Below are 144,179 nucleotides of genomic sequence, written 5' to 3' on the forward strand. Positions count from 1 at the left end.
GATTTGACTAGAGATGAGCGAACAGTGTTCTATCGAACACATGTTCGATCGGATATCAGGGTGTTCGCCATGTTCGAATCGAATCGAACACCGCGTGGTAAAGTGCGCCAAAATTCGATTCCCCTCCCACCTTCCCTGGCGCCTTTTTTGCACCAATAACAGCGCAGGGGAGGTGGGACAGGAACTACGACACCGGGGGCATTGAAAAAAATTGAAAAAAGTCATTGGCTGCCGAAATCAGGTGACCTCCATTTTAGACGAATAGTGGATTTCAAATCCGGGTCATATGAGAATGTGAACTTTGTGACTATGAGACAGGGATAGCTGTACAGGCAGGGATAGCTAGGGATAACCTTTATTTAGGGGGGAATGTTATTAAAAATAACTTTTTGGGGCTCTATCGGGTGTGTAATTGTGATTTTTGTGAGATAAACTTTTTCCCATAGGGATGCATTGGCCAGCACTGATTGGCCGAATTCCGTACTCTGGCCAATCAGTGCTGGCCAATGCATTCTATTGGCGTGATGAAGCAGTGCTGAATGTGTGTGCTTAGCACACACATTCAGCTCTACTTCATCGGGCTAATAGAATGCATTGGCCAATCAGCGCTGGCCAATGCATTCTATTAGCTTGATGAAGCAGAGTGTGCACAAGGGTTCAAGCGCACCCTCGGCTCTGATGTAGCAGAGCCGAGGCTGCACAAGGGTTCAAGCGCACCCTCGGCTCTGATGTAGCAGAGCCGAGGGTGCACTTGAACCCTTGTGCACCCTCGGCTCTGCTACATCAGAGCCGAGGGTGCGCTTGAACCCTTGTGCACACTCTGCTTCATCAAGCTAATAGAATGCATTGGCCAGCGCTGATTGGCCAATGCATTCTATTAGCCCGATGAAGTAGAGCTGAATGTGTGTGCTAAGCACACACATTCAGCACTGCTTCATCACGCCAATACAATGCATTAGCCAGTGCTGATTGGCCAGAGTACGGAATTCGGCCAATCAGCGCTGGCTCTGCTGGAGGAGGCGGAGTCTAAGATCGCTCCACACCAGTCTCCATTCAGGTCCGACCTTAGACTCCGCCTCCTCCGGCAGAGCCAGCGCTGATTGGCCGAAGGCTGGCCAATGCATTCCTATGCGAATGCAGAGACTTAGCAGTGCTGAGCCAGTTCTGCTCAACTACACATCTGATGCACACTCGGCACTGCTACATCAGATGTAGCAATCTGATGTAGCAGAGCCGAGGGTGCACTAGAACCCCTGTGCAAACTCAGTTGATGCTAATAGAATGCATTGGCCAGCGCTGATTGGCCAATGCATTCTATTAGCCCGATGAAGTAGAGCTGAATGTGTGTGCTAAGCACACACATTCAGCTCTACTTCATCGGGCTAATAGAATGCATTGGCCAGCGCTGATTGGCCAGAGTACGGAACTCGACCAATCAGCGCTGGCTCTGCTGGAGGAGGCGGAGTCTAAGATCGCTCCACACCAGTCTCCATTCAGGTCTGACCTTAGACTCCGCCTCCTCCAGCAGAGCCAGCGCTGATTGGCCGAATTCCGTACTCTGGCCAATCAGCACTGGCTAATGCATTGTATCGGCGTGATGAAGCAGTGCTGAATGTGTGTGCTTAGCACACACATTCAGCTCTACTTCATCAGGCTAATAGAATGCATTGGCCAATCAGCGCTGGCCAATGCATTCTATTAGCTTGATGAAGCAGAGTGTGCACAAGGGTTCAAGCGCACCCTCGGCTCTGATGTAGCAGAGCCGAGGCTGCACAAGGGTTCAAGCGCACCCTCGGCTCTGATGTAGCAGAGCCGAGGGTGCGCTTGAACCCTTGTGCACCCTCGGCTCTGCTACATCAGAGCCGAGGGTGCGCTTGAACCCTTGTGCAGCCTCGGCTCTGCTACATCAGAGCCGAGGGTGCGCTTGAACCCTTGTGCACCCTCGGCTCTGCTACATCAGAGCCGAGGGTGCGCTTGAACCCTTGTGCACACTCTGCTTCATCAAGCTAATAGAATGCATTGGCCAGCGCTGATTGGCCAATGCATTCTATTAGCCCGATGAAGTAGAGCTGAATGTGTGTGCTAAGCACACACATTCAGCACTGCTTCATCACGCCAATACAATGCATTAGCCAGTGCTGATTGGCCAGAGTACGGAATTCGGCCAATCAGCGCTGGCTCTGCTGGAGGAGGCGGAGTCTAAGGTCGGACCTGAATGGAGACTGGTGTGGAGCGATCTTAGACTCCGCCTCCTCCAGCAGAGCCAGCGCTGATTGGTCGAGTTCCGTACTCTGGCCAATCAGCGCTGGCCAATGCATTCTATTAGCCCGATGAAGTAGAGCTGAATGTGTGTGCTTAGCACACACATTCAGCTCTACTTCATCGGGCTAATAGAATGCATTGGCCAATCAGCGCTGGCCAATGCATTCTATTAGCGTGAACTGAGTTTGCACAGGGGTTCTAGTGCACCCTCGGCTCTGCTACATCAGATTGCTACATCTGATGTAGCAGTGCCGAGTGTGCATCAGATGTGTAGTTGAGCAAAACTGACTCAGCACTGCTAAGTCTCTGCATTCGCATAGGAATGCATTGGCCAGCCTTCGGCCAATCAGCGCTGGCTCTGCCGGAGGAGGCAGAGTCTAAGGTCGGACCTGAATGGAGACTGGTGTGGAGCGATCTTAGACTCCGCCTCCTCCAGCAGAGCCAGCGCTGATTGGTCGAGTTCCGTACTCTGGCCAATCAGCACTGGCCAATGCATTTCTATGGGGAAAAGTTAGCTTGCGAAAATCGCAAACTGACAGGGATTTCCATGAAATAAAGTGACTTTTATGCCCCCAGACATGCTTCCCCTGCTGTCCCAGTGTCATTCCAGGGTGTTGGTATCATTTCCTGGGGTGTCATAGTGGACTTGGTGACCCTCCAGACACGGATTTGGGTTTCCCCCTTAACGAGTTTATGTTCCCCATAGACTATAATGGGGTTCGAAACCCATTCGAACACTCGAACAGTGAGCGGCTGTTCGAATCGAATTTCGAACCTCGAACATTTTAGTGTTCGCTCATCTCTAGATTTGACATTTTTGCATTTTATATATTTGGCACATGTTTAAATCATTGTGTAATGTAATATTTTTAATAATGATTAGAGATGAGCGAATAGTGAAATATTCAATATTTGATATTCGATTGAAATAGACCCTCGATATTCAATTATTCGAACGAATATTGAATCCCATTATAGTCTATGGGGAAAAAATGTTTGTTTCAGGGGAAACCACTATTTCACTCAGGAGGGTCACCAAGTCCACTATGACACCTCAGCAAATGATGCCAACACCTCTGGAATGCAACTGGGACAGCAGGGGAAGCATGTTTGGGGGCATCTAACACGCCAAAGTCACAGGATTACCCCACTATCACAGCCTATCAACAAGACACTTTTCACACTCAATAGAACCTCTATGAAAATGGAAAAATACTTTCAAACCTTCTTTCCTCCCCAATTGTATGGACAGAAACCCAAATTTTAAGCTAAAGAAACATTACCAATCACTCCTTTAAATCACATTGTCCATGACAAACACAGATGGTATAGGCAATGGGAAATCCAACAGTACAAACCCTTAACTGTCATTGTAGATGTGGATGTGAGTGTGTGAGGAGTTCTTCACAAGGCTGACAGACCCAACTCCAAATGCCGCCGCACAAGAAACCAGCAGTCAGACTAAGATTGTCTCTTCTTCAAGGAAGACACAAGATTCTTTGGAACCAGAATAGGAAAACCCAGTGATTGCCATTGCAGCAGTGCCTAGGCCATCTTTCAGAGCAGTTCATTCAGAGATTGAATTGGAGAAAAATAATAACATTTACTGTGATCGAGTCTTCATGCACATTAGTGGGCATGGACAACCTAACGTACAAGTTCCTCATGCTGAGATGGCCTCATTACTGAACAAGATCAACCAGGATAATCAGGGCTGGAAACATCCATCAGATCTTAGAGAAAGGAATCACCCTCGGTTTGGAAAGAAGCCATCTAAATGTTGCACCTTTAATTGAGTTGAGCCTTGCACCAGTAGAATGGTAGGCCCTTATGGTGAGTTGAGCCTTGCACCAACAGAATGGTAGACCCTTATGGTGAGTTGAGCCTTGCACCAGCAGAATGGTAGGACTTTGTGGTGAGTTGAGCCTTGCACCAGCAGAATGGTAGGCCCTTATGGTGAGTTGAGCCTTCAAACAGCAGAATATTAGGCCCTTTGGGTGAATAGAGCCTTGCACCAGCAGAATGGTAGGCCCTTATGGTGAGTTGAGCCTTGCACCAGCAGAATAGTAGGCCCTTATAGTGAGTTGAGCCTTCCACCAGCAGAATGTTAGTTCCTTATGGTGAACTGAGCCTTCAAACAGCAGAATGTAAGGCCCTTTGGGTGAGCAGAGCCTGTAACCAGCAGAATGTTATGCCCTTATGGTGAGTTGAGCCTTGCACCAGCAGAATGGTAGGCCCTTATGGTGAGGTGAGCCTTGCACCAGCAGAATGGTAGGCCCTTATGGTGAGTTGAACCTTGCACCAGAAGAATGGTAGGCCTTTATGGTGAGTTGAGCCTTCAAACAGCAGAATGTTTGGCCCTTTGGGTGAGTGGAACCTTGCACCAGTAGAATGTTAGGCCCTTATGGTGAGTTGAGCCTTCAAACAGCAGAATGTTATGCCCTTTAGGTGAGTAGAGGCCTGCATCAGTAGAATGTTAGGCCCTTATGTTGAGTTGAGCCTTCAAACAGCAGAATGTTAGTTCCTTATGGTGAATTGAGCCTTCAAACAGCAGAATCTAAGGCCCTTTGGGTGAGCAGAGCCTTACACCAGCAGAATGTTATGCCTTTATGGTGAGTTGAGCCTTGCACCAGCAGAATGGTAGGCCCTTATGGTGAGTTGAGCCTTGCACCAGCAGAATGGTAGGCCTTTACGATGAGTTGAACCTTCAAACAGCAGAATGTTAGGCCCTTTGGGTGAGTAGAACCTTGCACCAGTAGAATGTTATGCCCTTTAGGTGAGTAGAGCCTTGCATCAGTAGAATTTTAGGCCCTTATGGTGAGTTGAGCCTTCAAACAGCAGAATGTTAGGACTTTATGGTGAGTAGAGCCTGTAACCCGCAGAATGGTAGGCCCTTATGGTGAGTTGAGCCTTGCACCAGCGGAATTGTAAACCCTTATGGTGAGTTGAGCCTTACACCAGCAGAATAGTAGGCCTTTATGGTGAGTTGAGCCTTGCACCAGCGGAATTGTAAACCCTTATGGTGAGTTGAGCCTTACACCAGCAGAATAGTAGGCCTTTATGGTGAGTTGAGCCTTGCACCAGCAGAATGGTAGGCCCTTATAGTGAGTTGAGCCTTGCACCAGCAGAATGTTAGGTCCTTATGGTGAGTTGAGCCTTCAAACAGCAGAATGTTAGGCCCTTTGGGTGAGCAGAGCCTGTAACCAGCAGAATGGTAGGCCCTTATGGTGAGTTGAGTCTTGCACCAGCAGAATGGTAGGCCCTTATGGTGAGTTGAGCCTGGCACCAGCATAATAGTAGGCTCTTATTGTGAATTGAGCCTTCAAACAGCAGAATGGTAGGCCCTTACGGTGAGTAGAACCAGTAACCAGCAGAATGTTAGGCCCTTATGGTGAGTGGAGCCTCTAACCAGCTTAGTTTTTGGCCCTTTTGTTGGAGTGGAACCTCTAACCATCTTAGTTTTTGGCCCTTTTGTTGGAGTGGAGCCTCTAGCCAGCTTAGTTTTTGGTCCTTTTTGTGAGTGGAGCCTCTAACTAGCTTAGCTTTTAGCCCTTTTTGTGAGTGGAGCCTCTAACCAGCTTAGTTTTTGACTCTTTTTGTGAGTGGAGCCTCTAACCAGCTTAGTTTTTGGCCCTTTTATTGGAGTGGAGCCTCTAACCAGTTTAGTTTTTGGCCCTTTTGTTAGAGTGGAGCCTCTAACCAGCTTAATTTTTCGCCCTTTTTCTGTGGGGAGCCTCTAACCAGCTTAGTTTTCAGCCCTTTTTGTGAGTGGAGCCTCTAAACAGCTTAATTTTTGACCCTTTTATTGGAGTGGAGCCTCTAACCAGCTTAGTTTTTGGCCCTTTTATTGGAGTGGAGCTTCTAACCAGTTTAATTTTTGGCCCTTTTTGGGAGTGGAGCCTCTAACCAGCTTAGTTTTTGGCCCCTTTTTTAATGGAGCCTCTAACTAGCTTAGTTTTTGGCCCTTTTTGTGAGTTGAGCCTCTAAACAGCTTAGTTGTTGGCCCTTTTTGTGAGTGGAGCCTCTAACCAGATTAGTTTTTGGCCCTTTTGTTGGAGTGGAGCCTCTAACCAGCTTAGTTTTTGGCCCTTTTGTTGGAGTGGAGCCTCTAACCAGCTTAATTTTTCGCCCTTTTTGTGTGTGAGCCTCTAATAAGTTTAGTTTTTGGCCCTTTTTGTGAGTGGAGCCTCCAACCAGCTTAGTTTTTGACCCCTTTTGTGAGTGGAGCCTCTAACCAGCTTAGTTTTTGGCCCTTTTATTGGAGTGGAGCTTCTAACCAGTTTAATTTTTGGCCCTTTTTTGGGAGTGGAGCCTCTAACCAGCTTAGTTTTTGGCCCCATTTTTAAAGGAGCCTCTAACTAGCTTAGTTTTTGGCCCTTTTTGTGAATTGAGCCTCTAACCAGCTTAGTTTTTGGCCCTTTTGTTGGAGTGGAGCCTCTAACCAGCTTAGTTTTTGGCCCTTTTGTTGGAGTGGAGCCTCTAACCAGTTTAGTTTTTGGCCCTTTTGTTGGAGTGGAGCCTCTAACCAGCTTAATTTTTCGCCCTTTTTGTGTGTGAGCCTCTAATAAGTTTAGTTTTTGGCCCTTTTTGTGAGTGGAGCCTCTAACCAGCTTAGTTTTTGGCCCTTTTGTTGGAGTGGAGCCTCTAACCAGCTTAATTTTTCGCCCTTTTTGTGTGTGAGCCTCTAATAAGTTTAGTTTTTGGCCCTTTTTGTGAGTGGAGCCTCCAACCAGCTTAGTTTTTGACCCTTTTTGTGAGTGGAGCCTCTAACCAGTTTAGTTTTTGGCCCTTTTGTTAGAGTGGAGCCTCTAACCAGCAGAGTTTGGGGGAATTAGGGTGGATTGAGTGTAGTAGGAGCAGAATTGTGCAATGCTGATGGTGAAGGAGTATGAGGAAGATGAGGAGGAATTGTAGAGGTTGAGCACACACATGGAACTTCATGTTGGGGTGCTTGACACTGGTGGACATATAAATGATGGGTCAATCCAGCAACTGGTGCAGAATATGATGGAGATGTTTCCATCAACTGTCGTTGGCGGCACACAGGAGAGTTCCTCCAACGGGCGAGCAACTGTCATCCGGTCCACACCCGGCAGGGGCACACTCTCCAAGGTCTGGGACACGTTAATGGCATCCCGTGGCCAAAGTACCGCCACAGAGGGGCCTAGTGTCACCAGGAGGGACAAGTATAGGCGCATGTTGCGGGAGTACCTGTCCGACACCAGCCCTGTCCTCTCCGATCCCTCTGCGCCCTATACTTATTGAGTCTGATAGGCTGTGATGGTGGGGTAAAACTGTGACTTGGGCTTGTTAGATGCCCCCAGGCATGCTTCCCCTGCTGTCCCAGTTGCATTGCAGAGGTGTTGGCACCATTTCCTGGGATGTCATAGTGGACTTGGTGACCCTCCTGAGTCGAATGGTGGGTTCCCCTGAAATGAAGCATTTTTCCCCATAATGGGGTTCGATATTCGATCGAATAGTCGAATATTGAGCGGCTGTTTGAAACGAATAACGAATATCGAATATTTTACTGTTCGCTCATCTCTAATAATGATGTATTTGATTGTTATTGATTACAATGAGTGACATGTATTTCACTATAAAAGTCTACACATTGCACTATGCTACTGCTTGAGAAAGGTCCTGCACTTCTGGGACCGAAACGTTGCTATGGAACAAATCCTCACTTTTTTCTATTTATTTTTTTGGTGCTGTTCATTTGCTGCATTATGTACATGTGATCATATGCCTGATCATTTGGAACTTGCACCCACTGACCGGGTCAGATCTTCTTCTGGTGCTGCTCTGTACAACCATTTTTGTATCTATCTATCTATCTATCTATCTATCTATCTATCTATCTATCTATCTAACATCTACCTGTAGCAACACTACAACATGGTGAAGAAAAAGTGTGGGTACTTTATTGACCCAAAAGCATAGCGAAATTTCAGCTCATATACATAAGCCTTTCCCTAGTAACTTTAGGGTGAAACTAAATTTATTGAGCAATATCAACCAACTGTGCAATGACAATCAATAAAGCGAAAATATACAATAATTGCAATAATAAATATTCCAAGTGAACCACTATAATACAAAAATGTAGACAAAAATTAGCTGGCACTATCCTTCTCCAATATAATTCATTGAATTCAGGAGAAACAGTAGGATCTTCTATCCCATTAACAGTGCTGCTCTGCCAAATATATATAACTAGCCTATGCCTGCAACTTCTCGCTGGGACGTCATATAATGAGCGTGTTGTTGGCCTTGATGATCCTCCTGCTCCAGCGTTTCAGCAGCTGTCAAGCTGGCCTGCTGCTGAACTTGTTCCTCGTACTGTGCCCGTGATTGTTTCGGCATCTCAGTAGCTTGCTGGGACAAAATATAATTAGCAAGTTGTTGGCGTCGATGATCCCCCTTAGCTCCGCTTGAGGAGAACTCTGTTGACTTTTGGCTACCTTCATAGCTCTCATGGTTTGTGACAAATTAGATTATCTTTTTCCAGGCATGTTTAAATTTGGCAAACTACCAATTTGGATTAAAGGTGTTTGCCCATGTCAGTTTGTCAGCACTGCCTGGAGCAGATCAGATAATATGCAAATACGTGTACACAATCCACTGAGGGTTAGCGTGTATTTACACATAGAGATAACATCCTTGGATTTCTCTGAAGCTGAGATAAGCTGCTACAACTGCAGTATAATATAGTATGTGAACATAAATTCATAACCGTCGTGAAGCCATGTTATTTACTGGGATAAAAAGTAGCCTATGTTTTTACGTGATTGAGGAACCAACATCCAAACATCCAAACACACAAACATCCAAATACACAAACTTTCACATTTATAATATTAGTAGAATATACATCTATAGTGATCTAAAAAAAAAGCAACAGAAGGCAGCACTCACCATAGTATAACCATGTGTTCAGGCCTTTAACCTTTTATGTATGTATCTCTGAAGTCTGTGGCTGTTTCCAATAATATCCAGTAGAAAGTGTATTGTAAATGTAGATCTATCCAAAGTAAGATTATAGAAATAAAGTTTATTATTGCGTAGATCCACATTCATGAGCATAACTATTAAGTTATTTTTTTCTCTCTCTTCTTGATTTCTTTCCTTCCCGTATATACAGTTTTCTAATATACATAAATATTTCATGCTTGAAGGTTGCATCTTAAATTTTTTTCTGCAAGGCTTTAGTATGATGTTTCACTGGAATAACGAATATATTTCTCACATCTTGACAAAAATTTTCAGCACCTGCAACCTGCAATAAAAAGTGACTTACAATCATTTAATGATCTAGTATCTCTTTCTGCCATGGAGAACCGTTGACTGTTTTTATTTATGTAATGATAATTAGAGAGACCACAGATGGCAAAGAAATTCTAATAAAATGATATCCATAAATCTAGTGTGGTAGGCAATGTGTTCTTTTAAGAGCTTTTATATTATTTAACAATACAAAACATAAAAGAGAGCAGAAAAGGATAGCAGTGCTAGGAGGTCAAACACTGCCCTTATGCTTGCTAAAACTGAATATGTTAAAGGGTTTTATAGTAAAACAATCAATGTTAGAAATATAATGTTCAAAGGTATGTGTACAAATTGTATATATCAAAATTAGGAAATCAGGGATAGGAGTACACTTGTATTTCTTTATTTATTAAAAGTTTAAACCATTAATGTGAAAATATTTATAAAAAAAACCCATTCATTATAGGATGCTGTGTGCAGCTTACATGAAAAAAAAAGGCAAATTGGACTTCATTTCAACAAAAATCTAAAAATAAGCAGGACAAAATTGCTCACAACTTTTCAAAATTGTAGGTAAATAACTTTGTTTCAAACATGTGATGCTCGTTCAAATGCACCTGTGGCAAGTAACAGGTGTGGGCAATATAAAAATCACATCTGAAACCAGATAAAAAGGAAAAAAGTTGACTTAATCTTTGCATTGTGTGTCTGTGACTGCCAGTCTAAGCAAGGAAAATAGAGTAAAGTGTACTGTCTGAGGACCTGAGAACCAAGATTTTGGAAAAATATCAACAATTTCAAGGTTACAAGTCCATCTCCACAGATCTTGTATTTTCTTTGCCCAGGGGTGCAACGTACTCAAGAAGTTTACAACCCATAGCATTGTAGCTAATCTTCCTGGAATTGGATAGAAGAGAAAAATTGATGAAAGGTTGAACCCTGGATAGTCCAGATAGTGGATAAGCAGCCCCAATCAAGTTCCAAAGAAGTTCAAGCTGTCCTGCAGGCTCAGGGTGCTTTAGTGTCAGCATAACTTTCCATCAACATTTGAATGAAATGAAACGCTATGGCAGGGGACCCTGGAGGATCCCACTGCTGACTACATTTTGCCAAAATGTACGTGAATAAGCCAAAATCCTACAGGGAAAAGTCTTGTCGACAGATGTGGCCAAGATAGAGCTTTTTGGTAAAGCACATCATTCTACTGTTTATCAAACACGGAATGAGGCCTACAAAAATAGAACACGGTATCAACGGTCAAGGTTCAAGGATTTCTTTGGGTTGTTTTGCTGGCTCTGGTACTGGGTGCCTTGACTGTGTGCAAGGCAAAAAGGATTTTGGGTCACAATGGAAGACCCAGTGTCAGAAAGCTGGGTTTGTATTCTAGGTCATGGTCTTCCAACAGGACAATGGCCCCAAACATACTTCACAAAGCACCTAGAAATCGATGGAAAAAAAACGCTGGAGAGTACTGAAGTGGCAAGAAATAAGTGTGGATCTAAATCTCATTGAACACCTGTGGAGAGATCTTCAAATTGCTGTTGAGAGAAGGCATACTTCAAATAAGAGAGACCTGGAGCAGTTTGCAGAAGAAGAGTGGTCCAAAATTCCAGTTGAGAGGTGTACAAGCTACATTAGCTTGTTCTTAGAGGTGTAAGAAGCTACATTAGCTCACCATCAATATAGAAAGTTACATAAAGTACTGGGGTCACCCAGTCAAAATATGTGGCAGAAAATTGTTGTTAAAAACACATGTTGGCAATATACAAAAGACAATTTTTCTACTACATGGTCATATGTGTAACACGATTGTATGTAAATAGAATATATTTCTTCTTTCATTGATGGCCAATATCTGTTTGCTGTAGTTTTCAATAAAGCTAGGACTACACAGTGATTTTGGCCATGACTCCTGTCTTGTGATCAAAGACTGGAGGTCACCTTGTTACTCTTTCACTCACGTTAGTAAATGGAATTGCGTTGCAGTGTCCATTCTTTTTGCAACTAGAAGTCACAGTCTCCAACACCACTTTCCTTTCTAATTTGCTTATGAATAAAACTGCAATTTACATGAAAATGGGTTTCCAAAGTTGAATGACACAGGCATATTTGGGAGGTGTAGAGTCACGTCTACAAGGTACTATGGTAAGGTTAATAACTAGAGATGAGCGAACAGTGTTCTATCGAACACATGTTCGATCGGATATCAGGGTGTTCGCAATGTTCGAATCGAATCGAACACCACGTGGTAAAGTGCGCCAAAATTCGATTCCCCTCCCACCTTCCCTGGCGCCTTTTTTGCACCAATAACAGCGCAGGGGAGGTGGGACAGGAACTACGACACTGGGGGCATTGAAAAAAATTGGAAAAAGTCATTGGCTGCCGAAATCAGGTGACCTCCATTTTAGACGAATAGTGGATTTCAAATCCGGGTCATATGAGAATGTGAACTTTGTGACTATGAGACAGGGATAGCTGTACAGGCAGGGATAGCTAGGGATAACCTTTATTTAGGGGGGAATGTTATTAAAAATAACTTTTTGGGGCTCTATCGGGTGTGTAATTGTGATTTTTGTGAGATAAACTTTTTCCCATAGGGATGCATTGGCCAGCGCTGATTGGCCGAATTCCGTACTCTGGCCAATCAGTGCTGGCCAATGCATTCTATTAGCTTGATGAAGCAGAGTGTGCACAAGGGTTCAAGCGCACCCTCGGCTCTGATGTAGCAGAGCCGAGGCTGCACAAGGGTTCAAGCGCACCCTCGGCTCTGATGTAGGAGAGCCGAGGGTGCACTTGAACCCTTGTGCACCCTCAGCTCTGCTACATCAGAGCCGAGGGTGCGCTTGAACCCTTGTGCACACTCTGCTTCATCAAGCTAATAGAATGCATTGGCCAGCGCTGATTGGCCAATGTATTCTATTAGCCTGATGAAGTAGAGCTGAATGTGTGTGCTAAGCACACACATTCAGCTCTACTTCATCGGGCTAATAGAATGCATTGGCCAGCGCTGATTGGCCAGAGTACGGAACTCGACCAATCAGCGCTGGCTCTGCTGGAGGAGGCGGAGTCTAAGATCGCTCCACACCAGTCTCCATTCAGGTCCGACCTTAGACTCCGCCTCCTCCGGCAGAGCCAGCGCTGATTGGCCGAAGGCTGGCCAATGCATTCCTATGCGAATGCAGAGACTTAGCAGTGCTGAGTCAGTTTTGCTCAACTACACATCTGATGCACACTCGGCACTGCTACATCAGATGTAGCAATCTGATGTAGCAGAGCCGAGGGTGCACTAGAACCCCTGTGCAAACTCAGTTCACGCTAATAGAATGCATTGGCCAGCGCTGATTGGCCAATGCATTCTATTAGCCCGATGAAGTAGAGCTGAATGTGTGTGCTAAGCACACACATTCAGCACTGCTTCATCAAGCCAATACAATGCATTAGCCAGTGCTGATTGGCCAGAGTACGGAATTCGGCCAATCAGCGCTGGCTCTGCTGGAGGAGGCGGAGTCTAAGGTCGGACCTGAATGGAGACTGGTGTGGAGCGATCTTAGACTCCGCCTCCTCCAGCAGAGCCAGCGCTGATTGGTCGAGTTCCGTACTCTGGCCAATCAGCGCTGGCCAATGCATTCTATTAGCCCGATGAAGTAGAGCTGAATGTGTGTGCTTAGCACACACATTCAGCTCTACTTCATCAGGCTAATAGAATACATTGGCCAATCAACGCTGGCCAATGCATTCTATTAGCTTGATGAAGCAGAGTGTGCACAAGGGTTCAAGCGCACCCTCGGCTCTGATGTAGCAGAGCCGAGGCTGCACAAGGGTTCAAGTGCACCCTCGGCTCTCCTACATCAGAGCCGAGGGTGCGCTTGAACCCTTGTGCAGCCTCGGCTCTGCTACATCAGAGCCGAGGGTGCGCTTGAACCCTTGTGCACACTCTGCTTCATCAAGCTAATAGAATGCATTGGCCAGCACTGATTGGCCAGAGTACGGAATTCGGCCAATCAGCGCTGGCCAATGCATTCTATTAGCCCGATGAAGTAGAGCTGAATGTGTGTGCTAAGCACACACATTCAGCACTGCTTCATCACGCCAATACAATGCATTAGCCAGTGCTGATTGGCCAGAGTACGGAATTCGGCCAATCAGCGCTGGCTCTGCTGGAGGAGGCGGAGTCTAAGATCGCTCCACACCAGTCTCCATTCAGGTCCGACCTTAGACTCCGCCTCCTCCAGCAGAGCCAGCGCTGATTGGCCGAATTCCGTACTCTGGCCAATCAGCACTGGCTAATGCATTGTATTGGCTTGATGAAGCAGTGCTGAATGTGTGTGCTTAGCACACACATTCAGCTCTACTTCATCGGGCTAATAGAATGCATTGGCCAATCAGCGCTGGCCAATGCATTCTATTAGCGTGAACTGAGTTTGCACAGGGGTTCTAGTGCACCCTCGGCTCTGCTACATCAGATTGCTACATCTGATGTAGCAGTGCCGAGTGTGCATCAGATGTGTAGTTGAGCAAAACTGACTCAGCACTGCTAAGTCTGCATTCGCATAGGAATGCATTGGCCAGCCTTCGGCCAATCAGCGCTGGCTCTGCCGGAGGAGGCGGAGTCTAAGGTCGGACCTGAATGGAGACTGGTGTGGAGCTATCTTAGACTCCGCCTCCTCCAGCAGAGCCAGCGCTGATTGGTCGAGTTCCGTACTCTGGCCAATCAGCACTGGCCAATGCATTTCTATGGGGAAAAGTTAGCTTGCGAAAATCGCAAACTGACAGGGATTTCCATGAAATAAAGTGACTTTTATGCCCCTAGACATGCTTCCCCTGCTGTCCCAGTGTCATTCCAGGGTGTTGGTATCATTTCCTGGGGTGTCATAGTGGACTTGGTGACCCTCCAGACACGAATTTGGGTTTCCCCCTTAACGAGTTTATGTTCCCCATAGACTATAATGGGGTTCGAAACCCATTCGAACACTCGAACAGTGAGCGGCTGTTCGAATCGAATTTCGAACCTCGAACATTTTAGTGTTCGCTCATCTCTATTAATAACTAAATTAATGCTATTAACTGCTATTTCTATGTGGCTAAACTAAACCGCATATAAATATACCGTATTTTTCGGACTATAAGACGCACTTTTTTTCCTCCCAATATGGGAGGAAAATGTGTGTGCGTCTTATAGTCCGAATGCAGCGTGTGCAGCGTCTGTGTCCTGTCTATGAGAATCAAAAGGAGAGCAGCACGGTGCCTGCCTGGTCTGCCCCTCCTTCCCTGTCTGTGTCGCGTGTTTGCAGGAGCGAGATATGAGAGGCAGGGAAGTAGGGGCGGGCCAGACAGGTGAAGGAAGCGTGGTTTCAAGCTTGCCGAGAAAACCACGCCTCCTTCTCCCGTCTGGCCCGCCTCTCCTTCACTGCCTCTCAGATCTGGCTCCTGCAATGAAGCCACACAGACAGGGAAGGAGGGGCGGGCCAAATGGGAGGAGGAGGCGTGGTTTTCTCGGCAAGCTTGAAACCACGCCTCCTTCACCCGTCTGGCCCGCCCCTACTTCCCTGCCTGTGTGGCTTCATTGCAGGAGCCAGATCTGAGAGGCAGTGAAGGAGGGACGAGCCAGACGGGTGAAAGAGGCGTGTTTTCAAGTTTGCTTAGAAAACCACACCTCCTTCACCCGTCTGGCCCGCCCCTTTTTCTCTTCTTGCATAGCTTCACTGCAGGGTGTCTCTTTCCATCCATGGATGATATATATATATATATATATATATATATATATATATATATATATATGTTCAAATCACCCCCATATCCCTAGAATACATATAAAACAAAAACATTACTGTTGAAACACACACACATTTGGTATCCCTGTGTCCGAAAGCCCCCGGTTCTATTTACATTGGTGAAATATTATATTATTAGGTTATTAAATATTTCACCAATTTTTTTTTGCTTAAAAATTTTTTTTTCCCTATTTTCCTCCTCTAAAACCTTAGTGCGTCTTATGGTCCGGTGCATCTTATAGTCCGAAAAATACGGTATTATTTACGTTATATATTGAGGTCTTTGCAATGATTTAGCTAAAGTACTACAAAGGTTTTCCAGACTCAATTTAAACAATGTAAACCTTATTACTTTACATGCAATATGGACTGTCTGTGATGGAAATCCCCCTCTAATATATGGCATGCATGGCCATATTCTTTAATGGTTGAACTTGATATCAAGAAACAACCTCTTTATATTTTGTCTATAGAACTGTGGCTATATGTTCATGTATATTTATTAAAGATGAGCGAACAGTGAAATGTTCGAAGTTCAGAGTTTGATTCGAGTAGCCGCTCAATACTCGACTGTTTGATCGAACATCGAACCCCATTATAGTCTATGGGGAAAAAAATACTCGTTTACGGGGAAACCAATATTCGACTCAGGAGGGTCACCAAGTCCACTATGACACCTCAGGAAATGATGACAACACCCTGGAAAGCAACAGGAACAGCAGGGGAAGCATGTCTGGGGGCATCTAACAAGCCCAAGTCACAGTTTTACCCCACTATCACAGCCTATCAACTACACACTTTCCACACTCAAAAAAAAAACACTATGAAAGTGGAAAAATACCTGGAAACCTTCTTTCCTCCCCAATTGTATGGACAGAAACCCAAATTTTACTCTAATGAGACCTTAACAGGCACCGCTTTAAATCACGTTGCCAATGACAACCACAGATGGAATAGGCAATGGGAAATCCAACTGTACCCACCTGAACTGTCATTGTGGATGTGTGTGGTGTGTGTGATGTGGTAAGACCTTCCAAAATTCACTTTCCTGGCCCTTAACGTGAGCCCTTCCAAATTAAAGGGGTTGTCCCATCACAAGGATCCTATCTATACTGCTTGTTAATGTGGATGTAAGACTTTTCCTAAATACATTGATTCAGCAAAACTGCTTTGTTTGTCCACTATATCACTTTATTCATTTTTTGGGGACACATCCCTTGACTTATCTGGTCATAAGTCAAGTGATGTATCTGCTGCTCTCAGGGGGGAGGGAGGAGGGGCTATGTGCACGGGAGCGAGCCTGGAGGGGGGGTAGTTTACACTTTGGGGGGAAGGGGCCGCCAATAAAAACCCGGAATCCGCTGTAATAGAGAGGCGGATGCCGGGGACGGTTAGACGCCAGCAACATCGCTATGCTTCTGCCCTGCATGAAGCCAGCAGCAGCGGAAGCGATGCTGCTATTCTGGAAGGGGGGGGAGGAGCGGAATAACAGCATCGCTTCTGCCGCTGCTGGCTTCATGCAGGGCAGAAGCATAGCAATGTTGCTGGCATCTGTGCATCTCTGCCGGCGTCTACACTCCCCGGCATCCGCTTCTCTATTACAGCGGATGCCGGGTTTGTATTCACATATGCAAAGCCAAGTGGCGAGATGCCGCTGGCCCTGCATGCACGCTCGTAGATGGTGAGACCTAGCCTTCACAATGCGAATACAGACCCGGTATCCGCTGTAATAGAGAGAGGTGGATGCCGGGTCTGTATTCGCATTGTGAAGGCTAGATTGGTCTATGAGCGCGAACGCAGGGCCAGCGGCATCTCGCCGCTTGGCTTTGCATATGTGCCCACCAATGACACAACAAATCCGGAAGACAGAAGATTTTAGAGCAACGAAGACTGGTGAGGATGCGACGTTGGCCAACCCCTTTAAGTTAGAGGCCCATAAACTGAGCTACCAGCAGAGATTGAGGCCCTTTTGGTGACTTCACCCTCTTACCAGCAGAGTTTTAGGCCCTTTAACTTAGTTGAGCCTTGCACCATCAGTGTTTTGGTCCTTGGGGTTAGTTGAGCCTTGCAACAGCAGTTTTTTTGGCCCTTGTAATGAGTTGAGCCTCTAACCAGAGAGTTTGGGGGAATCTGGGTGGATTGAGACTCTAACCAGCAGAGTTTGGGGGAATCAGGGTGGATTGAGACTCTAACCAGCAGAACTTGGGGGAATCCGGGTGGATTGAGACTCTAACCAGCAGAGTTTGGGGGAATCCGGGTGGATTGAGACTCTAACCAGCAGAGTTTGGGGGAATCCGGGTGGATTGAGACTCTAACCAGCAGAGTTTGGGAGAATCTGGGTGGATTGAGACTCTAACCAGCAGAGTTTGGGGGGAATCCCGGTGGATTGAGACTCTAACCAGCGGAGTTTGAGGAAATCAGGGTGGATTGAGCCTAGAAGGATCTGAATTGTGCAATGCAGATGGTGGAGGAATATGAGGAGGAATTGTAGAGGTTGAGCGCATACATGACAATTCATGTTGGGGTGCTTGACACTGGTGGGCACGAAAATGATGGGTCTATCCAGTGGCTGTTCATTTTGATGAAAGTCAGCCGGTTGGCACTCTCAGCTGACAGCCAGCTGCGCTTATCTGTGATGATACCACCGGCTGCGCTGAAGACCCTTTCAGATAGCATGCTGGCGGCAGGACAGGACAGCACCTCCAAGGCATATAGGGCAAGTTCAAGCCACAGGTCCAACTTCGACACTCAATACGTGTAGGGCGCAGAGGGATCGGAGAGGACAGGGCTGTGGTCGGACAGGTATTCCCGCAATATGCGCCTATACTTTTTCCGCCTGGTGACACTAGACCCCTCAGTGGCGGGAGTTTGGTGAGGGGGTGCCATTAATGTGTCCCAGAGTTTAGACAGTGTACCCCTTGTGGGTGTGGACTGGACGGCACTTGTTCGCCTCATGGAGGAACTGTCCTCTCTGCCACCAACGACACTTGATGGAAACATCTGCACTTCTGCACCAATTGCTTGTGGCAATCATTAACGCGATTGGCTCTCCCCTCTACCGAAATAAAAGACGAGATGTTATCTTTGTACCGGGGGTCAAGTATTGCAAATATCCAGTATTGGTTGCTCTCCATTATTTTGACTACGCGCTTGTCACTTGAAAAGCACCCCAACATGAAGTCAGCCATGTGTGCCAGAGTGTTACTTGGCATGACTTTGCTGCCCCCACCGGAAAGGTCACTCTCCATTTCCTCCTCTTCCTCCTCCTCCCTTTCACCCCATCCGTGCTGCAAGAATAGGACGCATTGAACTTCCCTGGTAGCCTCCTGTGTCACAATCATATCATCTGCCACATCTTCATCATCCTTCTCCATCATTAAACGCTGTGAAGCGGACAGATGTGTAGAACTACTCTCCTGCTGTGACAGTTTTGCTGCTATCCCTGACTCCTCTGTGTGATCTGCGTTATCCCTGATGGCAATGAGGGATTCTCGCATCACACACAAGAGCAGGATTGTTACGCTCACTAGTGTGTCGTCACAGCTGACCCTCTTGGTGGACTCCTCAAACACCTGTAGGATTTCACATAGGTCTCCAATCCATGGCCACTCATGGTTGAGAAACTGAGGGAGATGACTTTGTGGCACCCTAGGGTTTTGGAGATGGTTCTCCATCAAAGGTCTCTGCTGCTCAACCAGTCTGCTCAACATATGATATGTTGAGTTCCAGCGTATGGGGACGTCGCATAACAGCTGGTGTTCAGGCAGATGTAGGCATTGCTGGAGTTTTTTGAGGCTAGCAGCGGCTACTGTAGACTTACGAAAGTGGGCACACAAGCGCCGCACTTTCACCAGTAGCTCGTGCACATTTGGGTATGTTTTTAAAAAAACATTGCACCACTAGGTTAACCCCTAGAACGCATACCTGGGGCCTCGCAGGCCTGCCAGGTTACTTGTTTTCTATTTTCTGTAAAAGTACTTTAGTTTGAATTTTGAAACTCTAGGTATTCCTCAGGTATATAGTTGTTAGTAATTTCCAGTTATTCATATATTTTTATGTTACAGACATTTCGGTGTAACAACCTTTTTTTGGGACTACCCTATATTCACGCACCTGGGGCCTTTTAGGCCTGTTTACAATTATCATGGAATAACTCAAAAAAAATACTTTTCAAAGTTTATTGCAAAGTAAGGATGCATTCCCACTAGCGCTGGGGTCCGCCAGGACGGCATTCCGTAATGGATCTGACCTCCTGGTGACCCCAGCTAAGGGTTTTTAGGGGCCTCGCAGGCCTGCCAGGTTACGCTGGGTTCATACCTGCGTTTGGGGTCTCCGTTCTATGGTTTCCGTCTTCTGCATGCCAGAAGACGGAAACCATAGACCGGGTCCGGCCGTGAGCGGCGGTGAGCGTTTTAGGCTCTCCGCCGCGAAACCGGATTTTTTTTTCCGGACACAGAGTACTGCAATGTCTGACTCTGTGTCCGGATTATAAAACCCGGTTTCGCGGCGGAGAGCGCAAAACGCTCACCGCCGCTCACAGCCGGACATCTCTCTCACCCATTCCAATGAATGGGTGAGAGAGACTCCTGCAGGTTTCCGTATCCTGCCTGTGTTTTAGGCAGGAAACGGAAACCTAAGTACGGAGTGCTGGGCCGCAGATGTGAACGAGCCCTTACCTGTTTTCTATTTTCTGTAAAATTACTTTAGTTAGATTTTTGAAACTCTAGGTATTCCTCAGGTATATAGTTGTTAGTAATTTCCAGTTGTTCATATATTTTTATGTTATAGGCATTTCGGTATAACAACCTTTTTTTGGGACTACCCCATATTCACGCACCTGGGGCCTTTTAGGCCTGTGTGCAAATAACACAGAATAACTCAAATAATAATACTTTTCAAAATGTATTTTACAATTGCAAAGTAAGGATGCATTCCCAGTAGCGCTGGGGTCTGCCAGGAGGGGATCCGTAATGGATCTGACCCCCTGGTGACCACAGCTAAGGCTGGCGGATTCCTGCCATTCCGGCAGCCTTAGCTAGAGTTACCAGGAGGTCAGATCCATTATGTATCCCCTTCTGACGAACCCCAGCGCTACTGGGAACACAGCCTAAGGGCTCGTTCACATCTGCGCCGGCACTCCGTACTTCAGGTTTCCGTTTCCTGCACAAAACAGAGCAGGAGACGGAAACCTGCAGGAGGCTTTCTCACCCATTCATTTGAATAGGTGAGAAAGCTGTCCGGCCGTGAGCGGCGGTGAGTGTTTTATGCTCTCCGCTGCGAAACCGTTTTTTAAAATCTGGACAGAGTACTGCATGTCCGACTCTGTGTCCAGATTATAAAACCCGGTTTCGCGGCGGAGAGCCTAAAACGCTCACCGCCGCTCACGGCCGGACAGCTTTCTCACCCATTCAAATGAATGGGTGAGAAAGCCTCCTGCAGGTTTCCGTCTCCTGCTCTGTTTTGTGCAGGAAACGGAAACCTGAAGTACGGAGTGCCGGCGCAGATGTGAACGAGCCCTTAGGCTGTGTTCCCAGTAGCGCTGGGGTTCGTCAGAAGGGGATACATAATGGATCTGACCTCCTGGTAACTCTAGCTAAGGCTGCCGGAATGGCAGGAATCCGCCAGCATTAGCTGTGGTCACCAGGAGGTCTGATCCATTACGGATCCCCTCCTGGCAGACCCCAGCGCTACTGGGAATGCATCCTTACTTTGCAATTGTAAAATACATTTTGAAAAGTATTTTTATTTGAGTTATTCTGTGTTATTTGCACACAGGCCTAAAAGGCCCCAGGTGCGTGAATATGGGGTAGTCCCAAAAAAGGTTGTTATACCGAAATACCTATAACATAAAAATATATGAACAACTGGAAATTACTAACAACTATATACCTGAGGAATACCTAGAGTTTCAAAAATCTAACTAAAGTAATTTTACAGAAAATAGAAAACAGGTAACCTGGCAAGCCTGCAAGGCCCCTAAAAACCCTTAGCTGGGGTCACCAGGAGGTCAGATCCATTACGGAATCCCGTCCTGGCGGACCCCAGCGCTAGTGGGAATGCATCCTTACTTTGCAATAAACTTTGAAAAGTATTTTTTTTGAGTTATTCCATGATAATTGTAAACAGGCCTAAAAGGCCCCAGGTGCGTGAATGTGTAGATTTCTATGGGTGCGCGTTCTAGGGTTAAAGACGTGGGCCAGGCATGGAACATGTTAGAGGCAGGTAAGCTCCAGAGCTGCTACCAGGTTCCTGCCGTTATCAGACATGGCCATGCCTGGGCCCAGGTGCAGCAGCTCAAACCATATTGCTGTCTCATCGAGGAGGGCATCCCTCACCTCGGAGGCAGTGTGCTGTCTGTCCCCCAAGCTGATGAGCTTCAGCACAGCCTGCTGACGTCTACCCATGCCAGTGCTGCAACAGGTAGAATGATAGGCGGGGAATGATATGGTGGGGAGACGAGGTACACCGGCCCAGTTTGTGACCCAGTCCCAGCCTCAACTACATTCACCCAGTGTACTGTCAGTGAAATGTAGCGTCCCTGTCCGCATGCACATGTCCACACGTCGGTGGTTAAGTGGACCTTTGTGCAAATGAGGAACTTAGGGCCTGCCTGATGTTGAGTGACATGTGCTGGTGCAAGGCGGGGACGGCACACCCGGAGAAGTAGTGACGGCTAGGGACGGCATAGCGAGGTGCTGCACTTGCCATCAGGTCCCGGAAGGCCGGAGTTTCCACAAGCCAGAACGCCAACATCTCCTGGGACAGGAGTTTGGAGATGTGTGTGTTCAAGGCTTGCGCATTTGGGTGGTTAGTGCTGTATTTTTGCCTGCGCTCAGATGGTGGGTTGCTGGGAGGAGGTGCATGATGGTGAAGGAGAAGAAGCTGAGACTGGAACAGGGGAGGATGAGGGGGAAGTCCCCAAAGTGGCGGAGCCAGATGTTGCGGTGTCCTGGCTGGTGCTCTGGACTGCAGCACCAGCACTGGCAACAGTGCGAGGGCAGTGGCGGCAACGCCGGACTACGATTGTACTGTGTTTGCTCTCTCCCACTGAGTCCAGTGCTTGGATTGCAAATCAGAGCCCCTACTCAGTTTTGAGTGGCAAATTGTGCAAACCGCACTATATTTGTCCTCCGCGCATTCCATGAAAAATCTCCACACCATCGAGGAACGTGTCTGTCTGTCTGTCTGTTCTCTTTTGCAAACCAAACGACTGTACCGATCTTCACCAAATTTGATACAGATATACTTCAGGTATCCGGGAAGGTTTAAGACGAGACTCCAACTCGCTTGGATGTACCGTTGTTGAGATACAGCATTCCAAACACAATGCCCCCCCCCTTAGCCAATACAAAGGTGCAAGTCTTTCATTCATATTCCAACTGCAATACACACGGTCACTCCACATGCACAATACAACACTGATATCCAAACTGAGATACACGCATCAGAGGATTAGATACACAGAACAGCACACAGTATCACACGCCATAGGATTAGATACACGCATCTGCACACAGTCCCACACACCAGAGGATTAAATACGCGCTTCTGCACACAGTTCCACACACTGAAGGATTAGATATGTGCGTCTGCACACAGTTCCACATGCCAAAGGATTAGATACACGGGTCTGCACACAGTACCACATGCCAAAGGATAGAATACACGCATCTGCACACAGTTCCACACACCAGAGCATAAGATAAGCACGTCTGCACACAGTACCACATGCAGCAGGATTAGATACGCGTGTCTACACACAGTTCCACACGCCGTAGGATTAGATATGCGCATCTTCACACAATACCACACAGGGGAGGATTAGATACATGTGTCTGCACACAGTACCACACTTTGGAGGATTAGATACATGTCTCTGCACACAGTACCACAAGCCAGAGAATTAGATACGCGTCTCAGCACAAAGTACCAAACGGGGGAGGATTAGATATGTGCGTCTGCAGACAGTACCACACGCCAGAGGATTAGATACGTGTGTCTGCACACAGTACCACATGCCATAGGATTAGATACGCGCGTATACACACAGTTCCACACGCCGAAGGATTAGATACGTGCCTCTTCACACAATACCACACTTTGGTGGATTAGATACATGTCTCTGCACACAGTAACACAAGCCAGAGAATTAGATACGCGTCTCAGCAAAAAGTACCAAACGGTACTGCAAACAGTACCACATGACCGAGGGTTAGATATGCACATCTGCACACAGTTCCACATGCTGAAGGATTAGATACGTGTGTCTGCACAAAGTACCACACGGGGTAGGATTAGATACGCACCTCTTCACACAATACCACACAGGGGAGGATTAGCTATGCGCATCTTCAAATAGTACCTCATTTCAGAGGATTGGATATGCACATTGCACACAGTTTCACACGCTGGAGGATTAGATACATGCATATGCACACAGTACTATACGCCGGGGGATTTAATACATGCGTCTGCACACAGTATCGCATGCCAGAGGATTGGATACATGCATCTGCACACAGTTCCACACACCAGAGGATTAGTTAAGCACGTCTGAACACAGTACCACATGCTGTAGGATTAGATACGCGTGTCTGCTTACAGTTCCACATGCCAGAGGATTAGATATGCGCGTCTGCACACAGTTGTACACGCCATAGGATTAGATACATGTGTCTGCACACAGTACCACATGCCGCAGGATTAGATACACGCATCTACACACAGTTCCACATCCCGTAGGATTAGATACGTGCCTCTTCACACAATACCACACGTGGGAGGATTAGATACGTGCATCTGCACACAGTACCACACTTTGGAGGATGAGATACATGCCTCTGCACACAGTATCCCACGCCAGAGAATTAGATATGTGTCTCAGCACACAGTACCACACAGGGAAGGATTAGATACGCGCATCTGCACACAGTTCTACTTGCCAGAGTATTAGATACATGCGTTTTCACACAATGCCACACACCGGAGGATTAGATATACACCACTGCACACAATACCACATGGGGGAGGATTAGATATGTGCCTCTTCAGACAGTACCACATGCCAGAGGATTAGATATGCGCCTCTCCACACAATACCACATGCCGGAGGATTAGATACATGCCACTGCACACAATACCACATAGGTGTGGATTAGATACCTGCGTCTGCACACAGTACCACATGGGGCAGGATTAGATACATGCCTCTGCACACAATACCACATGCCAGAGAATTACATACGCATCTCAACACACAGTACCACAGGCCAGAGGATTAGATATGCGCTTCTGCACACAGTACCACATGCTGTAAGATTAGATACTCACGTCTGCGCACAGTTTCACTTGCTGGAGGATTAGATACGCACCTCTTCACAAAATACCACACGGGGGCGGATTAGATATGCACATCTGCACACAGTTCCACACACCGGAGGATTAGATATGTGTACCACACCAAAAAGGATTAGATACTTGCGTCTAAACACAGTACTACACGGGGAAGGATTAGATAGAGCTTTACTCTAGGTATCCATAACAACTGATCACAGGTTTTTCACTGATATCCAAAATGAGATACACATAATCACATGACGATTATGGACATACACACAAACAACATACAAAATACACCAGTGCAAAATTGGACATTTCTTATGGGGCCACTACACAAACATAAAATGTAATATACCTGTGCGAAGCCGAGTCCTCCTGCTAGTCTCTAATATTTATCAGATATCTATAATTAGGGCCACAAAATAACTATTTCAATATTTTATGGGAGGTTTCCTGCACTTATGTATAAAGGATAGTATAGTGTAATTTGGTTTATTTGTCAGAAAGCCAACAATGATATCAATTGAAGTAAGAGCATTTACAGTAATTCCACTTCTAAGCCGGGATCACTCAGCGTAAACATACAAAGGAATTCTGGAAATTTCACAGCTCAGCAGATGGATGGATGTCCTTAGTGAGCAGAAAGGGAGAAGTGATCTTCTAATGTTACACCAGCTTAAATCTTGACAGGTTGGTCATGGTATCAAAGTAAGTATCATTGCTAATAATACTTATTTTTTTTTTTATTATAATGGATGTAGTGCTTTTCCAAAGTATAAGGCATCACTGTATTGAGTGTATAAATAAAGTGCTACAAATTCAGTGACGTTGCAGTATAGGAACAAGACAAACAGTAATGATATACAGTAGATAATGCACCACAGAGGTAAACTTTGGACTTTAAAGTAAAATATAGAAGGGGGTTGCTTTGACTTTTCCATAAATCCTTCCATAGTCAGCACTAACTGTACCTTTTATCTGAGTGGAAATGCCCCCCTTAGTTGTAGGGCCCCCATAGAGGCTGCAATGTATGCTACTCTTGGAGTTATATCCTTGTTTGATAGGTGTATAAATATGGAAGCACTCAATACTCACTTTTAATCCTACTAATATTATAAATGTGAAAGTTTGGATATTTGTGTGTTTGTTACTCAATCATGCAAAAACGTCTGAACGGATTTGAATGAAATTTGGCAAATAGATAGATTGTAACCTCGATTAAAACATAGGCTACTTTTTATCCCAGTAAATGTCATGACTTCATGACTGTTATGAATTTATGTTCATATACTATAGTACACTTCTCCTTTAGCAGCCTTATCTCAGGTCCCAGGGCTATTATCTCTCTATGTAAACACTCACTGACCCTCAGTGTACATGCATTTGCATATTATCTAATCTGCTCCAGGCAACATGCTGACACACTGGATGGGAAAACACCTTTGATCCAAATGGGCAGTTTGCTACTTTTAAACATGCCTGGAAAAAGAAAATCTAATTTGCTGCAAAATTCTAAAACAACATCTATGAAGGAGCCAGAAGTCACAGAGTTCTCCTCAAGCGGAGATCATTAGCGCCAATAACACACTTATTATATGGCGTCCCTGCGAGCTGCTGAGATGCTGGAACAATCACGTGCACAGCGCGAGGAATGAGTTGAGCGGCAGGCCGGCTTGACAGCTTCCGAAATACTGGAGCAGGTGGATCATCAATGCCAGCAACAAGATCATTATATGGTGTCCCAGCGAGCTGCTGAGATGCCGGAACAATCATAGGCAGAGTCTGAGGTACAAGTTCAGCAGCAGGACAGCTTAAGAGCTGCCAAAATGCCAGAGCAGGCAAACCATCGACGGCAGCAATTTACTGAATATAGGCTGATCATCGACACCAACAACACACAAAGATGCCGGCAGAGACACACACATAAACAACATACAAAAGACAGAAGTGCAAAACTGGGCAGTTCTTATAGGGCCACTACACAAACAAAAAATGAAATATACCTGTGCAAAGCCGAGTCCTTCTGCTAGTTACCTAATAAATAGGTTATAGAAACCTGAGAATGTCAGACTTGTCCAGATCTTTCCCATAGTGATGTGGAGTGTACTAGTGAAATAACATACCTGAATATTATCACACATAGTAAGAAGCAATGACTTTTTAATACATGATCAGAAAATGATCCCTTTTTGGTGACAGTTGTCAGTGTGTGTATACACATGGTGGTTTCAGAAAAGCAATGGCTTTTTAGCAAGCAGTCCATAAATTATCCATTGTTTGGGGCAAATGTTTCCCAATATTCATACACATCATGGTATCCAAGAAGCAATGACTTTTTAAGGCTAAGGCACCCAGTAGCGGTTTTCACAGAAAGTCTGTAGAGTTATCTAACCACTTCGCTATCCACTCCGCTATCTATCCACTTTGCAGGTACTGTCAGTTGCAGTGACATTTACGCTATTAAAACTCATCCGGTTTTGGTGCATACGTCTCCCGGTGTTTATATCCACACAGAGGTGTCGGAAGAAGCATTGACTTTTTAATAAATGGTCCACAAATTATCACTTTTTGTGACAGATGCCTGCCAGTGATTATATTACATAGTTGTAATACAATCATTTTTTAATAAGTGGCCCAGAGGAAGCAATGGCTCAAAAATTATACATTAGCTTTTGGAGACAAATGCTTACTGTTGTTTTATACACAATGGTGGTGCTGGAAGAAGCAATTGCTTTTGCAATAAATCCAAAAATTATTCTTTTTTCAGGAATAGAAATGGGTTTGATATTTTTTTAAGAGGAAAAAAAATTTTGAAGCAAAAACTGGTAAAATATTTAATATATGGGATTTGTAGTTTTGCAACAGCTGCAAGCAGTGGCGTAACTACCACCATAGCAGCGGTAGCAGCTGCCACAGGGCCCGGGACATTAGGGGCCCGGTGACAGCTGCTACCGCTGCTATCATTATTCTCGGAGGTCTTTTCGGACCCCCGAGTATAATGATCGGGGCCCCCTGTTGGTGGAATACTTTCCACCAACAGGGGGCCCCGAAGCTGCAGCAACGGCTGAGACACAGGAGCTGCAGCTCTGGCTCCTGTCAGCGCTTCAGGACGTTCCCCCTCTCTCCCCCCTCCCTTTCTCTGCTGTCCTCTGCCCACCAATGAGAGGAGGAGGCGGGGCTTATCCCTGCCGAGCTCCTGCCGTCCGTCCTGCACTGGAGGAAGAAGGAAAATGAAACTAAAGCTACACAGGTACGTACTGGGGTTACTTATTAATGTCAGGCATATGGGGGGATTACTTGTGTTTTAGTAACTCCATGTGCCTCATATTAATAGCAGTTAACCCCATCATCTCCCTAACATTAACCCCTGTGTGCCTCACCATAAGAGTTACTGATATGTGAGACATATGGGGTTAATAATAATGAAGATACTTTATTATTACCTCCATGTCTCTCACATATCAGTAACCCTTATGGTGAGACACACAGGGGTTAATGTCAGGGAGATGATGGGGTTAACTGCTATTAATATGAGGCACATGGAGTTACTAAATTGTAATGCACATGACCAGATTTTATATCCACAATTTGTCCTGGTATAGCGGTCAGCGGGTGACGTGACAGTATTTAGTCCTGTAGGGGCCACTAAGGGACATAATACTGTGTGCAGTGGCCACTATTGGGTATAATACTGTGTGCAGGGGCCACTATTGGGTATAATACTGTGTGCAGGGGCCACTATTGGGTATAATACTGTGTGCAGGGGCCACTATTGGGTATAATACTGTGTGCAGGGGCCACTATGGAACATAATAGAGCGCGCAGGAATGCGTAAGAGGGACTCGGTTGAGATCTTCGGTGTCGGGGGGGCCCCATGTCAAAAGTTCGCCACGGGGCCCCACCATTCCTAGTTACGCCACTGGCTGCAAGGCCACATTGACAGGTGACCCTGCAGCTGTACGGGGATGCATAGAGCGTTTTTTTTGCGGGGCCAGCTGTAATTTTTAGTTATACCATTTTGGGGGATATCTATTGCTTAGATCACCTTGTATTGAAAAAAAACAGGAGGTGATTTAGAACTTTTATTTATTTCATATTTTTAAAGCTTTTTTTTTTTTTTTACTATTTTATTCCCCCCCGGGAGCTTGAGCCTGCGGTCACTTGATCGCAAGTCCCATAGACGGCAATACAACTATATTGCCGTCTATGGGACATTCTGTCTATTAGTATTACGGCTGGTCATAGACCCAGCCGCAATACTAATATAGCCGTGACAGGCCGGGGAGCCTCATTAGGCTCCCGGCTGTCACCCGAACAGGTCGGCTCCTGCGATATCGCCGCGCAGGAGAAGGGGCCGCCGATACTGACCTGGCATCCGCTGTACTAGAGAGGCGGATGCCGGGGAGGGATAGACGCCGGGGCCGGAGACATCGCTGCCCTGTCCTACATGAAGCCAGCGGCGGGGGGACGGAGGAGCCCCTGCCGCTGCTGGCTTCATGCAGGGCAGAGGAGCGCAGCGATGTCTCAGGCCCCGGCACCTGTAATGGCGTCTATCACTTGCCGGCTTCCGCCTCTCTATTACAGCGGATGCCAGGCGCCACCTTCAGACTATAAGATGCACCCTTCTTTTCCCCAAAAATTTTTTGGGAAAAAAGTGCGTCTTATAGTCCGAAAAATACGGTACATATATTATCCACCACTTTCACAGCTATAATTACATGTGACATCTGCTGCCTGATGTCATGTGATCCTTCCTCTCTGTCTTCCTCCAATCTGTAACATGGCGGCCGCCATTTTGAGTGATTTGTGCAAACATTTCATTTGTGCTGAATCAATTCACTCATCTCTTATATTGCCCTGCACTATTGTCTATGATCAAGACAGGAAGAAGAAACTGAATGCAATAAGCAGAAAGATACCAGAATTCTGGCTTCATTTGCTCTACAGTTTTTATATATAGAAGATGACAGTGGAACTCATCTGGGTGATGGCGTGGTGCACATCCTTGTAACTTTCCCATCACAAATCCCCACCAGTAATGAAGGACAGCACTCGAATAAAGTGAAATTTTGATTGGTATCACCCATAAAAATGCACCTTGACATTGAATTATAACAGAATTACAGCCACATTTTGTATCAGTATATGTTTTTTTTGGGCTGATGTGGAGTAGCGTCTTGGTGTCTGTCACTCAGTACTCAATGAGGTACAGGAGTGTTGATACATTTTCAAATCTATTATTTGTTCAAGACACTTTTTGCACCTTGCTTAAAAAGGAAAGCTGACAGACAAGGCAAATGGGCATTACTGTTGTGAAAAGAGTAAATGTAATGTGCTCCAAAATATTTCCAAAAAATCATCAAATCAATAGGTGATTTAAAGCTAGACCAATGCGTCTGCCAGTTTAAGTTTACACTGTCTACACACAGTATTAGTGTATCTACTTCTGTGATAAACCGAGAAGTCATAAACCATTCTATACTATTAGTTAAGCACATGCAGCACGGTGGTTCAGTGGTTAGCACTGCAGCCTTGCAGCGCTGGAGTCCTGGGTTTGAATCCTGCCAAGGACAACATCTGCAAGGAGTTTGTATGTTCTCCACGTGTTTGTGTGGGTTTCTTCCCACACGCCAAAGACATACTGATAGTGAATGTAGATTGTGAGCCCTATATGGGTCAGTGACTATCAATGTCTGTAAAGCGCTGTGGAATATGATGATGCTATACAAGTAAGCATAATAAATAAATAATAATCAATTGTCACCATGAATAATAGTATTAACTAATCAACAGTCATGGCCGAAAGTTTTGAGAATGACACAAATATTATATTTTCACATGATCTGCTGCCCTCTGGTTTTTATGTGTGTTTGTCAGATGTTTTTATCACATACAGAAATAGAATTGCAATAATATTATGAGTAGAGATGAGCGAACAGTGTTCTATCGAACTCATGTTCGATCGGATATTAGGCTGTTCGGCATGTTCGAATCGAATCGAACACCGCGTGGTAAAGTGCGCCATTACTCGATTCCCCTCCCACCTTCCCTGGCGCCTTTTTTGCTCCAATAACAGCGCAGGGTAGGTGGGACAGGAACTACGACACCGGTGACGTTGAAAAAAGTAGGCAAAACCCATTGGCTGCCGAAAACATGTGACCTCTAATTTAAAAGAACAGCGACGCCCAGCTTCGCGTCATTCTGAGCTTGCAATTCACCGGGGACGGAGGTTTCCGTCCAGTTAGCTAGGGCTTAGATTCTGGGTAGGCAGGGACAGGCTAGGATAGGAAGGAGAAGACAACCACAACAGCTCTTGTAAGAGCTAAATTCCAGGGAGAAGCTTGTCAGTGTAACGTGGCACTGACGGGCTCAATCGCCGCAACCCAGCTTTCCGCGGATCCTGAATGGAACACACTGACAGTGTATTCCCGTATACCCCATATATACACCCCAAATCCCCGTTCCAACGGTGTGCCCCCCCACCTTCACCTCAGAAATACCCTGCAAGTCCACTAGCAATAGAATTGGGGCTATATACACCCACTATTTTTGCTACTGGTATATAGTGCCATTGTCTGACTGGGAATTCAAAGAATATATTGGGGTTACGTGCACCCACAATTTTTGCTACTGGTATATAGTGCCATTGTCTCACTGGGAATTCAAAGAATATATTGGGGTTACGTGCACCCACAATTTTTGCTACTGGTATATAGTGCCATTGTCTGACTGGGAATTCAAAGAATATATTGGGGTTACAAATACCCTCATTTCTTGCTACTGCCATATAGTGCCAGTTTCTGACTGGTAATTCAAAGAATATATTGGGGTTATAAATACCCTCATCTCTTGCTACTGGTATATAGTGCCATTGTCTGACTGGGAATTCAAAGAATATATTGGGGTTATAAATACCCTCATTTCTTGCTACTGGTATATAGTGCCATTGTCTGACTGGGAATTCAAAGAATATATTGGGGTTACAAATACCCTCATTTCTTGCTACTGCCATATAGTGCCAGTTTCTGACTGGTAATTCAAAGAATATATTGGGGTTACGTGCACCCACAATTTTTGCTACTGGTATATAGTGCCATTGTCTGCCTGGGAATTCAAAGAATATATTGGGGTTACAAATACCCTCATTTCTTGCTACTGGTATATAGTGCCATTGTCTGACTGGGAATTCAAAGAATATATTGGGGTTACAAATACCCTCATTTATTGCTACTGGTATATAGTGCCATTGTCTGACTGGGAATTCAAAGAATATATTGGGGTTACAAATACCCTCATTTCTTGCTACTGCCATATAGTGCCAGTTTCTGACTGGTAATTCAAAGAATATATTGGGGTTATAAATACCCTCATCTCTAGCTACTGGTATATAGTGCCATTGTCTGACTGGGAATTCAAAGAATATATTGGGGTTATAAATACCCTCATTTCTTGCTACTGGTATATAGTGCCATTGTCTGACTGGGAATTCAAAGAATATATTGAGGTTACAAATACCCTCATTTCTTGCTACTGCCATATAGTGCCAGTTTCTGACTGGTAATTCAAAGAATATATTGGGGTTACGTGCACCCACAATTTTTGCTACTGGTATATAGTGTCATTGTCTGACTGGGAATTCAAAGAATATATTGGGGTTACAAATACCCTCATTTCTTGCTACTGGTATATAGTGCCATTGTCTGACTGGGAATTCAAAGAATATATTGGGGTTACAAATACCCTCATTTCTTGCTACTGCCATATAGTGCCAGTTTCTGACTGGTAATTCAAAGAATATATTGGGGTTATAAATACCCTCATCTCTTGCTACTGGTATATAGTGCCATTGTCTGACTGGGAATTCAAAGAATATATTGGGGTTATAAATACCCTCATTTCTTGCTACTGGTATATAGTGCCATTGTCTGACTGGGAATTCAAAGAATATATTGGGGTTACAAATACCCTCATTTCTTGCTACTGCCATATAGTGCCAGTTTCTGACTGGTAATTCAAAGAATATATTGGGGTTACGTGCACCCACAATTTTTGCTACTGGTATATAGTGCCATTGTCTGACTGGGAATTCAAAGAATATATTGGGGTTACAAATACCCTCATTTCTTGCTACTGGTATATAGTGCCATTGTCTGACTGGGAATTCAAAGAATATATTGGGGTTACAAATACCCTCATTTCTTGCTACTGGTATATAGTGCCATTGTCTGACTGGGAATTCAAAGAATATATTGGGGTTACAAATACCCTCATTTCTTGCTACTGCCATATAGTGCCAGTTTCTGACTGGTAATTCAAAGAATATATTGGGGTTATAAATACCCTCATCTCTTGCTACTGGTATATAGTGCCATTGTCTGACTGGGAATTCAAAGAATATATTGGGGTTATAAATACCCTCATTTCTTGCTACTGGTATATAGTGCCATTGTCTGACTGGGAATTCAAAGAATATATTGGGGTTACAAATACCCTCATTTCTTGCTACTGCCATATAGTGCCAGTTTCTGACTGGGAATTCAAAGAATATATTGGGGTTACGTGCACCCACAATTTTTGCTACTGGTATATAGTGCCATTGTCTGACTGGGAATTCAAAGAATATATTGGGGTTACAAATACCCTCATTTATTGCTACTGGTATATAGTGCCATTGTCTGACTGGGAATTCAAAGAATATATTGGGGTTACAAATACCCTCATTTCTTGCTACTGCCATATAGTGCCAGTTTCTGACTGGTAATTCAAAGAATATATTGGGGTTATAAATACCCTCATCTCTTGCTACTGGTATATAGTGACATTGTCTGACTGGGAATTCAAAGAATATATTGGGGTTATAAATACCCTCATTTCTTGCTACTGGTATATAGTGCCATTGTCTGACTGGGAATTCAAAGAATATATTGGGGTTACAAATACCCTCATTTCTTGCTACTGCCATATAGTGCCAGTTTCTGACTGGTAATTCAAAGAATATATTGGGGTTAAGTGCACCCACAATTTTTGCTACTGGTATATAGTGCCATTGTCTGACTGGGAATTCAAAGAATATATTGGGGTTACAAATACCCTCATTTCTTGCTACTGGTATATAGTGCCATTGTCTGACTGGGAATTCAAAGAATATATTGGGGTTACAAATACCCTCATTTCTTGCTACTGGTATATAGTGCCATTGTCTGACTGGGAATTCAAAGAATATATTGGGGTTACAAATACCCTCATTTCTTGCTACTGCCATATAGTGCCAGTTTCTGACTGGTAATTCAAAGAATATATTGGGGTTACGTGCACCCACAATTTTTGCTACTGGTATATAGTGCCATTGTCTGACTGGGAATTCAAAGAATATATTGGGGTTACGTGCACCAACAATTTTTGCTACTGGTATATAGTGCCATTGTCTGACTGGGAATTCAAAGAATATATTGGGGTTACAAATACCCTCATTTCTTGCTACTGGTATATAGTGCCATTGTCTGACTGGGAATTCAAAGAATATATTGGGGTTACAAATACCCTCATTTATTGCTACTGGTATATAGTGCCATTGTCTGACTGGGAATTCAAAGAATATATTGGGGTTACAAATACCCTCATTTCTTGCTACTGCCATATAGTGCCAGTTTCTGACTGGTAATTCAAAGAATATATTGGGGTTATAAATACCCTCATCTCTTGCTACTGGTATATAGTGCCATTGTCTGACTGGGAATTCAAAGAATATATTGGGGTTATAAATACCCTCATTTCTTGCTACCGGTATATAGTGCCATTGTCTGACTGGGAATTCAAAGAATATATTGGGGTTACAAATACCCTCATTTCTTGCTACTGCCATATAGTGCCAGTTTCTGACTGGTAATTCAAAGAATATATTGGGGTTACGTGCACCCACAATTTTTGCTACTGGTATATAGTGCCATTGTCTGACTGGGAATTCAAAGAATATATTGGGGTTACAAATACCCTCATTTCTTGCTACTGGTATATAGTGCCATTGTCTGACTGGGAATTCAAAGAATATATTGGGGTTACAAATACCCTCATTTCTTGCTACTGCCATATAGTGCCAGTTTCTGACTGGTAATTCAAAGAATATATTGGGGTTATAAATACCCTCATCTCTTGCTACTGGTATATAGTGCCATTGTCTGACTGGGAATTCAAAGAATATATTGGGGTTATAAATACCCTCATTTCTTGCTACTGGTATATAGTGCCATTGTCTGACTGGGAATTCAAAGAATATATTGGGGTTACAAATACCCTCATTTCTTGCTACTGCCATATAGTGCCAGTTTCTGACTGGTAATTCAAAGAATATATTGGGGTTACGTGCACCCACAATTTTTGCTACTGGTATATAGTGCCATTGTCTGACTGGGAATTCAAAGAATATATTGGGGTTACAAATACCCTCATTTCTTGCTACTGGTATATAGTGCCATTGTCTGACTGGGAATTCAAAGAATATATTGGGGTTACAAATACCCTCATTTCTTGCTACTGGTATATAGTGCCATTGTCTGACTGGGAATTCAAAGAATATATTGGGGTTACAAATACCCTCATTTCTTGCTACTGCCATATAGTGCCAGTTTCTGACTGGTAATTCAAAGAATATATTGGGGTTATAAATACCCTCATCTCTTGCTACTGGTATATAGTGCCATTGTCTGACTGGGAATTCAAAGAATATATTGGGGTTATAAATACCCTCATTTCTTGCTACTGGTATATAGTGCCATTGTCTGACTGGGAATTCAAAGAATATATTGGGGTTACAAATACCCTCATTTCTTGCTACTGCCATATAGTGCCAGTTTCTGACTGGTAATTCAAAGAATATATTGGGGTTACGTGCACCCACAATTTTTGCTACTGGTATATAGTGCCATTGTCTGACTGGGAATTCAAAGAATATATTGGGGTTACAAATACCCTCATTTCTTGCTACTGGTATATAGTGCCATTGTCTGACTGGGAATTCAAAGAATTTATTGGGGTTACAAATACCCTCATTTATTGCTACTGGTATATAGTGCCATTGTCTGACTGGGAATTCAAAGAATATATTGGGGTTACAAATACCCTCATTTCTTGCTACTGCCATATAGTGCCAGTTTCTGACTGGTAATTCAAAGAATATATTGGGGTTATAAATACCCTCATCTCTTGCTACTGGTATATAGTGCCATTGTCTGACTGGGAATTCAAAGAATATATTGGGGTTATAAATACCCTCATTTCTTGCTACTGGTATATAGTGCCATTGTCTGACTGGGAATTCAAAGAATATATTGGGGTTACAAATACCCTCATTTCTTGCTACTGCCATATAGTGCCAGTTTCTGACTGGTAATTCAAAGAATATATTGGGGTTAAGTGCACCCACAATTTTTGCTACTGGTATATAGTGCCATTGTCTGACTGGGAATTCAAAGAATATATTGGGGTTACAAATACCCTCATTTCTTGCTACTGGTATATAGTGCCATTGTCTGACTGGGAATTCAAAGAATATATTGGGGTTACAAATACCCTCATTTCTTGCTACTGGTATATAGTGCCATTGTCTGACTGGGAATTCAAAGAATATATTGGGGTTACAAATACCCTCATTTCTTGCTACTGCCATATAGTGCCAGTTTCTGACTGGTAATTCAAAGAATATATTGGGGTTACGTGCACCCACAATTTTTGATACTGGTATATAGTGCCATTGTCTGACTGGGAATTCAAAGAATATATTGGGGTTACGTGCCCCAACAATTTTTGCTACTGGTATATAGTGCCATTGTCTGACTGGGAATTCAAAGAATATATTGGGGTTACAAATACCCTCATTTCTTGCTACTGGTATATAGTGCCATTGTCTGACTGGGAATTCAAAGAATATATTGGGGTTACAAATACCCTCATTTCTTGCTACTGCCATATAGTGCCAGTTTCTGACTGGTAATTCAAAGAATATATTGGGGTTATAAATACCCTCATTTCTTGCTACTGGTATACAGTGCCATTGTCTGACTGGGAATTCAAAGAATATATTGGGGTTACGTGTACCCACAATTTTTGCTACTGGTATATAGTGCCATTGTCTCACTGGGAATTCAAAGAATATATTGGGGTTACGTGCACCCACAATTTTTGCTACTGGTATATAGTGTCATTGTCTGACTGGGAATTCAAAGAATATATTGGGGTTACAAATACCCTCATTTCTTGCTACTGCCATATAGTGCCAGTTTCTGACTGGTAATTCAAAGAATATATTGGGGTTATAAATACCCTCATCTCTTGCTACTGGTATATAGTGCCATTGTCTGACTGGGAATTCAAAGAATATATTGGGGTTATAAATACCCTCATTTCTTGCTACTGGTATATAGTGCCATTGTCTGACTGGGAATTCAAAGAATATATTGGGGTTACGTGCACCCACAATTTTTGCTACTGGTATATAGTGCCATTGTCTCACTGGGAATTCAAAGAATATATTGGGGTTACAAATACCCTCATTTCTTGCTACTGGTATATAGTGCCATTGTCTGACTGGGAATTCAAAGAATATATTGGGGTTACGTGCACCCACAATTTTTGCTACTGGTATATAGTGCCATTGTCTCACTGGGAATTCAAAGAATATATTGGGGTTACGTGCACCCACAATTTTTGCTACTGGTATATAGTGCCATTGTCTGACTGGGAATTCAAAGAATATATTGGGGTTACAAATACCCTCATTTCTTGCTACTGCCATATAGTGCCAGTTTCTGACTGGTAATTCAAAGAATATATTGGGGTTATAAATACCCTCATCTCTTGCTACTGGTATATAGTGCCATTGTCTGACTGGGAATTCAAAGAATATATTGGGGTTATAAATACCCTCATTTCTTGCTACTGCCATATAGTGCCAGTTTCTGACTGGTAATTCAAAGAATATATTGGGGTTACGTGCACCCACAATTTTTGCTACTGGTATATAGTGCCATTGTCTGACTGGGAATTCAAAGAATATATTGGGGTTACAAATAACCTCATTTCTTGCTACTGGTATATAGTGCCATTGTCTCACTGGGAATTCAAAGAATATATTGGGGTTACGTGCACCCACAATTTTTGCTACTGGTATATAGTGCCATTGTCTGACTGGGAATTCAAAGAATATATTGGGGTTACAAATACCCTCATTTCTTACTACTGCCATATAGTGCCAGTTTCTGACTGGTAATTCAAAGAATATATTGGGGTTATAAATACCCTCATTTCTTGCTACTGGTATATAGTGCCATTGTCTCACTGGGAATTCAAAGAATATATTGGGGTTACGTGCACCCACAATTTTTGCTACTGGTATATAGTGCCATTGTCTGACTGGGAATTCAAAGAATATATTGGGGTTACAAATACCCTCATTTTTTGCTACTGCCATATAGTGCCAGTTTCTGACTGGTAATTCAAAGAATATATTGGGGTTATAAATACCCTCATTTCTTGCTACTGGTATATAGTGCCATTGTCTGACTGGGAATTCAAAGAATATATTGGGGTTATAAATACCCTCATTTCTTGCTACTGCCATATAGTGCCAGTTTCTGACTGGTAATTCAAAGAATATATTGGGGTTACGTGCACCCACAATTTTTGCTACTGGTATATAGTGCCAATTTCTAACTGGGAATTCAAAATGCGCAAGGCTCCCGGAAAGGGACGTGGACGAGGCCGTGGGCGAGGTCGGGGGAATGGTTCTGGGGAGCAAGGTTGCAGTGAAGCCACAGGGCGTCCCGTGCCTACTCCTGTGGGGCAGCAAGCATTGCGCCACTCCACAGTGCCAGGGTTGCTTGCCACATTAACTAAACTGCAGGGTACAAACCTTAGTAGGCCCGAGAACCAGGAACAGGTCTTGAAATGGCTGTCAGAGAACGCTTACTGCACATTGTCCAGCAGCCAGTCAGACTCTGCCTCCTCTCCTCCTATTACCCAACAGTCTTGTCCTCCTTCCTCCCAAAATTCCCAAGCTTCACACAACAATAACCCCAACTGTCCCTGCTCCCCAGAGCTGTTCTCCGCTCCTTTCATTGTCCCTCAACCTGCCTCTCCACGTCACGATTCCACAAACCTAACAGAGGAGCATCTGTGTCCAGATGCTCAAACACTAGAGTCTCCTCCATCTCCGTTCGATTTGGTGGTGGATGACCAGCAACCCACCCTCATCGACGATGATGTGACGCAGTTGCCGTCAGGGCATCTAGTTGACCGGCGCATTGTGCGGGAGGAGGAGATGAGACAGGAGTTGGAAGAGGAAGTGGTGGATGATGAGGACACTGACCCGACCTGGACAGGGGGGATGTCAAGCGGGGAAAGTAGTGTGGATGTTGAGGCAGGTGCAGCACCAAAAAGGGTAGCTAGAGGCAGAGGCAGAGGTCAGCAGCTTAGGCGAAGCCAGGCCACACCCGGAATCTCCCAAGATGTTCCAGTTCGTACCCAGCCCTGAAAAACTCCCACCTCGAGGGCACGTTTCTCGAAGGTGTGGAGTTTTTTCAAGGAATGCGCCGAGGACAGATATAGTGTCGTCTGCACAATTTGCCTCTCGAAATTGATTAGGGGCTCTGAGAAGAGCAACCTGTCCACCACTTCAATGCGCCGTCATTTGGAATCCAAGCACTGGAATCAGTGGCAGGCAGCAACGGCAGGACAAAGGCCGCCTGCCGTTCACGCCACTGCCACTGCCTCTGCCACTGCCTCTGCCTCTGCCACTGCCACTGCTGACTGTGCTGGCGATGCACTCCAGAGGACGAGCCAGGACACCACTTCATCTGCCTCCGCCACTTTGTTGACTTCTCCCTCATCCTCCCCTGTTCCTGTCTTATCTCCTTCTCCTGCACCATCAAAGGCACCATCAGGCGCTTCTTTACAACAACCCACCATCTCTCAGACATTGGAGCGGCGGCAGAAATACACTGCTAACCACCCACACGCGCAAGCCTTGAACGCCAACATCGCTAAACTGCTGGCCCAGGAGATGTTGGCGTTCCGGCTTGTTGAAACTCCCGCCTTCCTGGACCTGATGGCAACTGCGGCACCTCGCTATGCCGTCCCTAGCCGTCACTACTTCTCCGGGTGTGCCGTCCCCGCCTTGCACCAGCACGTGTCACTCAACATCAGGCGGGCCCTTAGTTCCGCGCTTTGCACAAAGGTCCACTTGACCACCGACGCGTGGACAAGTGCATGCGGACAGGGACGCTACATTTCACTGACGGCACACTGGGTGAATGTAGTTGAGGCTGGGACTGCTTCCCAAACTGGCCCGGTGTACCTCGTCTCCCCGCCTAACCTTCCTGGCAGGGACACGAGAAGAACACCCCCCTCCTCCTCCTCTACCGCCTCCTCCTCCGCCACTGCCTCCTCCTCCGCCACCGCCTCCTCCTCCGCTGTTAGATTGACCCCAGCTACGAGTTGGAAACGTTGCAGCACTGGCGTTGGTAGATGTCAGCAGGCTGTGCTGAAGCTGATCAGCTTGGGGGACAGACAGCACACTGCCTCCGAGGTGAGGGATGCCCTCCTCGATGAGACGGCAATATGGTTTGAGCCGCTGCACCTGGGCCCAGGCATGGTCGTTTGTGATAACGGCCGGAACTTGGTAGCAGCTCTGGAGCTTGCCGGACTCCAACATGTTCCATGCCTGGCCCACGTCTTCAACCTAGTGGTGCAACGTTTCCTAAAGAGCTACCCCAATGTTCCAGAGCTACTGGTGAAAGTGCGGCGCATGTGCGCCCACTTTCGCAAGTCGACAGTAGCCGCTGCTAGCTTAAAATCTCTCCAGCAACGCCTGCATGTGCCACAACACCGGCTTTTGTGCGACGTCCCCACACGCTGGAACTCAACGTTTCAGATGTTGAATAGAGTGGTTGAGCAGCAGAGACCTTTGATGGAATACCAGCTACAAAACCCTAGGGTGCCACAAAGTCAGCTGCCTCAGTTTCACATCCATGAGTGGCCATGGATGAGAGACCTTTGTGACATCCTACGGGTCTTTGAGGAGTCCACAAGGAGGGTGAGCTCTGAGGATGCGATGGTGAGCCTTACAATCCCGCTCTTGTGTGTTCTGAGAGAATCCCTGATTGACATCAGGGATAACTCAGATCACACAGAGGAGTTAGGGATAGCATCCGATCCGTCACAGCTGGAGAGTAGGTCCACACATCTGTCCGCTTCACTGCGTTTAATGGAGGAGGAGGAGGAGGAGGAGGAGGAGGAAGAAGAGTTGTCCGATGATGTGATGGTGATACAGGAGGCTTCCGGGCAACTTCGAATCGTCCCATTGTTGCAGCGCGGATGGGTAGACATGGAGGATGAGGAGGAAATGGAGATTGAACTTTCCGGTGGGGCCAGAGGAGTCATGCCAACTAACACTGTGGCAGACATGGCTGAGTTCATGTTGGGGTGCTTTACAACCGACAAGCGTATTGTCAAAATCATGGAGGACAACCAGTACTGGATCTTTGCTATCCTTGACCCCCGGTATAAAAACAACATCTCGTCTTTTATTCCGGTAGAGGGGAGGGCCAATCGCATCAATGCTTGCCACAGGCAATTGGTGCAGAATATGATGGAGATGTTTCCAGCATGTGACGTTGGCGGCAGGGAGGGCAGTTCCTCCAGTAGGCAACCAAGTTCTCACCGGTCCACACAAACGAGGGGCACACTGTCTAAGGTCTGGGACACCTTGATGGCACCCCCTCGCCAAAGTGCCGCCACGGAGGGTCCTAGTGTCACCAGGCGTGAGAAGTATAGGCGCATGTTGCGGGAATACCTTTCCGACCACAGCCCTGTCCTCTCCGACCCCTCTGCGCCCTACACGTATTGAGTGTCAAAGTTGGACCTGTGGCTTGAACTTGCCCTATATGCCTTGGAGGTGCTGTCCTGTCCTGCCGCCAGCGTCCTATCTGAGAGGGTGTTCAGTGCAGCCGGTGGCATCATCACTGACAAGCGCACCCGTCTGTCAGCTGAGAGTGCCGACCGGCTCACTTTGATAAAAATGAACCACCACTGGATAGAGCCGTCATTTTTGTGCCCACCTGTGTAAAGCACCCCAACATGAAACTCCATGTCTGTACTCAACCTCTCCAATTCCTCCGCATCCTCATACTCATCCACCATAAGCGTTGCACAATTCTGCTAATACTAGGCTCCCTCCACCCTGATTTCCCCCAACTCTGCTGGTTAGAGGCTCCCTCCACCCTGATTTCCACCAACTCTGCTGGTTAGAGGCTCCCTCCACCATGAATTGGTCCAAACTGGGCTGTTTAGAGGCTCCCTCCACCATGAATTGGTCCAAACTGGGGTTTTTAGAGGCTCCCTCCACCATGAATTGGTCCAAACTGGGCTGTTTAGAGGCTCCCTCCACCATGAATTGGTCCAAACTGGGGTTTTTAGAGGCTCCCTCCACCATGAATTGGTCCAAACTGGGCTGGTTAGAGGCTCCCTCCAACATGAATTTGCCCAAACTGGGCTGTTTAGAGGCTCCCTCCACCATGAATTTGCCCAAACTGGGCTGTTTAGAGGCTCCCTCCACCATGAATTGGTCCAAACTGGGGTTTTTAGAGGCTCCCTCCACCATGAATTGGTCCAAACTGGGCTGTTTAGAGGCTCCCTCCACCATGAATTGGTCCAAACTGGGGTTTTTAGAGGCTCCCTCCACCATGAATTGGTCCAAACTGGGGTTTTTAGAGGCTCCCTCCACCATGAATTTGCCCAAACTGGGCTGTTTAGAGGCTCCCTCCACCATGAATTTGCCCAAACTGAGCTGTTTAGAGGCTCCCTCCACCATGAATTGGTCCAAACTGGGGTTTTTAGAGGCTCCCTCCACCATGAATTGGTCCAAACTGGGGGTTTTAGAGGCTCCCTCCACCATGAATTTGCCCAAACTGGGCTGTTTAGAGGCTCCCTCCATCATGAATTGGTCCAAACTGGGGTTTTTAGAGGCTCCCTCCACCATGAAATGGTCCAAACTGGGGTTTTTAGAGGCTCCCTCCACCATGAATTTGCCCAAACTGGGCTGTTTAGAGGCTCCCTCCACCATGAATTTGCCCAAACTGGGCTGTTTAGAGGCTCCCTCCACCATGAATTTGCCCAAACTGGGCTGTTTAGACGCTCCCTCCACCATGAATTGGTCCAAACTGGGGTTTTTAGAGGCTCCCTCCACCATGAATTGGTCCAAACTGGGGTTTTTAGAGGCTCCCTCCACCATGAATTTGCCCAAACTGAGCTGTTTAGAGGCTCCCTCCACCATGAATTGGTCCAAACTGGGGTTTTTAGAGGCTCCCTCCACCATGAATTGGTCCAAACTGGGGGTTTTTAGAGGCTCCCTCCACCATGAATTTGCCCAAACTGGGCTGTTTAGAGGCTCCCTCCATCATGAATTGGTCCAAACTGGGGTTTTTAGAGGCTCCCTCCACCATGAATTGGTCCAAACTGGGGTTTTTAGAGGCTCCCTCCACCATGAATTGGTCCAAACTGGGGTTTTTAGAGGCTCCCTCCACCATGAATTTGCCCAAACTGGGCTGTTTAGAGGCTCCCTCCACCATGAATTTGCCCAAACTGGGCTGTTTAGAGGCTCCCTCCACCATGAATTGGTCCAAACTGGGGTTTTTAGAGGCTCCCTCCACCATGAATTGGTCCAAACTGGGGTTTTTAGAGGCTCCCTCCACCATGAATTTGCCCAAACTGGGCTGTTTAGAGGCTCCCTCCACCATGAATTTGCCCAAACTGAGCTGTTTAGAGGCTCCCTTCACCATGAATTGGTCCAAACTGGGGTTTTTAGAGGCTCCCTCCACCATGAATTGGTCCAAACTGGGATTTTTAGAGGCTCCCTCCACCATGAATTGGTCCAAACTGGGGTTTTTAGAGGCTCCCTCCACCATGAATTTGCCCAAACTGGGCTGTTTAGAGGCTCCCTCCACCATGAATTTGCCCAAACTGGGCTGTTTAGAGGCTCCCTCCACCATGAATTGGTCCAAACTGGGGTTTTTAGAGGCTCCCTCCACCATGAATTGGTCCAAACTGGGGGTTTTTAGAGGCTCCCTCTACCATGAATTTGCCCAAACTGGGCTGTTTAGAGGCTCCCTCCATCATGAATTGGTCCAAACTGGGGTTTTTAGAGGCTCCCTCCACCATGAATTGGTCCAAACTGGGGTTTTTAGAGGCTCCCTCCACCATGAATTGGTCCAAACTGGGGTTTTTAGAGGCTCCCTCCACCATGAATTTGCCCAAACTCTGCTGGTTAGAGGCTCAATCCACCCTGATTTTCAAAACAAATGTTGGTGCCAACCTCAACTTACTACAAGGGCCAAATTCACTGCTGGTGACAAGCTCTCCTCACTGCAAGTGCCAAATACACATGTTTCAAGGTGTTTTCCTACTGTCAGAGAGGTGGTATTGAGTGTGTAAAGTGTGTAGTTGTTAGGCTGTGATGTTGGGGTAATAGAGGGTCTTTGGTGTGTTAGATGCCCCCAGACATGCTTCCCCTGCTGTCCCAGTGTCATTCCAGAGGTGTTGGCATCATTTCCTGGGGTGTCATAGTGGACTTGGTGACCCTCCAGACACGGATTTGGGTTTCCCCCTTAACGAGTATCTGTTCCCCATAGACTATAATGGGGTTCGAAACCCGTTCGAACACACGAACATTGAGCGGCTGTTCGAATCGAATTTCGAACCTCGAACATTTTAGTGTTCGCTCATCTCTAATTATGAGTAACAAAAGCTTATATTGACAGAATGAGTTAATGCAGCAAGTCAATATTTGCAGTGTTGACCCTTCTTCTTCAGGACCTCTGCAATTCTCCCTGGCATGCTCTCAATCAACTTCTGGACCAAATCCTGACTGACAGCAGTCCATTCTTGCACAATCAATGCTTGCATTTTGTCAGAATTTGTAGGTTTGTGTTTGTCCACCTGTCTCTTTATGATTGACCACAAGTTATCAATGGGATTAAGATCTGGAGAGTTTCCAGGCCATGGACCCAAAATCTCTATGTTTTGTTCCCTGAGCCATTTAGTTATCACCTTTGCTTTAGAGCGAGGTGCTCCATCATGCTGGAAAAGGCATTGTTGATCGCCAAACTGCTCTTGGACGGTTGGGAGAAGTTGATCTTGGAGGACATTCTCGTACCATTCTTTATTCATGGCTGTGTTTTTAGGCAAGACTGTGAGAGAGACGATTCCCTTGGCTGAGAAGCAACCCCACACATAAATGGTTTCAGGATGCTTTACCGTTGGCATGAGACAAGACTGGTGGTAGCGCTCACCTCGTCTTCTCCGAATAAGCTGTTTTCCAGATGTCCCAAACAATCGAAAAGGGGATTCATCAGAGAAAATGACTTTACCCCAGTCCTCAGCAGTCCACTCCCTGTACCTTTTGCAGAATATCAGTCTGTCCCTGATGTTTTTTCTGGAGAGAAGTGGCTTCTTTGCTGCCCTCCTTGAGACCAGGCCTTGCTCCAAGAGTCTCCGCCTCACAGTGCGTGCAGATGCACTCACGCCTGCCTGCTGCCATTCCTGAGCAAGCTCTGCACTTCTGGTAGCCCGATCCCACAGCTGAAACACTTTTAAGAGATGGTCCTGGTGCTTGCTGGTCTTTCTTGGGTGCTCCTGGAGCCTTTTTGCCAACAATGGAACCTCTCTCCTTGAAGTTCTTGATGATGCGATAGATTGTTGACTGAGGTGCAATCTTTCTAGCTGCGATACTCTTCCCTGTTAGGCCATTTTTGTGCAGTGCAATGATGACTGCACATGTTTTTTTAGAGATAACCATGACATAACAGAAGAGAAACAATGATGCCAAGCACCAGCCTCCTTTTAAAGTGTCCATTGGTGTCATTCTTACTTAATCATGACAGATTGATCTCCAGCCCTGTCCTCATCAACACCCACACCTGTGTTAATGGTTCAATCACTGAAACGATGTTAACTGGTCCTTTTAAGGCAGGGCTTCAATGATGTTGAAATATGTTTTGGGGGATAAAGTTCATTTTCTAGGCAAATATTGACTTTGCAAGTAATTGCTGTTAAGCTGATCACTCTTTATAACATTCTGGAGTATATGCAAATTGCCATTAGAAAAACTGAAGCAGTAGACTTTGTAAAAATTAATATTTGTATCATTCTAAAAACTTTTGTCCATGACTGTAGAATCCAGGGATAGCAGCAATTACCTCTCAATATGGTAGATTAACAGAAGTGCATGGTAATAGTCACTATTACACATTAGAAAAACATCAGGCATTTTAGCAATTATCCATTTTCCACTTCAAAGGGATTTTATCATTGGGAAAACTCATTTTTAACTAAGCATATATTTGCATAGCCTTTAGAGAGGCTGTTCCACACATACCTTTTGTTTGTAAATCCTTCCAGTCATTTTTTTAATTAGCCCGCTTTTATTGATGTGTTAATTAGCTAGCAACGAGCAGCAGAAGTTCAGTGAGCACTGTCCGATGTGTGTACACACAAGGGAAGGTGAGAAGCAGGGAAGGCTGATGAATCATCATCACCGTCAGAAGGAGCAGCAGCTTCCTTGGTCTCACCTCCCCCTGTGCACACACAGCAGACAGTGCTCATTGAACTTCCGGTGCTCGTTCACTACTTTGGGAATACTCATTGGGACAATTTCTAACTAGTGGATACTTTGCTTGAAAAGGTTGTTAAATACTACACCACTACAAGATATTATTGTTATTATTATTATTATTATTATTATTAACAAGTCCTAAGACACTTCATTCAACCAGTAATGTTCAGTATTAATCATTAATCCACTCTAGGCTGTCAAAGATAAGTGAACTGTTTCGTACTTAGCTGTTTTAGGAATTTTTCGAAAATCTCAGTTACGGTCAAAGCATAAATTTTGTGAGTTTGTCACCCCCTAATCATTATTGCTTCTAACCCCAAAGTATATTAAGCGGACAAACACCAAGGGGTTAAGCGCATCATCATATTCGATGTGTTTAACCCCTTGGTGTTCGGCCGCTTACATGGAAACCTATGGCGGGGAGGTATTCGATCAAATGATACTCGGACATCTCTAATAATAAACACTCTCCTGGGCTCCATTGGGGCATCTGGTGCCCCAATGTCCTCTTCTAGCCTGCTGGGTGTCATCAGTAGCCCTGGGGGAAATGCTGTCATGGCAATATCATGACATTTGAGTCAAAGTGCAATCACATCAGTTCTCCACATGACCAGTGAGGATCAAATACAGGTCTCAGAGAACCCAGTGTATAATAACAGTGTCAGAAATGTTACATCTCTTGTTGCTGTTTTAAGGTCAACATACGGAATCTTCCTGCTAGGATTGGTTGTTGCCATGACAATATAGGGAAGCTGCGTGAGCTGGCCTTTATAAACATCATCACCCAACTTTGTTGGATAATTAGTTTTCTACTTCCTGCTTGACTCCTGACTAGAGTTGAGTGAGTTTCGAATAGCACGCACCCATAGGAATGTATGGACGCAGCCGGCACGAAGGGGGTTAAGCGGCCGGCAAAGTCTGCGTGCTGGCCTCTTCCATTCATTACTATGGGTGCATGCTATTCAAAACGGGCGTTTCGAATAGTACTCGCTCATCTCTACTCCTGACATTGATTTGACTGCTCTAATACTGACCTTTGGCTGTGTTCTTGGATTACTGTGTCTTTTGATTTTGTTCTGGTGTTCCTGATTGGTTTTGACTATTGGCTTTGTTTTCTGGATTTGTCTTTGTCTCATGATTGGTTCCTTGTTGCCCTCTTTAGCTGCTAACCCATAATTGCTGGCCATTCTAATGTGCGGATTTGGTGTTTGGTTTCTGCTGCAGTAAACTTTCTGTTCTGGTGACAAATTCCTGTCTTCAGATTCAGAGAAAGTCCATCTCTTCTTGTGAGGAGCTCTAGTGAAGGTGTCTGAGGCCGGTCTTAACTCGCAGAAGTGTATTACCTTTAGTAGCGTTTTCTACTGCTCGCAGTTGCCAGCCAATTTCTGCTGCTGCTCTCCTGAAGACCAGAATATTTCTTACCTTGAATCCTAACAAATAGCACTTCCTGTTTGAAATTAAACTGGTTGGTAAACCTTGTGAATATTTGCAGATCTCATAAGCTTTGCCCATCATTAGTATTAACCTTTAGGCTAAGTTTAAGTTCACTATCTCCACCAACACTTTGCATCCTTTCATAGGATCTGCTCAACTGATTCCAGTGCAGGTTCAATATTTTTTAGTCCCCACTGTTCACAAGCAATCTTTTCTGTAAGTTTCAGCAGTTAATATATTAATTGGACTCTCTACTGTCAGGTGGCACATCCTATCTGTTTGTTCAAGTGAACAGTAACATAGTAGTTGATTTGGATAAAGATACAGGTCCATATTGTCCAAGGCTGGTGCCAACTTCCCTATGTCAAGAAAAATCCTTCCTGCCTCCAAATCTGGCAACCAGTATAAAACCCTGACACTTGTACAATGAATTCACCATCACAACACCCTGTGACAGTGAATTCCATAGCCTCACTACTCTGAAATGTTATTTCCTCCAGGCATAGAGGATTTCCTCTTGTCAATGTCACAGGTCTACAAATAAAAAGATTGTTGGAATGGTATTTCTACTTTATCTTCATGTATTTCTACATTGTGATTGGATTTCCCAATAGCGATCTTTTTTTTTCTATACTGAATAACCCCAAAATCTATCTCTCTCTACTCCAACCCACCCATTTCTCTAGATGTCTTGGCTGCCCTTATCTGCACTTTCTCTAGTTCAAATTTGTCTTTCTTGTACACATTGGCCCAAAACTTCACACAATATTCCATGTGTGACCCTACTGGTGATTTCTATAGAGACATAGCTAATTTCTTGTCATGAACAAATATAGCTTTTTATGCATCTCATAATTTTATTTTCTTTTAATACTTTTATTGATTTTACATGTACAAGTTTAATAAAGAGGCAATTTAAAGAAACAGACCCTGCTGAACTTTGTCTTTTTATAAACTTACTTCTAGCTTACTTTTGTTAGCGGTAAGCTTAAGGTCCTCCAAAATCCCCAAGTCTTTTACCATAGCAGTCTTACCTAGTAAATCACTATAATCATACACAGCCTAAACAGTATATTGGGAGTTTAAACTAACCGGTTGCTTGGGAATGCTGGCTGCTAGAGAAAAAAGTTCCAGCTGTACCAGAATCAGCGAGGCTGTACCTATTAGCGAATGCAAATGACTGGAGCTGGTGGCAAAAGATCCTCTTTAATGAGTTTTCATGAAAATGTTGAAAAGGAAGGCAACAAGTAGGCATAGGTTGTCCTCTTATCATCAAAGTTAAATATACCATAGTTTTCCATGGAGCAGAATGAGGGCTGTGAGAGAGTGAAGGTTATAGTCTGAGAAGACAGGTATATTCCAGCCAAGCACCTAAAGGGTGTATGGTGAGACCCACACCAGGGAAGTCAAATGACTAATCAAGGCCTGATAATAGTCTGAGTGTGAAGACTAGCAGGGTGGCACCACACTGAAAGAGCTGACCTGTCCAGACCGGACCTCCAAAGCAGGTACTGTGCCAAACGTTGCTGTTGCAAAGGTGGGAGACTGGTAGCCAGTCTCCTGTATAGTCAGGAAAAAGTTTCCTTACGTTTAAGTTAGTTTCTCAGCCGAGAAGGGTTTTGTTTTATTTATTCTGTGCCTCTGCAAGGGCAGTGTATGCGCTACATGTGAATAAAGCCTGAACTTGTGTGCAATCCAGTGTCTGTGTCCCTGTTTCCTGCACTGCTATAAGCATCTACCTGAGCGATTCCCCACAGGGCTTACATTTTTCTCCAGACATTCTTTATGCATCCTAGGACATCAATGATTATTTCAGGTCCTACTATCCCTCACTTTAGCTAGATTATGGGGATATTCTCACTCCTTAGGGAGTGCAAATATTCATATTTTTCCCGTTATCCCCCACAGTTGAGTGAAAATGGCTTTGTAAGACTCCACACACCTACAAGGTGATCTCTCCCTAAGGAGTGACAATATCTCCATAATCTGGTCTAGAAGTCTCTTACCTCTGCCAAGTAAGTTTTCCCTAGGCTGTGCTGATGAGATCCAATCAGATCAAAACAGCATTGTCCACAATTGGGATAATGACTTGGCAAAATCCTGCATCATTGCAGCAAAGGTTTGTGGGAAAGTCAGGCATGATGTCTAAGGGAGCTTCCCATAGAGGGCAGCATACAGAGGCACTGTTTCCCTATTTACATCTTGGGAAACATATTTTCATATCACTTTAACTAAGCATGTAGGGTCATTCATCTGTTCTTCAATAGAAACTATTCTACTTCATTTATTTAAGGTCTTAAAAGTCAATATGAACATGAGCTTGATACTGTGCCTTGTGTTCAGACTTACATTATCCTTCAGCTATATATCCTGTATATCCACATTTTACTATTATACTGTATATGTTCATAAAGTTAAAACATTACTGGACATTGTCACAGGAAAGGAAGAAACAGATACTCAAGAAGCAGTCAATGTTCTTGCAAACCCACTGTTACTAGTGTTGATTTCCACTTCATAGACAAAGTCAGGAAATCTGCAAACTATCTGGTTTCCGCTTACCTAGAGTTATTTCCTAGAGACTGGTGTGAAATAAGAAATGTTTGCATTCATGCCAATTCATCCATACATTTAATCACTAAATATGGGACAACATCCTTCATTTCCTAGCTTTCCTGGTTGGAGTAGTGACCCCAGGTCTGCCTTCTTTATGCCCTCATAATTATCATTCCTTCTTTACAGACTAATGAAACAGTGGGTATATGCTGGGAAGCTTTCAGTGTACACATCCAACATCTCCGGAGGGCCCTATTCATCATCTATTAGTCTGGTATACATTGACTAGGCTTTTCTATGCAGAAACATTCCACATAAAACATATTTTGTAACATTGGATCCTATGGATGATGTTGCCATGATATACACTGTTATTTCTTCCGAAATATACCTTTGCCAAAAGGCTCAGATGTGATATGAACAGAGCCTCAATTGGTATTTTACCTATATTTGTAAATAATAGAGAATACATGCTCTTTTTTTCAGTAACTTAGTATCTCCCTAACTTTTAGCATAAAGCTTGCCATGTACATTGTCCCCCAGTGACCATATTTAGTTAGTAGAGCAGAGCTATGTTTCTGACAGAACAAGGAACATGGCATGTTGAATTCCACCATACTAATAGGAAGGCTTACGTATGTACAAATTAGGGGATTGTAGATAGATTGTATTGAGATCTGTTGACAGTCCTTTAACATGGTTATAGGTAGTGAGATCTTCTCAATCTGTGTCTGGGTAGATGTCAACGAATGTACTTTATTGTTCCCAGTTTCCCCTCTCAATTTCCTTCCATTCTTGTCTTCATCTTTTCATCAATAAATTAGTATAGCTGTCCTAGTATAATAAACCGATTCGACATGTCAACCTACTGTATGTACCATCTTATTTTCTGGTCACTGCAACTCACTTATATGTGAGTCTTACTGTTTTGAAGATGGGTGCTCTAGCAGATGTAGCCCTGCCCTTAGTGCACTGAACAACCTATCGGTATATGGCAAAAATTGAATTTATTTACTTTATTTCACTCACTGAATTCTACTATTTGTCTCCTGTAGTGACCTGTGGATTATCTTGCATCAGAGTCTTTTACTAAATGTTCTAGTAAAAATTATTGTTGGAATCCGTGGTGAACATTCTGTAAGTGAACGTTTCAAGTATGAAATAAAATGAAATTTGCCAGCGCATAGTTGGAGTCACTGTAAAGCAGCTGTGTCCAGCTTGGATTCTAAATTGAACACAGAAACGTTTTTGGGAGTTGACCTTTATTGCAGATATAACTGTATTTTATTGGTTAAACTATATTACTATGTTTATTTATTACAAATGACCATATAATCTTCAAGAATGGACTAGTAATAAAGTATAAAACAAGGATAGGCCATCAATAAGAGAACTTGGATAAACCCTTTAATTGAGGAACATCCAATTTAGACTAGGCAACATAACAGGATAGCAATATCATCCTATTTGGAATCTTTGTTCAAAATGTTTTATACCTTATTACTCACTTGTTATACAAATTGTTGCTGCAGTTTAAGGTACTGCACAAAGTCTATGGGGCTACAATTTGTACAGTGAGTGAGCAATGTGGCTCCTGGCTTGTATACATGACTGGGAGCTGTGCTGTTATGGAACTGCTGATTTGTGGTGATCCAAATTGTTGGACCCTCACAGATCTAGTAAAGTGTATAACCCCTTTAAGGCTGAATTTATATGAGTGTTTTTGGTCTGTGAAATACATTCTGGATGTTGGCCGGATTTCCCAAACTGAACCCAGAGCCAGAAACTGGACTTCCAACATCATAGTCATCTATCATGGTAGGAGTCCCTCCTTCCTCTCAACTCTGCTGTCCTGTACAGTAATCACATTTTAAATGTGAGGACAATAGGACAGGGCAAGGATGGACTCCTAGAATCATACATGACTATGATGTTTGGAGTCTGGGTTCTTTCTGGGAATATGGATGCTTATCAGGAATCTCAGTTCTTCCACTTTTGCGTTAAGGTTACCATGCCAACCTGAGAATTTTCTGCAGTCTCAGAGTTTTTTGGGTTTATCTAATTAACAGCTGAGCAGTCATATTTAAACTCTCTTCCTCCTCAGTCAGGTGCCTGCAATTGTTTTTTTTTTTTTTTTTGTCTTTCATAGCTGACTTTGTGTTACACAGCTTATACTGATCTCTAGGAAATAACTCTTGAAATTGGAAAACCAATCTCTAGGAAACCAACCCCTGACTTGTTAATGGAAAAGCACTTGTCTCCCTACTTTGGCTAAGATGTTTACTATTGAGCTGACTACTGACTTGGACAGATGCTATTCTGATTTTTTTCTCCTGATTATGGGTTCTGTCTTTGATTTCCAATAGTGGAGTGTTTATTTCTTGTACGGTTTCTTTTTTTATTATTATTATTGTTTATTTATATAACACCATTAATTCCATGGTGCTTTACATTTGAGGGTTTACATACAGTACACAAAATATACAGGTAAATATAATACTAACAGTGGCCAGGTGGTACAGTGGGATAGAGGGCCCTGCCCGCAAGGGCTTACAGTCTATGAGGAGAAAGGGATAGAGACAGAAGGTGAGGGGAGAGGATGTTCAGATGGTGGTGTGGTGACAGTAGTGTTATTGGAGGTTGTAGGCCTTCCTGAATAGGTGAGTCTTCAGGGCCTTCTTGAAGCTTGTGATTGTGGGGGATCAGTCTTATACAGTCCTATGAAAAAGTTTGGGCACCCCTATTAATCTTAATCATTTTTAGTTCTAAATATTTTGGTGTTTGCAGCAGCCATTTCAGTTTGATATATCTAATAACTGATGGACACAGTAATATTTCAGGATTGAAATGAGATTTATTGTACTAACAGAAAATATGCAATATGCATTAAACCAAAATTTGACCAGTGCAAAAGTATGGGCACCTCAACAGAGAAGTGACATTAATATTTAGTAGATCATCCTTTTGCAAAGATAACATCCTCTAGTCGCTTCCTGTAGCTTTTAATCAGTTCCTGGATCCTGGATGAAGGTATTTTGGACCATTCCTCTTTACAAAACAATTCAGGTTCAGTTAAGTTTGATGGTCGCCGAGCATGGACAGCCCGCTCTCAAATGATCTGAAAACAAAGATTGTTCAACATAGTTGTTCAGGGGAAGGATACAAAAAGTTGTCTGAGAGATTTAACCTGTCAGTTTCCACTGTGAGGAACATAGTAAGGAAATGGAAGACCACAGGGACAGTTCTTGTTAAGCCCAGAAGTGGCAGGCCAAGAAAAATATCAGAAAGGCAGAGAAGAAGAATGGTGAGAACAGTCTAGGACAATCCTTAGACCACCTCCAAAGAGCTGCAGCATCATCTTGCTGCAGATGGTGTCACTGTGCATCGGTCAACTATACAGCGCACTTTGCACAAGGAGAAGCTGTATGGGAGAGTGATGAGAAGGAAGCCGTTTCTGCAAGCATGCCACAAACAGAGTCGCCTGAGGTATGCAAAAGCACATTTGGACAAGACAGCTTCATTTTGGAAGAAGGTCCTGTGGACTGATGAAGCAAAGATTGAGTTGTTTGGTCATACAAAAAGGCGTTATGCATGGAGTAAAAAAAAAACAGCATTCCAAGAAAAACACTTGCTACCCACTGTAAAATTTGGTGGGGGTTCCATCATGCTTTGGGGCTGTGTGGCCAATGCCGACACCGGGAATCTTGTTAAAGTTGAGGGTCGCATGGATTCCACTCAGTATCAGCAGATTCTTGAGAATAATGTTCAAGAATCAGTGACGAAGTTGAAGTTACACCAGGGATGGATATTTCAGCAAGACAATGATCCAAAACACGGCTCCAAATCGACTCAGGCATTCATGCAGAGGAACAATTACAATATTCTGGAATGGCCATCCCAGTCCCCAGACCTGAATATCATTGAACATCTGTGGGATGATTTGAAGCGGGCTGTCCATTCTCAGCCATCATCAAACTTAACTGAACTTGAATTGTTTTGTAAAGAGGAATGGTCCAAAATCCCTTCATCCAGGATCCAGGAACTGATTAAAAGCTACAGGAAGCGACTAGAGGCTGCTATCTTTGCAAAAGGAGGATCTACTAAATATTAATGTCACTTTTCTGTTGAGGTGCCCATACTTTTGCACCGGTCAAATTTTGGTTTAATGCATATTGCACATTTTCTGTTAGTACAATAAACCTCATTTCAATCCTGAAATATTACTGTGTCCATCAGTTATTAGATATATCAAATTGAAATGGCTGCTGCAAACACCAAAATATTTAGAACTAAAAATGATTAAGATTAATAGGGGTGCCCAAACTTTTTCATAGGACTGTATGTCTTGGTAAGGAGTTCCAAAGTATGGGGAATGCACATGAGAAATCTTGGAGACAGTTGTGTGAAAAGCGGATAAGAACAGAGTGGAGTAGGAGGTCTTTGGAGGATCGGAGGTTACGTGTGGGCAGGTAGCGGGAGATTAGGTCAGATATATATGGAGGGGACAGGTTATGGATGGCTTTGTATGTCAGCGTTAGTATTTTGAACTCTATTCTCTGGGCAACAGGTAGCCAGTGAAAGGATTGGCAGAGGGGAGTAGCCGATGAAGAATGGGGGAGAGGTGTATTAAGTAAACAGCACAGTTTAAGGTGGACTGGAGGGGGGCGAGTTTCTCTCATGATAACTTGGACTCTTAATTCAGTGAAGTCCATCTGGCTTTGCGGGTGGCTCTGGTGAAGGAATTTTGGTGTCTTGGACCTATCTCTCAGTGCTGTATAGATTAAAACCAGTTCTACTGTTCTCTGTTATCAGCCAGATGCTGCCATTTTCTGATATTTGTTCCAGGGACTCCACCTTAACAGCTCTCAGGGATCTTATCTCAAGGACTGAACCCACTTGTGTAACACTGGCCTTAATATTACATTTCTCTAGTAAATTAAAGATAAAGAACAATGCTCATATCTTACAGTGTGGAAATACATTTCAGTAGCTTTATACTTCTCTGTCAGATCATGAAAAACATCAATTTTTCAATTGGAATTATTTTATTTAAATACTCCTGTATCCAGATTCTCAATTTGTATTATGACTGTATTATTGATTCATGTGGGACAAATGAATCTGGATGAGCCATGAGGCTCTATATTCTAAGGAAATATTTTGCAGATAAGATGAGGTGCTGTATGGCCATGCCTCAAGAGATTTTGACATATGAGTTATCACAAGTGTATGCTAATATAAAAATATATGTGGTTAGTTTACTAGTTGAATCTAATGTACTGGAAGAAGAAAGAAACAAATTAATTTGCAAAAATATACAAAAATTATGGGATATTAATATTAATAACTGTTGTATTACAGAACACACAGTACTTTCTGAGATCATGAAAAGAACAATACAAAAATTAAAACTGAAGCCATATAAAAACCAAAGTTCGAAAAAGAACCTCATAGCTACACTTCTAAAAATGATAATGTACAATCAAAGGATATTAAATAAGAAAGATTCCAAATAATACTTACAATCATACAATTACTCATGTATCCACTTCTGCATGATGAATGCATTTCTTATCACTTTGTAACATTTCTAATTATCTTCACTTCAGATAAAATAGTAAATTCATTACCTGGATACATTCTTTCATTAACATTCATTAATATCATTCTCAATACCTGATAGCATTATACAATAGATGCTGTAGGTCACATTAGTTCAGCAACTCATGCCTCCCCCTATTAAACCCAACATTATACTTTACTTTTACAAACTAGTTTTAGTATTACTGCTACAGTAATAATCACATATAACCATTATGTATGACAGTCACTGGAATCCATCATAAAGCATTAACTCATTAATGCATTAAATAGACAGCTTTTTTATATATGTTTTATTACCTGCTAAAATATACAATTATCAGTGGTCAGTAAAGGATTCATTTATAATAGCCAATTGTGAATAGAAAGTCATTTTTGTGTTTTGTTGGACCTTTCACTTGGAAACTTTACACAGTTACATCCTATCCTATTAATATTATAAATGTGAAAGTTTGTGGGTTTGTGAGTTTGGATGTTCGGATGTTTGTTCCTCAATCACGGAAAAACCGCTCCACCGATTTGGCTGAAATTTTCCACAAACATAGTTAATACACCCGATTGCGCAATAGGCTACTTTTTGTCACAATAGCGCACATACGTTTGTGCCAGGACCCCCACAAAACCCAAACTCACACCACCATCTCTGCAATCTCACACACTTTGGACCATAGCAAGCCACAAAATTCATATTGCCCTCTGCAGCCTCGCCCCTAACCCCACACAATCTCATATACAGATACTTTACCACTTTGCCCCTCACCTTACCAATACTCCAGGAGGCTCTTTTTAACGCTCCGGAGCAGCCATGTTTGACGACCCCCACCGCTCTGACAATCCGCGACACCGCCCACCCATGTCAATACCCCTAGGCGGTCTAATAAATGCAAAAAAAATTTACAAAAAGTTAAAAAAATATAAAAAAAATAAATAAAAAGGATTAAAAATTCAAATCACCCCCCTTTCCCTAGAACACATATAAAAGTAGTTAAATAATGTGAAACACATACATGTTAGGTATCCCCACGTCCGAAATCGTCCGCTCTACAAAGCTATACAAATATTTTTCCTGTTCGGTAAACGCCGTAGCGGGAAAAATGGTCAAAAGTGCCAAACCGCCATTTTTTCACTGTTTTGATTCTGATAAAAAATTGAATAAAAAGTGATCAAAGCAATAACATTTCCCAAAAATGGTAGAACTAAAAAGTACACCCAGCCCCGCAAAAAAAGACGCCCTATACATCCCCGTACACGCACGTATAAAAAAGTTACGGCTGTCAGAATATGGCGACTTTTCAAAAAATAATTTTTTAACACAGTTTGGGATTTTTTTAAGGGGTCAAAATGTAAATAAAACCATATAAATTTGGTATCCCCAGCATCGTAACGAAACACAGAATACAGGGGACATGTCATTTTGGTTGCACAGTGAACGCCGTAAAACCAAAGCCCGTAAGAAAGTCGCAGAAATGCATTTTTTCTTCAAATCCACCCCATTCAGAATTTTTTCCCTGCTTCCCAGTACATTATATAGAATAAATAATGGTGGCATCATGAAGAAAAATTTGTCCCAGGAAAAATTAAGACCTCATATGACTCTGGGAGCGGAGAAATAAAAAAGTTATGGGGTTTAGAAGGAGGGGAGTCAAAAACGAAAATCAAAAAATGCCATCGGCGGTAAAAGGGTGAACTTCAAATACTTCTGTCCCAAAGTCACTATGTAAAGTTTCTCACAACAGCGTATAGCAGCTCAAATACAAATTACCTTCAACACAAAAGACTCACATATTCTCTGAATTACAGAAAAAACAAGATACAAAGTTACATTTCATATCCCATACCTTATACACAGTACGAAAACCTTACCCACGCCTGTATATACCCACTCCTACAATCACCGCAAACGAAGTCGCGGGTAACAGCTAGTAGTTAATAAGGTTGAAAAAACAACAGTTCAGTTAAGTCGAACCTAAAATTGTATATATAATCTTGTTGATCCAGAGGAAAGAGTAAAACCCTATGAGGTGGGCGCAAATTATACTATATTAGATTAAAAAAATCACAACTCCAAATATAGCAATCAAAATATATGCATGAATTAATCTTTCATCTTCACAATTCTGATTTCCATAACTTGTAAGATTTATTATAACCCTCAATACTTGAGATGAGCAAGTAGAGAGATATTTGAAAATTCAAAATTCGATTCAAGTAGCCCCTTAATATTCGACTAGTCGTTCGAATATCGAATCCCATTATAGTCTATGGAAAAAACATGCTCGTTTCAGGGAAACCAAAATTCGAACAATTGGAGTTACCAAGTTACCAAGTCCACAATGACACCTCAGAAAATGAAGCCAACACCCCTGGAATGCAACTGGGACAGCAGGGGAAGCATGCCTGGGGACATCTAACATGTCCAAGTCCCAGTATTATTATTGCTGCTGCTGCTGCTGCTACTACTGATTTAGCCAGCCAATGACTGTATACATTTTTTCTTCCAATGCCTATGTAGTCCTAGTTCCTGTCCCACCTCCCCTGCATAGTTATTGGTGAAAAAAAGTGCCAGGGAAGGTGGGAGGGGAATGAAATTTTTACTGCGTTTACCTCGTGGTATTGGATCGAGTACGGGTATTTCGAATACCGTAGTATTCGATCGAATACCTACTTGATCGAATACTACTCACTCATCTCTACTCAATACCATTTTTTATTAAATTAGCACCTAGTCTGACTACTATAACTGTAAAGAACCATTTCCGATATAGATGTCTGTGTGTTTCTTCTACCTATAAATAAATTATGTGCCAGTTCTTTGTAGTGAGACTGCTGTGGTCCGATCTTAGACTCCGCCTCCTCACAGACGAGCCTCTGGCAGAACCAGTGTTGATTGGCCGAATGCTGTACACTGGCCAATCAATACTGGTCAATGCATTCCTATGAAGAAAAGTCCGCTCCCTCGTAACAGCAAGCTGCCATCTCTCCCGACTAGCAAGGACGAGCCTGCTGCAGAACCAACGTTGATTTGCTGAATGCTATACATTGTATAGCATTCGGCCAATCAACACTGGTTCTGAATCGAATATTTACTGAGAATAGCTATTAGTATTCAATCGAGTACGAATATTTCGAATACCGTAGTATTCAATCGAATACCTACTCAATCGAATACTACTCGCTCATCTCTAGTGACATACTCACATGTCCGTTTTCTTAATAGTCTGTTTAATAGATCATAAAAAAAATAAAACATTTTACCCATTTTCATGGATTCACCAATAGACTCAAGTCTATGAGGGATCAGTGAAATGGGTTCCAGACAGATGCAAAATAACTGTAAAAAGATTAACTTTTCACTCATTTTCACTCCTGTTTTTACCCAGTCATATGAATATAGCCTTTCCTTAGGGTAAGTTCACATCTTTGTTTAGTAATCCGTTCAGGGAGTCCGCATGGGGACTCCCCGAACGGACTACTAAACTCACTGGAAAGCAGTGTGCAGTGAAAGCAGTGAGAGCACACGAATCTCATTATAGTCTATGGGGTCCATGTGCTTCCACTGCACACCGGTTGCCAATGCTTTCAGTAGTCTGTTCGGGGTGGGGGGGTGGGGTCCTCATGCGTACTCCTCGAACGGATTACCAAACACAGATGTGAACTAACCCTTAGTGAACTGAAATTTGCTTTTCTAAGTTTCAAGTTTTATAGCTTTTTCATAATGTTTTATTGAATAATATTTTGAAACACATCATGTTATGCTGCTGCTTCCCAAGTGGTCAGGGACTACAAATCTATTAGTGTATCTGGTCTGCTTGACAAGACCACATCTCCACTGGTTGCTGCATCAACCAACAGAAAAAAAAAAAAAGTTGCCTTGAATTGTGGCCAGTTATATGCCCTGACTATTTTAGGCTGAATACAAATAACAGTGTAAAAAAGGAAAAAAAAACACAAAACCTTAATTTCCTATGTCCTTGTATTAATCTGTGGCTTGTGTTTAACTATACACTTATCTGCAAACTTGCATTTTACTGCACAATCTTGTAAATCTTCTTCTACTCAGCAAAACCTTATTTACAATCTTTGTAATTTGTAACTCAGATATGTTTTAAGTGTTCTATCTGAAGTCCATGTTAAAAATCTTATTCCAAAATTGCAATTGTCCCATCCAGCCATCCATCCTTCCATGTCATTCTTTCACTAAATATGAAATGGTAATAGCAATATTTTATTTGAAGAAATAAATAAGAAAAATGGCATATGACCAAGATGATGGCAAGGAGAAAAGGTATATGTGTTAGCAAAAAGTAGTGGCATATAAACAAGGGGCACCAAGGAGAGGATGAGATTGCTAAATGACACAGAGCCTGGACAGGAGGAGTCTGAACTGAATTTTGTACCTTGGATGAACAAAATATATTTTTGCTACACACTATTTTATAGAACTTTTGACATACGATACATTTAATTTTTCAATGTAGTACTTTTCTTCTAAATAAATGTAATAAAGGTGTCTGAGATTGGAAAAAAATTCCCTGTCTTTCTTAAACAGCATCCGATTTGTCCATGAGCTGTGTCTACTGTTGCAGTTCAGCCCTATTCAGCTGAATCTTCGATATCAAATATGGCCCATTGACAAGAGTAATGCTGTTTCCAAAAAAAGGGAAAAAAAATCACTATATTAATTTCAAATTACCAATCTAAACAAGAACTCGGAAACAGTGGAGAAGGTAACTTGATATTGATTGAACAATGCACACTGAGATTAAAGGGGTATTCCCATCACACTTGTTCACCAACCTGCAGGCTGTGTGCTCTCTTCACTTCCTGGTTTTCTTGGCACATTGGTGGATGGGGTTTCACTTGCTCTACTATCTGCCATGTTTGCAGTCAGTAATGAGGGATTGGTTGTAAATGAATTACCACAGTATAAAGCGGATGTAGAGGCTGATGTAGCAGAGCTGGATTTGAGTCAGTTTGTAATACATACAGAGGTAATGGACTCCCTATCTCAGCCCTTATCAGTCAAATTCAATTAAACCAACTGATAAGTAGAAGAACAGGAGATAAAACAGCTCAGAAATCCCGGAGCACTCACCTCCCCCCTCCCCTATGTGAGGAGCTCCATTGTTTGTCTGTGGCAGAGACATACACAGATCAGAGCTGCTCCCAGCACTTAGCCCCTCCATCCCCCTGAGAGCAAGCAACTACTTGGGGACTGAGCAGATAAGCTCAGAATGGCCCCATGGTCATAGAAACATAATGTAAACAATGAAGTGAATAAATTAAGATAGCGACCAAACAAAGCAGATTTTATAAAGCAATGTATTTAGAAAAAGTCTTATATCCACATAAACTAGCAGTATAGATCGGATCCTTGTGATGGGACAACCCCTTTAAATACTGTACAGGTCAGTATATCATTGGTCAGCTGCATTGTCATCACCTCAACATCTACTATCTAGATCATGGGTAAATGCCAGCCTTCATGGACCTCATGGCTAACATTTAATGCTCAATTGCAAGGCTGAGGCTCCACATTGCAGAAAAGCAACTTTATTTGATGCAGATTTTGCGCCAAACACAGATGTGGCTACAAAATGAATTGGAAATATAAGGATGCACTCTGTTTTGCTCAATCCACTCCTAGCTTTGACTAAAATAAATCACAACAAAATCTGCAACCAAAAAAAGCATCTTTTCAACAAAAGTGGATCCTCAGCCCAAGAGAGATATAACCAGAGTGTTCTGAGTTGAAATGCTCCAAAACAAGGGGTCCATAACTGTTCTTGTACAGAGGCCCTCAGCTGTCAGTGTCCACATCTGATATCTGCCAATTCAAAAGGATGGAGAACAGCCTGGGCAAGTTTATGCCTACATTTTTAATCATATGAACAACATGAACTATTAGAGTTTATAGTCATCATCTTAGAACTAAAGCACACCATTAGGCCTAGTTCACACAGGTTAGTGACCGCATATTTTGGTCCTGATTTTGACGTGGGAAGGCCCCAGAGTATAATAATCGGAGGGCCAGGGGAGGTGAGAGAACATAATAAACAGTGTTACTCACCTGTCTGGGATCCGATGTTAATCCTAGCAGGCTTTGGGCCTGTATGGTAATGTCCAAGACGTCATGTGGTCTGGGACATTACCATACAGGCCTGAAGCCTGTGCTAGCAGTACCATACAGGCCTGAAGCCAGTGCTAGTAGTAACAGCCTGTTACTCTTATCTCAGGCTTAAGGCTTGTATGTTAATATCCCAGATGTGACAGGCCTGTAGCCTGCTAGAATACTGCTAGCACGGGCTTTGGGCTTTTACGTATGTAATATCCCAGACCACATGACGTCATGGACATTACCATACAGGCTCGAAGCCTGCTAGGATTAACATCGGATCCCAGACAGGTGAGTAACACTGTTTATTATGTTCTCTCACCTCCCCTGGCCCTCTGATTATTATACTTGGGGGTCTGAAAAGACCCCTGAGTATAATAATTGCGGTAGTGGGTTCACGGCCACTGAAGAGACCCCTGAGTCTAATAATATTTTTTAAGTGGGTCACTGTGGGGTATAATAGTTGGGTGGGCAACTGTGGGGCATAATAAAGGTTGCAGGGTCCACTGTGGTCCCTGTAAACTCTATTATGCCCCACAGCGGCCCCCATGCAATGTCTATTATGCCCCACAGTGGCCCCCTGTAACTTTTATTATGCCCCACAGCAGTCCCCCTGCAGCACCTATTATGCCCCACATTCTGTTGTGCCACTGTGGGGCATAATATAGGCTGCAGGGGTTGCTGTAAGACATTATATGTGATATATATATATATATATATATATATATATATATATATATTTGGCAAAAAATATTGGCACCCTTGCAATTCTGTCAGATAATACTCATTTTCTTCCAGAAAATGATTGCAATCACAAATTCTTTGGTATTATTATCTTCATTTAATTTGTCTTCAATGGAAAACCACAAAAAGAATTGTCAAAAAGCCAAATTGGATATAATTCCACAGCAAATATAAAAAAGGGGTGGACAAAAGTATTGGCACTGTTTGAAAAATCATGTGATGCTTCTCTAATTTGTGTAATTAACAGCACCTGTTACTTACCTGAGGCACCTAACAGGTGGTGGCAATAGCTAAATCACACTTACAGCCAGTTGTAATGGATTAAAGTTGACTCAACCTCTGTCCTGTGTCTTTGTGTGTACCCCATTGAGCATGGAGAAAAGAAAGAAGACCAAAGAACTGTCTGAGGACTTGAAAAGCAAAATTATGAGGAAGCATGAGCAATCTCAAGGATACAAGTCCATCTCCAAAGACCTGAATGTACCTGTGTCTACCGTGCGCAGTGTCATCAAGAAGTTTAAAGCCCATGGCACTGTGGCTAAGCTCCCTAGATGTGGACGGAAAAGAAAGATTGATGAGAGATATCAACGCAAGATTGTGTGGATGGTGGATAAAGAACCTCGACTAACATCCAAACAAGTTCAAGCTGCCCTGCAGTCCGAGGGTACAACAGTGTCAACCCGTACTATCCGTCGGCGTCTGAATGAAAAGGGACTGTATGGTAAGATACCCAGGAAGACCCCGCTTCTTACCCAGAGACTTAAAAAAGCCAGGCTGGAGTTTGCCAAAATTTACCTGAGAAAGCCAAAAACATTTTGGAATAATGTTCTCTGGTCAGATGAGACAAAAGTAGAGCTTTTTGGGAAAAGGCATCAACATAGAGTTTACAGGGAAAAAAAAGGCCTTCAAAGAAAAGAACACGGTCCCTACAGTTAAACATGGCGGAGGTTCCCGGATGTTTTGGGGTTGCTTTGCTGCCTCTGGCACTGGACTGCTTGACCGTGTGCATGGCATTATGAAGTCTGAAGACTACCAACAAATTTTGCAGCATAATGTAGGGCCCAGTGTGAGAAAGCTGGGTCTCCCTCAGAGGTCATGGGTCTTCCAGCAGGACAATGACCCAAAACACACTTCAAAAAGCACTAGAAAATGGTTTGAGAGAAAGCACTGGAGACTTGTAAAGTGGCCAGCAATGAGTCCAGACCTGAATCCCATAGAACAGCTATGGAGAGATCTCAAAATGACAGTTTGGAGAAGGCACCCTTCAAATCTCAGGGACCTGGAGCAGTTTGCCAAAGAAGAATGGTCTAAAATTCCAGCAGAGCATTGTAAGAAACTCATTGATGGTCACCAGAGGCGGTTGTTCGCAGTTATTTTGTCTAAAGGTTGTGCTACCAAGTATTAGGCTGAGGGTGCCAATACTTTTGTCCGGCCCATTTTTGGAGTTTTGTGTAAAATGATCAATGATTTGACTTTTTTTCATTCTCTTTTGTTTTTTTCATTGAAAGCAAAATAAATGAAGATATTAATACCAAAGAGTTTGTGCTTGCAATCATTCTCTGGAAGAAAATGAGTATTATCCGACAGAATTGCAGGGGTGCCAATACTTTTCGCCAACACTGTATATGTATATATATATATATATATGGGTTGGGTGTTTGTAAAAGTGAGGAGTCAAAGATGTCTGTGTTGCAAACTTTACAGAGTCAAGTCACAGCTTGAAGAAGAGGTCATGGCGGTCCAAAGGGAAGAGACAGGAAATGTGGAAGACTTCTGTAAGTATTACTGCACAAAATATTACTGTATTGTACATTGTACTCACTGTAATGTCACCACTAGCACACACACACACACCCGCGCTGTCTGAGGCGGACGATCAAGAGATGAAGTGGAGGGGGCATCTTTTGTATTGTCCACCTCAGGCAGCAGAGAGGCTAGGTTCACCACTGTCGGGAATGGTGGGGATAGAGAAAAAAATCCAACTGTGCTAGAATAAGTGGAGTGGTGCCTATTAACATATGCCAACTTAAATTGGCAGAGGTGGGGAAAGGTCCTCTAATAAATTTAGCGCATCTTTCCCTGTCCTTATGCTAGAAATTTACATCTATGTCTGTTTTGTGTAGACATAGATATGTTCTATAATTTGCATCAATTTGTGGCATAAGTGATAATAAATCAGTCAGTGGGAAGCCGTCCTGCTAAACACGTTCAACTCTCTTGCCACTTATAGCAAGAGGCAAGATAAGTCACAATTACAGCTGAAATAAGGAGTGCATCAGATTCCTGCCACTAAATATTTTCTTCATTTAGTATCCAGTAAAATGAAATAAGAGATTATCGTAAATTATTGTAAACAGCAGCAGATTGGACATATGTAACTTTCAGTAAAATGGTGGAAAGTGGGAATTGTTCTATTACCAAAGTTGTTGGTATTGTTATGAAGGATTATGACTGGCACTGTTGTGAAAGCACTGTCATATGGGATTTTTTGGCTGTCACTGTTATGGAAGCAATTTGGTTTACAATATAGAGATACATTGGTTAATTCTGTTATTTGTGGTATTATTGTATGATGGATTCTATTTCCCTAGGGATTTCTGAAAAACACTACAGTATATCTAAGAAACTTTGAGATTTTTCTCTCTTAGGACATGATGACATTGATGCAATATACTGTACAAGATACAGAAAACTGTATGAGATACAGGAAACACATAATCTGTCAAACTATCAGTGTACAAGGATGTGGTCAAACGTTTGCACTAAACAAGATACATGCGTCTCTAGCAAAATAAGGTTCCTGATTATGATCTGATAAATAAAGTACATGTATTTCTGAGCCACTGGGAAATGTAATCATGATATATTACGTATAGATATTCACCTTTCCATCTTTACCGTAAGCTGTGACTCTTAGCAGATTACATAATCTAACTGATATACCAGGGGCAGACATGCCACACGTACAACCTATGTAGCTGCACAGGGGCCCAGGAGGTAGGGAGCTACTATCATCCAAGCTCTACCATTTGCTGTCTACTTGTATGTAAGACTGAGCTAAAAAAAAAAGTCACTCTCAGTTATTGGTGAATTTTTAGAGAGGTGATTATAATGGGTTGTTTGCAAGGAATACACCCATATACTGGTCTTAAATGTGGGGCCCTATGTGGTCTGTTATCATATTATTTATTTATTATCAAAGTACAAATTTAGTGTGTTATAAAGTAACTATTAATAATAAGATGTGATGATATTATTATTATTATTATTATTATTATTATTATTATTTATTTATGTTATACATTAATTCCATGGTGCTTTACATTTGGGGGTTTACATATGGTACACAAAGTATACAAACAGATATAATACTAACAATGACCAACTGGCACAGTGGGATAGAGGGCTCTGCCCGCAAGGGCTTACAATCTATGAGAGAAGAGGGATAGAGACAGAAGGTGAGGGGAGAGGCTGCTCAGATAGTGGTGTGTTGACAGTAGTGTTATTGGAGGTTGTAGGCCTTCCTGAATAGGTGAGTCTTCAGGGACTTCTGGAAGCCTGTGATTGTGGGGATCAATCTTATGTGTCTTGGTAAAAATTCCAAAGTATGGTTGTAAGGGAATTGCTAAGACAGCAATTCCCAGAACTGTTAAACCCTGGGAGGGGCACAAGAGACAGTGAGCCCTAAGCTGAAGCCCCCCGCTTTCCCTTCCTATTGCCAGGCCCTATCCTAGGTAATAGGCGACAACCACGAGGACAATCCCTCCCTGAATATGTGAAACACAAAACGCAGACAAGACGAACAACAACAAAGGGAGGTCAGCTAGCCAGGGTTCTGTAACAGGAGAGTGATGCAGTGCCAAATCGGAGTCAAGAGAATAGTCAATGAGAAAAGCCAAAAGTCAAGTATAATAGTATAAGCAAACAGGGACAGTAAGAGCAGGTATGCGCACGGCAATAACAAGCACTGGTGTGAATGGGAACCAAGGCTAAATAGGGAGGAAGAACCCGCCCATGGAGTTCACAGAAAGGCAGCTGTCAATCACAGGGCAAGACCAGATTAACCACTTAATGGACAGAGGCAACCTTGGCAGAAGACGGGTGTGGTGCAAATCCAATTAAGGACTAGAGCCGTGTTCACACAGTGCACTTAAAAACTTTAAGCAGATTCTCAAACTGCACACGCCTCCTGCGCCGCAGCATGCGAGCAGAGGGTGGCGCAGTGACCCGAACAGGCAGAGATGTTACAATGGTGATATATAATATATAATATAATTATACATAATAGTGATATATCAATAACTGTTACTATAATAGATAAACTCCATCTCAATCATTAGCAAAAATATTGGTTGAAGGGTACTTTCACAATGTGCTCAATTTCTGTGACTTGGACAGGCTAAAACAAGGGAATTTGTGGCAAGAGACTTTATGACTGGTAAAAGATGTCATTGGGCACCTATCAGCAAAATTATACTGTATGAGCCCCACATATGCGTGAATAGCCTTTAAAAAGGCTATTCAGGCACCGCTAATCTTATTTTAAACTACCCCCCCCCCCATTTTAAAATAAAACTATAAAAACATATATGTAAATCATTCTTATCATGTGCGCTGGGCGGTGATGCACGGTCCAACGTCATCTTCTGGCACGCCTACTTCTTCTTTTGGCAACGCCCTCCTCTCCTTTCTTTTCTCCAGATTCATCGTCGTCTTCTTCCAGCGGTTCAAATCCAATCAGTTCAAATCCGGCGCATGCACACTGCCATAGCTCCGGAGGGAGAGCTACTGCGCACGCGCCGGATTTGAACCAATCGGATTTGATCCGCCGGAAAAAGACGACGATGAAGCCGGAGAGAAGACCAGACGAAAGAAGAAGAAAGAAGAGGTAGGCATGCCAGAAGATGACGTCGGACCCAGGGTGCACGATAAGTATGATTTACTTATATATTTTTATGGTTTTATTTTAAAATGGGGGGGGTAGTTTAAAATAACATTAGCGGTGTCTGAAAAGCCTTTTTAAAGGCTATTCACACATATGTGGGGCTCTATCAGCATAATTTTGCTGATAGAGTCCCTTTAAGCAGGTTGTATAGAGGGTATCTGTAACTGTACCAGGCTGTAACTGAAGCATCTAAGACTATTGCAGGTTTTATCTACGGCATTTAAGGCTTTATATTTGGCACTTTTAATAACCTCTTTCTTATACATTTTTCATTTGTTTCCCACAATTATTGATATTAACCTTTTTGCATTAAATGTGTACTATAGAGCAACTCTCTCAAAAGCATATAGCGTAGCAATAACTTGAAGGTCATTCTGATATAAATAGTATGGTTATATATAAAAAATATGAGTGAAAAGATTATTCAGGTAGCAGGATAATATATCTTGTAGCATTATCATTCCAAATGTTTCATCTAGTTGCGGATGGCTTTTGATGATGGCTGCTCTTGAAATGTGATTTTCATAAATTCATTCAACACTCTTTATAAGAATTTCATCTGTCACACATAAGTTAATAGTAAAAAAAAAGAAGACAGAATGGATATTGTTTTAAGTCTTAAAGATAAGCTATCAGTAAACGAAAGGAGGTTGTCATGAACAGCTCTGGGGTATTTGTAGGAAGAAGGTTGCAAATTTTGACCATGGTCAGTATAAACCTGATCTTTTTCATATACCAGTTTTATATCAAAGTACATGGGAGTAAAATGCATGAAATTATAAAAAGGCTCATGCCAGTGTGGCAGAAAGTGGCTTAAGAAGTAAAAAAATCAGAAACATTAGTGTAAATATGGAGCGTACCGAAAGCTGATCTTGAGATTTCAGGATCGTTTTTAAAATCCGATTTCCGATCATTTTCCAGCCGATCCCGATCGTGAAATTTGCTCGATCGCTGATCGGGATCCGATCTTTCCCGATCCCAATCGCTCAACCCTATTAATAAATATACCCATCTATATACCCATCCATGACATATAGAATGCAGCTCAGAGGTGTATGTCTACATTTCTGTTCACTGGAAAATGCCAGATTGTTTTTTTAATTTACAGCAAGAAAACTAACATTTTTTTTAGAGACAGTACAAAGTTTTTTTCTTGCAAGCTACGAACCTTGTGTTTTAATATTTAACCAGCTTGGTATGAGTTCTTCTAATGTGGTATGCCCTTACTGCAAAAACAAAATGCTAATACCTACTAGTTTTCCTGTGGTTTGCCAACGTCAACGGCTGTTTTCAGTTTTACTGAGTTAAGAACTTTTATATGAAATCTAAAACTGTGATTATACAGCTACACACTATGTTTTAGTCTGTTGTTCTGATCCATCATAGGATGAAAACAACGGACTGAAACATTAATACAATGATGGATGCAGATAAAGCTTCCTCCATTTGCATTTGTCTCTGTTAACTGTAATGTTAAAAACAAGATGGAATCATGAAAAGATAAAATTGTGGTCATAGGATTGTATTGTCCATTTAAAACAGGGGTCTCAAACTCAACTCAGCATGTGGGCCGCAGAGCAAGATCCCAGCCAGTCGGCGGGCTGCACCGCGGCAAATTTAGCTCCACCCACTTTTATGTTGACTCCGCCCATTCATTTTCCATGTGCCCCCACACTGTATAATCCTCCTACAGTCACCCGTAAACTATATGTCCCCCCTCCATCTTTCCCCCAGTTACATATACACCCTTCATCTGCCCCCAGATTCATGTCCCCCCATCTCTGCCCTCAGATTCATGTCCCCCCATCTCTGCCCCCAGATTCATGTCCCCCCATCTCTGCCCCCAGATTCATGTCCCCCTATCTCTGCCCCCAGATTCATGTCCCCCCATCTCTGCCCCAGATTCATGTCCCCTATCTCTGCTCCAGATTCATGTCTCCCCCATCTCTGCCCCCAGATTCATGTCCCCCCCATCTCTGCCCCCAGATTCATGTCCCTCCATTTCTGCCCCAGTGTCATGCCGTTCTCCCCCCTCCCTTCGTCTGCCCCCAGTGTCATAGCCCCTTCATTCCACCTCAATGTTTAAAGAGGACCTTCCACCATTTTGCCCACAGGCAGTTCTATATACTGCCGGAAAGCTGACAGTGCGCTGAGTTCAGCACACTGTCGGCTTTCCCGATGTGGGCCCAGTGTGAAGAGCTTACGGTCCGGTACCGTAGCTCTTCTATGGTCAGAAGAGCGTCTCTGACACTCAGTCAGAGACGTCCTTCTTCACAGCACAGCCAATCGCGCTGTGCTGTGAGAGCCGGGAGGAACGCCCCCTCCCTCCCTGATAATGCTCGTCTATGGACGAGTACTGCGAGCAGATGGAGGGGGCGTTCCTCCCGGCTCTCACAGCACAGCGCGATTGGCTGTGCTGTGAAGAAGGACGTCTCTGACTGAGTGTCAGAAACGCCCTTCTGACCATAGAAGAGCTACGGTACCGGACCGTAAGCTCTTCACACTGGGCCCACATCGGGAAAGCCGACAGTGTGCTGAACTCAGCGCACTGTCAGCTTTCCGGCAGTATATAAAACTGCCTGTGGGCAAAATGGTGAAACGTCCGGATTCAACTTGGATCCGGCGTCCCTAGGCTTGTGCGGGCCGCACAAAATTGTTCGGGGGGCCGCATGCGGCCCGCGGGCCGCGAGTTTTAGACCCCTGATTTAAAACATTAACTGAGAAGATGGTACAAAAAACTTTTGACTTATTTTTAATAGTGATGAATGTAAACAGAGGGTGCTCAGTCTGTTTATGCTTCTGTCATACTATTAGTTATTCAGTTCATTGTTCTGATTCCATGACAGATGAGAACAATGGACTAAAAGAATTAACTATGAATTTAGTCTATGGCACACTTCCAGAAAAAGAAAAAAATGCTATAAAACCAGTCTATTCAAAAGCATAATATGAAGGGGCCACACAGTGGCTCAGTGGTTAGCACTACAGCGCTGGAGTGTTAGTGTTCAAATCCCACCAAGGGCATAAAACCATCTGCGAGGAGTTTGTATGTTCTCCCTGTGTTTACATGGATTCCATATTCCAAAAAAAACCCAACATACTGATAGGGAAAAATGTATGTTGTGAGCTCTATGTGGGGCTCACAATCTATGTTTAAAAAAAAAAGCATAATATGAAGAAATTTTTTAAAATCCCATTAAGAACTAAGTAAATAAACCTCAAAATAACATACAGATGCTGAGAATTTATTTTCGGTATCTTGCTTATAACCTGATTTGCTAGGCAACTACATATAAATAGTAAAAAGCTACCAAAACATATATTATGTATAAACTCTCTACAAGCATATATAGGTGTTATTTTTAGCCATTCTTGTTGTAGGCTTTTGCATTCATATTTCACTATTGTAGATGAATGGCTTTAATCAAACCCAGGAGTTACTATTAACTCAATTTCCAAAATGGAAAAATACATTTTTTCTCATACAGCTGACTGATGAAAAGTTGCATGGCCACATTAATGGTCCATTCCCATGATGTAACGCAGTGCTGATTCTGACACATAAACTCGTGTCAGAGTCAGCGTTGCAAAACAGAATCCCATTGACTTCAATGGGTTCCATTTAGCGCGCATAACACATTGAAATCAATGGGAGGCTTTTTAACCCATTGATTTCAATGTGTTACGCGCACTAAAGGGAAGCCATTGAAGTGAATGGGATTCTGTTTTGCAGCGCTGACTCTGACACGAGTTTATGTGTCAGAATCAGCGCTGCATTACATCATGAGAACGGAGCCTTACTGTACTTGTTACTTTACTGCGATGTCAAGCATATAAAAGGATCTGTCACAACTCCTGACATGTCTGTGGTTCTCATGTAACAATTGTTGAATCTTTTCTTAAAACTGTGTTGTGCCGTCCCTCTGTTATTTGATGAGGCAATTTAGGAATAAATTGTCAATGGAGTGTTACCATTCCCTTTGTCAAAGGGGTGTTTCCCTTCAAAGCCAGTATTGACTAGACAGTATACTAATGTATCAGTAAAGGCCCCCAACTGCTAACAACTGTTTGACTGAGGGATACCAGATGAATGACACAATGCAGAGTTCTAAGATGCTCCAGAATTGTTATTTTATGGGGAACACAATTATTTACTGAAGCAGACATGCCAGAAGAAGTGATAGGTTCACTTTAAAAAGTTTTATTTTTTTTCTTATTGACTATTTATGTCAATGTTCATACCTATTATTGACTCAAAAGAACTACGGCAAATAATTACCAAAAGACAAGCCAAATATTATACAATATTTGTAAATTTTTATAAACGTATTTAGTTAAGGCACGGTTCACAATACCATTGGATTCCTTTATGACGGTGCCTGGTAAAAAACAAACAAAAAAAAACGGACACCTATCATAACTGGCATTAACGGACACTAACTGATGATAATGTGTTTACTTTTTAACTGATCAATGGAAATTTTTATGGCATTGTGACAGTTCAGTTAGTGTCCGTTGCTAAAATCTTGTAACGAACAATAGCAACAGACACTACTAACAGTCATCAACGGTAATGTGAACTCCCCCTTAATTATAAAATACTAGAAGAAACTGCCACTAGAAAGGCTTAGGGATAGTGGAGAGTAAATTTAACATTAGCAAACCAAACAAAAAAGAAAATTACAGTTCACAGCTTTAAAATCATATGATATTGATATCATTTTGTGTTCATGCTACAATGACACACCAAAAACTCCTAAAAACTAAGTTTTACTCTTCATATTAAAATCTCCAAGAAAAGCATAACATGGATAAGAGGCATTCAACCTCGAAACACATAAGCAGGAGTTCAGCACGGACTCATTTAATGGAAATTTTAACAAGTGTAAAATATCAAGAGCTAAAGTTAATTATTAGGAACTTTTCCCGTTACATTAGAAACCAGTGCCAGGCAGTTACTGCTAAGGCAAATAAAATATATCAAGACATATAGATGCTCATCAAAAGTACATAGTTACTGTATACCTCAATAAAATCACTATTACAGAAAAATCTGCTAGCAGAAAAAAAGCTAACAGTCTACACAGAGTAACATTGTATGGAGGAGGATTATGACGTGGATTCCGCTGTCAAAACTCTTCTCCATGTCCCCGTGCTAACTAGCCCTAATAGTCTTTTTAGTCCAAGTCCTGTGACCGAGACAAGGAGACACTTTCCAAACCTACAGCAGATAACATTTCTTTACCATAAATGCAGTGAGGCTATGGATATTGTGATGGTGGATTCATAGTACAAGTTCATGGGGCCTAGACTCTTTACTTGAAAGGAAAAATATTATTAGGTTATGAATATTAGATTTTTTTTTACTTGAAAAGTTATTCTAGTGTTTTATTTTGATTGGCAGATTTGGAGTAGGGAAGGAGTTTCTGACATAGGGCAACTGGCATCAGACTCATGGAGTTTTTTGCCTTCCTTTAGGTCAACACTGTAGGGTTATAGGTTAAACTTGATGGGCCTGATAAACCTCATCCACTATGTTAAATTAGAAAAAAAATACCATATGCAGAAATGTTTAAAGGGGTTGTCAGAGATTATGAAAAATTAGCCCACAGGCAGGGAATAGCTTAACCTATGAGAAGGAGCAGAACTTACCATTGAAATCCCCCACTGATCCAGCACCGCATCTCTGCTGCTCCTGGCCTGTGTTTGATGGACTTGCAGAAGTGATGTCATGTCAACTGTACAGGACTACTGCAGTCCTTGACTTTCCTCAGGGAGTAGTGAAGATTTGATGCTGGAATGGTAGAGGATGCATATGGTAAGTACTATACTGTTTGGTAAACCCCAACCTGCATATGGGCTTAGAATTCTGGACAACACCTTTACATTTTCTGCAGGTACAATAAATCATTCTACAAAGTCTAAAGCAAGTCTAGAAAGACAGTAGCAACACTTTCAATATGCTCAGAGCACTCATTCATCATCTTTCTTAAAGAAACCCTGTCATATTGAAAGTGCAGTCCTATCTGCAGGCAAATTTTATAGAGCTGAGGAAACTGGAATATAGTTCTGCTAGAAAAATTCCAGTAAAACTTGTAATCTCTTAATTTATGTCTCTGAATATTTTGTGCACACAGCGAACTTCAAAGCCCAGAATGAATAGATATATAACCCCTACTGGCCTCACCCATTTTTCAATTTTTATTCTTTACTCCCCTCCTCCCAAAATCAATAACTTTTTTTTTTTTTTTTTTTTTTTTTAGTTCACAGAGCACTTAATTTTTGTGGGACAAATTATAATATCCTATACAATGTACTGGAAGCTGGAAAAAAAAAATCAAAATGGGGTGGAATTAAAGAAAAATTGTACTTTTGTGACTTACAGATTTTGTATTTAACATATTCACGGTACAGACAAAATGGCACGTCAACTGTATTCTATGGGTCCATACGATTACAGGAATAACAAATTTATATGCTGACAACCGTAAAATTTTTAATATTTCCATCTATGAGCTGCATAAGGCATCTTTTTTGTGGGGTCAGATGTACTTTTTATTTATACCATTTTGGGGAATGTCTGATGTTTTGAAAAAACAGTGGTTCATCTCTTTTGATTTTTTTCTTGCTATAGCGTTCACCATATGGGAAAAATATTTTAGAATATTTTTATAGGTAGACTGGGTGTTGTTTTGGATTTAGAGATACCTAATGTTAAATCCTTACATTTTTATTACAGGCGGCCTAGAAGAAATTCAATAGGCTAACAACTGTCATCACTCCCAGTGCCAGCAATGCACGCCAAAATGACGGTGCCCATGCCCTACTGGCAAAATGGTGCTTCAGTCAGCTTTGACCAAGGTATGAAGTGAGTTAGTGTCCTTGATCATTTTGGGCACTGACCACAGACATTGCCTCAAGACTTGGCAGATATGGTAGTCACTCAGCTCCTGAGCGGCAGCCATATTTAAGCACCTGACAACCGCTATAATAGTGTGGTGGATGTAAGTAAAGGGTTAATTGAACAAATTAAAAGGTATACTTAAAAACCGTATATCAATCTGACCAAATCCTCCTGCTTTATAGCATTATTTCAGTTTAGCACGATATATAAAAAGCAACTCCTCATGCCAAAGCTATAGTTTGATCTGAAATTAGAATATTATAAATGGATCATGTGCTTTCTAATATTCATATCTAAAATCAAATGGGAAATTACAACAATTAAAGGAAACCTGTCACCATGACAATACAGTGTAATCTGTGGGCATCAAGTTATAGAGGAGGAGAAGCTAAGCAGATTGATGTATAGTTTCATAGGAAAAGATTCTTTATAATTTGTCTTTTATTCATTTATGTCTTTGTTCTTTCTATGGTAAAACTGTACATCAATCTGCTCCGTTCCTCCAGTTCCATCACATAACGTCTGCAGATTACGCTATCTAGCATCTAGCTTCGAACTAGCATCATCTCTCCTGTGTTCGGGTTCAATGGGAGAGCTGAACAACAGAGAGGCGTACTGCTAAAACAGTGTTAACACATGGAGTCTGACAGACTCCATTGACTATGATAGGGCCCGTCCGGTGTCCGCCATTTTTAAACTGTAACCTCTTTTTCCAGCAGGCACTATGATGGAGTGTACAGAGACTCCAGCACATATGTCAATGCAGCCTTACACAACTTTTTCATCATAACAGATTCCCTTCAAACAATCATATTAAAAAAACACTGCATTATTTCCAAAAAAGTAACAAAGCTTGGTTTCTCATTGAGGCCATTTGGAAGCATGTCCCCATGTCACAATCTATTTACTCTTGCATTGTGGTGACACCTTTCTTATATCATCTCCTCAATGCCACAATGAACATCCCACAAACTTCAAATGTCCTTGCATTACTTGCTGTAAACTTCAAATGTCCTTGAATTGTCCTTGACATATTTCATAATGCCTTGGCATTGTTTTAAGGTTTGTCATGTGCATATCCTTACATACTCTTAATTCTCTTGAGGTGAGACCAACATATATTATATACATCATATACCACATGTGTAGTGCAACATGAAATATAATCCCTAATTTTAAAATGTTTTGACCATCAGCACATGGGTTAAATGGACAATAACCTAACATACATTCTCCGCATGGAAAAAGTCCTTCATTTGGTATTTTTGGTACATAGTGGCTCTTAACCAATATATCTATTAACATTATGCATTTTTATGCTGTCATAACATTCTATTAGCACTACAGGAAAGTGAGGGTTCAGTCTTAAAGGCATACCTGCAATTCTAAAGCCTTTCACAAAAGAATATTACTTGAGAATATGGTAAACTTTGATTGACATCTCATTAATGAAATGCGTTTCCTTCTCCACTTATTAACGCTAGGTTCACACCTGCGTTCAGCTGTCCGTTCTGTGGTTTCCGTCTTCTGCATGCCAGAAGACGGAAACCACAGACTGGGTCCGGCCGCGAGCGCCAGTGAGCGTTTTATGCTCTCCGCCGCGAAACCGTTTTTTTAATCCGGACACAGAGTACTGCATGTCCGACTCTGTGTCCGGATTATAAAACCCGGTTTCGTGGCGGAGAGCATAAAACGCTCACCACCGCTCATGGCCGGACAGCTTTCTCACCCATTCAAATGAATGGGTGAGAGAGAGTCCTGCAGGTTTCCATATCCTGCCTCTGTTTTATGCAGGAAATGGAAACCTGAAGTACGGAGTGCCGGGCGCAGATGTGAAGGAGCCCTAAGCCGTCCTCCCTCTCCTTATCTCCACTCAGACTGTCTTATCTTGAAACAGAGCAGTGTTAAAAGAGCTCTTGGATTTACAGAATAGCAGAATTTTGCAGATGTGGTTATTTGTGAGTCTTTTCCAGCAGTCTTCTGCTCCCTCCACCCTCCATAGATTTGTGTGTAAAAAAAGTAGCTCCATCTGATAAGTGGAGAAAGAAACATTTTCCTTTAATAAGATATTAATATAATATAATATAAGTCCCCTTCGCCATTATTTTATGAAAACTTATTTTATAATCAGACGTATGCTCTAAGATTGCCCAATGCTTGTTCAAGGATGACTATTGGATGTAGATATAAAATGATTTTTTTCTTATCACCTTGATGCTGATTATTATTCTTTACAAGGTCACTTTGTGGTGTTGCTCAGTTTCACATATAGCCTTGTTTAAGGCTCTGATGAATTCTATATCTTTTGACTGTTTCTGAAAGTTCTTATCTAACAACCAGCACAGCTTTATAGTGTAATGCTGATGAGGCATGCGGCAATGAGTTCATGGATGTGACTTTTCTGTAAACACTGGTCTGTACGTGACTGTATTGGAATGGATTTTTTTGTTAGTTTCTTATTCTTTTCCTACTTCAATACTAGCTTTGGTTGAGTCTGGTAGAAGGCCTTGCTATAATGTGGTGGGTGTTTCAAGGTCAAATTCCAAACCCTTGGCATGAGACATGCGCAGAACAAAGACACTTTAAATTCTGGAAGGGTCTATTCTTATCTATACATTCGGTAGGGGACTAGAGGGTATATAAGCCCAGTGCATCTATTAATAAGATCATTTGATTAGGATGTGTATTGGTTCTTTTTGCCTGTATACCTTGGGGCATTGGGGTCTGTATACCTTGGGACACTAGCTTGCAAGATAAAATTAACTCCTCAAAGAGAGAGACCTGATACTTATTATGTTTTCTGTAATTGTTCTTGGTTTTATTATACATTCTGGACTTGCTTGCATATTATCCTTTAGTTCATTAATTCTCTTTAATTAATGGTGTGTGGAATTCTAGATTCTTGCAATTCTTTGGACATACTTTAAGGAGGACCATTCTCCACTTCCACCAATTCAAATTCTTAGCATCTTTTAATAGGCGTGCTCCACCAATTCCAGCACAGCTGGAATTTTTTTCTCTAGCCTCCACCTATCCCCAGCAACAAGCACAGTTAATTATGGTATCTGATGTGTCAGAAGGGCAGTGTCAGGTGAAGAAGGAAGGGGGGGGATTCAGAGCTCCAATCAGAGACAGCCAGTGTCAGAGCTCAGAATCCCACATCTTACCCAGCACCACCCTCTTGACAGTGCATAGTCTAAATAGCATATAAAGCACTAAAATTAACAGCATTGATTAACAGATATTGATTAAATAGAGTGAGCTAGAGAAAAAATTTCAAATGTGCCAGAATCAAAGCAGAGTGGCGCCTATTAATTGACATAAAGACCTGAACTTATTGGAGGTGGTGAAATGTCTTCTATAAAACAGGGACCATTAACATCAGCTTCAGTTTACAGATACAAAATATAATTTTTTTTTGTCCGCCACGCACATATATCAATTTAATGTTATATTAATTGTCTTTCAATTGCTTCATAAATCATACCAGTTCACCTCCGATCCCTGCCAATTTATTTTGCCTTGTTCGTCAGTTTACATAGTTACATAGTTACATAGTTGATGAGGTTGGATAAAGACATTAGTCCATCAAGTCCAACCTATAACCCTACAATCCCTGCAGTGTTGATCCAGGGGAAGGCAAAAAAAACCATGAGGCTCATGCCAATTGCCCTATTTCAGGGGGAAAAATTCCTTTCACGACTCCAAATCTGGTAGTCAGTATAAAAACCCTGGATCAATGTGTCCTTAAAATCTAGAATCCATAACCTGTTATATTTTTCTCTTCAAGAAAGGCATCCAGGCCCTCTTTGAACTTGTTTAATGAATCCACCATCACCACTTCCTGGGGCAGAGAGTTCCAGAGCCTCGCTGTTCTTACTGTGAAGAATCTCCTTCTATGTTGCTGAAATATGAATTCGGGCACAGCTGGACAGCGATATTTTTTTCCTTCATATTTCATAACCACTGGCTAACACGGTACCAAAACAAACATTTTCCTTTTACCTCTATGTTGCTGGTGAAACTTTCTCTCCTCCAGACGTAGAGGATTTCTAAGTGTGGCCGTACCAGTGAATTGTATAGAGGCATAACTATGTCCTTGTCATGAGAATCTAGACCTCTTTTGATGCATCCCATAATTTTATTTGCCTTGGCAGCAGCTGCCTGACACTGGTCATTAAAGGTAAGCTTGCTGTCCACCAAAATCCCGAAGTCTTTTTCATTGGCAGTCTTACCCAGTAATTTACTATTAAGTACATAATCATACATTTTATTACGTCGACCAAAGTGCATTACCTTACATTTGTCAACATTAAACTTCATTTGCCAAGTCTCCGCCCATGCTTCCCGTTTCCTTAGATCCCCTTGTAATATTCTACTATCCTCCTCATTATTGATTACCCTACAAAGTTTAGTATCATCTGCAAATATAGACACCCTGCTTTGTAAACCCACTACCAGGTCATTAATAAAGATATTAAACAAGAGAGGACCTAATACTGACCCTTGTGGCACCCACTGGTGACTGTGGCCCAGTCCGAATATTTACCATTAACAAGAACCCTCTGTTTCCTATCAGTGAGCCAGTTGCTAACCCAATTGCATATATTTTACCCCAGTCCCAACATTCTCATTTTGCATACCAACCGTTTATGTGGAACAGTATCAAAAGCCTTTGAAAAGTCCAGGTACACCACGTCTTCTGCATTACCCATGTCCAGCCTTGAACTGACCTCCTCATAGAAGCTGATCAGATTAGTCTGACAGGACCGATTCCTCATAAACCCATGCTGATTTGGTGTTATAAGATTATTTACATTGAGATACTCCAGGATAGCATCTCTTAGAAAGCCCTCAAATATCTTTCCCACCGCAGAAGTTAAACTTACTGGCCTATAGTTTCCAGGTTCACTTTTACACCCCTTTTTGAAAATTGGCACCACATTTGCTATTCGCCAAGCCTGTGGAACAGACCCAATCATTACTGAATCCTTAAATATTAGATACAAGGGTTTATCTATGACCATGCTTAATTCCCTCAGAACTCGGGGGTGTATTCCATCTAGACCGGGCGATTTCTCTATTTTAGTGTTTTGCAGGCGGTGCCCTACTTTTTCCTGGGTTAAGCAGGTGACATTTAATTGAGAGTTAACATTACCCCTAATCATGTTGCTGGCCAATGGATTTTCTTGTGTAAACACTGTAGAGAAGAAGGCATTTAATACTTGTGCTTTTTCCTCATCCTCCTCCACCATTACACCCAGATTATTTTTGAGAGTGCCCACATTGTCAGTTTTTATTCTCTTATTATTTATGTAATTGAAGAATAATTTTGGATTACTTTTACTTTCCTTGGCAATTTTTCTCTCAGCCTCAATCTTCGCCTCTTTTATTTGTTTTTTGCACAATTTATTTTTCTCCTTATAGTTTTTTTTAATTCTGTGTCGCTACTCTCTTGTTTTAGTACTTTAAATGCTTCCTTTTTATCCCTCATTTCACTCCGTACCATTTTAGTTAGCCATATTGGTTTTCTATGATTTCTGGCCCGCTTATTCCCATAGGGTATGTGTTTTTTAGTGCTCTTATGTAGTATATTTTTGAAGATGTCCCATTTAGTTTGTGCTCCTGTCACGTTGAGGACATTGTCCCAGTTTATGATGCTAAACTCCTCTCTCAACTGGTTAAAATTGGCCTTCCTGAAGTTTAGTGTTTTTGTACCCCCTCTAATGAACATCTTCTTAATGTGTACAAGAAAACTTATTATGTTATGGTCACTATTACCCAGATGTCCACCAACCTCCACTTCTGACAGTCTGTCAGGTTCATTTGTTAAAATTAGGTCTAAAAGGTCTGTTAGTCACTGTCCCTTTAGGTCCCTCCCGTTTCTCACTCCCTCGTAGTCACTACGAAGGAATGTTACTGAGTTACTATGTTGCTTTGTTGTCGTGTCACTTAGACATTATGTTAATGTGTCACCATGTTATTTGTTGCTATATGATGATGTCACTATGTTATTGCGTTCGTATTAGACTTTGTTACCTGGTTATTATGTTTTCGGGTGGCTATTCAACTATCCCACTCAGCTATGCTGTCATAGCTATAGTATCTGCGAAGTTAACCACCGTGTTTTTCATTGCAACTTCCATTGTACCTTGGGTTTCTCTTTCTTGACTCCACCTCTGTGCACTCTACCGCTAATTTTGCTTTTCTAAATACCCTTTTCTCTTTCCTCCTCCCCCTTTACCCTCCCCACCCCCTTTTTTCCCTACCATTTACCCATACGCTCATCCACCTTTCTTTGTCCTCGTCCTGCTTTCTCCCTTCCCACCACTATCTCCCTTTATTTTTGCCGTTTATTCTGGTTCTTTTCTCCAAAAAAAATGAAAAATGAAAATTGTACAATGTATGCTCTTTTGTTAGTTCCTTTATTGAGTTGTATATTACATTGTATTTAATAAAAACAGTTTTCAAACAAAATTAGGTCTATAAGTGCCTCGCCTCTTGTTGGGTCCTGCACTAGTTGCGATAGGTAATTGTCTTTTATTACTGACAAGAACCTGTTCCCTTTGTTGGATCTGCAGGTTTCTGCCTCCCAGTTGATATCAGGGTAGTTGAAATCCCCCATAATAATGACTTTATTATTAGAGATGAGCGAACAGTGTTCTATCGAACTCATGTTCGATCGGATATTAGGCTGTTCGGCATGTTCGAATCGAATCGAACACCGCGTGGTAAAGTGCGCCATTACTCGATTCCCCTCCCACCTTCCCTGGCGCCTTTTTTGCTCCAATAACAGCGCAGGGTAGGTGGGACAGGAACTACGACACCGGTGACGTTGAAAAAAGTAGGCAAAACCCATTGGCTGCCGAATACATGTGACCTCTAATTTAAAAGAACAGCGCCGCCCAGGTTCGCGTCATTCTGAGCTTGCAATTCACCGAGGACGGAGGTTTCCGTCCAGCTAGCTAGGGCTTAGATTCTGGGTAGGCAGGGACAGGCTAGGATAGGAAGGAGAAGACAACCAACAGCTCTTGTAAGAGCTAAATTCCAGGGAGAAGCTTGTCAGTGTAACGTGGCACTGACGGGCTCAATCGCCGCAACCCAGCTTTCCCAGGATCCTGAATGGAATACACTGTCAGTGTATTCCCGTATACCCGATATATACCCCGATACCCGTTCCAACGGTGTGCCCCCCCACCTTCACCCCAGAAATACCCTGCAAGTCCCCTAGCAATAGAATTGGGGCTATATACACCCACAATTTTTACTACTGGTATACAGTGCCATTGTCTGACTGGGAATTCAAAGAATATATTGGGAATACAAATACCCTCATTTCTTGCTACTGCCATATAGTGTCAGTGTCTGACTGGGAATTCAAAGAATATATTGGGGTTACGTGCACCCACAATTTTTACTACTGGTATACAGTGCCATTGTCTGACTGGGAATTCAAAGAATATATTGGGAATACAAATACCCTCATTTCTTGCTACTGCCATATAGTGCCAGTTTCTGACTGGTAATTCAAAGAATATATTGGGGTTACGTGCACCCACAATTTTTACTACTGGTATACAGTGCCATTGTCTGACTGGGAATTCAAAGAATATATTGGGAATACAAATACCCTCATTTCTTGCTACTGCCATATAGTGCCAGTGTCTGACTGGGAATTCAAAGAATATATTGGGGTTACGTGCACCCACAATTTTTACTACTGGTATACAGTGCCATTGTCTGACTGGGAATTCAAAGAATATATTGGGAATACAAATACCCTCATTTCTTGCTACTGCCATATAGTGCCAGTGTCTGACTGGGAATTCAAAGAATATATTGGGGTTACGTGCACCCACAATTTTTACTACTGGTATACAGTGCCATTGTCTGACTGGGAATTCAAAGAATATATTGGGGTTATAAATACCCTCATTTCTTGCTACTGCCATATAGTGCCAGTTTCTGACTGGTAATTCAAAGAATATATTGGGGTTACGTGCACCCACAATTTTTACTACTGGTATACAGTGCCATTGTCTGACTGGGAATTCAAAGAGTATATTGGGAATACAAATACCCTCATTTCTTGCTACTGCCATATAGTGCCAGTTTCTGACTGGTAATTCAAAGAATATATTGGGGTTACGTGCACCCACAATTTTTACTACTGGTATACAGTGCCATTGTCTGACTGGGAATTCAAAGAATATATTGGGGTTATAAATACCCTCATTTCTTGCTACTGCCATATAGTGCCAGTTTCTGACTGGTAATTCAAAGAATATATTGGGGTTACGTGCACCCACAATTTTTACTACTGGTATACAGTGCCATTGTTTGACTGGGAATTCAAAGAGTATATTGGGAATACAAATACCCTCATTTCTTGCTACTGCCATATAGTGCCAGTTTCTGACTGGTAATTCAAAGAATATATTGGGGTTACGTGCACCCACAATTTTTACTACTGGTATACAGTGCCATTGTCTGACTGGGAATTCAAAGAGTATATTGGGAATACAAATACCCTCATTTCTTGCTACTGCCATATAGTGCCAGTTTCTGACTGGTAATTCAAAGAATATATTGGGGTTACGTGCACCCACAATTTTTACTACTGGTATACAGTGCCATTGTCTGACTGGGAATTCAAAGAATATATTGGGGTTATAAATACCCTCATTTCTTGCTACTGCCATATAGTGCCAGTTTCTGACTGGTAATTCAAAGAATATATTGGGGTTACGTGCACCCACAATTTTTACTACTGGTATACAGTGCCATTGTCTGACTGGGAATTCAAAGAGTATATTGGGAATACAAATACCCTCATTTCTTGCTACTGCCATATAGTGCCAGTTTCTGACTGGGAATTCAAAGAATATATTGGGGTTACGTGCACCCACAATTTTTACTACTGGTATACAGTGCCATTGTCTGACTGGGAATTCAAAGAATATATTGGGGTTATAAATACCCTCATTTCTTGCTACTGCCATATAGTGCCAGTTTCTGACTGGTAATTCAAAGAATATATTGGGGTTACGTGCACCCACAATTTTTACTACTGGTATACAGTGCCATTGTCTGACTGGGAATTCAAAGAGTATATTGGGAATACAAATACCCTCATTTCTTGCTACTGCCATATAGTGCCAGTTTCTGACTGGTAATTCAAAGAATATATTGGGGTTACGTGCACCCACAATTTTTACTACTGGTATACAGTGCCATTGTCTGACTGGGAATTCAAAGAGTATATTGGGAATACAAATACCCTCATTTCTTGCTACTGCCATATAGTGCCAGTTTCTGACTGGGAATTCAAAGAATATATTGGGGTTACGTGCACCCACAATTTTTACTACTGGTATACAGTGCCATTGTCTGACTGGGAATTCAAAGAATATATTGGGGTTATAAATACCCTCATTTCTTGCTACTGCCATATAGTGCCAGTTTCTGACTGGGAATTCAAAGAATATATTGGGGTTACGTGCACCCACAATTTTTACTACTGGTATACAGTGCCATTGTCTGACTGGGAATTCAAAGAATATATTGGGGTTATAAATACCCTCATTTCTTGCTACTGCCATATAGTGCCAGTTTCTGACTGGTAATTCAAAGAATATATTGGGGTTACGTGCACCCACAATTTTTACTACTGGTATACAGTGCCATTGTCTGACTGGGAATTCAAAGAGTATATTGGGAATACAAATACCCTCATTTCTTGCTACTGCCATATAGTGCCAGTTTCTGACTGGGAATTCAAAGAATATATTGGGGTTACGTGCACCCACAATTTTTACTACTGGTATACAGTGCCATTGTCTGACTGGGAATTTAAAGAGTATATTGGGAATACAAATACCCTCATTTCTTGCTACTGCCATATAGTGCCAGTGTCTGACTGGGAATTCAAAGAATATATTGGGGTTACGTGCACCCACAATTTTTACTACTGGTATACAGTGCCAATTTCTAACTAGGAATTCAAAATGCGCAAGGCTCCCGGAAAGGGACGTGGACGAGGCCGTGGGCGAGGTCGGGGGAATGGTTCTGGGGAGCAAGGTAGCAGTGAAGCCACAGGGCGTCCCGTGCCTACTCCTGTGGGGCAGCAAGCATTGCGCCACTCCACAGTGCCAGGGTTGCTTGCCACATTAACTAAACTGCAGGGTACAAACCTTAGTAGGCCCGAGAACCAGGAACAGGTCTTGCAATGGCTGTCAGAGAACGCTTACAGCACATTGTCCAGCAGCCAGTCAGACTCTGCCTCCTCTCCTCCTATTACCCAACAGTCTTGTCTTCCTTCCTCCCAAAATTCCGAAGCTTTACAGAACAATAACCCAAACTGTCCCTGCTCCCCAGAGCTGTTCTCCGCTCCTTTCATTGTCCCTCAACCTGCCTCTCCACGTCACGATTCCACGAACCTAACAGAGGAGCATCTGTGTCCAGATGCTCAAACACTAGAGTCTCCTCCATCTCCGTTCGATTTGATGGTGGATGACCAGCAACCCACCCTCATCGACGATGATGTGACGCAGTTGCCGTCAGGGCATCCAGTTGACCGGCGCATTGTGCGGGAGGAGGAGATGAGACAGGAGTTGGAAGAGGAAGTGGTGGATGATGAGGACACTGACCCGACCTGGACAGGGGGGATGTCAAGCGGGGAAAGTAGTGTGGATGTTGAGGCAGGTGCAGCACCAAAAAGGGTAGCTAGAGGCAGAGGCAGAGGTCAGCAGCTTAGGCGAAGCCAGGCCACACCCGGAATCTCCCAAGATGTTCCAGTTCGTACCCAGCCCCGAAAAACTCCCACTTCGAGGGCACGTTTCTCGAAGGTGTGGAGTTTTTTCAAGGAATGCGCCGAGGACAGATATAGTGTTGTCTGCACAATTTGCCTCTCGAAATTGATTAGGGGCTCTGAGAAGAGCAACCTGTCCACCACTTCAATGCGCCGTCATTTGGAATCCAAGCACTGGAATCAGTGGCAGGCAGCAACGGCAGGACAAAGGCCGCCTGCCGTTCACGCCACTGCCACTGCCTCTGCCACTGCCTCTGCCACTGCCACTGCTGACTGTGCTGGCGATGCACTCCAGAGGACGAGCCAGGACACCACTTCATCTGCCTCCGCCACTTTGTTGACTTCTACCTCATCCTCCCCTGGTCCTGTCTTATCTCCTTCTCCTGCACCATCAAAGGCACCATCAGGCGTTTCTTTACAACAACCCACCATCTCTCAGACATTGGAGCGGCGGCAGAAATACACTGCTAACCACCCACACGCGCAAGCCTTGAACGCCAACATCGCTAAACTGCTGGCCCAGGAGATGTTGGCGTTCCGGCTTGTTGAAACTCCCGCCTTCCTGGACCTGATGGCAACTGCGGCACCTCGCTATGCCGTCCCTAGCCGTCACTACTTCTCCCGGTGTGCCGTCCCCGCCTTGCACCAGCACGTGTCACTCAACATCAGGCGGGCCCTTAGTTCCGCGCTTTGCACAAAGGTCCACTTGACCACCGACGCGTGGACAAGTGCATGCGGACAGGGACGCTACATTTCACTGACGGCACACTGGGTGAATGTAGTTGAGGCTGGGACTGCTTCCCAAACTGGCCCGGTGTACCTCGTCTCCCCGCCTAACATTCCTGGCAGGGACACGAGAAGAACACCCCCCTCCTCCTCCTCCTCTACCGCCTCCTCCTCCGCCACCGCCTCCTCCTCCGCCACCGCCTCCTCCTCCGCTGTTAGATTGACCCCAGCTACGAGTTGGAAACGTTGCAGCACTGGCGTTGGTAGACGTCAGCAGGCTGTGCTGAAGCTGATCAGCTTGGGGGACAGACAGCACACTGCCTCCGAGGTGAGGGATGCCCTCCTCGATGAGACGGCAATATGGTTTGAGCCGCTGCACCTGGGCCCAGGCATGGTCGTTTGTGATAACGGCCGGAACCTGGTAGCAGCTCTGGAGCTTGCCGGACTCCAACATGTTCCATGCCTGGCCCACGTCTTCAACCTAGTGGTGCAACGTTTCCTAAAGAGCTACCCCAATGTTCCAGAGCTACTGGTGAAAGTGCGGCGCATGTGCGCCCACTTTCGCAAGTCGACAGTAGCCGCTGCTAGCTTAAAATCTCTCCAGCAACGCCTGCATGTGCCACAACACCGGCTTTTGTGCGACGTCCCCACACACTGGAATTCAACGTTTCAGATGTTGAATAGAGTGGTTGAGCAGCAGAGACCTTTGATGGAATACCAGCTACAAAACCCTAGGGTGCCACAAAGTCAGCTGCCTCAGTTTCACATCCATGAGTGGCCATGGATGAGAGACCTTTGTGACATCCTACGGGTCTTTGAGGAGTCCACAAGGAGGGTGAGCTCTGAGGATGCGATGGTGAGCCTTACAATCCCGCTCTTGTGTGTTCTGAGAGAATCCCTGATTGACATCAGGGATAACTCAGATCACACAGAGGAGTTAGGGATAGCATCCGATCCGTCACAGCTGGAGAGTAGGTCCACACATCTGTCCGCTTCACTGCGTTTAATGGAGGAGGAGGAGGAGGAGGAGGAGGAGGAAGAAGAGTTGTCCGATGATGTGATGGTGATACAGGAGGCTTCCGGGCAACTTCGAATCGTCCCATTGTTGCAGCGCGGATGGGTAGACATGGAGGATGAGGAGGAAATGGAGATTGAACTTTCCGGTGGGGCCAGAGGAGTCATGCCAACTAACACTGTGGCAGACATGGCTGAGTTCATGTTGGGGTGCTTTACAACCGACAAGCGTATTGTCAAAATCATGGAGGACAACCAGTACTGGATCTTTGCTATCCTTGACCCCCGGTATAAAAACAACATCTCGTCTTTTATTCCGGTAGAGGGGAGGGCCAATCGCATCAATGCTTGCCACAGGCAATTGGTGCAGAATATGATGGAGATGTTTCCAGCATGTGACGTTGGCGGCAGGGAGGGCAGTTCCTCCAGTAGGCAACCAAGTTCTCACCGGTCCACACAAACGAGGGGCACACTGTCTAAGGTCTGGGACACCTTGATGGCACCCCCTCGCCAAAGTGCCGCCACGGAGGGTCCTAGTGTCACCAGGCGTGAGAAGTATAGGCGCATGTTGCGGGAATACCTTTCCGACCACAGCCCTGTCCTCTCCGACCCCTCTGCGCCCTACACGTATTGGGTGTCGAAGTTGGACCTGTGGCTTGAACTTGCCCTATATGCCTTGGAGGTGCTGTCCTGTCCTGCCGCCAGCGTCCTATCTGAGAGGGTGTTCAGTGCAGCCGGTGGCATCATCACTGACAAGCGCACCCGTCTGTCAGCTGAGAGTGCCGACCGGCTCACTTTGATAAAAATGAACCACCACTGGATAGAGCCTTCATTTTTGTGCCCACCTGTGTAAAGCACCCCAACATGAAACTCCATGTCTGTACTCAACCTCTCCAATTCCTCCGCATCCTCATACTCATCCACCATAAGCGTTGCACAATTCTGCTAATACTAGGCTCCCTCCAACATGATTTCCCCCAACTCTGCTGGTTAGAGGCTCCCTCCACCCTGATTTCCACCAACTCTGCTGGTTAGAGGCTCCCTCCACCCTGCTTTCCCACAACTCTGCTGGTTAGAGGCTCCTTCCACCATGAATTTGCCAAAACTGGGCTGTTTAGAGGCTCCCTCCACCATGAATTGGTCCAAACTGGGCTGGTTAGAGGCTCCCTCCACCATTAATTGGTCCAAACTGGGCTGGTTAGAGGCTCCCTCCACCATGAATTTGCCCAAACTGGGCTGTTTAGAGGCTCCCTCCACCATGAATTTGCCCAAACTGGGCTGTTTAGAGGCTCCCTCCACCATGAATTGGTCCAAACTGGGTTTTTTAGAGGCTCCCTCCACCATGAATTGGTCCAAACTGGGCTGGTTAGAGGCTCCCTCCACCATGAATTGATCCAAACTGGGGTGGTTAGAGGCTCCCTCCACCATTAATTGGTCCAAACTGGGCTGGTTAGAGGCTCCCTCCACCATTAATTGGTCCAAACTGGGCTGGTTAGAGGCTCCCTCCACCATTAATTGGTCCAAACTGGGCTGGTTAGAGGCTCCCTCCACCATGAATTTGCCCAAACTGGGCTGTTTAGAGGCTCCCTCCACCATGAATTTGCCCAAGCTGGGCTGGTTAGAGGCTCCCTCCACCATGAATTGGTCCAAACTGGGGTTTTTAGAGGCTCCCTCCACCATTAATTGGTCCAAACTGGGCTGGTTAGAGGCTCCCTCCACCATGAATTGGTCCAAACTGGGTTTTTTAGAGGCTCCCTCCACCATGAATTTGCCCAAACTGGGCTGTTTAGAGGCTCCCTCCACCATGAATTTGCCCAAACTGGGCTGGTTAGAGGCTCCCTCCACCATGAATTGGTCCAAACTGGGGTTTTTAGAGGCTCCCTCCACCATGAATTGGTCCAAACTTGGCTGTTTAGAGGCTCCCTCCACCATGAATTGGTCCAAACTGGGGTGGTTAGAGGCTCCCTCCACCATTAATTGGTCCAAACTGGGCTGGTTAGAGGCTCCCTCCACCATGAATTGGTCCAAACTGGGTTTTTTAGAGGCTCCCTCCACCATGAATTTGCCCAAACTGGGCTGTTTAGAGGCTCCCTCCACCATGAATTGGTCCAAACTGGGCTGGTTAGAGGCTCCCTCCACCATGAATTTCCCAAAACTTGGCTGTTTAGAGGCTCCCTCCACCATTAATTGGTCCAAACTGGGCTGGTTAGAGGCTCCCTCCACCATGAATTGGTCCAAACTGGGGTTTTTAGAGGCTCCCTCCACCATGAATTGGTCCAAACTTGGCTGTTTAGAGGCTCCCTCCACCATGAATTGGTCCAAACTGGGGTGGTTAGAGGCTCCCTCCACCATTAATTGGTCCAAACTGGGCTGGTTAGAGGCTCCCTCCACCATTAATTGGTCCAAACTGGGCTGGTTAGAGGCTCCCTCCACCATGAATTTGCCCAAACTGGGCTGTTTAGAGGCTCCCTCCACCATGAATTTGCCCAAACTGGGCTGGTTAGAGGCTCCCTCCACCATGAATTGGTCCAAACGGGTTTTTAGAGGCTCCCTTCACCATGAATTGGTCCAAACTTGGCTGTTTAGAGGCTCCCTCCACCATGAATTGGTCCAAACTGGGTTTTTTAGAGGCTCCCTCCACCATGAATTTGCCCAAACTGGGCTGTTTAGAGGCTCCCTCCACCATGAATTTGCCCAAACTGGGCTGGTTAGAGGCTCCCTCCACCATGAATTGGTCCAAACTGGGGTTTTTAGAGGCTCCCTCCACCATGAATTGGTCCAAACTTGGCTGTTTAGAGGCTCCCTCCACCATGAATTGGTCCAAACTGGGGTGGTTAGAGGCTCCCTCCACCATTAATTGGTCCAAACTGGGCTGGTTAGAGGCTCCCTCCACCATTAATTGGTCCAAACTGGGCTGGTTAGAGGCTCCCTCCACCATGAATTGGTCCAAACTGGGTTTTTTAGAGGCTCCCTCCACCATGAATTTGCCCAAACTGGGCTGTTTAGAGGCTCCCTCCACCATGAATTTCCCAAAACTTGGCTGTTTAGAGGCTCCCTCCACCATTAATTGGTCCAAACTGGGCTGGTTAGAGGCTCCCTCCACCATGAATTGGTCCAAACTGGGGTTTTTAGAGGCTCCCTCCACCATGAATTGGTCCAAACTTGGCTGTTTAGAGGCTCCCTCCACCATGAATTGGTCCAAACTGGGGTGGTTAGAGGCTCCCTCCACCATTAATTGGTCCAAACTGGGCTGGTTAGAGGCTCCCTCCACCATTAATTGGTCCAAACTGGGCTGGTTAGAGGCTCCCTCCACCATGAATTTGCCCAAACTTGGCTGTTTAGAGGCTCCCTCCACCATGAATTTGCCCAAACTGGGCTGGTTAGAGGCTCCCTCCACCATGAATTGGTCCAAACGGGTTTTTAGAGGCTCCCTTCACCATGAATTGGTCCAAACTTGGCTGTTTAGAGGCTCCCTCCACCATGAATTGGTCCAAACTGGGGTGGTTAGAGGCTCCCTCCACCATTAATTGGTCCAAACTGGGCTGGTTAGAGGCTCCCTCCACCATTAATTGGTCCAAACTGGGCTGGTTAGAGGCTCCCTCCACCATGAATTGGTCCAAACTGGGGTTTTTAGAGGCTCCCTCCACCATGAATTGGTCCAAACTTGGCTGTTTAGAGGCTCCCTCCACCATTAATTGGTCCAAACTGGGCTGGTTAGAGGCTCCCTCCACCATGAATTGGTCCAAACTGGGTTTTTTAGAGGCTCCCTCCACCATGAATTTGCCCAAACTGGGCTGTTTAGAGGCTCCCTCCACCATGAATTGGTCCAAACTGGGTTTTTTAGAGGCTCCCTCCACCATGAATTGGTCCAAACTGGGCTGGTTAGAGGCTCCCTCCACCATGAATTGGTCCAAACTGGGGTGGTTAGAGGCTCTCTCCACCATTAATTGGTCCAAACTGGGCTGGTTAGAGGCTCCCTCCACCATGAATTGGTCCAAACTGGGCTGGTTAGAGGCTCCCTCCACCATTAATTGGTCCAAACTGGGCTGGTTAGAGGCTCCCTCCACCATGAATTTGCCCAAACTGGGCTGTTTAGAGGCTCCCTCCACCATGAATTTGCCCAAACTGGGCTGGTTAGAGGCTCCCTCCACCATGAATTGGTCCAAACTGGGGTTTTTAGAGGCTCCCTCCACCATGAATTGGTCCAAACTTGGCTGTTTAGAGGCTCCCTCCACCATTAATTGGTCCAAACTGGGCTGGTTAGAGGCTCCCTCCACCATGAATTGGTCCAAACTGGGTTTTTTAGAGGCTCCATCCACCATGAATTTGCCCAAACTGGGCTGTTTAGAGGCTCCCTCCACCATGAATTGGTCCAAACTGGGGTGGTTAGAGGCTCCCTCCACCATTAATTGGTCCAAACTGGGCTGGTTAGAGGCTCCCTCCACCATTAATTGGTCCAAACTGGGCTGGTTAGAGGCTCCCTCCACCATGAATTGGTCCAAACTGGGGTTTTTAGAGGCTCCCTCCACCATGAATTGGTCCAAACTTGGCTGTTTAGAGGCTCCCTCCACCATTAATTGGTCCAAACTGGGCTGGTTAGAGGCTCCCTCCACCATGAATTGGTCCAAACTGGGTTTTTTAGAGGCTCCCTCCACCATGAATTTGCCCAAACTGGGCTGTTTAGAGGCTCCCTCCACCATGAATTGGTCCAAACTGGGGTGGTTAGAGGCTCCCTCCACCATTAATTGGTCCAAACTGGGCTGGTTAGAGGCTCCCTCCACCATTAATTGGTCCAAACTGGGCTGGTTAGAGGCTCCCTCCACCATGAATTGGTCCAAACTGGGGTTTTTAGAGGCTCCCTCCACCATGAATTGGTCCAAACTTGGCTGTTTAGAGGCTCCCTCCACCATTAATTGGTCCAAACTGGGCTGGTTAGAGGCTCCCTCCACCATGAATTGGTCCAAACTGGGTTTTTTAGAGGCTCCCTCCACCATGAATTTGCCCAAACTGGGCTGTTTAGAGGCTCCCTCCACCATGAATTGGTCCAAACTGGGTTTTTTAGAGGCTCCCTCCACCATGAATTGGTCCAAACTGGGCTGGTTAGAGGCTCCCTCCACCATGAATTGGTCCAAACTGGGGTGGTTAGAGGCTCCCTCCACCATTAATTGGTCCAAACTGGGCTGGTTAGAGGCTCCCTCCACCATTAATTGGTCCAAACTGGGCTGGTTAGAGGCTCCCTCCACCATTAATTGGTCCAAACTGGGCTGGTTAGAGGCTCCCTCCACCATGAATTTGCCCAAACTGGGCTGTTTAGAGGCTCCCTCCACCATGAATTTGCCCAAACTGGGCTGGTTAGAGGCTCCCTCCACCATGAATTGGTCCAAACTGGGGTTTTTAGAGGCTCCCTCCACCATGAATTGGTCCAAACTTGGCTGTTTAGAGGCTCCCTCCACCATTAATTGGTCCAAACTGGGCTGGTTAGAGGCTCCCTCCACCATGAATTGGTCCAAACTGGGTTTTTTAGAGGCTCCCTCCACCATGAATTGGTCCAAACTGGGGTGGTTAGAGGCTCCCTCCACCATTAATTGGTCCAAACTGGGCTGGTTAGAGGCTCCCTCCACCATTAATTGGTCCAAACTGGGCTGGTTAGAGGCTCCCTCCACCATGAATTTGCCCAAACTGGGCTGGTTAGAGGCTCCCTCCACCATGAATTGGTCCAAACTGGGTTTTTTAGAGGCTCCCTCCACCATGAATTTGCCCAAACTGGGCTGGTTAGAGGCTCCCTCCACCATGAATTGGTCCAAACTGGGGTTTTTAGAGGCTCCCTCCACCATGAATTTGCCCAAACTCTGCTGGTTAGAGGCTCAATCCACCCTGATTTTCAAAACAAATGTTGGTGCCAACCTCAACTTACTACAAGGGCCAAATTCACTGCTGGTGACAAGCTCTCCTCACTGCAAGTGCCAAATACACATGTTTCAAGGTGTTTTCCTACTGTCAGAGAGGTGGTATTGAGTGTGTAAAGTGTGTAGTTGTTAGGCTGTGATGTTGGGGTAATAGAGGGTCTTTGGTGTGTTAGATGCCCCCAGACATGCTTCCCCTGCTGTCCCAGTGTCATTCCAGAGGTGTTGGCATCATTTCCTGGGGTGTCATAGTGGACTTGGTGACCCTCCAGACACGGATTTGGGTTTCCCCCTTAACGAGTATCTGTTCCCCATAGACTATAATGGGGTTCGAAACCCGTTCGAACACACGAACATTGAGCGGCTGTTCGAATCGAATTTCGAACCTCGAACATTTTAGTGTTCGCTCATCTCTATTTATTATGCTTTGCGGCCTCATCTATTTGTTTTATTATTATATTTTCAGTTTCTTCTGTTATATTTGGAGATTTATAACAAACCCCTATCAGTATTTTATTATTTTTTGTTCCTCCCGTAATTTCCACCCATAAGGACTCCACATAATCATTTTCCTCCCAGATGTCCTCACGCAGGACTGGCTTAAGGCTGGTTTTTACGTATAAGCAAACCCCTCCCCCTTTCATATTTGTAAGCTCCTTTCTAAACATGCTGTACATGTGTTTCCTGTGCAATTTTTTTGCTCCAGCAGATGATTGGAGCAAAATATTCCAACTTTTTTACTTTTTCCTTCTGTGAAAAGGGGGTATGGCGAAAGTGGGCAGAAGTTTGGGCCATCGACAACACCAGATTTATCAACATCAAAATGTGACTTAAATGAAGTTGGAGACGTATGCCAGGTAAGAACTGGCATACAATTCTCCTCCCAGCACATTGCCTGGCAGAGAGTGTGTGCTATTTATGCATGTGCCTGATCATAAATGAGACAAACACACTGGCAGCGATGGAGTTATGAAGACCGGTGTTGAAAATGCCAGTCATCATAAATCTACCCCACTGTAGCATAACTGGACATGCTCCATGGCCTTCATGCCACCGGAAATGTAACATTTACTTCTCTCCATTTACCAGAAACAGGTTGGCATAAGACAATGCACACGCTGCATCCATGGCCGAGTTTCTGTAAAATAAAACATGTCTTTGAAAACAAATGCTATGAGCCAAAATAAGTTTTAATAACTCACAATGAAAAGCTAAATGTTGCTGCCCCAGTTTCTTATCGCCAAGAAGTAGACCACCTCAAAAAAACCTTTAAGTCTTATACTTGTGTTGAGGAATTCAATATCTGCTGTAACAAGAAGCATATCTGTATTAATAGAAATTCCATTGATCCCCAGTACAATAAATATATGCTAGGTCACATACACAAACATGCAGAAAGATTGACAATATTGATATTTAGCTGCTTCATTGGATCAGTTATATTGGAAGATTGTTAGTATGGGAATTCGCACAGTCAGTTTCAGAGATTATGTGAGGTGACATGATAGACTTGAAGGTTACAGAGAAATATGAATTCCTCATTATCTCTATTGTTCGTTACAACTGCTATTTAAGTTATACATTGGTATTGTTACCTACATAGGCTGATTAGAGATGTCACTAATCCTAGTGGATTGGTTCTGGCTTGCACTGTGTTGTATTGGAGTCTTCTGTATTTACTGTATTTAGGCAATGTGGCTTATTTATGATGAGATAAGTGTCTCTATATATTCAGAAGTAATCAGTGATTTTATGTACTGGGGAAAAATAGTTTATACAATTTTTTTTTTTAACTTAACTAGTCTTTGGTCAGTTGGCATGCATTTGATGCTCACATAAGCTTCTCTTGATTTTATTTGAAAATGGTGAATATGGGCCTTAGTCTTATGCAGTGTATGGTTTATCATCAACTTATGGAATCTTAAGGAGAGCGCTCATCAGAGCAGAACAACCTCTTTGCTCTTTTGCCTAGTCAGAGCCTAATTGTCTGCAACTTCTGCTAGTAGTTGTGGAAAACGATGGTTATACTCTTTGACAATTACAGAACTTTTCTTAGAGATTGTAAGGGTCAAATAGGTGATTATAAGAAGATTTGCATCATTCTACCTTTACTATTATTATTTATTAAAGTGGTATTCCCATTTCAAGGATCCTATGTAAATTGAAGACATTTCCTAAATATTGTTTTAGAAATGCTGCTTTGTTTTCCTGCTATGTGAACTTATTCCTCCTTATTGTTTACATAGCATTTCCGTAACCACGGACCAGTGTGATGTCACTCACAGCTCTGCCTGCAGGACAATCAGTTCAGAGAATTGCAGTTTGCTGATAAAGCTGAGTCTGATATCTCTCTATGTAAACACACAAATAACACTGAGTCCATTTTCTACATGCATGTGCATATTATCTGATCTACATAAGTATTGTGATACTTCAATGTCCCATTCAGAAAGAGGTGGCGGGGGAGTGAGTAGAAGAGACAGCAGGCAAACTGCAATAACAGTGAGATGGGAAATCCACTTTAAAGGGGCTCTATCATTGTGAAAAGTCATTTTTAACTAAACACATCCTTGCATAGCCTTTAGAAAGGCTATTCCACACCTACCTTTAGTATGTAAATTGCCTCAGTGGTTTTTGAATCAGTCCGTTTTTATTCATATGCTAATAAGCTTCCAGCCAGCACAGGAAGTTCCCAGCAGCACTCGTCTCTGCTATTATCTCCTATGTGTGTATGCAAACAGGAAGCTAAGTCAGCAGCAGCAGCCTGTGCTATATACACCCATAGGAAACAATAGCGAAGAGGGTGCATGATGCATCATGCAGCAGTCTAATTAGCACATGAATAAAAACGGACTTATTCAGAAACCACTGAGGCAATTTACATACTAAAGGTAGGTGTGAAATAGCCTTTCTAAAGGCTATGCAAGGATGTGATTAGTCAAAAATGACTTTTTCCCAGTGATAGAGCCCATTTAAGCAATCAAAAAATTGTCAATAATTATTTTTATCTCAAAATATAATAAAACGGAAAAAAACAAACCCATCCCTGGTGCAGAAGGGAAAAGAAAAAACTATTTATACAGGTAGCTTACTAAAACCGCAAATCCACATTATGATTAAAAAGACTTTATAACTGAGTTGTTCATGATGTTAAGGATGCTGCCCTCTATAGGGTAGCGTACAAAGTGCACTGTTCTCCTAATTACATCCTGGAGAATAGATTTGCATATTTTTTACCCAGAATCTCTAGTGGAGCAGGAATGATTTGTAAGTCTCCGTACTGCTTACAGCATGTAGGCACACACTCTCCCTGATGTGTACGATTGTCCCCTGACCCTGGTCTATAGTCTCTCACTCTGCCAAATCAGTATCCCTACGCTATGCTGAGGATGGCCCAATAGGCCGAAACAGCGCTGTCCATAGCTGGGAATCTGTTCCTTTTGGGACAGAAATACTGATTTGGCAATTAAATCCACATTATGATTAAAAAGACTTTATAACTGAGTCGTTCATGATGTTAAGGATGCTGCCCTCTATAGGGTGGCGTACAGAGTGCACTCTGTTCTCCTAATTACATCCTGGAGAATAGATTTGCATATTTTTTACCCTAAAACCGCAAAGTAACAAAACTCTTTGGAGATAATCCATTCAACATATCCATTTGTTAATACATTTCTGTTAGCCATTATTTGTTTGATAACATATCCTCTCAAACATAAGCACCCAATTCTCTCGTTCCTTCCTGCTCCGAAAAAGTGGAAGATCTTTAGCAAACCACTTCTTCAGGACCTGGAAACTGGCTTGAAATAAGAGTTGTAATAGTGTGTGCATCATTCTCACGAGGAAAATGCAGCAAAGTTAAATATTTTCTAGAGCAGAGCATGATACATTATTCCCACATAAAGAGGACAATGGATTCCAAGTATTAGAAGTGAATCAAAGCGTCAATCGCAGCTGGTGAAAGTGGACAGATAACCTGGAGTGAGTTCTTAATGGTGAGATAAGTCCCCAAATCATAATCATGTAAATATTTATATCCATATTTATTTTAGCACCGTGAAGGAAGTAGCACAGTAATTTGACTTGAAGACGTATTAAACTCATTCCACGTAAATAAACTGATATCGAGCCATTCACCCTCCTATTCTCATAAGGACTGTGCAGAGATTGATCAATTTTACAGATAACATGATGGATGCGAGAAAAGAAACAGCAAAATTGATCACTATATAGAAGCACTAGCTCTCCATCTGACAGTAATCTCTAGTACATTCTGCCATAAAAGGATTCAGTCATATGAGATTATTGACTTTGAATAGCACTTTTATGAAATAGTTGAAGACACACTGATATTGTTTCAAGCTAAAACTACATTAAGACAACCAAGGTGCAAAACGACCTTCAAAAATGTTCATTATTCACAGCTGTCTTGCAGCCATGGGGCACACGTTTTCATGGCTCCCCCATACGATTGAGTGTGTGGAGGGATCCATCTAAATGGGCAAAAATAGGACATGGTCTATATTTGACAGTCCGTACAATGGACATTCACGTATATTGAACTTAATTCTGCCATGGAAAACTTTTTTTTTTTTTTTTTTTTTTTTAATCATTGTCATGTGAATGTAGACTCAAAAAATAGTTTATTACTGAATGTATCTGTTAACGCTACCATCATGCACCAGGCTAAACATCTATACAATGTAGTACTATATAGAACTGTTGTTAAAGGGATTGGCCAGGAATTAATTTTTTTTTTACCTATTCTTAGGATAGGCCTCTTCAGATGTCTGTCCTATAGACAGCATGAAGCCGGAAGCAGTCCCTGTAAACTAGTCAGCTCTGATACAGCAGCTCAGCTCCCATTGAAGTAAATTTTCTATAAAGTGAAATAAAATCAATATACACTACTCACATATATACCACAAACCCTTGTAATATGATAGACTTAAAGGGGTTGGGCAGAGCTAGAAAAATATGCTAGCTATGTATATCTGTTTCAGTCAATTTTCCGTTGATCCTTGTAGGATGTTCATTTTATCTTTAACCTGCAATGGTAAACATTCCACAATGGACTTAATGTAGTAATCGATAGATTCACATACTGGGTCACATAGTACTTCTCAGAAACAACTGAAGCTTCAGAAGAATGGGCAATACTAACATTGAGTAGCTCATTGGTTTGATATTTAGCAGCTTCATTGTTACCTAGCACAGTTAATGGCACGCCTGTCCAAGTTAGTAGTCAGGATATTGGACTGAACTCCCCTAGTTTCTCTAGTTCCAGGGATACTACATACCACAGACAAATGTCAGTCTCACAGTCAGTACATCTATGTTTCAAGTTCTGTCATCCTACCTTTTGGCATCCTAACTAGATATGGGAAAATTGGTTTGTACCGAGGTGGGTTCAACCCAAATATTCCAAATTTTAAATTTTTTTATGATCCATTTCAGGTGAACTAAAATGGACACCATATTATACACTGGGGTCTCTTCAGAACCCAGAGTATAATAGGCTGAGGGCCAGAGGAGGTGAAAAAAAAATTCACTCACTCATACTCACCTTCTGTTATCTCTTTTGGACTTTCTTGCAGCGCCTGGTGCTCTCTTGGTGACGTCCAGCATGCTTCTGTGACATCATCGGCCTGGACTGAGGTCCCATGTGCTCGCTGGTGGCCATGTCATAAGCCTCAGCAGTGACCCCCTGCGCTGATTACAGGAGTGCTGGTAAATACCAGGAGAGGTCTAGACTCTGCAAAGAGGCCCAAAAGAGGTAACAGAAGGTAAGTATGGATGTTTATTTTTTACATCTCCCCTGGGTCTCCACTATTATACTCTGAGAGTAGAGGGGATCATTTGATGTGCCAACAAGCACAAATGGCTTCCACAGCTTCCTTGACCACCATAGAGGCACAGGCCGCACCTTTACTGCATGCCCCTGTCTCTGCCTATGCTACTTACAGGCACTTATTAGAAGGAAATTATTCTCACTTTGTTTCCTTCCATTGACAGCTAGCCATTGTTTCCTTTGTTTGCTGTAATGTAGTGGACGAGACTGGATCCATATTATCTTTAATAATAAATCCAGGGTCTGTTTGGTATTTCACGACAGTTTGGTTCGAGTATCAAAGCCTTGTGATTAGCTCTCCAATCCTGCCTTTTATGTACAGTGACACACCAACTCAACTGCTGGTTTGATGATCTGGAGAACCATAGAATATGACAGACATTCACCCCAAGCAGTAATACAAGGGACTATAACATCTCAACAATATGTGCAAGACAACCAGTGGTCACATGTGCAGCCTATCATTGCAGCTTTTCCACCAGTACAGTGCTTGACCACACACAGCAAGTTTTTCCAAGGAACGTCTTTGCCAGATTAGATCCCCCAACATTTGCTTGGTCTTCTCAGTCGCTAAACTTATCACCAATCAAGCAGCTATGAGACTAATTGGGACACCAGTGTTGGCAGCGTGTGCAGGATCTTCAGGCACAGCTATAACATTTTTTGGCAAATGTGCCACAGAATACTATATTATTTATTCATTTATTTATTTATTTATTTATTATTTATTTATTATGCTTACTTATACTATACAGGAATTGTATTTCTCTATGCCATACTATAATATCTTGCATATAGGCTAGAGGCTGCCCAACAGGGTACAGTTTTCCTCTATAAACTTATACTTTAGCTATAATATTACAATCAATCATTTACATATATAATCACTTATATTCCCAAATTGTATCATTCCATTCCATTCCATTCCAACAGCTCCTTCTTGCTGTGTTATTTTATTTGTCAATGAGTATATTATATCTTTGGTAACTGAGTGTGTGTGTGTGTGTGTGTGTGTGTGTGTGTGTGTGTATGTGTGTATGTTCAGATTCCCAAAGATGTTGGATAAAATCTAAGAGGCATCAATTGCTTTTACACAAAAACTTAAAAATTCCTTTATTGTTTTTGTATTTTTCTCCAGTCCCTCCAGAGTATAAATGAGAGCTTGTGCTGAAAAAATATCTTTTAACAAATAGACATCTACAATAAATGAGGCAGAATAAAAATGTAGAGAGAAAGCAAATCCTTAGGGTCGCAATGTTGCAAACAAGTCTACAGAACACAGACATTCGTATCTTTCTTTGCATATTCATACAAAATAGTTTCAGTAGCTGAGAAGTTGGATTGCCTCTCAATGAGCCATATACTGAACAATGAAAAATATACATCATTCAAAATTGAGCCATTCTGTACATTACAGTGTAAGATTGAATCCACTCTATATTTCATACATTTTTGTATGGAATGTTGCTTTATAAGCAAGAAACTAAAAGAGATCATGTAAACTATTTGAGAAAAATATATTTTAATATGTGCCGAGCAGTGAACACATGACAAATAGAACAGTATTACAGTTAGATTCATTTGCACTAAAATATATTTACAGAGGTTAGAAGCAAATATCAAATGGGATCTTAAAGATATGAGTAGAAAAAAAATAATAAGTCACATTTTGAATTAATAATGCTCTATTGAAGTCATACAATGGTTATACACAATTAATATACTATACAGTGAAATCTGTATAAGATATCAGCTACTCTATATCCCAGACCATAGATATAGTTGCAAGTACAAGTAAATGAACCTTTTAGAATTGTCTGGATTTCTGCATTTATTACTGTAAAAATGTGCTCTCAATATATTTTCTATAATTGAGACTTTGCTAACAACCTAACTAAACTAAAAATACAAAAACATTTGCACCGTTCATCTCTGTTATAGATCATATTGAGCAAACAATCACAGTGCAAGGAGAAAAAGTAAGTGAACCCTTGAATTTAATGACCTGTAGATTCCTCTTTAGCAGGAATCACCTACATTTATTATTTGCATGAGCTGAAAATAGGATTTTCACAACAATGAGGCAGAATTTTGGGCCTTCTCTCTGCAAATGTGTTTTAGTTTCTCAATATTTCTGGGAGGTCTTATGTGCACAGTAGAGATGAGCGAGTAGTATTCAATCGAGCAGGTTTTCGTTTGAATACTACTGTATTCGAAATACTCGTACTCGGTCGAATACCACGCGGTAAACGCATTAAAAAATTAAATTCTCCTCCCACCTTCCCTGGCGCTTTTTTTTTACACCAATAACTATAGTTACTATAATTAGCTATACAGGGGAGGTGGGACAGGAAGTAGTCTATATAGAAGGGAGGGGGGAGGGGAAGTTCAGGTTCAACTTGCATGTATATAACAAAATATGTATCCAAACTCACGTTCCTGAAGACAGCCAATGCACAGAAAATCTTCACGGCCCGAAGACATGTATCCAGAAAAATTTGCAATGCAAAAGTCCAGCAAAGACTTCTTCCATAAAATTTAACTTTTAATAAATATGCAATTAAAAATCACAAAATTCTTCAGCAAGCATTTTTACATAGATGGAATTATGTAGTGAGCCACATGGGTGACTAGCTAACTTATGCGTTTCGGAATAAAGATTCCTTAGTTGTAGCCTCAACTACGACTAAGGAATCTTTATTCCGAAACGCGTAAGCTAGCTAGTCACCCATGTGGCTCGCTGCATAATTCCATCTATGTAAAAATGCTTGCTGAAGAATTTTGTGATTTTTAATTGCATCTTTATTAAAAGTTAAATTTTATGGAAGAAGTCTTTGCTGGACTTTTGCATTGCAAATTTTTCTGGACAGGAAGTAGGACAACATAGGCTTTAAAAAAAACATATACAGTACAGTAGAGATGAGCGAGTAGTGAAATATTCGAAAATTCTAAATTCGATTCAAGTAGACCTCAATATTCGACTATTCGATCAAATACTACTCGCTCATCTCTAGTGCCAGTTGTCTTTAGGTCATGTTACAACAGCTAAATAGATTTTAATTTTTCAAAAAGAATTTTATTTAGTGAAAGAGGTAAAATATAATAACACCTATATATAAATGAGGTATCGTTATAATCATAATAACCTGTTGGAAAAATTACCATGCCATTTTGTAATGTAGAATGAAAGTCATAAAAAACTAAACACAATAAATATAAGCTTAAAAGCTAAACAAAACACAATATATACCCCAAGATGAACTTGTCACACAAAAAACAAGCCCTCAACTGGTTATGTCCCAGGAAAAGTAAAAAGCTTTGGCTTTTGAAATCTAGAGGTTAAAAAATGAAAAAAAAAGTTGTGTAGTCTCCATGCCCAAATTCAGCTGTTTCGAGGTGGGTTTATGCAGGCCAAAAACATTAGATTTGTATAGGGGTCTATTGACTCTTCACAGATGGCAGAGGAGGATAAGGATTAGGCAGGAGGATCATTTTGTACTTGGGGCGATTATGTGCTGTCAGAAAAGTATCTCCCCTCTACCAGTTTAGCACAGATGTACAGCACAGCTGACTTGAGCATTGGTGTGTATGGAGAATTCAGATGAGATGATTGTTGGCTAAATGAATATTCCACTGAAAGCTATCTAGGGGTCCATTCACACAGAGTAATGTGCCACGTGATGTGGCATGTATACGGCGTGTGTTACTTTGAGTGCCGTAAAAGCTCTCATTGATTTCAATGGGAGCCTGGATTGTATGCTCGCGTTATTTTGTGGCCGTGATTTTGCGGCCACAAAATAACGCCGCGTATATGATCCAGGCTCCCATTGAAATCAATGGGAGCTTTTACGGCGCTCAAAGTAACACACGCCATATACGTGCCACATCACGCGGCATGTTACTCCGTGTGAATGGACCCTAAGGTTCATGGTCACCTTTCTGGAGGGTCTACATTATTAGCAAATAATGAAGCGGAGAATTGCCAAAGGATCATGAAAAAGGCATAGGGGTGAAAACAGCCAAAATTCCTGCTGAATGGCAAAACCCAGCACTATCTTGGTGGATAGTCTTGGCTACGATTGATAGTCTCAGATATGAATAACAACTTCACTAGTGTACCTGTGGCGAACAGAAGCCAACTGGAAATCATAACAGCCCATCACAGACCATTAGACACTAGTACTAAAATAATAATGCTATATACACTGGGCTGGTGGTATCAGGAAAACGTACAAAATACAGTTGGAGATACCCCACTAATTGCAATAGAAGCTAAAACATAACTTTTAATAACTTAATTAAAAACAGACCCAAATCCCCTTTAGAAAAAAAGAATTAAAGTGAACTAGTAATGTAGAACCCAATCCACTTGGAAAAATGCAAAAGGGTGGAAAAAGCCCTAATCAAATTGCTATTGATGCCCTCCGCTACATATGCAGCACCTAGGCTAATGTCCTAGCAATTGGGGCATACATTCCATTCCCCTGATAAACAACCTCAGGCATGACAGGCCAGTGTGGCGCAAGTAGCAAATTCAATGACCATGCATTCATTCACAATGTTGAGTCGGACTCACTCCAGTACTGTGACCCACCACAGGGGTCACAGGAATTGTGGTTTTAACCGCAGGCTTTGTTATTTTGTAATCTGCATACATGACTCTCCTGATGAGGGTGCAGCGAAACGCGTAGTGACGATGGTCATATATTAGTTATAAACTGACAGGCAGTGGCAGCATTTACTGATCTAATGAATGTTTGCTTTGAGGGGAGAAGGGAGGTTACTGATAAGGACATGTTAACTCTTGTTGCACTAGCCGACCCATTGGTGCTATTAGACAGTTAACCCCTAACAATACTATTAGACAGTTAACCCCTAACAATGCTCCCATATTTACTCTAGCAACATTGTGAATGAATGCATGGTCATTGAATTTGCTACTTGCGCCACACTGGCCTGTCATGCCTGAGGTTGTTTATCAGGGGAATGGAATGTATGCCCCAATTGCTAGGACATTAGCCTAGGTGCTGCATATGTAGCGGAGGGCATCAATAGCAATTTGATTAGGGCTTTTTCCACCCTTTTGCATTTTTCCAAGTGGATTGGGTTCTATATTACTAGTTCACTTTAATTCTTTTTTTCTAAAGGGGATTTGGGTCTGTTTTTAATTAAGTTATTAAAAGTTATGTTTTAGCTTCTATTGCAATTAGTGGGGTATCTCCAACTGTATTTTGTACTAAAATAATAACCCTTCACTAAGAGTGTACTCAAGTCACAATCGGAAGATTTTCTTGTGGGACAGATTGGTGCCTGCAACATTAACTTATGTATCAGAGTGACATGAAGATTTTACTATTATTGGATTTAGCGATAAGTGCAATTTCATTTTTTTTATATAATAAATGTTAATAAAGTTTAAAGATTTACAACTTTCTATATGACACACAAACAATTTTGCTCACAGTATTATAACACCATACTCTATAACACCATACTCCATACCTATTGGAGAGAGAAGTTCAAAAATAATTTATCATATTAACCTAACTAGTTTTAAAAGGAAAATTAAGCTCAACACTTTGTAGTGGAATATATTTTTTTTCTCACATAGCTTCTCTTCTCATAATCTGAAATCAAGCTGAAACAGATGAAATTTCTTATTGTAGACTGAAACCTAGGTTGCCCTGCTCTTAATATACACAAGCCACATCCACATTAGTTGATATTAATAGGTCCTAGCTTACAAAATATCCGGAGGATCCACAGGATGTTATCAGTATGTGATCTTTGGGGGACCGACACCCGAACTCCACACCAATCAGCTGGCGGAAGCTGCTGCTTTGACTGGAGAGCATGTGCAGTCTGTTGCCATTCAAGTGAAAGGAACGGAGCTATAACCCTGCACACTGTATAGCCATGATTCTGGTGAATTTCACTGTGCTGATTTTTAGTACCAGCCTGAACTTGGCCTGCTCTGCGTCCACTGCAGCAGCTTCCGGTACCTGGTGGATGCTGGAACAGCTGATCTGTGTAGGGTCTGGGTGTCAGTGGATTGAGCAAAACGTAGAAGTATAAGCACTTCCTATATGTTTGTCATTCATTTTGTAGCCATTTTTGGATTTGGTAAAAAAAAAAAATACAACAAAATCTGCAACAAAAAAGCTGCATTTCTACAATGTGAAGGCTTAGCCCAGGGGTCCTCAAACTTTTTAAACAGTGGGCCGGAGGCAGAACAGGTCGCACAGACATCAGGAGCGGTGCCCTCCAATAAGTAAAGTGAAGTGCGCTCCATGGCCTTGCCCGAGCTCCCCAGGAGCTTCATTATAAATGCAGGCTTGCCGACGTTGTCATATTAAAGGGAGCCCCAGGAAATACTGTGCAGTCGGCATGAATCACATTGTAGAGCATGAAATGCTGAGCAGACTAATATATAGTTTTGTGGGCAAAGATTTACTATAATGTAATTGATTCATTAAAATCTTTGCTCACCCTTTGCTATAAAGTCAAACAGGCGTTCCTATCAGTGATTGACAACTACCTTTGTATGTACATAGAGGGGAGGCTGTCAGTCACTGATACAACAGACTCCTTGACTTTACAGAAAGATCTGCCTATCAATATATTAGTCTGTTCAGATATTCTTCATTGATAACATGCTGCATGCTGATTTCACCGTATGTTTCTGGAGACAAGTTTGCTTCATACTATATATCCTAAACCATGCATTATTTTGTGAATATATGTTACTCCATTATTAACAGGTACTTTGGGTTCGAAATGTGAAAACTAATAATTAAAAATAAGTATAGGAAGTTTGAAAACATAGCATATATCAAGATACAGTATATTCACATGCTCAGTTTTAGCAATAGTGGACATAACTTCATCCATAATGCTGATATCCGTATCTTTGTTATAAGCAAAAGAGTACAAAATATTTCCCAATTGCCTCTACAAGGAAATTGAACATTTACTGCCAGGTGTCATGGTAGATAATGGCTGATTGCTGGGGGTCCCGGCATGTGGTTGCTTTATTACCCTCCAAATTACGCTAGGTTCACACCTGCGTTCGACACTCCATTCTGTGGTTTCCGTCTTCTGCATGCAAGAAGACGGAAACCACAGACCGGGTCCGGCCATGAGCGGCGGTGAACATTTTATGCTCTCCTCCGCGAAACCGTTTTTTTTAAATCTGGACACAGAGTACTGCATGTCCGACTCTGTGTCCGGATTTTAAAAAACGCTTTCACGGTGGAGAGCATAAAACGCTCACCGCTGCTCACGGCCGGACAGATTTCTCACCCATTCAAATGAATGGGTGAGAAAGAGTCCTGCAGGTTTCCGTCTCCTGCCTCTGTTTTATGCAGGAAATGGAAACCTGAAGTACGGAGTGCTGGGCGCAGATGTGAACAAGCCCTGAGTAGGAATTGTCTAAACTTAAAATTCTTTCAATTTTACTGAAAATAAGTTTCTGGCATGGCCATGGTTGTATGTTTAGCAGTACTGATGTGTAATGAAGGGGCTGTGAATTTTGCTGGGGTACAACTACCCCTTATTTCTGGTGAGGTGTGTAGAGTCCTTAGATAGGGTCCTTATAATAGGTAATTGAAATACAATCTGTACATGGACAATATCTACATGTAGTAAGGGAAATTTACTAACCCATCTATGCCAGTTTTCTAGAGTGTACATTGCTCCTTGGGATGCTCAAAGCTTGGGATATGTCTTTATTACTTAACCCTGTTTTAAACTTTATCTCTGACCTGTCTGGTGAGTTCCTTGGTCTTTATGATGCTTTGTGTTGGTCTGTCACTTAAAATCTCAATAAAATACATTTAAGTTTGTAGTTGTAAGGTGACAAAATGTGAAAAAGTTCAAAGGGGTATGAATACTTTTTCAAGCCACTGTAAATGTGGTGCATCTTTGGCATATGGCCCTTTTTCTGCCAAAGATGTGCAACACTGTCCGTTTGCACTTAGCTCTTTAATTTTTATGAAAATAGGCAGAACTGGGAAGACACCAACGAGGACCAGGGTGGAGATGCCTTGGCACGAAAAATTTATTGTAAATAACAAACATTTTAAATTCATTTTTCTCATACAAAGGACTCAAAGTTCAGGGAACATTGTGGAATAGGGAAGCCAGTACCTGCCGTGCAGTTGCCCTTCCCAAAACCCAGAAGAGTCAGTTGCGTGCCAGAGTCATTAAGAGGCTCTTCATAATTGAGGTGCAACTTGTGCCAGATGAGGAATTGATTAAGACTGGGATATAGAGTGCTAATCTGAATAACTTTCACCCCAATGCATACACATCTACTTATACTGCCATAATACATTACTTTTTCAGGTGTTCTGAAGACCTCACAGTGAATTTTTATATAGGTTGGTAAGGAATACCATCTTAATAATCTTCCTCTCCTCTGCAATTTAGTATAGACTTCAGAAGAAAAATCAGTTTGCTTAGAATGAAGAAAGTTTCATCTTCTGCTAGGAAGCAGTCTGATGCAATCTGCTTTCATTACAGTCCCCAGATGATGACATCTTAGTACACATCAGACTTTGATCACTGTTGAGAATTCATACAGACATCAATTTCTTGGTACTTCACCTAGCAATAAACAACTGGCTCTTGAGCTTAAATCAACTCCAAGAAGCAAAGTTCCTCCAGCCAGAAAAATCCTTAGTGAAACTGAATTCTAATAATAATACTAAAAATAATAATGATTATTATAATTATCACAATAAGTATAACTAGAATTATTATTAAAATTATTATTAGTAGTTGTATTATTATCATTTGTATTATCATAAGATAGAAAGAGACAACTATGAGCTATTGTGGTATTTTATTAACATTGGATTATTGTATTAAATTAACAAAGCAAAGGTTAAACAAAAGTATTTATTGTTATTTTCATTGGATTAGCATTTCCAGGAAGACGATTTTTTCATCCCTAGCAACACAGCAAATGTGACCATACAAACAATGAACCATTGTAGTCACTGGCAAACTGCCAAGTTGCCTTTGAATTCAGATAATGTCTTAGGGATTGATTCCTCAAGATCTTTAGTACAAGAGATGCTTCTTTCTTACGAGAAGAAATTCTTTCTGTGATTACCCAAGTGTTTTTTTCAGGATATTAAGACCACTTTGTTCCAAGAAATATTTGATTCATATAGGAGTTCATGACAAGAAGAAACGTATTAAAATGAATTAGCTGAAAGCTCACAATCCTTGTCTTTCCATTAAAGCTTCAATAATCAAACATTGTTCTAGACAGAGAACATCCTTGTCCTAAAAAGAAAACTGTAGATACTTAAAGGGGTTATCCAATTTCTAATATTGATTGGTTATCCTTAAAATAGGTCTTCGATATTAGATCTGTGAGAGTCCGACAGCCAAGAATTCTGTAGATCTGCTGTTTAGGGAATTGATCAACCCATCTATACCAGTTTTCTTGTATACCCTGTTTCCCCGAAAATAAGACATGTTCTTATAATTAATTAGCTAACGAAATATATGACCTTTCTTATTTTCGGGGGATGTTTTATGCAGCGGCTGGAGCGGGGAACAATCGGCAAACGAAGCGGGGAACAATTAGTGGAATTCCGGCATGACTGCCGGTTGTATGTGATCCAGAAGGTGAAGGGGGGGGGGTGTCTTATTTTCGGGGAAACAGGGTAGATGTGTGATAGTACAGCGTTCTATGTCAGTCAGCAACTGTCATAGAAATTTTGTGTAACCCGAACCAGAAAACTCGTGAGAGGTGTTCTTGCCCTTGCTCACCTCATGGAAAATGGTGAGTGAGATGCACAGCACGGAATGTTCTTTAGCGTAAGAAAGGGCTTTTCACCCAAGATGTTCCACACTATCACGCATCTATGCAAGAAAACTGGTGTAGATGTGTTGATCGATTCCCCCCATTATTCTCACATAACATTATGGCAGTTGCTCATGCACACCAATAGTTCTACACAATGTCAATAATAAATTTGATGTAAAAATTGCAATTTTCAACAGTTCATTACTTGTGTGAAGTCAAGCATGTTTCAAAAGTAGATCCTGGAGCAGATAGAAAAAGCAACAGAATACAGTTCTGTGGAAGGAAGGTTTGAGTGATACAGTATATAAAACTAAAAAGAACAGGAAATTCCTGCTAGTCAAGTCATCTGAAGAAGGTATTTGTGTGTGTACTTAGGATGGAGAAACGCTAGAAATGTCCTGACTTAACTATCTTGTACAACATATTCTCCTTACATTATTTTCATCAAATGTCTAAAGCAAATGAAGAACTTTAAAGATGACCTTTCACCACATCCAACAAGTCCAGCACTTTACATCAATTCTTGGGTGCTGCTCCACCGATATTTCTGGTGTAGCTGGAATTTTTTCTGTAGCCCCCACCATTACTAAGCAATCAGTACAGCAAGATTTAGTGCTTTATAGAGATGAAGTAGCACATTGGACACTAAAACTAATTATGCTTGTTATTCAGAGATAAAAATTCCAACAGCACTGGAAGTGGAACTATATATATATATATATATATATATATATATATATATATATATATCATGGGAAGAATATGCAAATCTGTCTTCCATGATGTAATTAGGAAGTCAGCTGCTGCCTCAGTGTTGCAAACCAATAGAGGGCGCTCACTGGAATGTGCAAGCCTGTTGTTAGGGAATAGCCAGATGATAATTCCCCAGAAGCTGCTGGTGAACCCTGGAGGGAGGGGCACAAGGGACAGTGAGCCCTAAACTGAAGCCCCCCGCTTGCCCTTCCTATTGCCAGACCCTATCCTAAGTAATAGGCGACAACCACGAAGACAATCCCTCCCTGAATACGTGAAACACAAAACGCAGACAAGACGTACAACAACAAAGGGAGGTCAGGTAGCCAGGTTTCGGTAACAAGAGAGCGATGCAGTGCCAAATCGGAGTCAAGAGAATAGTCAGTAGGAAAGCCAGAGGTCAAGGATTAGAGTACAAGTAATATAACAGCAAGAAAAACCAGAAAGCTAGGGCAATAACCGGCACCAGTGTGACTGTGAGCCAAGACTAAATAGGGGAGGAAGAACCCGCCCTGAACCTGATAGGAAGGAAAGCTGTCAATCACAGGCAAGACAAAATCAAACACTTAATGAACAGAGGCAACCTTGGCAGAAGACGGGTGTGGTGCAAATCCAATTAATGACTAGAGCCGTGTTCACACAGTGCAACTAAAAACTTTAAGCAGATTATCAAACTGCACGCGCCTCCTGCACCGCAGCATGCGAGCAGAGGGTGGCGCAGAGGCCCGAACAGGCAGAGATGTTACACCTGTCTTCCCTGATGTAGTTAGGAAGACAGAAATTCAGTGAAATAACCTAATAAAGGTTTACTCCCTTTAGCATCATGCTTGACCTTCCAAGAGGCCTTTGTTTTGCAATGATGCTGGGTTTATTACCAGGTATAGTCTCTCAATCGAGGATGGCCGTTTCGATGTACTTGCATCTCATCAGCTCGATGTAGAGAGGACTATAATCTGGTAGAGGTGAGAGGCTTAGACAGGGTTAAGGGGATATTGTCACTCCTTGTATATATATATATATATATATATATATATATATATATATATATATACAGTGCCTACAAGTAGTATTCAACCCCCTGCAGATTTAGCAGGTTTACACATTCTGAATTAACTTGGCATTGTGACATTTGGACTGTAGATCAGCCTGGAAGTGTGAAATGCACTGCAGCAAAAAAGAATGTTATTTCTTTGTTTAATTTTTTTTTAAATTGTGAAAAGTTTATTCAGAGGGTCATTTATTATTCAACCCCTCAAACCACCAGAATTCTGTTTGGTTCCCCTAAAGTATTAAGAAGTAGTTCAGGCACAAAGAACAATGAGCTTCACATGTTTGGATTAATTATCTCTTTTTCCAGCCTTTTCTGACTATTTAAGACCCTCCCCAAACTTGTGAACAGCACTCATACATGGTCAACATGGGAAAGACAAAGGAGCATTCCAAGGCCATCAGAGACAGATCGTGGAGGGTCACAAGGCTGGCAAGGGGTACAAAACCCTTTCCAAGGAGTTGGGCCTACCTGTCTCCACTGTTGGGAGCTCATCCGGAAGTGGAAGGCTTATGGAACTACTGTTAGCCTTCCACGGCCTGGACAGCCTTTGAAAGTTTCCTCCCGTGCCGAGGCCAGGCTTGTCCGAAGAGTCAAGGCTAACCCAAGGACAACAAGGAAGGAGCTCCGGGAAGATCTCATGGCAGTGGGGACATTGGTTTCAGTCAATACCATAAGTAACGTACTCCACAGCAATGGTCTCCGTTCCAGACGAGCCCGTAAGGTACCTTTACTTTTAAAGCGTCATGTCAAGGCTCGTCTACAGTTTGCTCATGATCACTTGGAGGACTCTGAGACAGACTGGTTCAAGGTTCTCTGGTCTGATGAGACCAAGATCGAGATCTTTGGTGCCAACCACACACGTGACGTTTGGAGACTGGATGGCACTGCATACGACCCCAAGAATACCATCCCTACAGTCAAGCATGGTGGTGGCAGCATCATGCTGTGGGGCTACTTCTCAGCCAAGGGGCCTGGCCATCTGGTCCGCACCCATGGGAAGATGGATAGCACAGCCTACCTGGAGATTTTGGCTAAGAACCTCCACTCCTCAATCAAGGATCTTAAGATGGGTCGTCATTTCATCTTCCAACAAGACAACGACCCAAAGCACACAGCCAAGAAAACCAAGGCCTGGTTCAAGAGGGAAAAAATCAAGGTGTTGCAGTGGCCTAGTCAGTCTCCTGACTTTATCCCAATTGAAAACTTGTGGAAGGAGCTCAAGAGTAAAGTCCACATGAGACACCCAAAGAACCTAGATAACTTGGAGAAGATCTGCATGGAGGAGTGGGCCCAGATAACTCCAGAGACCTGTGCCGGCCTGATCAGGTCTTATAAAAGATGATTATTAGCTGTAATTGCAAACAAGGGTTATTCCACAAAATATTAAACCTAGGGGTTGAATAATAATTGACCCACACTTTTATGTTTAAGATTTATTAAAATTTAACTGAGCAACATAACTTTTTGGTTTGTAAGATTTATGCATCTGTTAATAAATCCTGCTCTTGTTTGAAGTTTGAAGGCTCTAACTTATTTGCATCTTATCAAACCTGCTAAATCGGCAGGGGGTTGAATACTACTTGTAGGCACTGTATATACACAAGCTTAGTTCATCCTCATCACCACTTCATTCTAGGATTAACTGCAGGGATGTCTACTGATCATGTATTATTAAGTTGATAGACGTAATAGTTGTAGGTCGTGGCCCCATGTGATGGAAACACCGCGTTTGCCTGCCACTGTCAAGGACTGATTCCCTGTAAGCAGGGTCAGTTTAATGCAATGGGGGGGGGCCCTGTGCAAACTTTTTGAAAGTGGGCCCCTCATAATTTTATTTCCCCTGCCCCCCTCAACCACCAATGTTACATAAAGAAAATAGAGTACTCACCTAACCGTGTTCCCCAGACCTGCAGGCTCCATCTGTAATGTCTGTGGATCAGCACTCTTTGCACTTCCCTGCCACAGACATTATCAGCTGAAGGCTTCACTATTGTATTCAACCTCTATCTGTGTCCTAAATACACAGATAGAATTGAAATTACTGCCTGTACCCTGGAAAAGTGGGACATCACATGAAATGTGGGACTGTCTCGCTTGATCTGAAGTTGAGGGGGCCCTGCAACCATAGGTGCAGTGTGGCTGCACCGTTGCACCTATGGTTAAAGAGGTAGGTGTCAAGGCGGTTTTCCTGTGGGTATAATTGAAGCAGAGAGCCCACAGAGTTTTCCTCTGTGTGGTTAGGCGCTCCAGTAGCCTCATCACTGGAGGCAAGGTTCATAAGTTTCAGCCTAGTGCTCAAGGTCCCTCTAATCCTATGAGCCCTGCAAAAAGATCCATTTCATCCAAGCCAAGATGAAGGACTCATGCGTGTTCTGGAGGCACACAGTGAGATCCTTCAAGCACTGGATTTCCTCCACCTTGCGGACCCAATGGAGGATTGAGGGGAAAAGGTGGAAGACTTTGAAGAAATTGCATTACATTTTCATGCTGACAGGTTCTTTAATTACAACTTACATTATTAAAACCCTTTTTTTTTAACTTAATTATACATTTTAAAGGGGTTCTCCCATCTCAGCCTTTCAGCCAGGCTGCGTGCAGTGTCTGCTTCTCACTTCCTGTATTTCTCTCCCTCCTCCTCCCTCCTGCTAAATGGGATCAACAACACTTCTGCAGGTCAGATATTATGCAGATTATTGTACAGAACTCTTGTACAGACTCCAGTGTTATCTGTGTGTGTGTGTACTTAGAGAGATAACAGACTTTGCTTTATCAGCAAACTGCAATTAGCTGAACGATTGTCCTGTCGTCACTGAGTAAGTGACGTCACTTGTCCTATCTCCCAGGTCTGTGGTTATAGCAACGCAGTGTAAACAATAGGGGGAATAAATTCACATACCAGACAAACAAAGCAGAATTTCTAAAGGCTTCAATTTAAATAAACTATCAGTATAAATAGGATCCTTGAGATGATACAACTCCTTTAATGGCATATTTATTTGTATATTAATTTATTTGTTTAATAAGAATGCCATATTTGTGTCCAGAAAGGTATAAAAATGTTATTTTACCTGAATAGATGATGAATTATGGGCCATGATCACATAAAAAGTTCTACAGTTAATTTTTGAACACCTATTACAATGACTCATTACATTTCTAAAAAGTTGCATGCATGTCTATCTCTATAGACCAGCAAGAGGAAGCCAGGAGAAGGATATGCTGGAACCAAACAAGTCAATGGTAGACAAAAGTAGACAGGTGAGGGGCAACACGGTGGCTCAGTGGTTAGCATTGAAGCCTTGCAGTGCTGGAGTCCTGGGTTCAAATCCTGCCAGAGATAACATCTGCAAGGAGTTTGTATGTTCTCTCTGTGTTTGCGTGGATTTTCTCCCATACTCCAAAGACATACTGATAGGGAAAATGTACACTGTGAGCCCTATATGTGGCTCACAATCTCCAAAAAAAGTGAATAAGTCAAGCATTCTCTGAATTTATTTGGTAGGTAAGTCCTGGTCACCTGTCTTGACACAAAGGTCAATCATTACATTCAGCACCTAACAAGTCCTGTGGAACATGCAGTATAAACCAAGAATTATGAATGTGGCAGAATGTGTGTGTGTTAATACTTTATTGTTTTCTGTTTACCTGCTAACAACACATTATTGTTCTCTATTTACCCTGTTCTTATGAATGTTCTTCGCTACAATGATATATTGTAACCTCAGAAGACTCAACCAGGAAGTTCCTGATCTATTAAACATTATTCTTGTCTCAAGTTAATCTTATGTTAGCACAATGAATAACACAAACATTTCATTATAGTGAGGAGGAAGACTCTTGTCTATAAAATGTTGGGAGAAGATACAGGAACTGAAGAGAAAGCAACGTTGTTATGTTACCATATTAAAAAGTTTTCATTTTTACCATGACTTCATTACAATTATAAGGCTCCATTCGGATCACGTTTTTAGCATCTGTTTAATGGATACAAAAGACAGACACTAACAGATGAAAACGGATGGCCATCCATTTACATAGAAATACATGTTAAAAAAATAGATCTGTTTCTGTTATTTTTTTTTTGAAAGACACAAAATAGCAATAAACTATGCCTTTATGTTCGACCGAAAAAAGGACAGAAATTAATTCATTCTTTTTTAACATTTATGCCTGTGTAAACAGACGGGCCAACTGTTTGCGTCCATTTTTTGCATCATTTTTCTGCATCTGTTAAATGGATGTACTAGGTTCTATTCAGAATAAGTTTTTGAGATCCTTTTAGCGGATGCAAAAATAGTGCAAATGGATAAAAATGTATGGTCATCCAGTTACACAGACGTCAATGTTTTAAAAACAAACAGAAAAAGATTTGTTCTTGTCTGATATGAACAACCCCTAACACGTAGTAATATTTCAAACGATAATAATCCATTAATGTTACAAGTTCAATCATAGCACATGGTGTTAGGGGCAGACTAGAATTAGTTACATACAGTTAGGGCCAGAAATATTTGGACAGTGACACAATTTTCGCGAGTTGGGCTCTGCATGCCACCACATTGGATTTGAAATGAAACCTCTACAACAGAATTCAAGTGCAGATTGTAACGTTTAATTTGAAGGGTTGAACAAAAATATCTGATAGAAAATGTAGGAATTGTACACATTTCTTTACAAACACTCCACATTTTAGGAGCTCAAAAGTAATTGGACAAATAAACATAACCCAAACAAAATATTTTTATTTTCAATATTTTGTTATGAATCCTTTGGAGGCAATCACTGCCTTAAGTCTGGAACCCATGGACATCACCAAACGCTGGGTTTCCTCCTTCTTAATGCTTTGCCAGGCCTTTACAGCCGCAGCCTTCAGGTCTTGCTTGTTTGTGGGTCTTTCCGCCTTAAGTCTGGATTTGAGCAAGTGAAATGCATGCTCAATTGGGTTAAGATCTGGTGATTGACTTGGCCATTGCAGAATGTTCCACTTTTTTGCACTCATGAACTCCTGGGTAGCTTTGGCTGTATGCTTGGGGTCATTGTCCATCTGTACTATGAAGCGCCGTCCAATCAACTTGGCAGCATTTGGCTGAATCTGGGCTGAAAGTATATCCCGGTACACTTCAGAATTCATCCGGCTACTCTTGTCTGCTGTTATGTCATCAATAAACACAAGTGACCCAGTGCCATTGAAAGCCATGCATGCCCATGCCATCACGTTGCCTCCACCATGTTTTACAGAGGATGTGGTGTGCCTTGGATCATGTGACGTTCCCTTTCTTCTCCAAACTTTTTTCTTCCTATCATTCTGGTACAGGTTGATCTTGTCTCATCTGTCCATAGAATACTTTTCCAGAACTGAGCTGGCTTCTTGAGGTGTTTTTCAGCAAATTTAAATCTGGCCTGTCTATTTTTGGAATTGATTAATGGTTTGCATCTAGATGTGAACCCTTTGTATTTACTTTCATGGAGTCTTCTCTTTACTGTTGACTTAGAGACAGATACACCTACTTCACTGAGAGTGTTCTGGACTTCAGTTGATGTTGTGAACGGGTTCTTCTTGACCAAAGAAAGTATGCGGCGATCATCCACCACTGTTGTCATCCGTGGACGCCCAGGCCTTTTTGAGTTCCCAAGCTCACCAGTCAATTCCTTTTTTCTTAGAATGTACCCGACTGTTGATTTTGCTACTCCAAGCATGTCTGCTATCTCTCTGATGGATTTTTTCTTTTTTTTCAGCCTCAGGATGTTCTGCTTCACCTCAATTGAGAGTTCCTTTGACCGCATGTTGTCTGGTCACAGCAACAGCTTCCAAATGCAAAACCACACACCTGGAATCAACCCCAGACCTTTTAACTACTTCATTGATTACAGGTTTACGAGGGAGACGCCTTCAGAGTTAATTGCAGCCCTTAGAGTCCATTGTCCAACTACTTTTGGTCCCTTGAAAAAGAGGAGGCTATGCATTACAGAGCTATGATTCCTAAACCCTTTCTCCGATTTGGATGTGGAAACTCTCATATTGCAGCTGAGAGTGTGCACTTTCAGCCCATATTATATATATATAATTGTATTTCTGAACATGTTTTAGTAAACAGCTAAAATAACAAAACTTGTGTCACTGTCCAAATATTTCTGGCCCTAACTGTATACTAGTTCCACTAACAATTATTTATCTATATTCATGATAACTCATTCTTGACCCACAAAAAATAAAATAATAGTTTAATGTTTGGCAATCATATCAAGTATGAATGAAGAGGAACAATCTGACCACGGCTCCATGATTCCTTGCATCTATAGAGGTGCAGACTAAGTTTTGGTATTGGCATGGTTTTATGGCCACAGAACATGCCTTGAAGCTTTCCCATTGTTATTGTTAATGAAATATTGCTTAATAATGCATATATTGTAATAAAATTAAACGGGGGAGATTTACTAATGTGCCAGATTGTTGGCATAATTTGGGCCAAAAATCTGGCAAACATGTCTTGTGTCACTTTCTTAACTATGATAATGTTGTCATTCTTCAGTCATTTTATCCCTTTATTTGTGCATAGCTTCTGTCTCGTTCATGAACTCCTGCTGCTTCATCCAGATCTGTGATATACATATAATAGAATCCAAAATACAATAAACATTTGACTAGCGTATCTGTTCCCAGGAAGCCTTAAAGGGGTTGTCCAGGATATTTTGAAATCCCTACTAATCTAAATACCCTCCTCCCTCCTACTGTATAAATAACATTATTAATAAAAAAAATGTATATTAACCCACATGACCGCCCCAGGGACATTTTCTGATAATACGATGACGATCCTTTTCCCCATTTCCAGAAACGGATCATCACTAAAACTCCCCCCCATCCACCTCACTCATACTTATCCATCCATGGCTTCTTCCGGTGAGACGGGTCCTTCTCCTGTACTGGCAGGGTGCGTGCTCTTCTCCTAGCAGTGTGCGCGCACTGCTGCCAGTGAATCACCTCTACTGCATGTCTATGCAAGCACAGTAGAGGTGACTTGTCGGTGGAAAAGGAACACGCACATGGTACTTGAGGAGAAGATGTTGTCTCACAGGAAGAAGGGTAAGTATGTTATACGGGCCGGGGGTTGGGCTGAGTGGGGAGGGTAGGACATATGGGATACCTAGGATAGGAAGGATAGCTAGAGAGACAGGGAGGGGGTGTTTGGTAAGGGGGAGTGAGGAAGGAGGGGGAGACAGGTGAGGAAGTTACATAGCAGGAAGCAGAAGGATGTAAACATTAGTATGAGACTCTAGGGTCCCCCCAGAGACACCCAGAAATCACTCAAAATACACTAAAAAGTATATAGGTGCATTATTAACCCATTAACAGCATTAATAGACGTTTTAAAAAAAACATTTGTCTGAAAAACTCCTTTAATAGGTCCAGGGTAAAGAATGGGCTCAGGGCAACTTTGTTGCATATTGCTAAGATCGAAGGTACAGCTTTCTCAAGGTTTAGACAAGTCCATTTATTCTACAATCCTCCTCAGAATAATTGTCCATGTACATATGACCTACAACTACATCATCACCTATAGTCATACACGGGTAAAACATATCAACATTGTCTCTTTGACTACTGGTCTGAATGTAAGTGACTCATTTAGCTGCAGCTACCACCTTCCCATACTATCTAGAAGGAAACCAAGTGAAAAAAAAGGCTTCTGATTAATTGTAAGACCTTGTTTCATGAGCTTGTAGAAGACATTTTAGACTGATAAAGGGACAAGTGTTTACCATCATTTTTAGGTTCAGTGTTCCTTTAAATGAATGTAGAAATTCCAGGACATAACTTGTTGCTGTTTTCCCCAGAAATGACTTCCATGAATGAAAGAATTCAATAGTTCTGAAAGTGAGTTATTGCAATAACCATGAAATTGCCAGTACAGCAAAAACCATAACAGGAAATTGAATTGGAAAACATTAAAGCTTTATAACTCACTCGGTTCACTTAGAAAATACAGATTTTCTTTTCTCTATGATCATATTCAGAAACAGGTTTTTCTTTGAAGCACATAAAAAATGATCTTTCCTATACAGTTTTACTTAAGAGTTAACAATACCAAACCTAATGTTTGCTGTTTTATTTTGCCTTAACACCAAATTTAGAAGGCCAGGCATAAAAAATGTTGATCAGCTGGGTCTTATCTTTTTAAATATTTTTGTTTATGTATGAAAAGCAACAATATCCAGATTATAATTAAAAATATATGATTTTATATAGTGCTGTTGTATAGGCCAGTGTTTCCCAACCTTTTCAGACTCAGGGCACGCCTGGAAAAAAAGATATTTCCATGGAGCATTCCTACCCAATGATTTTTACCAAAAAACCCAACAGTTTTTATGTGGGGTTTTTTAGTGCCGGTTTTGAAATTACAGCTGGAACCACATCAAAACTGCATGAATTTTTCATTTGCACTTTTAATGCAATTGTAACTGCATCACAACAGAACTATATGCACCTTCAAGTCTACACCATCCTATACTTTTCACCACTTTCATGTTTCACTGTAGCCTACCATGCAGTACATGCTCTCTAGTGGCTTTCAGACACCAAATAATGCTCCCTAGTGTCAGGCATGTATTAATACTCCACAGTGGCCCACAGGCAATTAGTAATGTTCTTCAGTAGCCCCCAGGCAAGTAATAATGCCCCCTGTGACCATCAACATATAATAATGGCCCCTGCGCAAGGAATAATGTCCTTCAATGTCCCCCAGATAAGTAATAATGCCCCCAGTGGCCCCTAGAACCTAATATTGCTCCCTCTGGCCCCCAGACACCTCATAATGCTCCCCAGTGGCCCCAAGATAACAAATAAAGCTTCCTGGTGGTCCCCAAACAACTAGTAATGTTTCCTAGTAGCCCGCAGACAACTAATAATCCTTCCTAGTGGCCCCCAGACACCTAATAATGCTCCACAGTGGTCCCCAGGCAAGTAGTAATACTCCCTAGTGGCCCCAGTAGTAACTTTCTTCAGTAGCCCCCAGTAAAGTAATAATATCCCACAGACAAGTAATAACATCCCCCAGTTCCCCCTTGACAACGAAATATTGTCCTGCAGTGGCCCTCTGACAATTAATAACGTCCCCAGTGACCGCCAGACAGGGGATAATGCCCCCAGTGATGCTCAGACACATAATAATGTCCCTGCACTGACCCCAGACAAGTAATAATGTTCCCAGTGGGCCCAGGCAAGTAATAATTTTCCCCAGTGGCCCCCAGAAAAGTAATAATGTCTCCCAGTGGCTAACCAGGCAACCAATAATGTCCCCAGTGGCCCCTAGGTACATAATAATGTCCCTCAGTGGCCCCCAGACAAATAATAACATCACTTAGTGGACCAAGGCAAGCAATAAAGTCCTCTAGTGGCCCCCCAGGTAAGTAATAATATCACCCATTGACCCCGTAAGCAAGGAATAATGTTCCCCAGTGTTCCCAGATGAGTGTTAATGCTCCCAGTGGCCCCAAACACATAATAATATCCCGTAGTGGCCCCCAGACAAGTAATGTCTCCAGTAACCTCCAGACAAGTGTTAATTCTGCCAGTGTCCCCCAGTCAAGTAATAATGTCCCCCAGTGAGCCCCAGACAATTAATAATGTCCCCCAGTGGCCCCCATAAAAGTAATAATGTCCCCCAGTGGCCCCTAAGTAAGGAATAATGTCTCCCAGTGGTCCCCTGTGGTCTCAGACCCATCCTTGGTCCTTATTGCTCTGTGATCCTCCAGTGATGCAGCAGGTCTTCAGCAGGCATCACTAGCTGCAATAATTTAAATATGTTCTCCATTTAGATTAGTAAGGGTATATTCACATGGAGTAATGTGGTGCTGATTCTGGCACAATAACTCGCGGCAGAATCAGCGCTGATAAAAAGACTCCCATTGAGTTCAATGGGTTCCGTCTTCTATGTGGAACACATTGAAATCAATGGGTTAAAAATCTTCCCATTGATTACAATTAGAGATGAGCGAACAGTAAAATGTTCGAGATTCGATATTTGTTTCGAGTAATCCCTTAATATTCGACTACTTGAATCGAATCTCGAACCCTATTATACTCTATGGGGGGAAAATGCTCATTTCAGGGGTAGGCAACATTCGATCAAATTATACTTACCAAGTCCACGAGTGAGGTCGGGCTGGATCCTCCGAGAAGTCTTCTCCGTGCAGCATCCCCACGGCATCTTCCAGCTCTGAATTCACTCTGCCAGACATCAGGCCTGGGCACAGCCAACTGCACATGCCCGCACTACAAGTGGGCATGCGCACGGCTCTGCCCAGGATGATGCCTGACAGAGTGAATGAAGAGCCGGAAGACGCCGCGGGGAAGCTGCACGGAGAAGACTAATAAAGGTAGGAGAAGAACCAGCGTTGATTGGCCGACTGTATAGCATTCGGCCAATCAATGCTGGTTCTGCATCGAACTTTTCCATTCGAATAGCGAGTGGTACTCGATCGAGTACGAGTATTTCGAATACCGTAGTATTCAATCGAATACCTACTCGATCGAATACTACTCGCTCATCTCTAATTACAATGTGTTCCACACGGAAGATGGAACCCACTGAACTCAATGGGAGTCTTTATCAGCGCTGATTCTGCCGCGAGTTATCGTGGCAGAATCCGCGGCATTTTCCTCCGTGTGAATGGACCCTAAGTAAGAGACTTCATACTCAGAAGTGCTATGATAGGGGATTTAATCACCATATAGGTGTATAGGAGCAATAAGGTACAGTTCCAAATTTACTCGCTGGCTCTGGGGAACGCCCAGGATGCTCAGTGAGCATCATTAGCATATCAGTTTTACTGATTTTTAAGACAATCAGGTGGGGATGGGTCTTTGGAAAAACTGGGGGTAGCACCTGAATAGCCTTCTTAAGGGCTATTCAGATATATGATTAGCTCAAAACACGTTTTGTCAGTGATAGAGCCCCTTTAACCATACACTGCCCTGCCACTTGCTTTTATGTATCTTAACATTTAAAATAGTCCAAATATTACTTTTTTTTATCAGGAAAGGTTTGTGGGGATTTTAGACACACATGGCGGTTATACTGCAAAAAACAACGGTCTGGTGGGGTGTGTGAGGGCATTTGTTGGGAGTCCATGGAGAAGGGTTTTACAGCGGTCTTCTATATAATGCAAAATATAAGTTATAAACACAGGTTGTATACTTTTCAGTAGAGTTGAATTGCAATAGCTGATGGCAGGCCAGGTACTGCTTTTTGCACAAAACAGCCATGTTTTTTCTTATTGTGCACTTTAACAGCTACTCATGACCTGGATATGTCATCAATATATGAAAAAAAAAAATCAACTGGGTCAGCCTAAAGATTGGCCAAAGTTCAGCTCTTTGCTTTGGGCCTAGTTTCTATGAGATGTGTTTTATTTCGTTACCAAATGGAGTATTACATAAATAACCAACTTGTTAAAATGAATGGCTAGCCATGTAATGCATGAACGAGTCAAATATCCCAGAGCACACAGGGTTGTCTTATTGAGAATACCCATTTATATTAACAAATCACAGCTCACAATCATAAATTGGTTATCTCAGAATTTCTGTTATAATGTACGGAAATGTGTCAGAACTAACTGTGGTTGAATAAAAGTCCATTTTTATAAATTTACTACATCCCTTCATGATTATATGCAAGACCATTCCAATTTATTTTCATTTCATTACTAGGAATTAAAATTCAGTTGCACTCTCAATATTTACCATGTACCTTGTGGCTCAGAAGAGCAGAAGAAGGAACAAAGACTTGCTTTCTTTGCATTCCAAAAGAGGTTTACATTCCACAGCTCCTGCCACGTAGGAAAAAAAAATCATCTTTGTTCTTCTCATAAATGTCATCTCACAATCCAAACCTTCAGCTCTTCTCTGTCTGTCTCAACGAAAAATGTAATTCCAAGAATGTAATGTTTACATTAATAAACTAAGTATATTATAATGATGCTTGCAGTATAAATGTTTTGTTGGTATTACTCTTAATCCCTTCCTGCAAATGGATTTAAGATCTTAATCAGGGCCAGCTTCAGGGCCCTTGGGCAATAGAGTCACCGTGGGCCTCATTATTCCTCAACTTCTTTTACTCACCTGTGTAGAAAGCAATATCACCAGCGACCTTTTTCTCAGTTTTTGCTGCATTGTTTTACATACTGTAAACATATTGTCCTATAATTTTTACTTCTCAAGAGTTGGAAAAAGTCATGTTTATAAATATCGTAATGAGGTCAAAGTCAGCTGTAATGCCGCAAAAGTTTGTAATTGAACCCATTAATACTGGTAACTGTGCTTTGATCCAATGTTTGTAGCCATGTTTATAACTGTTTTTATATTTGCATCAGAATAGTAGGTCTTGTTATATACGAGAAGGAGCTTGTATATTCCTATTACGAGTTTTGGTCTATTTTTGACCTCACTATTTTGAGTGTCTGTATACCTATTTCTTTGTTTTTTCTCTATTAGTTTGTGGTATAGACACAATTTTGGATGTAGGACCCTAATTTGGGAATTTACTATGTGTCTCAAAACTATATTTAGTTTTTCCCTCTTATGTGCTAGGTTTGTTTTTATCTTGTTATGTACGAGACAAGATTTTTTTTTAGCTACCATTCTACATACATATATACAGTTAAAAGACTTTGTAGTGACTTCATCACAGGGACAAGCCAATCACAGAGCAATAGTGACATCATCACTGGTCCTGTACCACTAGCAGGGAAAAGACAGTTGTGTGGCAGTGAACCGAAAGCAGGAGGAGGGACTTACATAGAGGAGGGCATAAACAGAGTATGACATGAGGGGTGAACGGGAACACCCACAGTGCACAGATGGCTCATTTACATATATGTTTAAAAGGTAATTCATTAAAACAGACATACATATTTAGGACATAGAAGTTATTAAGTATTCCATGAATTTATAAATAATAACAATTTGCAATTGTTTTTTGATATATTTTTATGATCCGAAACGCGTAGCCATGCTACATTGCTATTCCCTTGTAAATGCATACTCATTTTATATGAAATTTAAATAAAAGTTAATTTTTATTCATCATCACCTGTTGGATGCTGGACTTACCTTTTCTTGGAAACAACATCTCATATCAACGATTAGGGATGAGTCAAATGATTCTGGTCAAACCAGATTTGACTTGAATTTTCCAAATGAATCTTTGAAAACTCGATCCGAGCCCAAAACTAGAGTTCATCACACATGAAACAGTTTTCACACCCAGAGTATAGTAAGTGTCATCTGAAGATTCGTTGGTGTCCTCTTCAGGCCTCTGGCTGACATCACACACTCCCGGAGTCCCTGCGGAGACACTCCGACATCATAACACTGCGTCCAAGTTCGACCTGAATTGAACTGGATGGCTGATCTTCATGAATATTCATCTAAACAAATCTTGTGAGATTCACACATCTCTATGTAGGATAGGACATGCAATGATTATTTCAGATTCGGCTTTAGGCTGAACAAGCATTAGGCTACCATTTATTGAACGTGTAAGGGTACCTTAATGGTTAAAAATTTCCCCCACTTATTTATTAATACTAAAGCCTCTAAGGGCTCGTTCACACTGAGTTTTTTGGCAGCGGATTCTTAACTTACCCTTATCTCCGATAGATTCTGGCAAAGTTTATATATTCCCTTCCTGCCACCACCAGTTTTGTCCTAAAGATTTGGTAACTTTTGTTTATTTTATTGTCATATAGTACAAGATACAGGTTTTTTTTTTTTTTTTGGGGGGGGGGGTTGTTTTTTTTATTAACACACTTTGGGTTCCCTATAGCTTATTGACCTGGATGGTTGGCACACAGGGACATCCCCTTGTTCCCCGTGTGCAGCCCTTGCATTTAATTCACGGCAGGCCAATTGCAGCTTGGTCGTCTGTCATCGGCCTAAGGCAGAATAAGGAATAAAATAGTTCTATTACGAAATGCCATATACACTTTTCTAGTCTGTACAGTCTTCTGTGCAACAGTTTAACTTTACTTTTTCAAACTATGGAATTATGAGTGTCAAAGATTGACTATCAATGCATCGACAGACTGAAGTGAAAAAAACAAGATACATATAATTTATTTCATACAGATTGATTTTCTTCCCCAATCTGTATTTTCTCTTCTGCTATCTGAAAACTTAGCAGTCAGAAATTACCAGAATCGATACCTGAGAACACATCAGTACAATTATGAATGATGACTTATTTCTGTCTAAAATACCAGAACAGATATTGTTCCAGCAACTATACAAAATATTTAAAAGATGACTGGTGTTTACTGGAGATTTTATTTACACCCTGGAAAATAATACCTGGAATTAGAGTGGATAAAACATCTATAACTCATCTCTCTAAAGGGGCTTATAACATGGCTTCTTTGAAGATTCAAGATTCTTCTGAATAGCCTAGTCCAAGGGCAGACTTGATAATGACTGACAATTTTTTTTGCTGCCGGCATACAATTTTCTACCATATTGATGTCTTTATATAAGTCTCCTGTGTTGTTTATAAAAAAAAAAAAACTATTGTAGGGAGGTGGAAAGCTAGAAACGTAATAAAACAAACGCAGGATCACCCCAATTTTGGTACAAAGGACCACAAAAAGTTTTGCAATTTTTTTTTTTCATATAGCTGTATGCTATATATAAAGAATATCATTTAGTAGATAGTTTTATTTTCATCTGGTTTGTATTGAATAAACCCCTTTATGTAAGAATTATTTACTTTTCTAACAGTGCTTTATTCAAATTTGATTTGCTTTTATTTTTATTTTTTATTATTTTTTAATATTTTATTTTTTATTATTATTGTTAGTTTCCATAAAGAGACATTATATTTTACGCTTGAATTATTTATTATCTCCATGGCACCATGTACAGTAAATTGGGTGATGGGTGTTATAACACCATGCACTCCCGCGCACCATGCCATCTGCAGGACCTGGCTGTCATACTGATGCTCTGATCCTGAACAGTGACAAGGGAAAAAAACTGGGAAAACTTATTGACTCGAGTATAAGCCTGGGGGGGGGGGGGGGATGCAGAAGCTACTGGAAAATTTCAAAAATTAAAATAGTCTGAGTTTTTGGGTGCAGTAGTTGCTGGGTGCTGGGAAAGGGGAGAGGGTGTTTTGGTTGTCTGTCTGCCCCTTCCCTGAGCTTGAGGACAGTTTTTTTTCCCCCACTTGGAATTCAGTCTGGCTGAATATAGGGTATCTGCAGTGCTCCTATTAACCCCTTCCCGACAGAACAGGAGCTCTGCAGATCCCCTATATTCAGTAGACCGGGCACTTTCAGACACAGGGATACCTAATGTGTATGTGTTTCATAGTAATTTTCTACTTTTGTGTCTATTGTAGGGAAAGGAGTGATTTAGAACTTTTAACTTTTTTAAAGCTTCTTTTTTTCACTATTTTATGGGAGAATCTATACATTGTTATTGCGGCAGGTCATAGACACTCCCCCGCAAAATAAATAAATAAATAAATAAATAAATAAATAAATAAATTTTGCTGACTCGAGTATAATCTGAGGGGGGCTTTTTCAGCACAAAAACTGTGTTGAAAAATTTGGTTTATACTCGAGTATATACAATTTTATTTTCTTTTTCTTTTTTTTTTCTTAAATGTAAATTGTGAGCCCCATGCTCCTTGCAAATGTTGTTCCTGGTAGGATTCAAACCCAGGACTCCAGCGCTGCAAGTCTTCAGTGTTAACCACTGAGCCACCGTGTAGACCCTGGTATAATCAATTTTTTGTCACAAAAAAACATTTAGCATAATAGCATAATAAGGAATCCTGTGACGTTAGTAATGACATGACAGGGATTCTCAATCCAGAGATGGCATGGAGTCGTGCAGGGAGGGTGTGATATGTATCTTTTCTGCATGCATATCACTATGGCTGTTACCATTACATCACTGTTATGAGTGATCCATATATGGGAATAGCAAGGAACACAGAGATAATGGGGCAAATTTATTAAGACTGGAACTTATACGCCAGTCTTAAGAATAGCCCCAAACTGACACAATATGAACCTGAATTATCAAGAAGCTCTGGCTCTTAATAAGTCAGGTGGATCAGAATGGAAGTCTACGCCAGTCAGGAACTCAGGAAGAAATCCTTTATAACTCACGGCAGTTTTAATATAATAAACATGTTGAGCTAAAGCATTCTCACCCTGGCCGTCTCTCAATTCCACTCTTTTCACATTCATGAAAATTAACAAGAAATGCATGGAAAGCGGATGTGGTTCATCTTTAAGTAAAGGTCCTGCATTAAAGATGCACCATATTATCATTTATGTATGCCAGAAAACGGATAAATTAGGGATTGATAAATTCTCCCAATGTGTTTCCTAATACCCATAACCTTCATAGTAAAAAACAAAAAATTAATCATTTTAAAAAATGCAATAAAATCAACCTCTTCCTGACATGCAAATCGGATTTAAGTGACATAAAGATGTAAGGGAATTTTTAGAGGAGCCTATAATGATTACTGATGTTCTGTTGCTGGGAATCCAAAGCACAAACAGGATGTGGTGGTGTAGGGGGGCTGGGGAGTGGAGGTTTGGATTGCTGTCACTTGGTGTAACTGTGTGTGTGAATATGAGCTGCTCTTGCTCCTCTATGGTAGGCACTGTGGACTTTTTGATTACATTTTATAGTCAACATGGCTAAGTGTAAAATAATCTTCTGAAATGTGCAGGGGTTTAAATAGAAGATAAAAGGTATCCCCAGTGTTTTGTTTCATTGCTTGAAGGTTTACATTCTGGATATTGATCTACTACAAGAGACACCTCTCCAGAGTCAGATACTACTAACTCTCAAAAGATCTTACCAACCACTCTATCTATTCTAGTCATCCTAAAGGAGCTCCTCACCTTTTAATTGACCTCAGTTCAGTTAGACAGATATAGACGGTACAGTCATGGCCATAAGCGTTGGCACTCAAGCTAATATTTGGTTACATGCCCTTTGGAAAACATAACTGAAGTCAATCGCTTGCTATGACCATCAACAAGCTTGTTACACCTCTCAGCTCAAATTTTGGACCACTCTTCTTTTGCAAACTCTAAAGGTGTTCAAAGGGATTTAGATGTAGACTCATTGCAGGCCACCTCACACTCTCCAGCACTTTGTTTCCATCTATATCTGTGTGCTTTTTGAAGTATGTCATCACTGTTTTTTGTGTATTTTATATTACTGTTTTTCTTTAAAAATTCTATAATAAACACTTAAAAACAAGTAAAATTAACTGAGAGATATCTATTTACATCTTTAATAGGTATGTTGTTCTCAGTAATATTGCAAAATCATACAATGTACATGATACTTATATGACATCAGAACACGTGGGAGAATTTGGATTCATTTTGGGGTTAAATTTTATTCACTGAACACACTACCTCAAAAAATAGCATGGTGGCTGAATACCAATACTGTTCCAAGAAAAGAGCACAATGAATGAGGGAAACTAAAGTACAATATAGTGCACCATGTGAACTTTACCCTGTTCTATAAAATAATTTACACCTCTGATGGAATGTTGTTCAATAAATACAGAGAAATGCATCAAAATTTGTAGAAATGCTTCGGAAACTGAAATAACAATGTCAATTTAAATAGGAAAAGAATTTAAGTTAGGAAGGGCTCAGTCAGATGTATTTATAGGGTTAGGTACCATGACCCTTTACCTCTACACCATCTACTTTTTGTTCCATCTAGAAACCTGAATTTTTAGGATGACATTTCGCTAATGTAGCTAACGATTTTAATACAAATTCCATAAAGTGATTTTAATTTCAAAAGTATTTATTAAATTATTGTAATAACAGAAACCAAAACAAACAACAGTAGTATCAACACATGAGTAAAAATTGAAGGTGCGAATACAGAACAAATTAAATGTGTTACAGATAAAAAGTCTGCGGGAACACAGTGTGAAGGAAAGGGGAAGAGGTTAAAGACATCTAATAGCTAATCAGGGTAAGAAGGGGGACTGAGAGCCAAAGTACTTGTAAACAGTGAATGAGCAAGGGAAGGATCTCGCCTTAAAGGGGACGTGGGAGAGATGTGTTCAATTCAGTTATGTAAAGCACTGAAGACAGTATGGAAGACCTGGGATGCTACACCATGTGACCCAAGGTGTCCAAACCTTAACAAAAATTGGTCAGGTGCCAAAAATAGTGTCGCTATTTTTTTCATGTAACATAACAGCGTCAGCTTGACAAATAATGTCAGTCAATGGGAGAATTTTCTCAAGCTGAACGTTATATGAATCCGGGAAGCCATCAAAATCTATTGAAGTAATTTAAATTGGGCTTATTTGAAGCTGGTTGGTTAAGGAGAACTATGAGGGCTGAGAATGAAAAATATTGTCCAAAAAAATGGCATTGCACCATTTGATGGATGAAGAGCCAGAAGCGTTGGACATGCAGACAGGCCCACCACATATGGAAAGTAGTGCCTATAGCATTGCAACCCCTAAAACAGAGGTGTGAGACTGTAAGGGAAAATTTATGTACTTGATGAGGAACTAGGTAGGTCCTATAAAGGACTTTTAATGGGTATTCCATAAGGGAGACCTGCCAACTGCCTTTACTGATAGATGTACAACAGTCTATCCATTGGGCCAGGGTCAGTGAAGTATTAAGGTCCCTTTCCCAGGCTGCCATAAAGTCAAGCTTGAAATTAGGAGGTGGTACAATAAGCAAACTATATGCAAAATAGAGGAAACCCTTATTTGCTTCTCTTAGCAAGCATAACCTCTCAAAGTTAGTAGGAAAAATGGAAGACCTGTGCAGTCCGGAAATCCTCTGCGAGAGTGAGGGAATATGCGGTGATAAAATATTCTCTGATGAAGACCCGCCGGTTATAGAGGAAATTGCTGAAACTGGGCATGCCTCCACCAAACACCTTAGGGGATAGACCAAGAGGGAAGAGAGGGGTAGAGAACAGTGGGACTAAGGGGGAGATCGCACTTTGTAATCCATACTTAAAATTAACCCTCCACCCAAATTGCAACATGTAGTCAGTCACTTTGGCATCTACTGAGAGAGTGCAGACCGCTGAATTTCGAATCCAAAGCAAGGTCTGAAAAGAGGTCTGAACAACCATTGTTGATTCCAACGTTACCTATCGTGGGAGGTCAGTTTCTTTCTGGATAGAGCTAATTTTGGAGAGCCTTGCAGCAACATAATATTTACAGAAATAGGGGATCGATAACCCTTCCAACCTCTTATGAAAATACATGATGCGGCATATATGCAGTGTTTTATTAGCCAAAATTAAATTAAAGTTTTCCTTCTGATGGAAGGCTAAGGAGGTGGAGGTCACTGGGGTTGAGCGAGTGTGGAGAATGCAGGGAAGGGTGACCATCTTTTCCGAATGGACTCTTCCTATCCAAGTAAGGGTGGTGTAGTGACATGCCACAAGATCCTTTAGTAGCTTTGAGATCAATATGGCATAATTCCACCTAAAATGGGCCTCTAATAATTTACAAAGGTTAACACTTAGATAAGACCGGTAGTTATCGTTAGTATGGAAGCTGAAGTTCAGGGCAATTATCTTAGCAGTGGCTGAAGGAAGTAGTGAAGTAGAGAGGAGTATTCTATCAATTCTAGTATAGTGGTGATGTGCAGGGGAGAAATATGTGTAGCCCTTTTTGTTACAATTGAAATCATGCCAAGTATTTGTAATATTCAGGGGCTGCAGAGCAGAGTATACCTTTCCCTTAGCCTTGGAGGAGAGTTTATCTGCAGAGCGAGAGGATCTGTCCAAAACAGCAAGTACGATACAATTAAAGTCACAGCACCAGATTAATTTAGAGTGTAATTTACTAGGACTAATTGCAGCAAATTACACAGTTCATGGAAGAAAACTATGGGGGATTCCGTAGGGGCATAGAAGTTAACAAGACACAGTCGGTGATCAAAAAGTCTGCAATGAAAAAAGATAACCATATCAATGACTTGCAGAGGAATGGAGGTTCTTAAGAAGATTGCCATCTCTACTCTTAGACTGGATAGAGGCATGGCCTATAAGGGTATAATGGGATGACGGACATGTTGGTGAAGCAACAGGTGTTAGAGTGTTCTAAAAGGTATAGTGAAGCCATTGGTGCTGGTGGGAGAGTAGTGTCGAGCTAAGTGGTTAACCAGAGATTAGCAGTGTAAGTGGTGCAACTCGATGGGCAAGGCTGGACGCCATAGAAGACCAAAGTATAAAAGTCCAGAATGAGCACCTACCTACCTGAGCAGTACTGGTGGCTCAGCCTGAAGTGAGCAGGCACTATGGTGGAGGAGGCAGAAAGGGTGATCCAGTAGTAAGTGGTGCTGGGTACTTGCTGGAGGTAGCTGGAGACAGGAGATTCTGTGGGGATGTTGAAATCACTGGTGCTTAATAGTAGATTCCAGAGATATTGGGAAGAGAACACCCAAGCAAGATGGCGGCCACATCGGGGTTTTGGGCTGGAGCACAGCTGTTTGCAATATGTCTGGCCTTTGTGGAAGAGGCCCGTTGTATTCACTTCATATCAGTGTAATGTACAGGGACAGCTATGGGAGTGTAGTAGCTGCAATTGCAATCTGGCTCGAGCACCACTGATGTGGAAGCCAGACTGATAGTGTTCTGGAGGGTCAGAGGAGCAGGAAGATGGTTACCCTGCACGTAGATCAGCCAGGTCTGTATCTGGAGGGAACTGGGGACCAGTGAGTAGGGACTCGAGGTCTGCACCGGAGGGTGCTTGGGGATGAGAGAGAGGGTCCGGGAACCAGTAGCAGTATGGGGGACCCAGCGGGAACCCCCAAATAAGAAATGTCAGGTATGTGTGCTGGAGCTCAGGAGAGTTGAGTCTGTGTTAGGCCATGCTCTCCTATAACGTGATTTTAAATGTTCTGTCAGTCAGTAATTTTCACATATAGTGTTCAAACTGAAACATACACTAATAGTGTTTAATGCCTCCTTTTCAACTGTATAAAACAGCATTGCCAACCATGGTATTTCATACAGAGGAATCCAATAAAACTACCATACCATATGTTGTTTTTTTTTGTTTTTTTTTAACATCGGAGTCTATTGGTGAAGGTTGCACTGTATGACTTTACAGTGACATCCACAAGAGACATCTATGATATCTGTTGGGCAATTTTCCTAATGTATGGACACTGATGTATAGTCTCCTGAGCTAAAGCATTCTAGAAACCCTGTCTGAGTAGACTACAAAGTTGTTGTAGCTCTTGTGTTACTTTTATTACTGTATGTTTTTAATCTTCTGATTTGAACCAGGAGAACCAGAAACCTCAACATGTATAGAATAATATTATTCTAATATAATCCTATGATGTTATAATTTTTCCTCAAGTACAAGTCACTCACTGCACACAAATACAACACAAGTAGGCACGATTATGATGTAATGATATCGACTCGAGTACAAGGACATTACTTACTGTTACTCTATATTTCTTTCTCTTAGACGATGCGCCCACGGAATGGGTACACTGCAGATTGGAGATGGAGATGGGAGATGGGATGGAGAATTGCAAGCAGATACAATATCTAGAGTAGCAGCAGTGAATGAGATTTTACCAAAACTCATCAATGCAATGCAGAAAAAATGTGTGTAGAATCCGTAAATTTTCAGCACAGATATTTTTCACCACAGAATTTCAATGTGCTGAGTTAAAGTCACAACAAATTTGTGGAAGAATCCAAGCTCCTTAAACATTAGGAATTAATGCATTTGCTTTCCTCCGAAATTGTGTCTTGTGTGGACATACCCTTACTCTCTATTTCATTGTTCTGTTTTTCCAATATATAATATTGTATTGAAATATAGATATCACAATCCAGAGCTGTTGCCGCTATTTGTAATGGCGGCACTGCTAATCGTTGTGGTAGTTCCGCTTTTATTTACTACTATGTATATCCACACCATAACATCACTGGGTCACAATACAGGGATAATCGTAGCAGGAAAGTGGTGGGTGGGGATGGAAGAAGCAGGCACTGTCCAGCAACTCATATGAATTGAAGGTTAGGTCCTGCAGTGCAAATGAAAGTAGGATCCAGAGGTATAACTGGACCTCATAGCAAACTGTTGACTTGCCCTCCCTTTCCTGGCATACACACAGTACAATGTCTTATTTACACACACTATAATGTCACAAAGTGGCTTCCAGACAGTATAATATCCCATAGCAGCCCCTTTTCACAGTATAATGTCCCATAGTGGCTCCTCCACATTCCTGAAATTTTGGGGGTCTTTTTAGAGCATACTAGAGGAACCCAAGAGTTTAATGATCGGAGAGCCAGGGGAGGTAAAAAAACATAAATACTATTGTTACCTGTTTTCAGCCCTCTTAAATGACATCACAGACGTGGGTTATGCGACGTCATAAGAAGTTGCAACGCAGGCCTGCAATGTCAGCAGCCTTACTTATCGATCCCCGCTCCTGCCCACGGCCCCTTCCAGGGGGCTCTAGCAATGTGATATGGGATGCATGGGGTGCCCAGGGGGTTAGGGTGTCAGAAGGGGAAATGGAGACGGCCATGAGCAGGAACGGGAACAGTAAGTAAATTAGGTGACCCTAGCAAGTAACAGCCTATTAACCACATGAGGACCGCCGTACGTAAATTTACGGCCTCATGTGCTGGTACCTAAAGACCGGACTATTGCCGAAATACGTCCGGCCTTTAGGTACCTTTCTGGCGGGGGGAGGGGTGCGGGGGGGACAGGGGTTAGGTGTTACTAACACCTAACCCCTTCCTCCATAACGTCCAGTCGGAACTGAGTCCGACTGGACGTGTTAACCCTTTCGATCGCGCCGTCAAACATCGCGGCGCGATCGAAAGGGATCCGCCGACAAGTTAACCAGATCGGCACCCCCCGCGGCGAGATCGGGGGGTGCCGATGTCAGTAGAAGGTAGTCTGGGGTCTGGCCAGTGACCCCAGACTACCGGAGCCCCCACATACCTGGTGATCCTGCCAGGCGGTGGAGGAAGTGAGCGATGTGTCTCACTTCCTCTGCAGCTTACAGGACACGAGCAGGCTCATGTCCTGCTCGTGTCCTGTCTGCTACTGTGTAGAATCAGCTGATGCTTTCATCAAAGCATCAACTGATTCAAGTGTCCTAAAGGGACACATGAAAAAGTTAAAAAAAAGTTAAAAAAAAATAAATAAAGTGTATGAAAAAAGTAATAAAGTTCTAAAGTCCAAAAATCCCTTTTTTCTATACAAAATGAATTATATAAAAAAAAGCACTAAAAATTAAAAAAAGTAATGCATATTTGGTACCGCCGCGTCCGTAACAACCTGTACAATAAAACTGAAATAATATTTAATGTACACGGTGAACGTCGGAAAAAAAAAACGGAAAAAACTCGCCGGAAATAATGATTTTTTGCCATCTCATCCTACAAAATATGCTATAAAAAGTGATCAAAAAGTCATATTCACCCCACAACAGTGCCAATAAAAAGCGCACATTTTCCCGCAAAAAATAAGCCCTCAACCAACACTGTCAACCGAAAAATAAAAATGTTACGCCTCTCAGAAGATGGCGATGCAAAAATCACTGATTTATGTCCCCAAATGTGTTTTTGTTCTGCAGACTTAGTATCGCATAAAAAAATAACATAAATGAGGTATCGCCGTAACCGTACCGACCCGCAGAATAAAGGACACATGTTACTTATGCTGTACGCTGCATGGCGAAAAATTTAAAATGTAAAACTCAATGCAGGATTGATTTTTTTTTTTTTTAATCCAGCAAGAAAGAGTTAATAAAATGTAATCAGTAAGTTGTAGGCACCCAAAGATGGTGCCATTACAAAATGCATCTCATCCTGCAAACAACAAGCCCTTATATGGCCATGTCACCAGAAAAATAAAGAAAATATAGCATCTAGCAATGTCAAGGCAAAACCCCCCAAAAATCGCCAAATTATTAGAACACAACTGGCTGCGGCAGATAGGGAATATATAAGCTGTGCGAGCGAATATCAGGGGACACCTCAGATTTACAGCTTATGAGCGAAAAAACACCAGAAGTGACCCCCAAAGTGACCCCCAGAGTGACTCCCCCAATCATAGGAGCTACTGGGACATAGTAGGGAATTTGGTGTCTGCAATGTTCTCCGCACAGCTTATATATTCCCTCTTCGCCATCCGCTGTGCAGTCACGTCCGGATACTAATACTCACTACACCCCCTGATAAATTCTTTGAGGGGTGCAGTTTTCAAAATGGGGTCACTCCTTTGGGGAATCCACTTTTCTGGTACCTTACAGGCTCTACAAACATGACATGGCATCCAGATACCAAACATCAAAATCTGTACTCCAAAAGCCGCATCGCGCTCCTTCGCTTCTGCGCCCTGCTGTGCGCCCAAACTGCAGTTTATGACACATGTATGACACTGGTGTACCCGTTATATCGGACGTAATGTCATATGTGAGTATAAACTGATATTAGGGCACAGCTGGACGCAAAAGGGAAGAAGGGTTATTGGGTTTTTGGAGCACAGACGGTTTGGTTTTTGGATGCCATGACACTTTTGTAGATCTGAAACGCCAGTAAAGTGGAATCCCCTGATATGAGACCTTATTTTGGAAACTACACCCCTGAAGGATTTCTCCAGGGGTACAGAGAGCATTTTTAACCCCCAAGTGTTGCTATAACTTATTATCCATAAATGAATACGAAGCTGATTGTGAAAGGTGAAAATGACCATTTTTCCAGGAATACGTCATTTCAGTGCGTAATATGTTGTGCCCGCCTTGTATCAGAGATGAACGCTCTAAAAGCTGTTGTGCCCGGGATACCCGCTTACCAGTTTTTGGAGTGTCTCTGCTGACATAAGTTGGGCACAACATATCGGGCACTAAAATGGCGAATCTCTGGAAATTTTTCATTTTTAACTTCTCATTATCAGCTGTGATTTCATTTCTGGAAACTAAATAAATGCAACACTCAGGGGTTAAAAATGCTCGCTACACCACTTGATAAATCCCATGAGTGGGCTAGTGTCCAAAATGGGGTGACATGTCTGCGGATTCCACTTTATTGGCAATTCAGGGGCTTTGCAAAAGTGGCATGGTGTCCTAAAACCAAACTGTGCTCCAAAAACCAAAATAGCGCTCCTTCCCTTCTGTGCCCGGCTGTGCCCAAACAGCCATTTATACCCACATATGGCATTAAGTACGTTATCCGGGGTACACCAGTGTCATACATGTGGGCATACACCGCTATTTGGGTACCCAGCAGGGCGCAGATGTGAAGGAGCAATATGTGCTTTTGGAGTGCAGATTTATATTCTTTGTTTTTGGACACCACATCACATTTGCAGAGGCCCTAAAATTGTCCCTACAAAATGGGGTCACTTCTTGGTGAATTCCAGTTTACTGTCACCTGTGTAGTTTCTAAAATGGGGTCACAATGGGGGGTTTCCATTGTATTGATACTTTAGGGGCTCAGCTAATGCGACATGGCACCTGAGAACTATTCCAGCCACATCTGCTTTCTAAAAGCCAAATAACGCTCTTTCCATTCTGAGCCCCACCGTATACCCATACAGCAGATTATGGCCACATATGGGGTATTGCCGTGTTAAGAAGAAATTGTGTAACAAACTCTGGGGGGCTTTTAATTCTTCAGCTACTTGCAAAATTAAAAATATGGCGCTAAATGGACGATTAATTGGAAAAAAAAGTAATTTTTCATTTTTACGTCCCATTGTTAATAAAATCTGTGAATCAGCTGTGAGGCCAAAATGCTCACCAAACCCCTAGATAAATTCTATGAGGGGTGTAGTTTCCAAAATGGGGTCACTTTTAGGGGGTTTCCACTTTATTGGTACACTAGGGGCTCTGCAAATGCGACATGGCACCTGAAAAATATTCCAGCAGAATCTGCCCTTCAAAAGCCAAATAGCGCTCTTTCCATCCTGAGCCCCGCCATGTTCCCATACAGTAGATTATTACCACATATGGGGCATTTCTGTGTTCAGGAGAAATTGTGTAACGAACTTTAGGGAGCTTTTTTTCCTTTATCCTCTTGTGAAAATGAAAAATTTGGGGCTAAATTGACAGTTTGTTGGAAAAAAAGTAAATTTTCATTTTCATGTCCCAATGTTAATAAAATCTGTGAAACAGCTGTAGGGTCAAAATGCTCACTCTACCCTTTGATATGTTTTGTGGGGGGTGTAGTTTCCAAAATGGGGTCACTTTTAGGGGGTTTCCACTGTATTGGTACTCTAGGGGCTCTGCTAATGCGACATGGCACCTAAAAATTATTCCAGCAAAATCTGCCATCCAAAAGCAAAATAGCGCTCCTTCCATTCTGAGCCCCGCCATGTTCCCATACAGCAGAATATGGCCACATATGGGGTATTGCCGTGTTCAGGATAAATTGTTTAACAAACTTTGGGGGGCTTTTACTCCTTTAACCCCTTGTGAAAATGAAAACTTTGGGGATAAAGTGACATTTTAGTAATTTTTCTTTTACACATTCCAATGTTAGTAAAATCTGTGAAACAACTGTACGGTCTAAATGCTCACTATACCCCTTGATGAATTCCGTGAGGGGTGTAGATTCTAAAATGGGGTCACTTTTGGGGGGTTTCCATTGTTTTGGTACGCTAAGGGCTCTGCAAATGTGACATGGTGCCTGAAAATTATTCCAGCAAAATATGCTGTTCAAACACCCAGTGTCACTCCTTCCCTTTCGTGCACTGCCGTGTGCCCAAAAATCAGTTTACACCCACATGTGGGGTATTTCTGTGCACGGGAGAAATTGCATAACAAAATGTGAGATGCATTTTCTCCTTTAACCCTTTGTGAATGTGTTAATTTTAGGTCTAAATGAATGTATTAGTGAAAAAAAATGAAATGTCTAAATTTGACCTCCATATTATTTTTATTCTTATGAAATGCTTAAAGGGTTAACAAACATCCCAAATGCTGTTTTGAATAATTTGAGGGGTGTAGTTTTGAAAATGGGGTGATTTATGGGGGTTTCTATTATATAGGCCTTTATAATTCCTTTCAGAACTGAAGTGGTCCCTAAAAAATTAGTTTGAGGAATTTTCTTGTAAATCTGGAAAATTGCTGTTACACTTGTAAGCCTTGTAACATCCAAAATGAATTAAAAGACGATCAAAAGATGATGCCGATATAAAGCAGAGATATGGGAGATAATATTTATTCATGTATTTGGATGGTATGACTATCTGCCTGAAAAGCAGAGAATTTCACATTTTGAAAATTGCAATTTTTTCCAAATTTCCATCAAATTTGCTAGTTTTTTTATAAATAAATACAAAAATATTGATTAGTGTTTACCACTAACATGAAGTATAATGTGTTACGAAAAAACAATTTCAAAATCACTTGTGTAAGTTAAAGCGTCTCAAAGTTATTGCCATTTAAAGTGACACATGTCAGTTTTGAAAAAAGAGGCCCGGTCCTTAATGTACTTCTGGGCCTGGTCCTTAACCGGTTAAAAAACAAAGTATAGGTCAGGGGCTCTATGACAGCCACTACAACAGTACTTACACTACTGGTAGGACCTACCAAATAATTCATATTAATTGCCTGGCATCCAACCTAATATTGCAGGCGGATCATGCTATCTTGATCCACCTGTGATCATTATGTCTGCTAACTCTGTAATTACATAATTTAAAAGGAAACAATTCCATTTTAAAAATGATGAATTGCTTAATATAATTAAGTGAAGTTAATTAAAATTTGAAATAGAATCTTACATTTTTATGACATGATCTACAGTATAATAAATAAAATCCTGAAATGTTGCAGTTTTCAGACTGGACATTAAACCTTACAATAGACTGACATTTCTCGTTCTGTGAAGATCACTTCTTATCTCATTACCATCAGAGAGCAGAATTACAATGAAAGGTGACGTTTTTATTATAAAGCTGGAGGCAAGCAATACAGTATTACACCGTGTATCACAATTGTGATGGGGAAAGCTCATCAAATATCCGTCCATGCTTAGTGACCTCTTCACATGTCACTGGGTATGAGCATAACAGTCCGCCTTTAAGTTTAAAAGTTGCTTCTAAACTATGATTTCTTAAGCTTCCAGGTGCCACAAAATCCCTGGACTTGTTCACAGATGCAGGTAGCAAGTGATGCATGATACTTGATCCCGTAATAGTCAGAAATAGAAAAAAAATACAATATATAATAATTAAACTCTTAACGGTCATAGTCCAGTGGTTCACAAACCTTCTAAAAGCAGAACTCCCTTTTGGGCAAGACTTTTGTTTGGTCTCCCTTCTCCCACTATGACAATGACAAACATTTGTAATGCCCTTTTCTCACCAAGAGGCTCAAAGTGCAGGGAGCACTAGAGTTAGTGGCTTCCATAAGGCACTCATCCCCAATATCCACAAGGGCCAACTGTTTTTACAGGAAGCCAATTTACCTATCAGTATATTGTAGGCATTTAGAAGTAAACTGGAGCACCCAGGCGAAAACCACACAAACACATACACGCACATCTTAGGCCGACCTACAGTATAACAATCATGCAGGTACAGCTAAAAAGACCTTTCTTTCATTAACTAAAATTAATAATGATTAACCCCTTCCCGCCGATGGCATTTTTGGATTTTCGTTTTTCGTTTTTGACTCCCCTCCTTCTAAACCCCATAACTTTTTTATTTCTCCGCTCCCAGAGTCATATGAGGTCTTAATTTTTGCGGGACAAATTTTTCTTCATGATGCTACCATTAATTATTCTATATAATGTACTGGGAAGCAGGAAAAAAATTCAGAATGGGGTGGATTTGAAGAAAAAATGCATTTCTGCGACTTTCTTACGGGCTTGTGTTTTACGGCATTCATTGTGCAGCCAAAATGACATGTCCACTGTATTCTGTGTTTCGGTACGGTTCCAGGGATACCAAATTTATATGGTTTTATTTACATTTTGACCCCTAAAAAAAATTCCAAAATGGTGTTAAAAAATTTTTTTTTCTAAAAGTCGCCATATTCCGACGGCCGTAACTTTTTTATACATAGGTGTACGGGGATGCATAGGGCGTCTTTTTTTGCGGGGCCGGGTGTACTTTTTATTTCTACCATTTTCGGGAAATGTTATTGCTTTGATCACTTTTTATTCAAATTTTTATCAGAATCAAAACAGTGAAAAAACGGCGGTTTGGCACTTTTGACTATTTTTCCTGCTACGGTGTTTACCGAACAGGAAAAATATTTTTATAGATTTGTATAGCGGGCGATTTCAGACGTGGGGATACCTAACATGTATATGTTTCACAATTTTTAACTACTTTTATATTTGTTCTAGGGAAAGGGGGGTGATTTGAACTTTTAATACTTTTTATATTTTTTTATATTTTTTTTTACTTTTTTTTTAATTTTTTTTTTGCATTTATTAGACCCCCTAGGGGTGTTGAACCCCAGGGGGTCTGATCACTAATGCAATGCATTACAATGCTAATGCATTGCAATGCATTGCAAAAAATCATCATCTCTTTTGCAGGCTGCATAGACCAGCCTGCAAAAGAGAGAATTTGCAGACCGGCTGGGAGCCTTTAACAAGGCTCCCGGCTGTCATGGCAACATGACGTCGGCCCTGGAGCATGCTCCAGGAGCCGGCGATCCCTGCCAAAATGGCGGCGCCCATGCGCCGCCGGGAAAATGGCGCCTCCGGCGCCTTTGACAGCAGCGCCGGAGGGGTCAATGCCTCCGATCGGTCCGGGGACCGATCAGAGGCATGAGAGCTGGTTGTCTACTGCTTAAAGCAGTAGACACCCGGCGGCTATGACGGCCGCCCGGCTCCGGGCGGTCGCCATAGTTACAGACCCGACACGCGCCGTACTATTACGGCGCATGTCGGGAAGGGGTTAATGACTCTGGATATCCATATAATACTCCTGGAGGGGTTTATAATATGGAAAAACATGGAAAACTGATGACGTCATGATGCTTGGCGTGCCCATGTCACTGCCGAGAGCCAATCACAGGCTTCAGTGATGACTCTGGGCGCATGATGAAACAGAAGAGCACCAGACACCAGCTCTGGCATTCTTTTGAGTTGTCCCAAGCACATAGAAGGAAGACAAAGATCTCTTGACTCTGCGAGGAAGGTTAAAAGAGGTGAGGGAAGGAGAGTATTTTTTTTTTTTTTTACACCTCGAGCCTACACCTATTATACTCTGGAGTCGGAAGAATATGTTAATAATTATTACTTGCCATATTTCTGCTTTATATTTGCTTTTTTTATGTAGATAGTGAGCCAAATAGAGCTCACAATGGACATTTTTTCCCTATCAGTATGTCTTTTTGGAATATGGGATGGAAATCCATGCAAACACAGGGAGAACACACAAACTCCTTGCAGGTGTTTTTTTGCCCTTGGTGGAATTTGAAAACCAGGACTCCAGTGTTGCAAGGCTGCAGTGCTAACCACTGAGCCACCATGTGGCCCTGCTTTATATTTGCTTCATCTTTTAATTGTTCTTGATTTTCTTTTGGACATTATAAAGCTTACAATTCTAACAGTGATTTTCCAAATTAACAAGAAAATATCCCAAACCCACTTTTTAGGAACCACTTATGTTCTGAAGGTAATTCTGAAGGCCTATATATTAGAAACCTTATAAATCACCCCATTTTCAAAACTAAACCACTCAAATAATTCAAAATCGCTTTCGGGAAGTTTGTTAACCCTTTAACTGTTTCATGGTAATTAAAATAATATGGAGGTGAAATTTAGACATTAAAAATTTTTTTCAATAATACATTCATGCAGCTATAAAATGGACACATTCACAAGGGGTTAAAGGAAAATTGCATCACACAATATATTATGCGATGTCTTCCTCAGTACAGAAATACCCCACATGTGGATGCAAATGATGTATAGACACATAGCAGTTCACTTAAAGCAAGGAGTCCTCCTGGACCTTTAACCCCTTTCCGCCGATGGCATTTTTTGATTTTCGTTTTTCGTTTTTGACTCCCCTCCTTCTAAACCCCATAACTTTTTTATTTCTCTGCTTCCAGAGCCATATGAGGTCTTAATTTTTGCGGGACAAATTTTTCTTCATGATGCTACCATTAATTATTCTATATAATGTACTGGGAAGCAGGAAAAAAAATCAGAATGGGATGGATTTGAAGAAAAAATGCATTTCTGCGACTTTCTTACGGGCTTTGGTTTTACGGCGTTCACTGTGCAGCCAAAATGACATGTCCCCTATATTCTGTGTTTCGGTACGGTTCCAGGGATACCAAATTTATATGGTTTTATTTACAGTTTGACCCCTAAAAAAAATTCCAAAACTGTGTTAAAAAATCTTTTTTCTAAAAGTCGCCATATTCCGACGGCCGTAACTTTTTTATACGTAAGTGTACGGGGATGCATAGGGCGTCTTTTTTTGCGGGGCCGGGTGTACTTTTTAGTTCTACAATTTTCGGGAAATGTTATTGCTTTGATCACTTTTTATTCAAATTTTTATCAGAATCAAAACAGTGAAAAAACGGCGGTTTGGCACTTTCGACTATTTTTCCCGCTACGGCGTTTACCGAAAAGGAAAAATATTTTTATAGATTTGTAGAGCAGGCGATTTCGGACACGGGGATACCTAACATGTATATGTTTCACAGTTTTTAACTACTTTTATATGTGTTCTAGTGAAAGGGGGGTGATTTGAACTTTTAATACTTTTTATATTTTTTTATATTTTTTTACTTTTTTTTTTTTTGCATTTATTAGACCCCCCTAGGGGTGTTGAACCCCAGGGGGTCTGATCACTAATGCAATGCATTACAATGCTAATGCATTGCAATGCATTGCAAAAAATCATCCTTTCTTTTGCAGGCTGCATAGACCAGCCTGCAAAAGAGAGAATTTGCAGACCGGCTGGGAGCCTTTAGCTCCCAGCTATCATGGCAACAGGACGTCAGCCCTGGAGCATGCTCCAGGAGCCGGCGATCCCGGTCAAAATGGCGGCGCCCATGCGCCGCCGGGAAAATGGTGTCTCCGGCGCCTTTGACCGCGGCGCCGGAGGGGTTAATGCCTCAGATCGGTCCGGGGACCAATCGGAGGCATTAGAGCCGGTTGTCTACTGCTTAAAGCAGTAGACACCTGGCGGCTATGGCGACCGCTTGGCTCCCGGGCAGTCGCCATAGTTACAGACCCGACATGCGCCGTACTATTACGGCGCATGTCGGGAAGGGGTTAAAGAGCACATTCTACTGGAATGGGTTTCAGGCGCCATGTCTCTTTTGCAGAGTCCCTAAAGTACCAGTACAATGAAAACTCTCCAAATGTGATCCCATTGTGGAAACTAAACTGTCATAGAATGTATCAAGGTGTTTAGCTAGCTTTTTGACACCACAGCTGTTTTACAAATTTTATTAACAATGGGACATGAAAATGAAAAAATTGTTTCTTTCCAATAAAGCACCGGTTCATTTTCACAATTACTCCTGAACAGAGCAATACCGCATATGTGGTGGTGCATACAGTACTGTCTAAACTGTTGGAAGGGCACATGATAGGGAATGGACTGGAAAGAGCTCTATTTGGCTGTTGGAGGGCAGGTTTTGCTAAAATAGTGTCTGGGTGCTTTGTCTCATTTGTAGAGCCCCTAAAGTACCAGTATAAGGGAAGACATTAAAAAGTGTAGTATTTTGGAACCTATACCCCTCACAGAATTAAAGGGTATAATAGGCATTTTGACCCCACCACTGTTTCTCAGATTTTATTAACATTAGGGCATGAAAATAAAAAAAATGTTGTTTTTCTGATAAAACTTCACTTTTGTCCCAAACTATTCATTTTCACCAGAGGTTAAAGGAGAAAATGCACCTAACAGTCCTCCAAACAATTTTTCATGAACATGGGAAAACCCCATATGTGGTTGTAAACTGCTGTATGAGTACATGGTAGGGCTTGGAATGGAAAGAACGCTATTTAGCTATTAGAGGGCAGATTTTGCTGTAATAGTTTTCAGGTGACATGTCATATTTACAGATTCCCTAAAATAACAGTACAATGAAGACCCCAAAAAGTGAATCCATTTTGGAAACTATACCCCAAAATGAATTTATCAAGGGAATCAATGAGAATTTTGAACATAAAGCTGTTTCACAGTTTTATTAACATTGGGTGATGAAAATGAAAAAAAAAAAATTTCAAATTTTTTTTATCTTAGGCACAATTTTTTTATTTTCACAAATTAAAGGAGAAAATGAACCTCAGAATTTGATACACAATTTGTGATGATTCCAGAAATCCTCCACACATGGATGAAAACGAGTGATTATGAAGATAATCTTGTTTCCCTTAGTCCTAACAGCGGCACAATGTGGGGTATTTCTGCCCCTGTGTGCTGGTAGGACAGGCGGATATTTAATTAGCCAATCAAATGCGTGGCAGGCCCTATAAGAGGGCACAAGAACCTCCCCCTGCGTGTAAATACAAAAGTACCTCCATTACATTTATATACAGTTTTATACATAAGATATGATTCCCAGGGTGGGAAATCTTGTGCCGCTGTTAGGACTAAGGGAAACAAGATTATCTTCATAATCACTCGTTCCCT

The sequence above is a fragment of the Leptodactylus fuscus genome, chromosome 1 (genome assembly GCF_031893055.1).
Source record: "Leptodactylus fuscus isolate aLepFus1 chromosome 1, aLepFus1.hap2, whole genome shotgun sequence".
Taxonomy (NCBI): Eukaryota; Metazoa; Chordata; class Amphibia; order Anura; family Leptodactylidae; genus Leptodactylus; species Leptodactylus fuscus.